General features: G+C 41.9%; 2 protein-coding genes across 6 annotated transcripts; one reads left to right on the top strand and one right to left on the bottom strand.

Moving 5' to 3' along the window:
* Positions 1–13,043: 13,043 nt before the first annotated feature.
* On the bottom strand, positions 13,044–55,541 carry ccdc155l.L (coiled-coil domain containing 155 like L homeolog). Its single transcript, XM_018226363.2, has 11 exons — positions 55,193–55,541; positions 21,113–21,286; positions 20,287–20,382; positions 18,775–18,955; positions 17,211–17,260; positions 15,678–15,738; positions 15,440–15,601; positions 14,732–14,849; positions 14,558–14,608; positions 13,471–13,548; positions 13,044–13,389 (listed from the first exon to the last, which is right to left on the bottom strand). The coding sequence occupies exons 2-11, from the start codon at positions 21,183–21,185 to the stop codon at positions 13,219–13,221; spliced, it is 1,041 nt and encodes a 346-aa protein (XP_018081852.1). The 5' UTR covers positions 21,186–21,286; positions 55,193–55,541; the 3' UTR covers positions 13,044–13,218.
* Positions 55,542–60,411: 4,870 nt separating this feature from the next.
* tead4.L (TEA domain transcription factor 4 L homeolog) lies at positions 60,412–139,574 on the top strand. Of its 5 annotated transcripts, none has more exons than XM_018226361.2 (15): positions 60,412–60,787; positions 61,281–61,414; positions 84,160–84,238; positions 101,948–102,223; positions 121,122–121,186; positions 122,308–122,370; positions 124,849–124,860; positions 129,920–130,054; positions 132,093–132,148; positions 133,419–133,483; positions 134,707–134,840; positions 135,051–135,224; positions 135,795–135,935; positions 136,408–136,560; positions 136,993–139,574. In XM_018226361.2, exons 4-15 carry the CDS (start codon positions 102,022–102,024, stop codon positions 137,104–137,106), a joined length of 1,314 nt encoding a protein of 437 aa, XP_018081850.1. In that variant the 5' UTR covers positions 60,412–60,787; positions 61,281–61,414; positions 84,160–84,238; positions 101,948–102,021; the 3' UTR covers positions 137,107–139,574. The 5 variants fall into 5 exon arrangements, with proteins under 5 accessions (XP_018081850.1, XP_041425548.1, XP_018081849.1 ...); XM_041569614.1 differs by having other exon boundaries at positions 84,160–84,324; XM_018226360.2 differs by lacking the exon at positions 84,160–84,238.
* The last annotated feature ends 4,605 nt before the right edge of the window (positions 139,575–144,179 follow it).

The following is a 144,179-nucleotide window of genomic DNA, read 5'->3' as shown; positions in this document are numbered from 1 at the left end:
AAAACAGCAGTTTAACAGAAATATCCAGCCTCCTGGCTAACACAAAATAAATGCTTTGCTTTCTCTCCTGAAGCTGAGCAATACCAGCAGTTTGTCTCACACACATTCAGCACTGCTGCTCAGCATCAGGTGTACTAAATAGGCCTAGGGCCTCTTGAAAACCTGGCCTACGGATTTGGGAATCCGGCCCACCCTACTCTTGCGGGTTCCCAGTAAGACCAGTCCCGGATCAACAATTACAAAAACCTTGCAGAGAGACATAGTGTTTCTCTGCTAAGAGCACTACTGGTCTCACCTCAGTAACAATATCTGAGAATCCGTGGCCCAACATACATACCATCAATCACTTTTCCCCAGGAAACTGGGGACCTTTTTGTCACCATTCCACAATACATATAAGGACCCGCCTGCACTCCAAAATTAGTGAAACATCAGTGTGTTTTATTCTTCAAACTTGTGCATCCAACGTTTCGGCCCACATTAGGGCCTTTATCAAGGTCCTTGATAAAGACCCTAATGTGGGCCAAAACGTTGGATATACAGTATATTTGTATATACATTATACACACATTGATTGTCAGTCCCTAAGCTCAGGTAACTTACAGCAGCCCATTTCATGTGCTGTGACTCAGGAGAATGAAGATGGGGAGCTACTGGTTATGTCCGACCAAAGCTAGTGACAGTCTCCCTCTGAAAACCGTACGATCGGCAATACACGCAGAGATATTACCCGCAGCCGACAGAAATCTTTCAACTTGTCCGATCGACCAAACTACCGATCTTTGCCGGACGAAAAATGTCGGGACTCTCCACGCACGGTCCGAAAATCTTACGAATCCTCGGTTTGTACGATCAGATCTTTGCGTCTGTGGCCAGCTTTATTCGTACGTGCATCGTAAGTCTGGCAATACTTAAAAGTCAGCAATAGGCAAGGCTTGTTAAGAGCTCCCACTAGTGGAGATTTTAGGAGCAGCTAGCACACATAGATGGCTTGCCTGGTGCATCTCCATTTATTTTGCCTATGCGTTAATATTCTGATCTTTATAAAGACCTGAATTACATCCTGCTTATAGACTGTATACAATGAAAAACATCTATCAAAGGGAAAGCTAACCTCACTTTCTGATGAAAAAGCTAAAAGCAATGAGCACATACAGGCACCAGTAAGTGACCCAACCTGAAATATGAAAGATGGGCAACCTATGTGTCACTGTTGCACCTTTAGGATTGTACAGAAGCCCTGTGCATCACTTCCATTATTATTGCAATGGATTTTTTAGAAACAACAACTGCTTCCAGTTCAATTTAATTTTTTTACCTAATGATGTTCTAATGAAACTGTTCTTCTCTAACACACTTATGCCTCATCAGTGTAATTGAAAACATCTCCATGCGATGGGGCAGTGGTCACAGCTGCTTAGTATTTTGAGCATCTCTGTTTATTGAACGGTCTCTTCTGATTACAGACGCAATAGTTTGCCTTTGTCTCATAGGTCAGTAGACTTGATTGTTTACCATTTAAAGGAGAACTATAATCGAAATATAAATATTAAAATCCGGCGCAAAATGTACTGTGAATCCATATTAATTACTATTATAATAACTAAATACTTAATAGCCTTGCACTACTGGCTATTCATGCACAATTTGAATACATTTTTATTTTGATTCACAAATATCCCGGTGTTGATGGTCTTTTTTGCTATATATATATTATGTAGCATGGTTGGGAAAATCATAGATGGAAAGTATATTGCTCCCAGAATCCTCTATGAAGCAGTGCAGAGGGCTGTGAAAATGAGGCTCTGAGCAGCAGTGAGATGAGTAGCCTCACCTGGAGTAAAAAGGTGGGGGCTCAATTAATGCTGCTCTCTGCCCTGTCTGAAAGAGAAAAGGAGAGCTACTGGAGGGCTGTGTTAAAAGTTTTCAGTGTAACTGTATGTGACCTGTGGAGACAAGTTCTCTGGTAGCAAGGACTGGCTACCAGCTACTACCCAGGTGGCCATAGACACACAGATCCTATCGTACGAATTGAGGATTCATACGATTTTCGGATCCTGTGTGGCGTGTGCCGACATCTTTCGCCCGGCCGGAGCCCATTGCGCATCGTAATCGGATCGTAGCGCCATACAATCAGATTACCCCCGATATAGCCATGCTCGTTAATGGTATATCGGGGAAAGATCCGCTCGTTTGGGATGTTGCCAAACGAGCGGATCTTTGCGTCTATGGCCACCTTAAAGTGCTTGGGAGTCAGTGGCTTCCAGGAGAAAAGCACAGGGAATCTCCAAAGGACTGTGAGTTAACAGTTAATTTTGTTTGCTGGACTAATATTGCCCAAGTGGGGCTGTGGATCCTTTGGGAAAAGGACATTTTTTCTTTACCAGCACAGCTGTCACTATTTTGTTTTCTGCCTCCTAAAAGATTATGAACTTTTATGTTTGTGTGTAAACTGGTGTGTGGAATAAAATCACATACAAAGATCAGCTGGAAACCTCTGTACTGTCTACTATCTGTGTGAAAGGAGTTGCTGCTGCTACTACCTAAAGAGTGATTCCCTATATATATATATATATATATATATATATATATAAAGTCAATTGTGGTGAGCGCACTCTTACCGGATTTTTTAGATGATGGGTGCGTTGGTCAAGTTTTTTGCATATGTAGTAAAGAATGGACCCGCACTCCAATGTTCTTAGTGAAGAAAATGATGTGTTTTATTCACAATGCATATCCAACGTTTCGGTCCACGCTGGACTGAAAGGTCCCAGCGTGGACCGAAACGTTGGATATGCATTGTGAATAAAACACATCATTTTCTTCACTAAAAACATTGGAGTGCGGGTCCATTCTTTACTATATATATATATATATATATATATATATATATATATATATATATATATATATATATATATATATGGACCCACCTGCACTCCAAAATTAGTGAAACATCAGTGTGTTTTATTCTTCAAACTTGTGCATCCAACATTTCGGCCCACATTAGGGCCTTTATCAAGGTCCTTGATAAAGACCCTAATGTGGGCCAAAACGTTGGATATATATATGTATATATTTATATATACTATATACACACATTGATTGTCAATCCCTAAGCTCAGGTAACTTACAGCAGCCCATTTCATGTACTGTGAATCAGGAGAATGAACATGGGAAGCTTCTGGAGGCGCAGCTCCTCACTGGTACTACTTTGATGCTACCACTTATATTCACCTACCTGAACCCGAAGTCTGTGTTCTTCTTCAATGATCTGAAGTTTGTATGACGAACATTCCTCTTTAATTAAACATAAAGAAGTCAGTGTCTTATCCAATATAAATGTAACCATTTTGCATCCTCTCCACTAGATCTATATTGTGCTTGATATTTCCCAGTTCCTCCAGCTAGACATTACTGTAAGTGTTTAGGAGTACCCGCAGAGGACCGAAATGTCACGTTGGCTCCATATGCACTCATAAATACAAGATTTTGTTTGTTTCACTAAAATCCCGGTGTTGCTTGTCTTTTTGAACTATATATATATATAAGGGCACAGTCTGGCATACTGTATCCATGTAGTACACATAGGTAGCTCATGGTTTCATGTATATATCAGAATATCTTTCTGGCAGATTTTAAATATTACACTTACAAGCTGCACAGGAAAAAGACTGCACTCAAAAAAGTTCCTATACCACAGACAAAATGGGAATGGGTGGAAAGACCCAGTATCACCAACAAAATGGAAACAATAGAAAATTCCAATACTACAACAAAATGGAACAGATGGAAAGACCCAACACTACCACCAACATGGGAATGGATGTAAAGACCCAATACTGCCAACAAAATGGTAATGGATGGACTGACCTGATACCACCGATAGTCCCAATACCACCAATGAAATATGAATACCATCAAAGACATAAGAATACCTGCAAAGATCATAAGGAAATAGGAATGGATGAAAAGTCCTAATACCATCAATGAAATCGGAATGGATGAAAAAGACCACCAATGACCTATAAATGGATGAAAAAACCCAATATCACCAATGACATGGAAATGGATGGAAAGATCCAGTACCGCCAATGACATAGGAATAAGTGGAAAGACCCAATATCACCAATAAAATCAGAATAAAAGACCTAAAATCGCCTTTGAAATAGGAATGGATGAATAGACCCAATAACACCAATGACATCGCAATGGATAGAAAGACTCAATGCCACCAATGACATCTGAATAAGTGGAAAGACTCAATGAAATAGGAATGGATGAAAACACCTAAAACCACCAATGAAATATGAATAAATGAAAAGACAACGCCACCGATGACATAACAATGGATAGACCCAATACCACCAAGGACATGGGAATGGATGGAAAATTGGGTCACCGTGGCTCTGAAGGAGCCTATAAAACAAAATATGATACATGATTCACATAAGAGCGACACTAAAGCAATAACTGTGGCAAGGGTTATATACACATTACTTTTATCTGAAGATCTACTCAGCACCACTCACAGTTGTATTTTCCTAGTCCTTGAAGAAACACTCGTAATACTTAATATAACAGTGTGATGTCCTTTTATAATTGTAGTACTTGTAATGTAATAGAGAGATTTTTGTACTTACCGTTAAATCTTTTTCTCTTGTCCTATATTGGGGGACACAGGCACCATGGGATGAAGATCCTGCAGCTGGAGATGGACACTATGTTGCAAAAAACTGACTCCTCCTCCTCCTGCTCTGGGCTTCATCCCCTGCCTCCTCCTATTACCCTCAGTTTCTACCGAAGAAGGAGCAGAATAGCCCAAAAAGACAGAAGCAAAATACAGCAACAACGACACCCGAGTATAACCGGAAAAAATTTTGAACAAAACAAATCAACAATTAGTCAAAAAAACCAATCACATAAACAAAATGTGAAAACAGTGTCAGTATCGGGAGGGAAGGCCTGTGTCCCCCAATATAGGACAAGAGAAAAAGATTTAACGGTAAGTACAAAAATCTCTCTTTCTCTTGCCTAAATTGGGGGACACAGGCACCATGGGGATGTCCCAAAGCACCCCTCAAGGGCGGGACACTGAAAAAGAGGTGGCTAGCTAACAACAGCGCTTAGCACCTTCCTCCCAAAGACAGCATCAGCTGAAGCCTGTGTGTGGAGCCTGTAGAAGCGAGTGAAGGTATGAAGGGATGCCCACGTGGCCGCTTTACAGATTTGATCCGCAGAAGCATTGTGTCGGAAAGCCCATGAAGTGCTGACAGAACGTGTAGAGTGCGCTTTCAAACGGAGCGGAGGCTCTTTCCCCTTGACAGTGTAAGCTCTGGAAATGGTGGCTCGAATCCATTTGGACAATGTAGATTTGGCAGCCTTGGTACCGCGTTTGGGGCCGGCGGGTACAACGAAAAGGGCATCCGATCTTCTGATGCCCTCAGTGGCTTTGAGATAACAGGAAATGGCCCTGACGACGTCCAGCGTGTGGAGTTTTGTTTCAAGGGGCCCCTTAGGGTTCGGACATAAGGAGGGAACAACAATGTCCTGGTTGAGGTGGAAGTCCGAGACTACCTTGGGCAAAAAATCTGGAGTGGGTCTGAGAACAACTTTGTCCATGTGCAGTACAGTGAACGGCGATCTGCATGACAGTGCTGCGAGATCGGAAACCCTCCTAGCCGAGGTGATGGCCAAAAGGAATACAACCTTTTCAGTTAGTGTAGACAGAGGGATCTGTTCCAGTGGTTCAAAGGGGTCCGCCTGGAGGGCGGAAAGCACCAGATTGAGGTCCCAAGGAGGAATTGGACAACGGTATGGCGGTATGATACGGGTTGCTCCTTGCATGAAGGTTTGAATGTTGGGGTGCAAGGCCAGTTTCTTCCGAAGTAGAATGGACAGTGCCGACACCTGCACCTTCAGAGAACTCAGCGCCAAGCCCTTGGCAAGTCCGTCTTGTAAAAAGGATAGCGTTTCCCGGTCTCCCGCCTTCTGGGGGTTAAGATCCCTCTGCTCGCACCACGAGATGAAGGTCTTCCATACCCTGTGGTATATTTTAGCCGAGACGGGCTTACGTGCGCGAAGCATGGTGGGAATCGCCTCCGCCGGAGCTCCAGAGTTCTGTAGAATCAAGGCTTCAAGAGCCACGCCGTTAAAGCCCAAAGATGAGAATTCGGGTGGACAAGAGGACCCTGGGTGAGTAGGTCTGTCCGCTGCGGAAGATGGAAGGGTTCGTCTGCCGCCATGTTCACGATGTCCGCGAACCATGCCCTTCTGGGCCAGAATGGAGCCACCAGAATAGTCGGAGTTCCTTCTCTCTTTATTTTCTTGACGACCTTTGGTAGGAGAGCGAGAGGGGGGAAGACGTAAACCCTGGAGAAGCGCCAGGGAATCACGAGGGCGTCTACTGCGTGGGCCAGGGGATCTAGGCTTCTTGAGACGAACCGCTGGACTTGTCTGTTGGTCCTGGATGCCATGAGGTCGATCTCGGGCAGTCCCCACTTTTCCACTATTAGGAGGAACACATCGTGGTGGAGGCCCCATTCCCCTTGATCGATGGTTTCCCTGCTCAGATAGTCGGCTATCCAATTGTCCACGCCGGGAATGTGGACCGCGGATAACGCTGGAACATTGTTCTCTGCCCACTGAAGGATCACCTGAGCTTCCTTGAGAGCGTTGAGACTTCTGGTTCCGCCCTGATGATTTATGTAGGCTACGGCTGTCACATTGTCGGACTGTATCCGCACCGGTAGGCCCCGTAGCAACGGCGCCGTGTGTTCGAGGGAGTAGCGTATCGCTCTGAGCTCCAGGAGGTTGATGGGCAGTCTCTTTTCTTCTGGAGTCCAGAGGCCCTGTACAGTGGTTTGGCCTATGACTCCGCCCCACCCGCGTAGACTGGCATCTGTGGTTAGGATCGTCCAGTGATGGGGTGGGAATAGTTTGCCCTGAGACGTCCGGTGCGGGTGGAGCCACCAGCGAAGAGAGAGCTGCACTTGTCTCGGAATGGGAATCCGGCGATCGAGGTCGGTTCGATCTCTGCGTTGGTGTAGAAGGATGGTGTGTTGGAGAGATCTGGTGTGGGCTTGTGCATATGGAATCGCCGGGAAGGATGCAACCATCGTGCCCAGAGTCTGCATGGCCGCTCGAAGGGGAATGCGGTTGGGCCCCATGAGAGAGCGAATTCGGTTCTGAAGGATTTCGGCCTTGTCTCGTGGTAGGAAGGCTTTCCCCTGTCTGGAGTCCAGGATGAGACCCAGGTACTCTATAGATTGAGTTGGGTGAAGTTTCGACTTGGTGAAGTTGATCGTCCAGCCTAGAGTGGTCAGGCTCTGCAGGACGCGGGATGTGTGAAGGAGGGTTACAGGTGCGGATGGACCCTTGACCAAGAGATCGTCCAAATAGGGGATAACTGAGATTCCCATGAGTCTGAGTTCCTCCAACGCTGCCGCCATGACTTTCGTAAACGTGCGTGGAGCCGAAGACAGGCCGAATGGAAGAGCTACGAACTGCCAGTGCTGACCATTGACGTAGAATCTGAGGAAGCCGTGATGAGCTGGGTGAATCGGTACATGAAGATATGTGTCCTTGATGTCGATGACTGTCATGAACTCGTTTTCTTCCATGGATGCTAGCACCGATTGGATCGATTCCATTTTGAAATGGCATTTCCTGACGAAAGGATTGAGATCCTTGAGGTCTAATACGGGTCTGAGGGAACCGTCTTTTTTGGGAACCATGAAGAGGTTGGAATAGTATCCTCTTCTTCTGGCCTTTGGAGGAACAGGTTGTATGGTTCCCGCTAAGGCGAGGTCTTGTATGACTGAGAGGAAGTTGTTTTTGTCGGAGTCTTTGGCCGGTAGTCTGGATATAAAAAATCTGTGGGGTGGTGTCTGCGTGAAGTCGATTAGGAGTCCCTGTGACACCACCCGGAGGACCCACTGGTCTTGAATCTTGTTGTGCCAAACCTCTCGAAAGGATTTGAGACGGCCTCCTAAGGGTATCCCTTCGGGAGGGGGCGCACCTTCATGCAGTGTGAGATTTGTCTTGAGAGGGCTTGGAGGTAGACTTAGAAGTAGACCAAGGTTGTCTGTGCTTGCCCTGGAAGCGGGAGCGAAAGTTAGAGGTGGGTTTGTCAGGTTGTGTCTTCGACCTTTGTCCTTGTCTGAAGGGACGAAAAAATGGTCTCCTTTTGAACGGTGGTCTCTTGGGTCGAGTTTGAGGTAGAAGGGTGCTCTTACCCCCGGTCACTTGAGAAATAATTTTATCAAGTTCAGCCCCGAAGAGCAGTTTTCCTTGGAAGGGTATGCTGACTAGGGAACGTTTGGAAGTTAGGTCAGCGGACCAAGTCTTTAACCACAGGAACCTGCGAGCGGCTACAGACTGAGCTGAAGCTTGAGCAACCATCCGCGCTGCGTCAAGAGCTGCGTCACCGATGTATGTAGTGGCGTCTGCTATTTGGGAAAGCAAATTGTCTGTCGTAGGTTCTTCCGATCCTATGAGCTGTGCCGCTTGTTCCACCCAGACCTCCATGGCCTTCGCCACCCAGGCTATGGCGAAAATAGGACGGAAAGCAGAACCTGAAGCTGTGAAGGTGGATTTGCAGAAACCTTCGAGACGCTTGTCAATGGGGTCTTTAAATGCGGCCGCATCGGCAACCGGAATGGTGGTGTTTCTGGATAGTCTGGAAACCGGAGGATCCACTGCAGGAGGCGAAGACCAGAGGTCGACGCATTCACGTGGAAATGGATAAGTCTGTGTGAAGCGTTTAGAAAGTTGCACCCTGTGATCAGGAGTTTTCCATTGGGACTTGATTATTTCATCAAGTTGTTCGTATGCTGGGAACACACATGCACTCTTCTTGTGTCTCTTAAAAATGTTTTTCGCTGGTTCGACTGCGGCAGTCGAATCTTCAATATTAAGTGTGCTTAATACAGCTTGAATGAGGCCCTCCACCTCCCCCTGGGTTCTGGGAGTGTCTACATCTATATCAGGGTGTTCCTGATCAGAGTCCTCCTCGGATATGACCTGACCTTCCTCATCAGAGGGGCTGAGGAATTCCCCCGGAGAGCCTGGAGGGGAGAGAGCGTGACGTTTTGAGGTCCCTGGACGGGTGTCAGAACGGGAGGGTTGAGATAAACGCTCGAGAACTTTATCTAAGGTCTCGGGTATGCGGGCCAGGTGTTGGATGCCTGCAAGTGAGAGTGATAAGGCCCTAAGGAGTTCAGAGTCTGAATTTGATGCCTGTGTAAGAGGCAGTGAGTCAGGATTTCTGCAGGCCCCACACAAAGAATCAGCCGAGGCTGAGGTAAATTTTGCTTTACAATTAGAGCAGGCTAAAAAAGTGACCTGTGGGTGTGTCTGAGCTGAGGACTTGTTGGTCCTGGGCTCTTCTGCTTTATTAGCCATTTCGCTCCTTCTCGGTGAGAGAATGGGAGGGGTAGCTAGAATCCCCAATGGGATTTAAAAATTGAAGAATCCCTTTTTTTTTTTTTTTTTTTTTTTTTATTGAGGCAGGGGAGTGTAGACAGGCACAAAAGTGAGAATAGGTGCTGTAGAAATGGCCTGCAGAAAGAGGAGAGATAAGAAGGGTGACCCCTCAGTCCCATGCTCCCTATGGCATCAGAATGTAAACAGCCTTATGATGCATAATAAAAGAAAAAACTGTTACAGGGAAAGCACATGGAGTGTGTAACTTGCCTGATAAGAGAGCCGAACGGATCTGATGTGACACCAGTAGGAGTAAGGACAGTAGAGGGTAGCGCAAGGGAGCTACATGCGGTCGCGCTCCAGGGTCCCTGTGTAGAGGAGACAAGGGTATGAGAAGGGGGAGAGGCAGAGTTCCCTCTGCCTATTGGCGACGCTCCAGTGTAGAACTGACCTGCTCCGCAGTGGAAGCTGGCTGATTCCGCCGTGCTGTGGTGAGAGTGGTGGGCGGAAGAGAAGAGAGGCGCCGGATGCGAATGGGCGTGTGCGCTGCAATGGAACGCATTGCGTGTCAAGGGAAGAAAAAGGCGCGAATACAGGTGCCGGGAGAAGGCGCGCCATAAGGAGAGGGGCGGGGGAAGGGTTGGAACGCAGAAGGTGCGTGTCACGAACGTATCGTCTAGAATGGCGCCAGGGGAACGGAGCGAAAGCAAAGAAGTGCAGGAGGGGAGTAAAGTAAAGAAAAGAAAAATAAATAAAGTACTCACCAGAGAAAAAATGCCAGCTGAAGAATGCCCTGTGTAGAATGACCCCTGAGAAGAAAGGACACACAGATAAATATATAAATACACAGATGTGAAATATATATGTATATGTATGTTATTATACACCCAGGAGAGTGTATATCACTGCTGCAGACCTCCGTAGAGCGGGAAGACAGTGCAGGGGTGAGGAGCAAGCCTGCAGACCTCCGTAGAGCGGGAAGGCTGAAGGGCAGATAGGATGAAGCTGGAGAGGCTCTTGAATAAATTCAGTGGCCCCTAATCGTGGCGAGATCTTAGACCTGGGGCCTTGATCCGTGCTCCAGCCACAAGAAATTCGTGTCTTCTCCTTCTGAGGACACTAAAAGAAACTGAGGGTAATAGGAGGAGGCAGGGGATGAAGCCCAGAGCAGGAGGAGGAGGAGTCAGTTTTTTGCAACATAGTGTCCATCTCCAGCTGCAGGATCTTCATCCCATGGTGCCCGTGTCCCCCAATTTAGGCAAGAGAAATGTGCTTTATATAACCCCCCACCACCACCACCCATGTTCTTCTTCTTCTTTTCCGTGTCTCTGAAAATGTCTATTGTTCATGGACAAAGCATGGGCACAGCCAGTAACTAGGATTTTGACTTACTATTAGTAATACAGACGTGATTTTACAGCTTCTGAAGTACAGGACAACAGTGCATACCAATTACATGCATATAAAACTTGCTTAAAAAATGCAAGAAAAATATTCCTCAATGGTAGTTCACACCACTCATCTCCTTCAAGGAGAACTATACCCTTAAAATGAATATGGCTAAAAATGCCATCATTTAAATACTAAATAATTTTGGATAAACTTATTGCACCAGCCTAAAGTTTCAGCTTGTCAATAGCAGCAATGATCCAGGACTTCAAACTTGTCACAGGGGGTCACCATCTTGGAAAGTGTCTGTGACACTCACATGCTCAGTGGGCTCTGAGCAGCTGTTGAGAAGCTAAGCTTAGGGCTCGTCACTAATTATCCAGCAGAAAATGAGGTTGGTCTGTAATATAAGCTGATGCTACAGGGCTGATTATTAAATTCTGATGCTAATTGCACTGGTTTCTGTGCAGCCATGTAGTAATTATCTGTATTAATTACTAATCAGCATTATATTGTGACATTTCTATTCTATGTGTACTGTATATTGTGAGTGGTTCCCTAAGCTCAGTAAGTGACAGCAGCACAGAGCATGTGCAGTGAATCAGCAGAAAAGAAGATGGGGAGCTACTGGGGCATCTTTGGAGACACAGATCTTTACTGCTAAAGGGCTGTGGTTGCCTTGGGCTGTTACAGAAGCCCAAAGCCTAATGTACATTTCTAGGTACTTCTTTAGTTAAGCTTTAGTTCTCCTTTAAGTAAGGCAAAGGCAAGTAAACCCTAGATGACCCCTGCAATTATTTCTCCCAGCCTGGAGACAGAGTTGGAGATCTACTCCGCCCTAATTATTGCCACCCTCTAAGAACTGCATCTACTTATTCAGAGAGACATATATTATCTGATCACTCAAAATAAATACAATCGGCCCGTGTGCTTCCGAGGTGTGTACCACACAGTTATTGGGGACACACTGCCTGAATACTAAGTTTCAACTGGCAAATTTCAACAAATGTGTCCTGTTAATAGAAGCAACCCAAGTCACTGTGATAATGTATTTCGTCTGAAGATATGGTGACATCTAGTGGAGGCTTATTAAATTGCATACAATATAACAATGCAGAACTACAATGTAAAATTAAGAAATTACACATTGTTGGACCACTGCACAGACGCAGGCCTTGGTCAAGGGAATTTCCTTACCTGCATAATCAATTTCTGGCTGACTTTTGACCGGCACCTTCCTAGAGTCCCATACATGGGCCTGCCTTGCCCTGACCCATTGACTTCATTTATGGTGCTGGCTGACTGACCTGAACAGCATGTGCTACTGTTATTTCAAATGAATTATATTAGTAGCCAATATCTTGAAAAAAAAAAAAAAGAGTAATCTTGAAGGGGTGGTTCACCTTCAAACAACTAGTTGTTTTCCAATAGATCACTAGAAATAACTTTTTCCAATGACTTTCAATCTTTCTATTGTCACCATTTTTCTAATATTGAAGTGTAAAGTGTCTTTTTTCACCTGCTAAAGCAGCTCTGGGAGAGGGCTCACCGACCCCCTAAACTGTTCTAAATTGATACATTTCTTATCTTTGTCCCTGCTGAGCAGAATCTCTGGGTTTCATTACAGGCAGCTGTTAGACTTGATACAATAGTTGTTAATACTCCAGAGATGCTGATGAGAAATGTATCAACTAAGGGGCATATTTTTCAAGGGTCGAATTTCAAATTTGAAAAACTTCGAAATTCGAATTCAAAAAGACCAATCGAAATTAAGACAGGTTTTTTTGGCTGAATAGGTCTGTTTTCAATTGAATAGGTCTGTATTTGGCCGAATTCGAATCGTACGAATCGAAGTAATAGCAGTTTTGATTGAATTCAACTACAGATAGGTTCTAGAAGGTCCACCATAGGCTAAAACAGCAATTCGGCAGGTTTTAGATGGCGAATGGTCGAAGTCGATTTTTTAAAGAGACAGTCTTTGAATTTTCAAAAATTTTTCGAATTGAATTTGGACTATTCCCTAGTTTTTTATTCGAAACTTCACCTCAACCTTTGAAAAATCTGCCCCTAAATGTGCCAGAATTGTAACGGTTTAGAGTCTGCACCTGAGTTATTGAGCTGTCAGACTGAAACACCAGAGACAGGGACATTCAACTTAAAATTCTATTTTGGAAAAACAGTAAAAAAAAATAAATAATGGAAAGTAATTGAAAAAAGTCTTTATTTCTGGAGAACAATCTGAAAGCAACTGAACTGAAAAAAGCGGAAGGTGAAAAACCCCTTTAATTGTATAACTGCACAAAAGATTACTCTTTGGCTTTTTAAATCATTATGCTTTGAGGGTTTAGACCCCACTTTGCACAGCGTTTTCAATTAAGTTGATTCACACTAATGAGGTTGCTTTCATAAATCCCTTCGCATCCCAGAAGACCCTGCACAGCTGACTTGTGTTGCATTTACACAGCAGAAGGATTTCCTTCGGGCGTGACGGAAATCAGTAGCACAGAAGCAACTCACTTCTTCCAGAAGCATCTCCTTCTGTGAGATAAGTCTTTGGTATTCAGAGATCTGATGCTATGGATAGAAAAAGATTCACATAAGTAAATGGCACAGTGTTTCTATACCACCGAACTGAATAGAATGGAATCCACTCACCCCCATCTTTTCCTTTTCAGCACTAAGGCAATCAATATTGCCCTTTGATTTTTCTTTTTCAATAAGCAGGTTATAAATCTACAAAGGAAATGTAATAATTACTTCAGTGCATTTTACTGTCTGGACTGGATTTAATGAATATCTTATACTATACCCCTTTTACCAACGTGCATATATTCATACATAATATGATCTTTTGTATCTTACCTTGCTGGAAGGAACAGATATTTATATGAAACCATTTTTATTATAAAGAGAAAGGAATGAGTGTCCAGAATAGGCAAGGCTCCTTTGTGACTGGGAAATTAAGGGAACTCCCTACTATATCTAGAATTGCTGCAAATATAACATCACACTGACACTATACACACTGCAGAGGGTTTGTGGGAGCTGTAGTTTAGCAGCAACAGTTACACCACAGACTGAAGATCCCTGAACTACACTGTTTTATGTTATGTAGCCTAACCACTACCCTTGTTTTAATAATCTAGAAAGCTTTAGCAATTTATCCAAAGATTTGTTCATGATTCTAATAGAAATTATTTTTTAACACACATATATAATCTGCAATTAATCTAGAGAGGTCCTTTCCTACCAATCGCAAACATGGGAATAAAATATTCATCCTTTTCCTTTCATTTCTGGTTGACATGTTCTCAGTGTGCAGCTGGTCCAGGTCACAGCACTCGGGGCTCATCTTAAATAAAGGGCAGAAATAGATTTTTTGTCCTTGCATAAAGTGACTTTTCTTCCAGGAATATAATATTTACCTAACATTAAAATAAAAATAAAGGAAGATGAGCATACACCTTGATCCCTTTCATTTTCCATGTAGAAAGATATGACAATATGTCCCAGTAGGGATGGGCGAATTTTTTTGCCTTGTTTCGCTGCGGAAATGACACCCATAGATTTGTATGCTGTCGCGCTCCAAAAAAAATTGGATTTTAATGGGCGTTGGTGAATTTTTGGCGAAACAAAACAGGTCAAATTCGCCCAAGCCTGTTTCCAAGTAGTAAGTTTACATGGGGTTTGAGTCCTGCATTACTGATCTATGGGTGTGAGTTTAGAAGGTATGAAAAAATACCTCTTCTTGAAGTATCTGTCTTTGATTGCTAAGTGACAAATTATCCTTTTCCTGTAATAAAGCAAAACATTTAAAAAATCATTCCTAAACTTTGTGCATTCTTTTTCACAATACTAAATTTGAGGTGACGAGTCTAAATCACGACTGTAATAAAACTGTAAACTCAATACCAACCTGTCCTTCCTTCTGTGAGCTAAAGGCAGCAATTTTGTCTTCCAGACTCTTGGTATAAGCCTTCAGGTCTTCCAGCTCATTGCTTAAGGATCTTGAATGATACACTGCCTGCTGGAAACTTAACGTAAAGAACTTATTAATCTCCTAGTGTAGTTACAACAGTTAATTCAATTAATATTGGCAAGAGTACCATACACAAATAGCATGTAAATGATAACTGTATAACCAGCATTATTGCGCATTGGCTAGTACTGCTGTCTTGCACTAGTGGCTTACGTTTAAATACAGCCAGGGGACTATCTGCAAGCAGTTTTGCTTATGTGGGTTCCTCCAGGTAATCTTGTTTCCACCCACATTCCAAAAACATACAGGCCGGTTACAGGTTACATACAGGTTCTGGATAAAACTGCCCCTGGTGTGTAAATGTGATAGGGACCATAGATTATAAACTATAATAATATATTCTCTGTAAAGTGTTGCAGAATATGTTGGTGCTCATATATATATATATATATGATCTTCAGGAAGTCGGCTCACGTCTAAGAGCCGAAATGTTGAATAAACATCACTTACTTTTATAACATAAATATGTTTGATATATATATATATATATGCTAATAATTAACTCATAAACATAAATAAATGATGATGATGATAAACAATGTATATGTCTCATAACCTGCTTGTATACCTTTGTCCATCACCTACATTTTCAGTTTGCTCTTCACTTCAGATATTTCCTCAATCAAGTGAGAGTTTGTTTCATCTGCAGTTTCTAAGCTCTTCTGAAGCTTAATTTTCTGATCCACCAGCATCTTGTTGGCAAAGTTAAGGTCTCTGATTTTGCTGATGAAATCGGCATGTTCTCCCCTTCACAGAAAGTACTTAGTTATATAAGAGCAGCCGGAATGCTGTGGATTGTTAGAGAAACAGAAATGCAACTTACGTGAATTTGTTGACATCGCCACCATAACCTTCATGCTCTGCTCCTTGCTCAAGTACATGTGCTAGGGACACCAAAGAAATGTACAAAATTGGATTAGTTGACACATATATCCTTTGGCATATATATGTAACCACATATAAATACAGCTATATAAAAATACAACAAATTGGTTTTTATAAGGGACTTTTTTTTACCTCTAAACCATGTTGTCTTCATAGAACTTAGGGATACAGAGAAGCGCACACAATGCCTCACCCAAGCATCAGGTCTGGGACCATTTCCCAGTAACTGGAAGACATGTGCCTAGGACTCATTCTTTGTGCCCCCATATGGACTTAATACATCATCACTAAATGATATTTCACATTTTCACTACTGGGGTCACATGGGATTTCTCCAAAAAAATCTTAAATATCTAACAACATATGTTGATGATGTCTTGTCATCTATGTCAAACACTATTTGAGTCTCTGTGTGAATTATAGTACACATTAAAAAGGAAAGGTTGACTTAACTGCTTGAAGGGGAAGTATACCCTCATGTTTGAAAGGCATTGAGCATTGTAGGTAGAGGCATTCAAATACATTTCCTTTTTGACTAACAGTTCAGATTAAGTTTGGGTAATAGGCATGATGCAGACATATACAGAGAGATCATTTACAGTCCACCTGGAAATGTATGTGATATTAGTTCATCTCTCCTATCTACAATGGTATTTTTTGACACTAGGTTGATTAAGGTGCGTGGGTGGAACATATTTTTAGTGCTGCATGGAGCAATTGAACCCTGTACTTAATGTCTGCCACATGTAGACTTGTGCCCCCCTGACAGTTTGTGCCAGCTAGGAGGCATTCCAGGGGATGTCAACGAGCAAAATCCTCCATTTGAACTTTAGAAGTAGAGCAAAAATATGGATTTTTATTTAATTAGGTAGATGTGAAAATCCCTCAGGGTGCAGGAGTTTCAGCGCTTTACACACCAGAGTAGCATTCAACAGCTGCAGTGAGGCCTCTACACCTGGGTTTCACTCTACAAGTATGGACCTGGAGTAATCAGACAGGTAGGGGGGTTAGAGAGAGAGGTCATTAGGGGGTTATAATATTAAAAGCAATGTAAGCCACTACTACAGAAATACCCATGCAGATATATGAGCGAGACATGAGGTGCATTCTGATTTGTTAGGATACTGTAGGACTATTGAGTTATGTCTGTCATATTGTTTTATTTATATCAGTAACCATGTTCCATGATAAGGTGGCCCTAATAAGTGTCAGGCTACAAGGTGCTTGAGTCTCGAGTCTGAAAGCTTCTGTTCTAATTAAATTAATGTGTGTAGCTATCAGCACCCTTGCTTGAAGCTACACCCTTCTATACAAGCCAATATGTATAGCAGCTGTTTAACAATTGGGATATCCACTCAAGAGGCTGCTTGTATACATTTGCCAGGACCACTCCAGTGTTATAATGTTCTACAACAAAGGAAAATCTAGATTGTATGACAAATCTTAGAATCGCATCTGCCTTTTTACTTACCACATGTGCCATTTTCAGATTTGATATCTTCCACCTTTTCAGTAATATCCCTGCATAAACAGAAATTATTAAAAGGGACAGTGAAATCTTTGGGCCCTAGTCACACTGTATGTAAAAAGCAATATGAGGCTGCACATCTAGTGCCGAAAAATTTTTGCTTTTTATGGTATTTTTCAGTCAAAACTCGAATTTTCTGGGTTAAAAATTAAAAAAACTTGAATTTTTCAGGGTTAAAGAAAAACTCAAATTTTTCAAGCTTTTGTAAAAAACCTCAAATTTTCCGAGATTTATTATAACCGGAAGCTGGAAATAGCTCGGATCTGAAAATACTCCAGCTAAAACCTGTCGAAGTCATGTAGAAGTCAGTGGCAGAGGTCCCTTGAACCATTTGAAGATGTTAATAGCCTTCATGATGTTTGAGTTTTTTCAAGTGAAAACTTGATCAATTGAGTTTTCGGTTGTTCAACTCGAATTCACTGATTCGAGTTTTTTCATCTGGCAGCCTAAGAGTTTGGGAGATGCCAAGAGAATGCAAACTTAATGCATAATGCTGACTGTAAAGATTAGTTGAGGAGAAATAATGGTCTGGGGTAGTTTGCCCTGGTTTAAACAGGGGTCCCTGCTTCCAAATCACTTACACAAAGCAACTGGTTTCAAAGATAGTGGTGCCTGGCCTGTAAAGAGCCCTGGCCTTAAAGGAGAAGGAAGGCAAAAAAACCGTCGAAATGCTCCTACTGCGCATACGCCGGTCAAAGCAGGAAGAAGATCGCTTGCAAGAAGATGGCGTCTGTGAACACCGTGGACTGGACCTGCGCAGAGGGTAAGTAACAAGTTAGGGGCATTTGCCCAGCGGGACGGGTAGGCCAGGGGGGGGAGGGAGGGTGGGCAACACACGGGAGGGGGGGAGGGTTTTTGCGCCGACAAGGTTTCCTTCTCCTTTAAAGCAGACCTTTCCCCTACACATCAAAACCTGCATAATGAAAGTCCTTTGCAAATGAAACATGAAACACAAATTATTTTTTTCGTTAAAACATATATACCTGTTATAAAGGTGTTTAAATATATGAGCTGTCAATCAAATATTATTTGAGGCATATATGTAGGTGGGGCAGTCAATTAGTTTCACTTTCCATTTAGCATTTCATATATGTCACTGCACTCCTTACATTCCCCCTTCCCTCCTCACACTCTATAATTGTATAGGGCACTGCGCATGGATATTGGGTCCCCCATTCTGGTGCATACACAAGATTTTGGGGGTGATACACAATTTCCCTTAATAACAGTGTCCACAAAATGGCAGCTGCCTGCTTGCTGTGATTGTATAATTTCAAGACTGAAGGAAACAAAATGTAAATGATAAATATAGTGTAAGTAAAGTTTATTTTGCTCAACTAACATGATTCTTAGGATGAAAGGTCCGCTTTAACCCAACTAAACCCCTGTAGGATGAATTAGCCTGATAAAACTGCCACCTAGGTGGGCCCCACATTACATGGCCAGATGTATAGTCGCATGACAACTGCAGCAAAGAATCATTCTTTAATCACATGACCCAACATACCTGTCACTGCAGCAGTTGGCAATCCACTCACTCATGACCTTACGGAACGCTGGTAAATCTAATGATCTTCCTTGATCTTCAGGATCCAGCATCTTACAAAGGTGTCGGAGACGGTCTCCATCACAAGTTTGGTCTGTTACTCTCTTCAAGTAGTCAATGATTTGAAACACTGTGACTTCTCCTACAGGTAAATTCAGTCACTTTATGGTAATTTAGCAGTTGTTCACCTCTGAGTTAACTTTTAGTATGACGTAGAGAGTGATATAGTCAATTTGCAATTGGTTTTCATTTTTTATTATTTGTGGATTTTGTGTTATTTAGCTTTTTATTAAGCGGCTCTCCAGTTTGCAATTTCAGCCCTGGTTGCTAGGATCTCAATTACCCAAGCAACCATGCATTGATATGAAGAAGAGACTTCTATTAATAGGAGAGGGTCTGAATAGAAAGATGAGTAATAAAAAATAGCAATAACAATAAATGTATAGCTTTATAGAGCAATTGTTTTTCAAATAGGAGTCAGTGACCGCTATTTGAAAGCTGGAAAGAGTCAGAAAAAGAAGGCAAATAATGCAAAAACGATATAAAATAAATAATGAAGGCCAATTTAAAAGTTCCTTAGGACTGGTCATTCTGAAACATAGTAAAAGTTAACTTGAAGTTGAACCACCCCTTTACAAAACCAACAAAACAGCAGAATATTCAGTCAACTCAATAATACTTTTTGTCTAATGGCAAGTGAAGTTAAAGGACTCAGTAGTTGCTTGTTGACTATTTAGTCAATCAGACTCTCTGCCCTACTGCTGATTTACGGCTCAATACTCATGGACATTTCGCCCTGTGCTCCCCTGCAGTCAGGTTTTCTGCTTTACAGCGCAGAGGAGTGCAGGATTAAACACAACCTATTCTTTCTTCTGGGCCAGTACTCACACAGGTTTAGGGTAGGACTACACGGACGCTTTTGGTGAGATCCGACGTGCTGCAACAAAACGCCGGCGTCAAATTCGCATGCGACGGAAATAAAGTAAGTGAATGCATTGTCGGATGGTGTTGCAGCAGTATCTGACACAACTGTCGGATGCAGACGCTGCATGCTGCATCTGCATCCGACAGTCGTGTCGGATCAACGCTGGGACTTCATCCGACATTTCCATTACTTACCTTATTTCCGTCGCATGCGATTTGACGCTGGCGTTTTGTCGGATCACGCCAAAAACATCCGTGTGGTCCTACCCTGAATTCCAAGCACCGAATGCAGGTGGAACGCAGCATGATGCGCTAGTGTGAGTACAGGCCTGGAAGAAAAAATAGGCTGCATTTTGTCCTGCATTCTTCTATTGTGATATGCAGAAAAGCTGACCACATGGGATTGGAGGCCGAAACTCCCGTGAGTATCAGTCCTAAAATATAACATAATCTGCCCCACAGGCCCCTTTTATTTTAGCTTGGTACTATGACACACACATTACTTGTCAGACTCTATTTCTATATTCTATATCTGTAAGAGATTCTTACCTCTACCCTCTGTATCACACGCTTCAAATGCAGTATCCAGCAACTGCTCTTCTGATGAAGCATTAGGGAAACTGCCAAGACAGCCCTCGGTATCATCTGAGAAGTAGAAGCACAGCAAATTATTTCTCGAACCCCAACTTGCATTGCATAATGAAAATAAAATGTCGTTCTCAGCAACTTTCCAATGTATATTAAACATTTTTTTGATGGGTTTTCAAGTTATATGCAAATGCATTTGAAACTGAAAGCAGTATTTGTTTCTCCCTTTTTGTTTTCTGGTTCTGAACTCATAAAACAATGTAGAAATTGTAGAGACAAACTTTTTAGGTGGAGATATGTGTGTGTACTGGATTCTGCTGGGGGTTCAGTCAAATCCAAACCTTTTCCGTCAGGATTCAGCTGAATCTAAGTGCCTGGCTGAACCAAATCTGAACCCTTAAAAGCACTTGACTTAAACCAAGTGATTGATTTGCACACGCATTTATTATTTGCAGAGTTTTCTCCAATTTGCATATGTAAATTCACATTTAGTTTGGGATTCTACTGAATCCTTCATGGAAGGTCCATGCAGGGGGGTTATCTGTTCACTGGTTCTAATTTACTACCTCACAAGGAACAAACACGGAGAAGCTTCAGTTTCCCATTATGCCCTGTTTAGTTCAAGAAATAACAAAACATACAGATTTTTAATGATTAAAAAAAAACAATAAAGTTTGGTACAAGCCTTATTCCTTTCACTCATGTTGAACAAGGGGTATACCACTCCTTTAATTGCTGTTGGGAAGGAAGAGGCATATACATATTAAACTATACATTTACAACATACTTTCACTGTCTGACAACAGTCCTTCTTCTGATGGCTCTTCAGGATTCCAGAAGGTTTCTTGCTGTTTATACATTGTATATCCCTACTTTGCTGAAACCTTGGGGTATATCAGCTGTTCCTCTCGAAACAGAACCTCAAAGAAATCTGCAGACGTGTTCCCTGAGAAAGCTAGCTCTGAAAAGAAAAAACAAATATTGCTATGCAATTACTATTTAAAGGGGAAATCCGTAAATATTCTTTGCTTTGCTTAAAGGGGATATAAAGGCAAAAAATAAAATCCCATTTTTACTTTCTTTAATGAAGAAGAAACCTATCTCCAATATACTTTAATTAAAAACTGTGTACTGTTTTTCTAAGAAACCTGACTGTATGCAGTGAAATTCTCCCTTCATTTACTGCTGTGGATAGGAATTGTCAGACAGTCCCTTACTGCTCTGCAGGGAAACAATCATATGAACAGCAGGGGGAGCCCCCGCTTACTTCCCAGCCGTGCAGAACTCAAGCAGCTTTGTTTGTTTACCTGTAGAGCAGTCGGCAAATGTGTAGAGATTTGTATTGGATTTTATTTTTGCCTTTACATCCCCTTTACTGTTTCAAACTCCAGCTGCAGGGACAAAGATCATGGAGCCAGATTTAAACAGATAAACTAAGATTCTATTTGGAGGATTATTTTGTTGCAGCCACTGGTTCTGCAGAGTTGGAGAAAACAATACAAAAACGATAAAATCCACATTAGATCACATGACAACACATGACCCAGTGCAGTCTGTATATTCTGATTATTAATCGGTCTTCCTGTATAGGCTTCTGGCAGATATTATTTGACTTGTGCTATTTTGATAATTTATGACAATCCCAGCCCAGACCACACTGAGCATGTGCACAGTCTTAGTCTTGCAAAGATGTTTACCAAAGTTACAAGATGGTGACCTCCTGTGGCCAACTTTGAAAGCATAAATCATTTGTTTGATTTGGCTTGTGGTGCAGTAAGTTCATGTTTATGTTTAGTATATAAAATACAGCATTTCTAGCCTTATTCTATTTTAGACTTTGCTTCCCCTTTAAGGGCTGAATGGTATAAAATGTCTTTTAGGCATGTAAATATCTTTTTTTTTTCTGCAGAAATCAATTATTTCATTTGTAATTCTTTTAATTTCCTGCATGGTGGGAGGGGCTTGGTAGCTTATGACATCAGCATCGCTACAGGAAACCTGCACAGGGTGCACGCCCACCACAGGTTTTCTGAAATACAGGTTATTGAATTCTTTGCCCAGAGATATACATCACTACCTCAGCTTTCCTCCCACTTTCACAAGCATTGTAACACAACCTTCTACTACCAGGTTCTGGGCATATGATGGAGGGACCTAGCCAAGGGAAAGGCCAAGATGCAGTCGATATGTAAAAGCAGCGGGTTGACATCTCTGGAAATGGTTGTTTGTGCCCCCCTCCAAAAAAAATACAGTTACGGGACCGATTATTCAGACCTGGGTCTTTCTGTAACTTGGATCGCCATACTTAAAGTCTATTAAAAAAATAATTAAAACATAAAATAGACCCAACAGGATTGTTTTGCTTTCAATAAGGATTAATTATATCTTAGTTGGGATAAAGTACAAGCTACTGAAAGGAGAAAAAGGAAAACATATTTAAAAGTTTGGATTTATTGATTATAATGGAGTCTATGGGAGATTACCTTCCCATAATTTGGGAGCTTTCTGGGTAATGGGTTTCTGGATAATGGATCCCATACCTGTACACTGTTGATATATTTATATTAAGAAGAATTTTTTTTTCAATCCCATTTTGGGCTGTGGTGTCACTACACCCAAGAAGACTCCTTTTATAAATAATTCTTTGGCATATGCTGGACATAATGGCATATTCATTCAGACGGTGTCTCACATTTCCATTTTCTCACACCTTCACATTTGCAAGTTAAAGGCCCTATTGGGGTACTTACTTAATTCAGGGATGTACCACCTGCTTGTCAGTCAGCAGGATGCTGGGAGTTGCAAATAAGCAACATCAGGGGGGTTCCTACACTCTCTAAAAATAATTTTTCCCACTTATCTAATGGTCCCATGGGCCCCCCGTTGTGTTAGGGATGCCAAGGCAAATACCATCTCTACCCTACAGTAAAACCATCACTCTCATACTCACACTGTGACCTCAGACTGCAGGGAGGCAGTGTGCAGTGCACCTCTGTAGCCTTATGACGTGCATGCTAATGTAATTTTTATGTAACCCATAGCACCCGATCAGAGATCTCCATGCAAGAGACCACCGATTACCGTATATACTCGAGTATAAGCCGACCCGTGTATAAGCCGAGGTACCTGATTTTACCTACAAAAACTGGGAAACCTTATTGACTCGTGTATAAGCCTAGGGTGCAGTCCAGTACACTCAGGGGCAGATTCATTAAGGGTCGAATTTCGAAGTTAAAAATACTTCGAAATTCGACCCTCGAATTGAAATCCTTCGACTTCGAATATCGAAGTCGAAGGATTTAGCGCTAATCCTTCGATCGATCGAAGGATTTTTCGTTCGATCGAACGATTAAATCCTTCGAATCGAACGATTCGAAGGATTTTAATCCAACGATCGAAGGAAAATCCTTCGATCAAAAAAAGGTTAGCAAACCTATGGGGACCTTCCCCATAGGCTAACATTGACTTCGGTAGGTTTTACCTGCCGAAGTAGGGGGTCGAAGTTTTTTTTAAAGGGAAAGTACTTCGACTATCGAATGGTCGAATAGTCGAACGATTTTTACTTCGATTCGTTCGATTTCGTTCGAATTCGAACGAATTTAACCAATTCGATGGTCGAAGTACCAAAAAAATACTTCGAAATTCGAATTTTTTTCATTCGAATCCTTCACTCGAGCTTAGTGAATCGGCCCCACTGTGTTGTGTACATACACACATGAGATGCAATGCGAGAGAGAGAGAGAGAGAAACAAAAGAACTTGACATTCCATACTCTTATTGGGAGTATATGCTGTTGAACAATGACCAGACATGGTTATAAGTAACTAGGAGGACAATGTTAACCTGAAACTCAGCAGCTATTGCAACTACAACTCCCAGAATCCTTTAGAGACTCAGACTGGCAAAGGCTGCTGGGAAATGCAGTATATAGTTAAAAGTTATCTGGCTGAGCCATGCTAATTACAGGTGACTTGTTGCCCTGCGGCTACTGCCCCCTCCCCCCCAGAAAGGCCTGTAGTGACAATGTAGTAACCACTGTTGTGGGTATATAAAAAACTGCATTCGATCGGTGCTTTACTGCAGAATTGGTACAGTGATATCTGTATTAACAGAACTTCCCAGGCTCTGGCTAATAAAAAGCAGAACAGCAAATAAAGGTAATTACAGAATGCCACCGATCTGCATGCCAGGATCTGAACAGAACTCAGCCTGGTGAGCAGCTACTCACATGGGCTCCAGTGGCTTGTCTGGCCGCGTGCTGGGGGCATCCACATTCTCTGTCGGCGTGTCGGCGGCTGTTGCGGGTCCGGGTTTGGGGCCGTGGAGGAGCCACTGTTTTACCAGTGTTGCGATGCGGCTGCTCCTCATTCTCCGTGCTGCTGTCGCATGTGTCATTTCGCTGGCGGGTTCCGGTGGTGGCGGGTAGATGGGGGCAGGGGCGGGAGCAGTTGCCCTGTAGGGTCCTGTCCGATGGGCCCCACTGTGGCGCCAGATCGGGTCCCCTGGCCAGGCGCCGTGCAGCTTAGCAGGCAGCAGGCCTTGTGGTGAGCGGGAGGACTGACAGCTTGAGCCAGCCAATAGTCTGGTGAGCTAGGGCAAGAAGCTGCCAGTTGGTTCGCTGTGTGGGCGGAGCTAGGCAAGTAGTATAGGGCCAGTGGGATGAGCGCGCATGGGAAGCCACTGCCGTATGGAGGACATTACGTGAGCGCGCTTCAGGTGATTGTGCACATCGACCCGAGTATAAGCCGAGGTACACTTTTTCAGCACATTTTGGATGCTGAAAAACTCGGCTTATACTCGAGTATATACGGTAATACTGCTTGAAGGGGTTGTTCACCTTTACATCAACTTTTAGTATGACGTAGATAGTGATATTCTGAGACAACATGCAATTGGTTTTCATGTTTTATTATTTGTAGTTTTTGAGTTATTTAGCTTTTTATTCAGCAGCTCTCCAGTTTGCAGTTTCAGCAATCTGGATGCTAAGGTACAAACTACCCTAGCAACCATGCATTGGTTTGAATAAGAGACTGGAATATGAATAGGAGAGGGACTGAATAAAAAGATGAGTAATAAAAAGTAGCAATAACTATAGATTCGTAGCCTTACAGAGCATTTGTTTTTTAGATGGGGGTCGGTGACCCCCATGTGAAAGCTGGAAACAGTCAGAAGAAGGCAAATAATTCTAAAACTATAACAAAGACAAAATGACGACCAATTGTAATGATTGGCTGTTGCTAAAGGTTGACAGGCTCATAAAAAAAAGGTGCACCCTTTGTTTACCATGTCCATAGGCGGAATGAGACTTAAGGGAGGCTAATTAGGTTGAAAGACTTCATCGGCAGCTTAATGTAAAATACCCCCAGGAGACATTGTTATATATATGTAATACTAATCTTATGTATAGTTACTTCCAGAAAATAAAAGATTTAATTCATATAAAAATAATGCAAAGCAGGATACATAGCTAAAACCAAAGCCAGCCTAAACTGCCGATTTCATGAAGAATGCCCCCCATAACACATCTATGTTTATTTAATTCTAAAACAACTGGACTTGCTGATTAATCATTAAAGCTTCTTCAGCTCGGATGAGTAGTGAAACCTCTTCAGTGATTACTCAGCAAGTCCAGTTGTTTTAGAATTACTTATACTAGATATACCATGACCTGGATGAATGAAAATCTTCATAGTCATCTATACTGATATTGACTTATTATTATGTACGTGGAATATATGCCAGGATAACTAAAGCACTAAAGTACCAAATGAATGTGAAATTTATGTGTAATGCCCTCAGAATATTAACCCGATGAATACAATGCCAGTTGCTGGTGTAGGTGCCCCTAGCAGTAGACGATTATAACCGAGAGGGGCAAGGGGTTATTTTTGGCAAAGGGCAAGAGGGAAATGTGTTTCAAAGAAAAATCTGCACTTGTGATTCTTCTGGTTTACTTACATTGCAGACAGCAAATGTGCATGGAGCTCAGACTCACACCAGGGTTGCCAGGTTTACATTTCAAAACCAGCCAAAAAGTAGCCAAAAACCATTTTAAAAGTAGACCAATTTGTACACTGAAAAATCTTAGTAAAATAAAGTAAAACAATAAGGGCATCAAATCAATGAAGTGTCTGGAATTTTCCAATAAAATTAAAGAGGACATTTCTGCATTTTCCCTGTAATTTGGGACAGATTTTAAAGACATGAAAAAATGCTTAACAGTTGTATCTTACCTCCTGAGTGACTCATATTTCACTGCTCAGTGATATACACTAAGGGCAGAGACACACATGGAAATTCGGGGAGACTTAGTCGCCGGCAACAAGTCGCCTCTTCTTCTGGCGACTAATCTCCCCAAACTGCCTTCCCGCTGGTTCAAATCTAAATCGCCGGCGGGATGGCACTCAGAATGCTTCGTTTTAGTCTCCCAGCAACAAGTCGCCTATTCTTCTGGCGACTAATCTCCCCAAACTGCCTTCCCGCTGGTTAGAATCTAAATTCGCTGGCGGGATGGCACTCAGAATACTTCCTTTTTCGAAGTCGCCCTAAGTTTCCTTGTGAGGCAACTTTGGAAAACAGATTGCTCCGAGTGCCATCCCGCCGGTGATTTTAGTCGCCCGAAGAAAAGGCGATTTGCCACTGGGCGACTAATCTTCCCAAATAGGGTTGCCACCTTTGCCGGCGGCTAAACCAAAACAAAGGGGCGGGCAGATAGAATTTGGCGTGGAGCAGTGATGACATAAGAGGCAGGCACAATGAAGTAGGTGGTCACGTAAGGTGGCCATACAGGGGCAGATAAAAGCTGACGACAGACCAAGTCGGCAGCTTATTGGCCCGTGTATGGGGCCCCCCGACGAGCTTTCCCGATCGAGATCTGGCCGAAAGTCGGGCAGATCTCGATCGGATGGGACAAAAAATCCCGTCGGATCGCTGCCACATCAGTTCGTTGATGCGGTCCCGCGATCCGACCCCCGTTCCCATGCGTTAGGATCCGATCGTTGGGCCCTAGGGCCCACGATCGGATCAGCCCGATATTGCCCACCTTAAGGTGGGCATATTGGAAAGATCCGACCCCCGTTCCCATGAGTTAGGATCCAATCGTTGGGCCCTAGGGCCCACGATCGGATCAGCCCGATATTGCCCACCTCAAGGTGGGCATATCGGAGAGAGATCCGCTCGTTTGGCGACATCACCAAACGAGCGGATCTCTCCGTGTATGGCCACCTGAAGACACAACTGCCTGGATTTCCATCTAGTTTACTCAATGTTGTAAACCGGACAGAAAGTTTTTATGTCCAGTTCAAAACCACACTGGTGGCAACCCTATCTCTTATCTCCATTCTGCCTGATGTGTCAACCCAATCCTTTAATTACAGGTATGGGATCTTTTATACAGAAATTAGTTATCCAGAAAGCTCTGAAATACAGCAATGCTAATTTAGAAAACCAATTTCTTATTTATAACTGATTTGCTTTTTTTGTTTCTGTAATAAGAAATTAACCTCACCTGATAATTAATTTATTGGCCAGATTATTGTTCAGGATTCCGCAAGGCTAAAAACTTGAGATCCGAACAGGCCTTGGAAAAACCGAACTGTTCGGGTCAAAACTGAACAGGTGGCAACCCTATGCCCGAATCTCTGCCCTAAATCACTAAATACAGGGGGGGGGAGTCTGAGCTACACATTCCCCCAGATTCGGACTGGGGGGCCGGGGGCCCACCGGGACTCCTGTCCAGGCCCCCACACACTGTGACGCGCGATCGGCGTGCATCATGAAGGCGACACTCTGGGTGCATTGCCAGATGCCGCTGTGCGGTGCTGACATTTTTGTTTTCCGTCGAATCCCAATATCGGGAGAGGGTGTCTGGCCCCGCAGGGGCCCATGAGGGTCGGGGCCCACTGGGTTATTTCCCTGTGTCCCTCCAGGCCAGTCCGACCCTGCATTTCCCATAGAGGCTGCTTGAACACAAGAACATACTAATTATAATATGAATACAATGCAGGTCTGAGGCTCAGAGTCTGAGCAGATTTCACCATCCACTTGCCAGTCTCTCTATTTTAGTTTCTACAAAACACATGATCTCCGACACTTCAACTTGCATTTAAAAAAAAGCCCAAATCCGTGCCTTGGTGGGTTTGGACTTTTAAAACCAGCCAATTTGTTTTAAAAAAAATAGCCCAATTTGTCTATAAACCCACAACCCTGACTCACACACACAATTAAACCCTCAGTCTTACATAAGCAGACAAGTCTTCCCAGAATTGCACATGAGTCTCCTGAGATAAATACCAACATTCTCCTGCACTGCTTCTCTCTAGTCTGTTCCCCCAGCTCTAGTCATGTGACCAGGCAGCTTTCCTTCATCACTGCAGCTCTGGGGTAAGAATTCGAAATCCAGGAGTAAAGAAAAAAAATGTACCTTAGTGCTGACTTGTCCTGCTGCAAATAACCTGGGAACAGTAAACTACTTGGGCTTTTTCCCTTCAGAGTGTAAAGTCCCGCCCCTGCCACTAGGAGATTGGTTAGGCTGAAGGCAGGTTCAAATGTCTTCTTCCCCCAAGCCTAACCAATCCCCTTGTAGCAGGACCGGGACTTACAACTTGAGGGGGAAAAAAACAGGCAGTGAAGCTTTTTGTTATTGTTTAGGCTTGGTAAATATTAGCCTTCCCTAGGGGTTGTTCAGCTTTGAAATTAACTTTTAGTATGATGTAGAGAGTGATATTCTGAGTCAATTTGCAACTGGTTTCCATTTTTTATTATTTGTGGCTTTTGAGTCATTTCCCTTTTTATTCAGCAGCTCTTCAGTTTGCAGCAATCCAGTTGCTAGGGTCTGAATTACCCTAGCAACCATGCATTGATTTAAATAAGGGCAACCACAGCCCTTTAGCAGTAAAGATCTGTCTCCAAAGATGCCCCAGTAGCTCCCCATCTTCTTTTCTGCTGATTCACTGCACATGCTCTGTGCTGCTGTCACTTACTGAGCTTAGGGACCCACTCACAATATACAGTTCACATAGAATAATAGGATATGTGGGGGTTGGGAGGGCTAGGGAGTGATCCTGTTTAAATGATTCTAGCCAATAAGTCCTTTCATGTACAGTAACGGTTTGTGTGAGAGTTTGGGGTTGTCTCATTAGCGCCCCCTATATGTAGGGTGAAATTACATAAATTGTGTATGTCCAACCAGAAGGTGTTCCGTCTGGTGCTCCCTTACAACTCCCAGCAGCCTCCTTAAAGGAAAACTATACCCCAAAATGAATACTTAAGCAACAGATAGTTTATATCAAATTAAGTGGCATATTAAAGAATCTTACCAAAGTGGAATATATATTTAAGTAAATATTGCCCTTTTACATCTCTTGCCTTGAACCCCCATTTCATGATGGTCTGTGTGCTGCCTCAGAGATCACCTGACCAGAAATACTGCAGCTGTAACAGGAAGAGATCACCTGACTAGAAATACTGCAGCTCTAACTGTAACGGGAAGACGTGTTGAAGCAAAAGACAGAACTCTGTCTGTTAATTGGCTCATGTGACCTAACATGTATGGTTTGTTGGTCTGTTTGTGTGCACTGTGAATCGTATGATCTCAGGGGGTGGTCCTTATTTTTTAAAATGGCAATTTTCTATTTATGATTACCCAATGGCACATACTACTAGAAAAGTATATTATTATGAAAATGGTTTATTTACATGAAGCAGGGTTTTACATATGAGCTGTTTTATGTGATATCTTTCTATAGAGACCTACATTGTTTGGGGGGTATAGTTTTCCTTTAAAGAAGGGATCTGGCAATTGTAATAAAAGAATAGCTGTAGGTTCTACAGGATGGATATCCCAGTTAAATATCATATATACACTGAGCAATATGTGTAACAGGGAGGGTCCTTACCTGGCTGCCTATTAGGGGAGCATGAGAGTCCGGGTGAGCGTGGAGCGCAGGCAGCACAGCAGTCCAGGAGCAGACGGGAAGCTGCGGGATGAGAGCGATAGGCGGCAGGAGCAGCATCTTTGGGGCTGAAAGGTGGGCCAGCGCAAGGGCGAGTGAGATGTATGAGGCAAAGAGCCGATAATAGGGTTGCCACCTTTTCTGGAATATAATACCGGCCTTCCTATATTTCTATCTTTTTTCCCTATTAATAACATTGGGATAAACCATCATTTTTACAGGCCAGGTGGCAACCTTGTGTGCTTTGGCAATAGCTGGGCAGCTGGGAGGGTGCGGGGTATTGGGCAAGAGCATCAGAAATAAGATGCAGAATTAGAATAAAGCAGCCTCCATGCAGCTCGGCAACTAATGGACACAGGGCTTCCCCTGCTGGGCACATCAGGTAACAAGTAATTGCAATAAAATGGATATTTTTTCTCTATGTCCCAAATAAAAGTGTGTGTGACCTGGGGAAATGCTGTTTAATACCAGCCCTTAAATGATGCCAGGATTTGTACATAGGTCGGACTGTCTATGCACTATATGCAATGCTGCATTTGGGCTTGGGTGAAGAAGGGTCCCCAGCAAAAAAATCTTATGGAGAGAGGGGCAGGGCAGCTGTTAAAAGGGGGTACAAGTGGGACAACAGAATAGGGAATCATTGTCAGAACCCTGTAAACCTATATTTAGTACTGTAGTACAGTAGGTTACAAAGGACCCCAAATGCTCTCCTGTATAACATGAAAAATATAATGTGGATTTCTTTCTGATGACATGCACATGAAGACCACTTGCACTCTTCACTTTTTCCCAGCTCCACCACCACAGCAGCCTAATGATATTGGTGTGCACTCAACAACTGTAGGGTCACAAGATGGACATGCCCAAATAATTACAGTTGGTATAGTAAATCCATCTGGTGCTGGGGTCCCAGGGCAATTAGGCAAAGGACTTCACTGTCCAACCCTAAAACCTGACCTGATGCTCATATTAAGACAGAGGGAATGGGTGTGAGCAAAAACATTTTCTAATTGGACCATTGTTGTTAGTGGAGTACCGCAGGGCTCTGTACTAGGTCCCTTGCTTTTCAACTTGTTTATTAATGACCTGGAGGTGGCCATTGAAAGTACTGTTTCTATTTTTGCAGATGAGACTAAATTGTGCAGAACTATAGGTTCCATGCAGGATGCTGCCACTTTGCAGAATGATTTGTCTAAGTTGGAAAACTGGGCAGCAAACTGGAAAATGAGGTTCAATGTTGATAAATGCAGGTTATGCACTTTGGCAGAAATAATATTAATGCAAGTTATTCACTAAATTGTGCGAGGGGTACATAAAGGGGGCAGGCCCGGATTTTGGGCTTGGATGCCCTTAGGCCTCTGGGTCCTAGCGGCTGACGTTCTCGTAAGTACCCCCCCATAGTACACGTTAGGTTTTGGCTGGCTGCCCCTAAAATCTTGCTGCCCTAGGCCATATATCCAGGCCTGAAAGGGGGTTGTTTTGGGCTGAAACTACTATTTGATTGAAACCTGATTAACCTACAAGCAAAATAATTCCCCTGAGAAGACCTTGTGGGTGCAGGCCGGCACACTAGGTCTGTCATTCTGAGTTGTCAACCTTTTGGGATCCAAATCTGTTTGATTTCTGCCCATCCCTATGCCCCACCATGCTTTGCTTTGCCCCCAGAAGTCTGGTCATAGAGAGGCAGCTAGGTTAGCTAGTAAGGACAGCTATTGCCCCATCAAGGGGTTAATGAGCCCAGCAAATACATAACCAGATTGATAGTGAACCTAGGTTAGACCTGGGAACTGCCAATGGGATAATCAGAGTTTGCCAAATGATGTCTGACACAGGTTATAATACACATATAACAGGTTTTAGGAGAATGGCCTGCTTACTGATACCTTGTACTCTTGTACAGGTCTTAATCAGGCTGGCTTGGGGCAATAGCAACTCCCTGCAACTGTAGCCGTAGCAACTCCCTGTGTTCCATGGACTCTTTCCTCTCAGGTGGGCCCTCACATGACTCAATGACAAATAACTTGGGTGCCGGAGATTCTTAAAGAAGAACTAAACCTTTAAAATAAGTGAATGTGATATTGCTAAGCACTTTTTTCACTCCTTATTTATTTGTTAACTCCAGGATATTAAGGGTAATATGTCCTGTCAATCGGAATGAATTTTATCACAACAGCGCCACTTGCTGGTCAGTTTGTGACTGGGATCCAATTGAAGAACTTGTCAGAAGAAAGAAAGAGGGCTTAGCTGATGTTCTTCTGTTTAGGAAAGTTGGGAGAAAAGTGATTTCATGCGGTAACGCAGGTCACTCATGATTTCGGCTGGGGGAGTGGGGGCCTGGGAAAAAAATGAGACCTTGACACCCTGCTGCTGTCACACTTCTCTCTGCTGCCAGTCACGTCTGCCCCCCCCATATCACCCCGTGACACACACATGATATCATTGCATCTGCTATGAAGTAGAACAAATGAAGGTATTCAGCCATCTATGCTTGGTATTTTATTTCAGCCGTTCTACCATCTCTACCATTTTCTCCCAGTTCTTGTATGGCGCACTGGTTAATGTGTGCTCCCCAGGATAAATATGAGCTTCCCAACCTTGATACACCAAATTGTCACCCACTTAATATCTCCTACCCCTTCCTCACCCAACTAAGGCATCAGTAATACCAATAGTTGTAATGGCATCAGCAGACATTGCCTACCAAACCAACTGGAATGCCATGTTACATATAATCTATCTATCTATCTATCTATCATCTATTTATCTGTTTATCTATCTAATCATCTATCAATCATCTATTTATATTTCTATCTATTTATCTATCTATTTATCTATCTATCTAATCATCTATCTAATCATCTATCTATCTATCTATCTATCTATCTATCTATCTTATCTATCATCCATAGCAATCCATCTTTGTATCTATCTATTTATCTATCATCTATCTATCTATTAATCTATCTATTAATCTATCTATTAATCTATCTAACTATTAATCTATCTATCTATCTATCTATCTATCTATCTATCTATCATCTATCTAATCTATCTATCTATCTATCTATCTATCTATCTATCTATCTATCTATCTATCTATCTATCTATCATCTATCTATCTATCTATCTATCTATCTATCTATCTATCTATCTATCTATCTATCTATCTATCTATCTATCTATTTATCTATCTATCTTATCTATCATCCATAGCAATCCATCTTTGTATCTATCTATTTATCTATCATCTATCTATCTATTAATCTATCTATTAATCTATCTATTAATCTATCTAACTATTAATCTATCTATCTATCTATCTATCTATCTATCTATCTATCTATCTATCTATCTATCATCTATCTATCTATCTATCAAGTGTAATCTACAGAATCATCACTAGAGGTCATCATCGGTGCTTCAATATTTTATCACTGTTGTATGAAGGGCCCTTATCAACTGCAGAGGGACTGCTGCCCTTCCCGGTTTTACGTTGAACATTCCCTTTTTATTCATGTATATGTTTAAAATGCAGGGGCCCCTGGCTCATAGCATAGCCCTGTGGCATCTCTTCTGTCAGTCCTGGGAGCCAAGTTACAAACAGATATTCTGTGGAAAAGGGACCAGCAACAATTGGGTAGTAGTGATTATTTTCCTCCAGTATATAGCACTGGGTTCTGTAATACTCCTCCTGCAGCCCCTCCATATGTACATGAGTCAGAATGCAGATGGGCCAACATCTGGATCTTTTCACTTTGTCAGCCCTATCTAGAGATCCCAGTAACTCTGGGAGAGAGAATGGCAGATGCTGCAGTTGTTTATTTCATCTTCCTCCTGTACTCACTGGCCAGGCATGAGGGGCCCCAGCCATACATTAATGCAGGTGCCTTTCATCTGAAGGTGTGACCTGCTGCCTGCCAGATATTGTTATACTACAACTCCCAGCATCTCCTCTGAGAACATTCAGATGTGCGCTTTAAACAGTATAAATGAAATGGTGGGCTCGGTGTAGTCTGGCCATCCGGGTGTGGGGTTAAAGGGGTGGTTCGCCTTTAAGTTAAATTTAGTATGTTAAAGCATGGCCAATTCTAAGCAACTTTTTAGTTGGTCGTTAATATTTATTTTTCATGTTTTTTATTTTATTTATTATTTGCCTTTTTCTTTTGACTCTTTCCAGCTTTCAAATGGGGGTCGCCGACCCCATCTAAAAAACAAATGCTCTGCAAGGCTACAAATTTATTGTTATTTCTACTTTTTATTAAATCATCTTCTATTCAGGCCTCTCACTCATATTCCAATCTTTTATTTAAAATTACAAACTGGAGAGCTGCTGAATAAAAAGCTAAATAACTCAAAAACCACAAATAATAAAAAATGAAAACCAATTGCAAATTGTCTCAGAATATCAATCTCTACATCATCCTAAAAGTTAATTTAATGGCGAACAACCCCTTTAAATTGTCCACCGCTGCAGCCGTCTGGTGACTAAGAACAGACAGATCACATAACAAGTGCATACTCAACTATGTGATCTAGACTATGGAAACTATATTGCAAGACACCATACATAATATGAATACAAATTTAAATAATCACTTAAAAGTAGGCCTCTCCTATATAATATAACCTAATGATGTGAAGAAGTCCGAGACTGGAGCTGTCAATCTCTTTGTAGGTGAAATTAAAGGAACAGTAGCACCAAAAAAGTGTAAAGTAATGAAAATATCATGTAGTGTTGGCCTGCACTGGTAAAACTTGTGTGTTTGCTTCAGAAACACTACTATAGTTCATATAAACAAGCTGCTGTGTAGCAATGGCGGAAATTGAAAAAACACTGTATGGCACAGCTTAATAGTGGATAACGGATAACACCATTATGTTCTACAGAGCTTATCTGCTGTGTAACCTAAGCCTTTTATCCTTTGAATGGCTGCCCCCATGGCTACACAGCAGCTTATTTATATGAACAATAATAGTGTTTCTGAAGCAAACACAGCTGTTGTACCAGTGCAGAGCAATATTGCTTTATATTTGTATTACTTTAAAACACTTTTATTTTTGATGTCACTGTTCCTTTAAGGCTACACCATCCATTAAATTGACAGCGAATAAAGAAGCGATTAGAGTCTTTTGCAAAATTCTGGGAAAATCCCTATGTGCCATTGGATGTGCATTTGGGGATCTGGGGAACGTAAGCGCCATGGCTAAACCATAAGAAGGAAGTGTGCAGGAGTTTATTTTTTTCAAACACAAAATATTTCCCAAGTTGGATATGCTGCTTATTTTTTTTTTTGCCCTGGGGCCCCTTCTCACTGGTTCTATCTCTGGTGATCCCCACACTTCCACGGTGCTCTCAATGTCTTGCGCATTCAAATAAATATACAGCTGCAGCTAAAAGTTAGTAGTAGCAAGGTCAGACATATAGTCAATGTGGTTGCACAGGGACCCTCAGCAGTTCATGCAAATAATATGCGTATGCCCCTGGGGTGCCCTTTATAGTGGGGCCACAGAAAGGAGCCTGCGAGAGCAGTACTAGTAGAAATGCTCTGCTCTATAGGAGACAACTAATTTCTGCTTACTGGGTGCCCTAATATATGAACCCTCTTTCTCTCTAGATTATGGGAAGTCAATACAAAAGCTAATATTACTCTCAAAAAAGCAGAAATGGTTCCCACAGTTCCTTTTGGTTCCCTTTGTCGGTGTTAACCACAACGTTCTTGCAAAACCTAAAAGCTTTATATTGGGCTCTGAATTGAGCTCATGGTTTAGCCAGCGCCCACACGATGCATGGAATTCTGGGGGAAATGCTGCATTGTGGTTAAAAAAAGTCCCTTTGCATTCTTTTTTTTTTGCACTTTGCAGTTTGTCCATCGGGCTAGTGCTACATAGGGATAATTTTCAGACTGCATCAGACTGCATGCAGACACACTCTGGGTTGGACTCAGGACTGTGCCAATGGAACACCGGATAAAAACCTGGTGGCACCGACCCGCTCCCCCAATCAAGGCGAAGGAAGGAGGTCAGTGATATGTGACCTGATGTGTCGCCATGTGGCATGCATGTGAGTGGGGGACTTTGGGCATTGGGAGGAGGGCCCTGGTGGTTGCAACGAGGGCCATCGCAACCCACTCGGGGCCCCCACTGCATCCACTACACCCCCCTAGAGGGGCCACCACCACCCGCCCTCCCCCAAGTAAATTCATCTTACCATCAGTGCATCAGGGGAGGGAGGTGAGCAGCCTGGGAGAGCATTGGTGGAGTTCGGGTCTGGGCCATCAGGGCCCACCCACTGGGTTTTTTCCCGGTGTCCCGAAAGCCTAGTCCAACCAGGGTGGAAGGTTTGGAAGCATGCTTGAGAAAGGGGCGTGGCCCCGAAACGTTGCACCACACTTACGCATTAAAAATTAATGCATGGTTTAACCAGCAACAAGATTCTTGTGTGCCAAGGGTTTCCATTTCTACAATTTACTGGAGGTTGCCATTGCCTCTATCGCTGGGCACCAAGTTACCCGTTTCTCTGTTGGCACGGGTGTGCGAGTACTCTTCCTTTTATGGAACCCCAATGCCCCAGTCTGACGATGGACAAAAGAAGTGGATCATGGAAATGCATGAGTAAAGTCAGCATTTATTGTGATTATTGTGGACTTAGTATATATTTTTATAAAGTTATAATAAAGCCTTTTTCATTTTTAAATACATTTAAATACAGTGTGGAATGTTTTTGTGATTTTCATGGTATCTACTTGATACTGGGGCTATTTCCAGTACTCAGTGCTGACTTTACAGCACATATTATCTGACAGCTTTTTAAATAGTTTGTGAATTAAGATCAGCAGAGGCCAATGGAACGGTAGATGTTTGGCTGAGAATTAGCCCTGTGTTGCACTAGACTTAGGTACCACTATGATTTTAGGTAGTAGCACAGTGGCTCAGTGGGTAGTACTTCTGCCAGTTAGGAAGGTTTCCCTGTTTAGGAAAATGACTGCCAGCAGAGGGCAGATGTGGTACGCACTACTCTAAAAATCATCTTCTACTTCTCTACTTTTTAAATGGAAACCAGAATATCATAGAAATGCACTGCAGAAATGATTAACCTCTATTTATATATATTGCTGACATATTCTATAGCGCTTCACAGAGTCTTATTTACACACACTTATTCACACACACTTATTCACATCAGTCCCTGTCCCAGTGGAGCTTACAATCTAAGGTCCCTATCCCATTCACACACTATGGTCAATGTTATCAGGAACCAGTTAACATGTCTGTATGTTTTTGGAGTGTGGGAGGAAACAGGAGTTGTAATTTATATGAAGTGACATTTATGCTTCAGTTGTTCACTGCTTAATTTCTCTCTCTCTTTAAAGGAAAACGGCCTTTTTCAGCAGGATTCGGCCGGCTGAACCGAATCCTAATTTGCATATGCAAAATAGTGGTGGGGAGAGAAATTGCATGACTTTTTGTCACCAAACAAGGAAGTAAGAATGTTTCCCCACCAGTAATTTGCATATGCAAATTCGGATTTGGTTCGATATTCGGCCAAATCTTTCGCGAAGGATTCGGGGGTTCAGCTGAATCCAAAATAGTGCATTCGGTGCATCCCTATATTTAAGTAAATATTGCCCTTTTACATCTCTTGCCTTGAACCACCATTTCATGATGGTCTGTGTGCTGCCTCAGAGATCACCTGACCAGAAATACTACAACTCTAACTGTAACAGGAAGAAGTGTGGAAGCAACTCTGTCTGTTAATTGGCTCATGTGACCTAACATGTATGGTTAGTGTGCACCGTGAATCATACAATCCCAGGGGGCGGCCCTTATTTTTTTAAAATAGCAATTCTATTTAGGATTACCCAATGATACATACTACTAAAAAAGTATATTATTATGAAAATGCTTTATTTACTGTACATGAAGCAAGAGTTTACACATGAGCTGTTTTATGCTATATCTTTTTATAGAGACCTACATTGTCTGGGGGTATAGTTTTCCTTTAAGTTATGTGAACACTATGCCTTAGTCTTAGTCTGAATGTCAGTGTACAGCTCTCCCTACAAAAATCCTTGGCGGCATCCATGGCAGGCATCGTGATTTGTAATTTGTAGATTTCTGGAATATGGGTTTCTGGATAACGGATACCATATCTGTAATACATGTATGGGATTCCGAAAGTCAGCCAGATGTCGGGCAGGGTAAAAAATCCTGTTGGATCGCGGCCACATCTGTTCGTTGATGTGTTCCCGCAATCTGAGCACCTGTATTGCCTCCATTCTGATCTGATAGTTGGGCCCTAGGGCCCACGATCGGATCAGCCCGATATCGCCCACCTCAATGTGGGCATATCGGGGAGAGATCCCAAACGAGCGGATCTACCTGTGTATGGCCGCCCGCCTTAAAGCTGATATTTTGGTTGCAGAATCAGCCCTGTTGCAAGAGTTAATAGAGGGCCTGAGAGGGCTGTGAACTTCCGGTGAGCTTTGAGCGCGGCAGTAAAGTCTTTGTGGCTGTAAGACGTGTGGGATCAGGCTGAGCGAGTCAGACAGGAAATACCGGTGAGCATTAGCTGCAGGGATTGGGAAAGCCACTGTATGAGGCAGAATGATAACATCTCTGGGCGGGAGCACAACTCCAATTATAATCTGTCCCCATTAGCACTGACGTACTCCCATTTAGTTCACTCCTACATTGTATTTACAGAAATTAAACAACATAAGCCAGGGATGGCCAAACCAGGGCCCTGAAGCTCTATACTACATCTACCAGCATCCTCTCTCAGCCGTAGGGCAGCATGAGTGGGATTGTGGGGTGTACATTGGGGATTAAAGGGGTTGTTCACCTTCAAACACCTAGTTGTTTTCAGATAGTTTACCATTTAAAAAAAAATTCCAATAATTTTTTATTTTCTATGTGTGACCTTTGTTCTAATATTGAAGCGTAAAGTTTAATTTTTCACCTTCAAAAGCAGCTCTGGGAGGGGGGTCACCGACCCTGTAAACTGTTCTAAATTGATACATTTAGTTGATCCATTTCTTATCTTTGTACCTGCTGGGCAGAATCCCTGAGTTTCATTACAGGCAGCTGTTAGAATCAAAACAATAGTTGCTAATACTCCAGAGATGCTGCTGAGAAATGTATGAGAAAAGCCTATAATTAAGGGAGTTGTGGCCGAAACGCGTTAGGTATATATATCAGCAGCCTCCTGCAATACAGTTTTACTAGAAGTGCCGTCTAGCTGTCCATTGTGTGATGAGAAATGTATCAAGTAATGTAGTAAAATTGTAACAGCTTAGATTTTGAAAAAAAAAATAATAAAAAATAAAAAATGGAAAGTAGTTGAAAAAAGTATTTATTTCTGGGGAACAATTTGAAAACAATTGACTGAAAAAAGTGTTTGGAAGGTGAACAACCCCTTTGAGGCAGAGGTTTGTGCCTTGCTGTATATTAGGGAGAACACAAACAATGTGACAGCTAGAAACAGAACAAGAACATAGATTTATAGGTCCTGTCCGTGTGAGCTTACAATCTAATGGAACACCAAAACCAAGCCTTTGCCAAGCAGAAGCATAAGTTGTATTAAATGAACTATAAGGAGGTAGAAGGTCCAATGTTTTTAAGAAATGGCTTCATTCTCAGTGGGCCCAAAGCTATTGAGGAACTGAAGCTGGCAGTTTCTCCCACTGCTGATACTTCAACTACAGACACAGCTCTGAACTTCTAGCTGAATCTTTTTGCCCTCTCCCCAAGTGATTTCAGCTTCCTCTTCCCTTATATACATAGGATCTGCTTTCCCATTATTCTGTTCATCTGAATGTTGCTTCAGGAAAGCACTGCCCAGCATAATGAACCTATAAGAACAGAGACCTCTGTGCTGAAATGAAAACATTGTCCTGAAGGCAATACTGCTTTTGCGTCAAAACTTGCTTTTAATTATTTCTATGCAGTTGACTAGGGTATCACAGTTGTTTACAGCTAACTAAAAACTAAATAAAACTAATGATGCACCCAGCGATGTCACTCAGACCCCCTTGAATGGTTAAATTAAGATTGTAACTCAACAGGAGGTCTATGGGATATGATAAGAATAAAGCTGCACAGATAAGGCTAAAACTCACAAAAAGAGCCAGCGATTCCTTCATAGAAGATATAGGGTTAGTCCACACGAGGAGATTCGGGGAGATTTTGTCGCCTGGCGACTAATTGCTTCGTCTTCTGAGCGAAAATTTTTCCCGAACTGCCTCAGCGTGTTTTCCCATAGGCTACAATGAAAAGTCGCCTGCGCTAAAGCACACACGGCGATGCGTTTTCAATAGTCGCCCAAAGTTGCCTCGCGGAGGAAACGCTTACCCGACACATAGAAAAGGCATTTGGTGCACTGCCAAACAGAGCCTCAATGTAGGTTGACAATCCACATAGGGTCTACCAAATGGCCAATCACAGCACTTATTTGGCACCCCAAGAATATTTTTCATGCTTGTCTTGCTCCCCAACTCCTTTTTCTTTTAAATGTTGCTCACGGGTTCAAAAGGTTGGGGATCCCTGCTCTAGCACATAACAAAGCTGTACACCGATTAATGGTTGATGTTAATTGAATAAGTTGCCATTTCTTTCTGTTCAACAATGTCTACACAGATGCTTATGCTTAGGTATGAAAAAAAAATATTTTTTGCTGAAAATTTTAATAAAATGTAAGTAACCAGAAAAAAAAGAAAACAACCTGATTGGTCCATATATGGCCTAGTCAATTTCAGTACATGGATGGAGGGTATCTCTGATACATGTGTTAACAAGTAAAAAAGAGACCAATAAAAACTCTTTTTATGCAACTTCCTCTTCTTTCGTTGTCATTCAGAGTTTAGGCACATTGGTTGTCAAACTTTTCAGTTCAAGCTCCACTTCACCTTTAACCATCTTTGAAGGTCTAAGATGTGGTGAGTGCCAATGTTAGTTCATGAAATGATTACAGATGTGGGAAAATATTGCTATATTAGCCATTCAGTCATAGTTATAATAGCCAGAAGAACAAACAAGTTTTTGCCTCATATTTCACCTTATCTGACCTTCAAGCTGGGCTTGGGTTGTATCTAATAGAGCAAATGGGCATTCTCCCTAATTCTCATTAGTTTTCAAGCTAATCCCCCTGCCACTGCCCCCAAACTCTCACCATGAGGCCAGCCCCACAACTTGGGAACCACTGAATTGAAATACTAATGTTTTCTTCCTTTATCTGCTTCTCTATTTCTCCTCCTTTTCCTTTTAGACTTCTTTATATATTTGTCTTTACTCAGTCTTCCATTTCTATTCGCCGGACTGTTTGTCAGTTTGCCATTACTCACCCCTCCTTTCCTCTGGTCTCCCCCTTATGATCATCTCTCTTTTTGTCTCTCTAATTCCTAATCTGTGTTTTTTTTTATATCTTGTAATCACATGCTTCTTCCCACCTCCTTGTCTTCTGTACAACATTTCTGTTTCTTCTTCCTTTTACCTGTTCCACCCACAGGAGCAGCCATATGTTTTATAGCAGGGCACAGACAGCCTTGAACTGGGCCCGGCCGAGGCTAGTGGACAATTAACACAGTATGCCAAATTGGACCCCAGTGCACCAGAATTGGACGCCGACTGGTGTGTTTGACTCCTGACTACTCTAACGTCTCCTGATTTTGTGCCGCCTGCTCCCGCCTGCTCTCACACTAGGACCTGGCGGCAGCCGATTAGCGGAGGGCTCCTCCCGAAGTGAAAAGGTGGCTGCTAAAGGCAGAAGACTGAGCCGCAAACTGGGGGTTTGTTCTGAGTTGGGACACCAATCGTAACAGTCCCCATTCCACATATCACTGCTTTCCAGATAAATACATAGTATATACAGTGCCAGAAGAACATGTAGCATGTGGACCTCCACTCAAAGCGATTATTTCTGAGTGTGGGTCCATCTGTCACCTCTAAGTGTTATTGGAACTGGCAGTTTTAAAGGATAAAGGGCACTGTAAATGTACAGGCCCATCATGACTTGTGATTTTAATATCAGACATGTCTAGGGACCTCTGATATTCTTCTCAAAAAAAAGGGGACAGTTCATATTACATACCTCCCAACTGTCCCATTTTTAGAGGGACAGTCCCTCTTTTGACAGCTCAACCCGCAGTCCCTTGTTTGTACTGGACAGTTTTCTCTGCCCTGAACAGCCAAAAAAAGAAACAATGTTTCTAACTTAACTGGCTTTTGGCAGAGAGCCCAGGACAGCTGCAGATAAGATACTTTTGTAACAATTTCTAGATAAGCAAATAAGTAATTGTAACAATAGTAGATAACAGGTCATTGGGAAAAAGTTAAACTCACGGTAATTCACCTTCATTAGCAAAACTGTAATAACAGGAAAAAAAACACAGAAAAATGTTCAAACTTTCATAACTTGCCAAATTTTGTAAAATGAACATGGTAATTAGGGGGTGTGGCCATAAAATGGGTGTGTTCAAAAAAAACATTGCCGCACTACACGTGCCCACTTTTTGTCCCTCTTTTTATTTCCAAAATGTTGGGAGGTATGATATTACCAGTGGCGTAACTACCGGGGGAGCAGGGGGTGCGATTGGGCCATGGCCCGCACCCCCTCAGGGCCCCCCCGGCAGCTCAAGCGCCACGATTCCCGGCGATTCTGGGTGTACGGAGGGGGGCGGGGGGCCCGGCAGCGCGTCCCGCGCCAGGGCCCGTCCCCCTCTAGTTACGTCACTGGATATTACCCCAAAACCTCTACAAGCATTAATACTCAGGTAACATAACTACATGTGGGCACCTCTGAACATTTCAAAAGCTTCAAGACAAAAACAATACCTTCTGTTTTATGATTAAGTATTTCTTCAGCACTTCCTTAACCATCCGCCCACATCTCTGATTCAGTCACCTTGTGTTAAACTGAAACAGGTCTGTCCGGCTCATAAAAATCAGGTTCAGAGCTGTCCTATTTCTGAAAATTAATTGCTGCCAGATTGACATCATAGATTCCACAGGAGCAGAACGTAACCTATGGAGTTCAAATGACCTCGATTTCAAATTAACATTATCCCAATAGTCTCGCCTATTTATATAACTTGTATTCCATCCCAGTGAAACAAGCCCTGCATCCTGTGGTAGGACTCCAAACTATGACGCCTCTGCTATTGGAAATAAACTACTAGGACTCCCAGCAGCCTTCAGATGGTAGAAGGGCTCCAGGTTAGGCAAAGAAAAGCTTGAGATAAAACTGGTGTGTGTGAATGTAGTGGGGACCCTACACTGTACCTGGGGTAGGGACTACAATGAATGATGGACAATATCTGCATAAAATGTTATTAAATATATCATTAAATATTCACAAAGAAGAATTTCAAAGCAATATTAACACATTTCTGTAATGTCCAGTTGGTGGAAGGAATGGATATCACTGTGGGCAAGGACAGACTAAGGGTACCCACAAAGGACAAACTCAGTACAGACTGCATAGATATTGGCATAACCTGTAGAGAAGGAAATCCTTACTAGGTATCCTTCTGTAGTAAGTTCAAGAATATGAGGTATTGTGGCCCTGTAAAGCTTTTTCCTTATATTCCCACATAGTCATTATGTAGTCCAGTGATGTCCAACTTCTGTGGTACCGAGGGCCAAAATTTTACTGGCCTATGTGGTGGAGGGCCGAAAATAGAAGTCAGTGTTGGCCACTCCCCCTTTTAAACCACACCCACTGTAAACCACACACATATTACCACAAGAACTTTTAAGATCATATCCACATTAACGGTGGTAGCACACCAAAAAACCAAATGGTTGGTGCTCACTGCAGGGAAATCCCTCATCACTCATATGTGAAAAATTGAAGTCATGTTAAAACATACCCTTAAATCCATATTCCTCCTCCTCCCCTGTGGATAATACAACAACCCCCCAACACATGATTAAACACTTTAGGGGCCCTTAACAACAATTTACAAATACTAACAAACCCCAAGAACAAACCCCTAACAGGCTTACATTCCACAGGTAGCGTAGGGCAAGCAGAGAATGGCACACACAAGCAGCATAGGGCAAGCAGAGAATGGCACACACAAGCAGCATAGGGCAAGCAGAGAATGGCACACACAAGCAGCACTGGGCAAGCAGAGAATGGCACACACAAGCAGCATAGGGCAAGCAGAGAATGGCACACACAGGGAGGGAAGGCAGAACAGAGCAGGAGACAGGGAAAGGTATCAGTCTAATATGTACTACATACAGTGACACAATGCTGGTGCCCCATTAGCATTTTGAATAAAGTGTGAACAGGTGAACAATGTGGGCAGTTTCAGTCTGGGTCTCAGGTGTGAACAGTACAGGGCTTTAGGATATAAACAATAGAGGTGTCACAAGTGTGAACAATTCAGGAGGATCATAGGTGTGAACAATACAGCGGATTAGTTTGAATTTGCGGTTTAAACAATGCAGGGGCCAGTTAATCTCTGTAGTGATACCTTTTAAATTTTACATATGGTAAAAAGACACAGCATGTGGGGGCCACAAAAGGGGGGGGGGTCGCGGGCTGCCAGTTGGACAGCCCTGATGTAGTCATATACACTATATCAACAAGTTGCTCACCAATCCATTGGATGTTGCTCCCAGTGGCCTCAAAGCAGCTGCTTATTTTTGAATTCCTGGCTTGGAGGCAAGTTTTGGTTGTATAAAAACCAGGTGAACTGCCAAAAAGAGTCTCCTGTAGACTGTTGGTTCATATAGGTGCTACCAAATAGCCAATCACAGCCCTTATTAGGCACCCCCGGATTTTAATGCTTGTGTTGCTCCTTGACTCTTTTTACATTTTGATGTGGCTGATGGGTAAAAAAGGTTGGGGACCCCTGCTCTACATGGACAAAAGTAAACAACTATGTCCTCATTTGGAACACTCACTGCTGAGTTCCAAACTGTCTCTGCAACAGTGTCAGCACAGGAACCATTTGAAAGGAGTGTGGAGTTTTTATGGTGATCATTAAGGGGACTAGAATGCTGAGATAGGAGAGAAAAAACTTTACCTGCCTGTACAGAGCCCTGAGCTCAACCCTACGGAACACCTATGGGATGAATTAAAAGGTAAGCCATGACTGATCTCCGGTGCCAAACCTCCCTAATGCTCTTGTGGATAAATGGAAGCAAATCTCACCAAACATTCTCTAAAATCTGATTCTGAAAGAGTAGAGGGTATTTCAGCAGCAAAGGGAGGACCTATATCATGGACAGGCAGGTGTCTTCATAATTTTGGCCATATTGTGTAGATCTACGTAACACCTAACAGTGTCTCTTCAAAGCTAACCTGTCTCAGGTTTGTGTCTTACTTGGGTGTAGAGGTGTCACAGACTGAGCCCAGTTGTCCCAAGTAAAATATTTTTCTTTTAACAATGTTGTTCGTTGCCCTGTTCCACGTGCCCATTATTTGTATGAAATAACTGACTCCTCCCTGTGCATCTTCCCACTTCCTTCAGAAAATACTGCTGAAATGTTCTTTTTACTGCAAAAGTATTAATTAACAGTAATTTCCCCTCCCTACAGCATCCCTGTAAATGTCTTTCTATTAGTCTCCCTCCCAATGAGACCTCTCCTAGTCTACCCAAAATGTTTCAAAAAGAATCATAACACTATACCTACATTTGGCAATTGACAAATCTTTTGCGGGTTTCTTAAGCTGGTCTTACACCAGAAGACCTACAGGCCACGAACCAGCTCATTATAGGAGCCTATGGAATATCCTTAAGAAAATACATCTTAAATATATCTGTCCATTGGCCCCTATACATGAGTCCAATAAGCTACTGACTGGAGCCAAGTCAGAATCTAATATCAGCCCACCCCAGAAATTTAGGTTATCCAGAAAGTGTAGAGAAGTTTGGCCCCTGATACTTGTCAGGTCTACAATTGTCAGAGCTTTCTCCATCAAAGGAGAAGCACGTTGTATGCAATTAGCCCTATTTTTCCTCTGGTAGGGCATTTGAGGTAGGCTCATGACTATACACACTGGGTGTGGCCTAGTTTAGACAATAGAAAAGATGGCCGAACCCAGTAAAGCTGACCGCAAACGCACTGCAGTAAAAACTAGGGCTTCTACTTCGAGTGACTCATTTTACATGTACAGGATAATAATGAATGATGTGTCATGTCTAATGAATTAATTTTATTTTTCTGCTCCTTTAATATAACGTAAAAGCCATCTCGGTTAGTGTGAGAAGGGCTAAAATAGCTGAAAGCCTTCAAACAATATATGAAATGCAGTGAAAGCCTTCTAAAAACGTAAGGTATTATGTCTCAAACTACACATAATACATACCTCCCAACTCTCCCGTTTTCAGAGGGACAGTCCCTCTTTTGACAGCTCAACCCGCAGTCCCTCATTTGTACTGGAAAGTCCTTTTTTTCTCTGCACTGAACAGCCATAAAAATTTTCTAACTTAATTGGCTTTTGGCAGAGAGCCCAAAACAGCCATAGCAGCAGATAAGATACTTTTGTAACAATTTCAAGATAAGCGAATAAGTAATTGTAACAATATAAGATAGCAGGTCCCTTGGGAAAAGTTAGACTCACAGCTTAAAGGGCAATTCACCTTCTTTAGCAAAACTGTAATAACTGGAAAAAAAACACAGAAATATGTTCAAACTTTAATAACCTGCCAAATTATGTAAAATGAACATGGTAAATAGGGGGTGTGGTCACAAAAACAGGCATGGTCAAAAAAATGTCGCCACAACTTTTTTGTCCCTCTTTTTATTTGCAAAATGTTGGGAGGTATGCCCATATAGTGATACCTTAAAACAATTTTTTTTAAAAATGAGAGGCCTTATGATTCACTTTAGGAATTATGGGAGGAAACATGCAAATTACACCTTTATGTCCCTGTGGCCAGCGATGCATCCAGAACCACTGGTTAAATAGCACAGGAACATCCTAATAATATCAGAACTCTTTGTTTCAGACAGCTTGTTTCAATCTATTTTAAATCATGCAAGATATTAGAAAATGGCTTCTGAGGGGTCGGACTTTGTACATCAATAGTTGGTCTTTGGTTTATATCAGGCAATTCAATGTGTACTGTACAGAGTTCAAACTAAGCAGGTATTTTCACAATATAAAGGGGGGCCTACCTTTCTAGCTCTAAAGGTGGCCATACACAGAGAGATCCGCTCATTTGGCAATGCCGCTAAATGAGGGGATCTGTCCCCGATAGGGCCCAATGATCGGATTATGACGGAAGATCGGATCGTTGGACGGCATCAACGAACAGATGTGGTCTGCGAACTGACAGGATTTTTACCCCTGGCCGACTCTCTGCCAGATGTTGATTGGGGAAGCCCATCGGAGGGCCCCATACACGGGCAGCTTTTATCGGCCCGTGAATGGCCACCTTTAGACTTATTATTGCATCTTAATGCCTTAAAGGAGAACTAAACCCTAAAAATTATGCAAACCCTAGAAATTATGCATTTTATATGTACAGAGCTTAACGCACCAGCCTAAAGGTTCAGCATCTGTACAATAGTAATGATCCAAGCCTTCAAAGTGGTCCCAGTAGTTTCCCATCTTGAATTTTGTTTTGTGTCTGCGACACGCACATGCTCAGTGTGCTTTCACGGCTGTTGACAAGTTTAGGGGTTGTTTTAAATCCTCAGAAAATGAGGTCATTTAAGCTGATGCTACAGGACTGATTATTGAATTCTGATGCTAATTGTGCTGCCATGTAATGAAAATCAGATTTAATTACTAATCGGCCTTGTATAGTGACTGTTATATTTGATATATACATAGTATATAGTGAGTCGGTCCCTAAGCTCAGATGACTGACGGCAGCACAGAGAAAGAAGATGGGGAGCTACTGGGGCATCTTTGGAGACACAAATATTCACTGCTAAAGGGCTGTGGTTGCCTTGGGCTGGTATAGGAACCCAAAACATTATCTGTAGCATTTCTACCTTAGTTATGTCTTAAGCTTTAATTCTCCTTTAAGATTACATTGAGTGTCCATGGCTGTAGTCATATTAGGTGAAGGCCCATTGAGACTGTGGGACCATGGTCTCAAAAACAGAAATCTAAATGGGGGGGTGGGTATTTAGCTTATAATGGAGCCTACCAGACAACTTCTATTTTCAGCAGATATAGGTGTGAGAAAGGGTGAGTTCTAACCAAACTGCAACAGAGCAAACCTTTTTGCATTTCCATCCCTTCCACCCTAGTAAGTTCTATCGGTTCTCTGCTCACTTTGCCAGAAGTCAATTTGGAGAGTCCTGTTATTATAGACATACACCAAGGCCCAGCAACAACATGGTGGTCAAGTGGACTTCACTATGGGCTAGTAGATTCTGACTGTATGATCGGGTTTGTGTAACCACCAATGAAGTGCAGATTTTTGGGAGGCTAGGGGCTCAAACTGTGTGTTGTGGGAGAATTTTGTCATGTTAGGGGTTGTTTTCGTTATTAAAATAAAAGCTGTGACCTCTGGTCCCTTTCTGCCAAATGTAGTTTTGGTCTTTCTTTCTTATTTGATTTGATCATTTTTACACTGCCTAAACTAGAATATTCTGATAGCTTTCAACTAAAAACCTCAAGAACAAAATAATACCTATAGATCAGTGTCATAATTAGGGATGCACCAAATCCAGTATTCGGTTCGGGATGAGGCCAGGATTCTGCCTTTTTTTAAGCAGGATTTGGATTCGGCCGAATCCTTCTGCTCGTCCAAACTAAATCCGAATCCTAAATTGTATATGCAAATTAGGGGCGGGGAGGGAAATCATGTGACTTTTTGTCACAAAACAAGGAAATAAAAAATGTTTTCCCCTTCACAGCCCTAATTTGCATATGCAAATTAGGATTCGGTTCGGTATTCGGACGAATCATTTGTGAAGGATTCGGGGGTTCCAAAATAGTGGATTTGGTGCATCCCTAGTAATAATACAGGTATGGAATCAATTATCTGGAAAACCCGTTGTCCAGAAAGCTCCGAATTACGGGAAGGCCATCTCCCATTGACTCCATTTTATCCAAATAATTCAAATTTTTAAAAATAATTTCCCTCTTCTCTGTAATAATAAAAAAAATACTCTGTGCTTGATCCCAGCTAAGATATAATTAATTCTTACTGAAGGCAAAACCAGCCTATTTTATGTTCAAATTATGTTTTAGTAGACTTAAAGGGATACTGTCATGGGAAAAAAAAAAATTTCAAAATGAATCAGTTAATTCTGCACTGAAATCCATTTTTCAAAAGAGCAAACACATTTTTTTTATATTCAATTTTGAAATCTGACATGGGGCTAGACATATTGCCAATTTCCCAGCTGCCCAAAGTCATGTGACTTGTGCTCTGATAAACTTCAATCACTCCTTACTGCTGTACTGCAAGTTGGAGTGATATCACCCCCTTCCTTTTCCCCCCCAGCAGCCAAACAAAAGAACAATGGAAAGGTAACCAGATAACAGCTCCCTAACACAAGATAACAGCTGCCTGGTAGATCTAAGAACAACACTCAATAGTAAAAACCCATGTCCCACTGAGACACATTCAGTTGCATTGAGAAGGAAAAACAGCAGCCTGCCAGAAAGCATTTCTCTACTAAAGTGCAGGCACAAGTCACATGACCAGGGGCAGCTGGGAAATTGACAATATGTCTAGCCCCATGTCAGATTTCAAAATTGAATATAAAAAAATCTGTTTGCTCTTTTGAGAAATGGATTTCAGTAGCACTATTAACTGATTCATTTTGAAAAAAAAAATTTTTTCCCATGACAGTATCCCTTTAAGGTATGAAGATCCAAATTACAGAAAGATCTGTTAACCCGGGAAAACCCCAGGTCCGGAGCATTCTGGACCTGTATTTACAAAGTAGTTTCAATGAAGGAAAAATGGCCTGAGTTTCATTTCAGTAATGGCTCTCTCCAAAACAGGGTCACCTCCCTAGCCTAGAGCCTATAGCAACACATGTACTAAACACAGTTCTGCAGGGAAATCTGAGCATGTAGTGGTCCTTTATGCTAATCAAATCCCCACCAATTTCTATATTTTTCTACCAGTTCCTACTTTTTTGTTACATGCATTTGGATCTTTATCTGCTGGCCAGTTCTGATACAACCCGGACAATCTGAGCTGTAGAATTTGTAGAATTCACTGGGTTTGCGGCCACTTTTAGATGTAATATAGGGAAGGGCGTTACTGGAATCAGGATCCAGGCAAGATTAACAATTATCATAAAGTACTTCATTAAATCAAAATACATAATTACCTGTAGTCTAGTAATAAAGGCTTCCTAGAGAAACACTATCATTAGACAAGCTAGAATTACCTTTCAGATCTGCAGAATACATTGAAGTGATACACAGTATTTTCTGCCTTACACTGTATTTTAATTAAATAGCTAATTTCCTTAGCACTCATCGACATTTACACAGCTTCCATGAACGTGCATTACCAGTTGCCTGAAACCAATACTGGGTTATATATTCCAATATATGCTCCATATTGTGGGGAGTTATTAGGAGAACCATAAAGCAATAACATGAGATACTGTACATAGCCCCCATCCCATGCCCCTCTCCACAAATCAAACGCTAATGTAAAGGTGGTTCACCTTTACATTAACTTTAAATATGATATTGAATGCCTAATTCTAAGCAACTTTTCAAATAGTCCTCATTTTTTCTTTTTTATAGGTTTTGAAATATTTGTCTTCTTCTTCTTAGGACACGTTCCAGCTTTCAAATGGGGGTCACTGACCCCATCTAAAAAAAATCATATGCCCTGTACGGCTACATATGTATTGTTATTGCTACTTGTTATTATTCATCTTTCTATTCAGACCCTCTCCATTTCATATTCCAGTCTCTTATTGAAATCGATGCATGGTTGCTAGGGTAATTTGGACCCTAGCAACCAGATTGCTAAAATTACAAACTGCAGAGTTGCTGAATAAAAGCTAAATAACTCAAAAACCACAAATAAAAACCAATTGCTAATTCTCTCAGAATATCACTCTCTACATCATACTAAGGAGCAGATTTATCAAAGGTTGAGATGAATTTTTGAATGAAAAAAATTTGAATTTAGAGTTATTTTTTGTACCTCAACTAGGGAATATTCCAAATTCGATTAGAATTTGCAAAAAATTCAAAAATTCAAATTTCAAAATTCATCATGTACTGTCTCTTTGGTGGACTTTGAAAAATCGAAGGTTTTTTTGGGAAAAACTGCGAATTAAATTTTATCAAATGCGCTATTAATTTGATTTGTACGATTCAAATTCAGCCTAATACGGACCTATTCGATCAAAAACTGACCTATTTGACAAAAAAAAACTTCGACTAAGTTCGGTTGGTCTTTTTGAATTAGAATTTCAATGTTTTTTCAATTCGAAATTCGACCCTTGATAAATATGCCCCTAAAAGTTAATTTAAAGGTGAACAACCCCTTTAAAGGGGACCCGTCATGCGGAAAAATTATTCCAAATCCTATTTTATCACGTTAGTCAAGCAAAATGAACTTTAATAACACTGTATAAATTATTTGAATCTTGTTTCCTTCAGTCTGGGAATTCATAATTATAACAAGCAGGCAGGAGCCATTTTGTGGACACTGTTATTTAGACAAGCCTTGTATCATCTCAAAATTTTGTTTGCACATCAGAATGGGGGACCTGATGTCCATCCCCATGCCCTGGCTACACAATTAAGTGGTTAAGAAAGAGGAAGAAACAGTGCCGGGCCAAATCATTCGGGCGCCCAAGGCAACCCGACTGACTACATTGCCCCCTTCTGAAGTGCGCGCACGCACAGGCGCGCGCACGGGCGATCAAGCGCAGAAGCCGATTGTGCGCACGAGCAGGCGCAGAAGAGTGCGCGTCTAGGAAGGGTGCGCGTCTGTGCGCGCCTAGGATTACATCGATTGCTGCTACAGGTGGGGAAAGAAGCGGCCGAACTAGGGGCAAGGCGCAGAAGAGGTACGGTGCCTGGCGCCCCTCCACATTTGCGCCCTAGGCACGTGCCTCTTCTGCCTACCCCTAGTTCCGGCCCTGGGAAGAAAGTGGGGAGAGCAGTGACAACTAGTAAGTACTAAATGGAAACTGAAAGTAATTGCTTAGAGGAGGGGCAGGCAATAGTTGATTGACAGCTGAGATTTTTAATTGCGTTTACAACAGCTATGAATGCTGTAATAAGAAAAAGAATTTGGATTTCATGTTTAATTTGAAAAGGACTTTTATTATACAGCTTTTTATGTCTGGGTGACAGGTCCCCTTTAAGGAAGAATGCCAAAACAACAAACCAGCCCCACAAGATATCACTGCTGAGTTTCCAGACAGGTGATTGGCTGCTTGCAAGCAGAATATGTAGCAGCCAATGTGGGACATTCACTAAGATTCGTAGTTGCGACAGGTGTAACTTTTCAATCTTTTTCAGCCTATCACCCATAATATAGAAAAAACGCCAGCGTTTTTTGGGACTAAGAAGAAATCCCTATCTACTCTATTGCGCTTCGCCTGGTCTGAGGTGGCGAAGGAAGTCTAGCGTAAGGGCTAGTCCACACGGGGAGATAGCCCTGCGTTTGCGGTCGCGGCGACAAAGCGCCGCGCCAGTCGCCGCGACCGGCGCAGGCGACAGTTTTGTATGGGCGCCTATGTAAAAACGCCTGTGCTAACCACACGAGGCGATGCGCTTTTCAACAGTCGCCTGAAAAAGCCTGGCGAGGCATTTTCAGGCGACTGTTGAAAAGCGCATCGCCTCGTGTGGTTAGCACAGGCGTTTTTACATAGGCGCCCATACAAAACTGTCGCCTGCGCCGGTCGCGGCGACTGGCGCGGCGCTTTGTCGCCGCGACCACAAACGCAAGGCTATCTCCCCGTGTGGAATAGCCCTAAAAGGTAGTGTTCAGAACAATGCACGCGTTAGTGAATTTGCGTAGTTACGTCCGTTGCGCAAATTCGCCAGGCGTAAGGGTGCGAAGTTACACTAGCGAAGTTACGCCAGCGTCCGTTAGTGAATTTGCGAAGTAACGAAAATGCCCAACGCTAGTGAATTTGCCCCAATGTCTCATCTGGTTTTTCTGCCATGGGGTAGCATGTCAGGATTATACTAGGGAGGCCACTTTATCCCTTCTGCATATACCCTTTAAGATTTATGGATTTCAAGAAGCTTGAAAAAGTACAGATATGGATTCTTGGGCATATATGATGGAATCATCAAGGTAATCATGTAATGCTACGGTTGCTTTACTCAAAGCTATACATATAATTGCAATTGAAAGCAGGCTTTGTCCCTTTCTGTACTGGGTTTTCTGGCTCCTGAAACAATGTAGCAGAAGCCAGTCAAGATTTCAATCCCCACAATGCCTTGTAGGATTCCTATCGGTGTGTTAATCAGCTGGGTTCTGATACATTGTTTCAAGAGACAAAACCAGCAGTGCAGAGAAAGAAAGGGGCAGATGAAATGCTGTTTTTCCATAGCAATTACATTTACAAACAACTCAAATCCATTGAAAGAATTTAATTATCATAAAACTGGATGATCGGGTGAAGTTCCCCTTTATTTGCCTGATATTCTCATATATTGTCATATTTATGACATGAAGTCTATCCAGAGCTGAACAAAAAGTCTTCCAATTACATATAGGTTACATGTGCTAGGGCTCCTGTCAAAAGCCCATATTGTTACTTATGTGTTAGTTATGTTTAATGTAAGGGGGTTATTTACTAAACTCCGAATGCAAAAATCACAAAAAATTTTTGATTTTTTTTAATAAAATCTTACTTTTAAAACAATCACAACTTTTTCAGAATTTATTAAACCCAGTGGATGGAAAAGTCAGAAGCTGAAAATCCGGCATCTCAGACCTGTCGAGGTTGCATAGAAGTCAATGGGAGACGTCCCAATGATTTTTTGATGTGAGCTGGGTTTTTGGCAATACCCTGAAGTTTTCTGAGTTTTCGGGCAAAATTCTGAGTTTTCCGGTGAAAAATCCGAAAAAATTGTGTAAATCAGATTTTTCGCGATTTTTTCCTGCAAACACAATTGCAGGAAATAAACCCAAAAAACCCGTGCAGATTTGGTTGGAGTTATTTTCAGAAAATATTGAGATAAATTCGGACTTTGATAGATAACCCCCCTAATTATCATATATATTCAAACCACAACCTCCAGCTGTTGTTGAACTGCAACACTACAAAGCTTATGGTCATGGTTTTAAAATATGTAATTTAATAAAAACTGGATATATATCAGGACAGCACTAATAATAAGAAGAAATTAAGCAGAAATAATTCTTTCATGGGTTTTATAGCATGACAGCACTGATTAAACTAATGATATTACACATGTAGTGGGTGAGGTTTCCAATACACAGGACCAAACCTCACACCCAGTGGGGCCCCACACAGTTGGGAGTCACTATTGTTGCTCACTTTTCTGTATTTAACATTCAGACTACATTCTGTCACAGGTCTATGTTTGCGCTCTTCCTTGGTTCCTATGTTCTGACTGCAGCTCTCTATGCATTGCTGAGCAGAGGCTCTAACTGGTAAGCAACCCAACCAGGAAGCCCACTGTTAAGATTAGCTGCCAGTCAATCATGGTGATTGACAGGATGACAGCACAACAGCGCGCTGCTTCCTGGAGGTGCAGTTTCACTAAGCTATCGCAGGTCCCAGCTAGTAATTAATTTACAGTGTTCCTTTAAATCTAGGAAGGGGCACAAAAATGGTCCAAACTTTTGATATTGATAAAACCAGTCCCCGTTGGACCCAAACATTGGCCAATAAACTGCTGGCCTGGCAGAACTGAGTAAATAAAACACCAGAATTGAGCCCTAAAACACCCTAAAGCGAGCCATACAGACAGACAAAACCACTTATTTTGGCAGGTTGCTACATTAACTTAAATTGCTGCTCACAGGATTGGCCGACTGGTTGTTCCAATGGATTTGTGGAGATGGCAGACCCCATATATGGCCCAATACAGTCCTCAGCTGACTTGATTGTGCACATTAGGCAAATTTATCATTTTGGTTGAATACATCGAGCCATGGCCATTGTGTCTATGAATCATTGCCGGACTGGGCTGGCGGGACACTGGGAACAAATCTGGTGGGCCCCGCAAACCAAGACCTGCTCCCCCCCTGAAGACTTGTGCGGCACTGCCCCCTAAACTCCTACCTAGCCTTAAATGTGGTCATGAGAAAAGGAAGGTATGCACAGAAGGGGGGTTGCAATTGGGTTCTGCAAATGTCTGAATTTGTAAGTAATATTGGTAGGGTTCCTTAATAGCCCTAAGCTACTGCACTATTTAAAGGAGAAGGAAAGATACCGAAGCAGTTTATTGCTAATAGATTATCCACAATAGTGCAAGCTATAACACTATATTTATTCAACAAATGCTTTACCATACCTGGGTAAACAGCTCTAGAATCTCTCTCTGTTTGTTTTGGGTAACAGCTGCCATATGATCTTGGTGTGACATCACTTCCTACCTGAGGCTCAGATTACAGCAGGGAGGGGAGGAGGGAGTGGTGCAAACTGAGCATGCTCAAGCCTAAACTCTGGAGGTTTAAGATGAAAACAGGAAGTCTGATACAGAAGCCCATGAGTACACAATAGAAGGAAAGAAATGCTGTGTTTCTTTTGACAGAGGACTCAGAGCAGCATTACTTTGAGGATTTTCTGGTGTATTTATATAGAATAGAACTTTCTGAAAAAGCTTCCTTAGTTTTAGCCTTTCCTTCTCCTTTAAACAGGGAAATAGAAAAAGGAAACAAACAAACGAAAGGTTCCATATTAAGGTGCATAATTATTTTCTTATCTTTTTTTACATCTGAAATCTTGTGGCATTCCCTCCTTGAAGTGGTGGTTCTGTCACATATATTAGGTAGTTTCAAGTATAGATTTAGAAAAGACTCGGTTGAAATAATCTCTTGGTACAGGCATGGGACCAGTTATCCTAGGGTTTTTGCAGATAAGGGATCTTTCTGTAATTTGGATCTCCAAAGTCTGCTAAAATCATTTCAACATTAAATAATCCCAATAGGCTGATTTTGCTTCCAATAAAGATTAATGATATCTTAGTTTGGATCAAGTGCAAGCTACTGTTTTATTATTTCAGAGAAAAACAATTTAAAAAAATTGATTAAAATGGAATCCATGGGAGACAACCTTTCCGTAAATTCTGAGCTTTCTGGGCAAACTTTCTGGGTTTCCGGATAATGGGTCCTATATGTGTACAAAGATGATCCGTTTCCCGTTTTGGAGTCAGACAGAAATTTTAGATGCAGATGAAAAAAAAGGCCTTTCCTAAATTAATTTAAAGGCAAAAAAAAACATGACTCCATTTTAATCTCCAGACCAACCCCAGATCATCTGCTTGCCTGGACTGGCTTTTGTGTTTTGTTTGATTCCCTTCCCCTTTAGATTGTAAGCTCTTTTACACAAGGCCTTTTGTACTGGTATTGGTCGTTGTATGTGATTCATGTGATTTCTTTATATAAACACATTTATCTTTTCAATATATTGGTGTTCTAAAAATACATATTATTAATAATAATAATAATTATTATTCTCTTTGAGACAACTGGGCGACAACATCTGTCCCAAAAAATTGTGAGTGCTAATGAGCCCTTATCCATTACTCCCGGGTTACCTGGCCTTTACACCGTGTCCTCATATCAAATGCGTAGTGAGTGTAATGTTGTTTATACACAAGTTTGTATTTTCGCTTAAAGCTGCATTTGAATTGCCCACCAAAGGCACACACCTGCCTTAGGGCTTGCACACACAAGTCTTCCATCCCATGGCACCGCATACTAGTAATGGGTCCCCTCACTGTATGGCACTGGAGACAAAGACATCAAGGCTTATTATTCCTACAGTCAGACTTTGTTTCTCTGTCCATGTGGGTGAGTTGGACCAACTGTGCCTGCCTTGTGTTGGAATGCGCAGCACAAAAATACCCTTATGGGTACAAGCCAGTACAACCATTACATGAGTCAGCACAGTACAGTATTGTTATTAAAGGGGTTGCTTATTTTTCCAACACATTTTTCAGTTCAGTTGGTTTCAGACATAAAGAAAAAAAAAATTATTAAATAAATAAAGTTCACCAGAAATAAAGACTTTTTTCCAATTACTTTCTATATTCTATGTGTTTTTCTAATTTTGAAGTGTAAAGTGTAATTTTTTACCTTCTAAAGCAGTTCTGGGAGGGGGAGTCGCCGACTCTGCAGTTGATACATTTCTTATCTTTGTCCCTGCTGAGCAGAATCCCTGAGTTTCATTAAGGGCAGAGACACGCTCAGATTTGAGATTAATCGCCTCTTCTTGGGGGCGACTAATCTCCTCGAACTGCCTCCCCCCGGCTAGAATCTAAATCGATGGCGGGATGGCACTCGGCTCGATTCGTTTTCCGAAGTCGCCCGAAGTTTCCTCGTGAGGCAACTTAGGGCGACTTCGGAAAACGAAGTTCACCAATTGCCATCCCGCCGGCGATTTACATTCTAGCGGAAGGCAGTTTGGGGAGATTAGTTGCCTGAAGAAGAGGAGATTCTGAGCATGTGTCCCTGCCTATAGGCAGCTGTTAGAATTGATACAAAAGTTGCTAATATTCCTACAGATGCTGCTGAGAAATGTATCAACTAATTTGTAACAGTTTAGTGTCTGCATCTGAATTACTGAGCTGCCAGAGATACGAACATTTAACTTTAAAATTAGATTTTGGAAAAACAGTAAAAAATAAAAAATGGAAAGCAATTGAAAAAAGTCTTTATTTCTGGTGAACAATCTGAAAACAGCTGGTGGACAACCCCTAACACACTAGCTCTGAGTACATATATACCATATGAAACCCTATGTACCTATTCTAAATACCAAGATACCTCTAGGGCACTGCTAAGTTATTGCTGCACTACAACTCCCAGAATTCCTCAACTTCTAATCAAGCGTTTATGCATGCTGGGAGTTGTAGTCCATCAATATCTGAGTACCCCAGCTTAAAGAGGAACTATTGTGAAAATGAAAATTTAATACAAGCTTCCTCATACTGAAGTAAGAAATGTTCTAAATACAATTGATTAAAAATTCTGTACTGTTTCTGTACAGAATTTGTAATTGATTGTATTTAGAAAGTTTCTTATTTCAGTATGATGAAACTTATATTAAATTTTCATTTTTGCGAAACAGAGCTCTATGGGGTACAAGGAGAGGAGAGCTTGTCATCTGCCTTTGCCCCAGAAAGCAGTGCTTCTACATAGCCAGAAAGTAAAGAAACAATGCGCAAACTATAGTGTCCATCTGTTGCTCAACTATGGCTTAATGGTTAGCACTTCTGCCTTTCAGCACTGGAGTCCTAGGTTTGTCACTAGGTTGCTATTAATTATGTGTTTATTTGTCCTGCGATGGCCTGGGAAGGGCCACTCCTACCATGAGGCAAAGTGAAGCAGGGATGGCAAAAAGCTGCCCTCATTAAATTAAAGGGTCAATTTGGGGTGGTGGTGGCATTGGATCAGTCACCTTAGGCCCCTGTGACTGTGTTCTCCTTAGGTGCTCAGGTTTATTCTCACCCTTCAAAAACAAACATATCAATTGGCTCTGGATAAAGACAATGCCCTTCTATGTGTGTACATGGTATAAGAGAATTAGATCCTAAGCTTAACAGGGACTGAAATGAATGGTAAGCAACTGATCTAATGCGTAAAATATCTGCACCATACTTAGATTGTAAGCTCTATGGGGCAGGGACCTCCTTCCTACTGTCACTTAAACTTTGTGTACACACACACACACATATATGTAATCACTAGTAGGCAGCCGCACTCTGATCCAGATTTTCTAATTTAATGTGAGTGCTTGCTCAAATTGTACATGTAAATCTTCACATAGGCTCTATGAGAAGATGAGTTCTGATGTCATTTCTGTCACATGACTCACTGAAATTTGTGTATTATAATAAATAAAGTACCCCCAGTTGTAAAATATGAGGATATTAGAAGTTACCTCGGAGTTTCATGACCTGTATAAAAACACTCGGCCTTCGGCCTCGTGTTTTTATATGGTCATGAAAATCCTCAGTAACTTATAATATCCTTATATTTTACAAGAGGGGGTACTTTATTCACTATATAATACACAAAAGCCATGAAAATCGTATAAATTATATCCTTATAAACTGTGACTGTGTGTCATCAGTTATAAATGGTGAGTAGTGATGTCATTTTTGATGCATGACTCACCAAAACCTAAAACTTGTGTATTATAATAAATAAAGTAGCCTTGGTTGGCAAATATGAGGGTATTAGAAGTCACCTCGGAATTCCATGACCTGTATAAAAGCACTTGGCCTTCGGCTTGGTGCTTTTATATGGTTATGGAACTCCTCCGTGACTTACAGTATAATATCCTTATTTCATTCATTATATAAACGATGACTCACTGAAACTTGTATTAAAATAAATAAAGTATCCCCTGTTACTAAATATAACGATTTTTATATGGTCATTGAACTCCTCGGTAACTTATAATATCCTTATATTTTACAATAGGGGCTCCTTTATTCACGATATATATTACATATAAATTGTATTGTGCTAATTGTCCTTCCTATGGGTACTTTTAAATATTGTTCAGAGCTGCGGGTCCTTACAGTGCTTCACTAATAAACTTCTACCTACATTCAAATAAATGATAATAATGTGACCTCTTAACAACATCTTTCTGCAAAATCTGGATGATAAATATAAAAAAACTATTTTGCCCCATGGGAGCTAAAGGTCCCTAAATTCTAGAGACAGACAGTCAAAAGTGTGGGTATTCATTAAACGTAATACCCAGGGAACCCCATTCTTGTTAATAGAGAATAAAGAATACGGAAGAGAGGACAATTACATGTTGAGTTTGTTGCAGCTCTGGGCTCCAGGAGAAGTAACCTCCCCGAGCTCCCACATCCTACAAACTCCAGCAGCTCCGCCATTAAACTCCACTCCTGTCCTGCTCACACTTGTTTGCTAAGTGGCACTGCTGCACGACGAGACTGTCACGGTGGGCGGAGCCAGCGTGTGTATGAGCCCCAAACCCCTCCCACAGACCGTCTCCGCCCCTGAACTGCAACTGACTCATTGAGCTAATTTCATTCCTCTCTTTCATTCCAGAGATTCCACTGAAAAGCTGTCACCTTTCCAAAATACCAAGCCTGCTTCCCAACTACCACCAGCAGCACCGGCAAACCAACAACAACAATCGCCTTTAACTATCAAGCTAACAGCCTGAGAGAGAGCCCTCCTCATCCTCACCTGACCTTCCTCTCACACAAGAGGAGGGGGCAGAGACAATCCCTCTTAGTGCTGCCCAAAAGAGAGAAAAAAAAAATATCCAAGTCTCAACAAAGTGCTGAGCAGAGTTGCTTTTTCTCTATCCCACCCCCTTCCTCACTTGGTATCTCCCAGATTCCCCCCAACAATAACCAAGTGGCAACAAAGTAACAATTTGTGAGGATATCAGAAAGAAAGGTAAGCAGAAAACAGGGGGGAATGTCTACTTCTGTGTGTGTGTGTGTTGCTCCCTCTCCCTCTCTCTCTCTCTAGTCCTGGATCTGGAAGCCTGAAATCCTTGTCGTTTCTGGCATGTTTGGCATTTTTTGGGTTCCTTTCTCTCTTCCTGATCACTTTAGCAGTGAGTTCAGCCTGGAGAGAGGAGGGAAAAGCCCAGGCTTTTTTTTTTTCCTTCAGTCCTTCACAAGAACAAGAAGGGGAGGGTGGTGGGACAAAGGGGGGATTTGTCTGGATTTTTGTTCCTTTTTCTTTGGTATTTTGGCAGCTTTGGTTTCCCAGCGCAGTGATTTAACTGAGAGTCACAGAAAAATGGATATGACGTTCCTTCTGTTTACTTTGGAACTACAACTCCCAGCAACCCCCGATAGCCTTTGTCTATCGGGGGTTGCTGAGAGTTGTCGTTTCTCATCAGCCTTCCGAACGTTATTACATGATTTATTCTCTCTCCCAGGCCCCCCGGATAAAGCTTCCGATCGCCCTTTGGATAACAAAACGCAACAACTTGGGACACTTCTGTGATCGCTCTAAGAAGCCCCCTTGTTTCTTTGTGATCTGTTTCTTATTATCTAAGGAGCTGCAGTCTCTGTAAGTAACTCTTTAGCCTTTATCCACCCAGATCTCCCTGCTGCCTGGCTCATTAAATAAACAAACCCCCGCGCAACCCCTCTGTGATCCTGTGCGCACAAAAAAGCGCTCTCAAATCTGGGCGCTTTGCGCTTGGCTCCTGTGTTGTTTCTAGCAGAATGCTGAGCTCAGCACAAGTGTTCAGCGAGGAGGAGGGGGTGAAAAAAATCAACTTTTCCCAGTCTCTTTGCATGACCAGTAACTTTATTACATTTACAGCTTGGAACTCACCCTATAGATCTGTAATAAGCGGCTGAATTCTTTTCTGTTTATTATTTATATCGGGTAATTTATTCTGATGAAATGAATTGTGTTTAATCCCACATGCTGGTATTGTAAGCACTAGATAACAGTTTTATTGTGTTTAAACATTTCTGTATCTGTCTCTCTAAATATGTTAAAGTGAGAATAAATACATTAAGTAGTTTTAATACACTTTTAAATGAGGACCCTGTCCTGGAGAGCTTACAGTTGCTTCTAAACATACATACATGTAAAATGTATTTTTTATAATATTTATTATTATTATCAAGTATTTTTAGAATGCCAACATATTGCGCAGCGCTGTAAATATGTATAGGTAGCATGTAATTAGTGTATTTTTAATGTAGTTTTACCCCAATATGCCCCCTGCATATATTTATTTGACTTAAAGTCAATGTTTGCTATTTACATAGGGATTGATTGCAATGAAGATTATTCTGGGTTATTTTTTTTTTATTTATTTTTTTAGAGGGAGGGGGTATTTTCAGGAACAAAGGAGTATTCCCGTTCCATGACAAGTTTCCCTTTTGTAAGCCATTGTGAGTCAGAGTTTAATGTAGGGTAAGGGGAAAAGCTGTGGGATCCTATAGTTGCCATGTTGCTGGCTGGATATTGCCCAACTGTTGCTGGGCAGCCTGTAGGAAATGGAAGCCGACATGGAAAGGCTGTGGGAGAAGTGAGGGGGGAGGAGATGGATGGGGGGGTGGAGATGGATGGATGGGGGGGTGGAGGAGGGAGAGGAACAGATAAGGAGGGAACAGGCCTGCCTTTCAAAGTTTGCACTCTTTGTTCAGCTGCATTGTGTAGTCCTGCCATGCTGGCTTTCTTCTGCCCCTTTATTTATTTTGTAGTACCAATGTGTAAATAATGCGGAAAGCACCTTTCCGCCTCCCCCTCCCCTCTTCTTTCACTGTGTGGAGTTGGCAGCAAACAAATCTGTTATAGTTTAACTGGTTCCAGGGAGCAATGGCTGCCACGAAGGCCCATATTCAAATAAGGGACAATATGCATACATTAACCTGAGAAGTGCATGGGCTGCAAATTAATTCCAGGGAGGCCTTTAGCTTGTTATCAAACTGCAAAATTGCCCAGAGCCTCATCTTTCTTCCCCCCCACAGCTGTTTTATTTTTACTTTTTAATGTAAATTTATTTTGTACATTTTTTTAATGTTGTTGCATAGATTTGATTGTGTGCCATGCTCTGTCCACTGTAATGTATTCTTTTCTAGGTAGTGTTACAGACTGGGCCACTAGGGCAGTGATCCCCAACCAGTAGCTCATGGGTGACATGTTGCTCTCCAACTCCTTGGATGTTGCTCTCAGTGTCCTCAAAGCAGGGGCTTATTTTTCAGTTCCAGCGAGTTTTAATTGCATATAAATGAAGTATAGAGCTAAGTAGAGCCTCCTTTAGGCTGCCAGTCCACATAGGGGCTACCAGTACCCAATCACAACATTTATTTGGCACCTCAAGGGACTTTTTCATGCTTGTGTTGCTCCCCAACTCTTTTTACATTTGAATGTGGCTCACGGGTAAAAAAAGGTCCTAGTGCCACACAAAGAGGAGAACAGTTTGAGTAATAATTAAATCCTCTCTTGTAGAGTTTTTAGATTGTAAGCTGAATATCACTGTTCCGGACAGGCTGTTGGTTTGGTGAATGGCTTTTGCTGTTATAAAAGAGACTGATAGTGTTTTATATGTCGGATACAGTAGTACGCTGGTGAGTTTGTGTTAGGGACAGTCCGCATTTAAGGCTTCAATGCCATTGAACTATCATACGCAACATTCCTTATATTGTTATATTTCTATAACACTTACATGTATCCACAGCACTGATTATTTACAGGGCAGATGGGGAACAACACCATAAACAGTGCAGTATAAGCAATTACATTTGGTGAGTGTTTAGAATAAGCATGTCCTTTACCACCCTAGACTTTACAATCAGAGTCTTTTAGTGGAAGATGGGAGTTGTAGTCCATTGGCATCAGGAGGGTCTAAAGTTTCTTGTCTCTGATTGGCTTGTATCTACTTATTTCATTTATCACCCCCGATGCAGTGGATTCATGTGGGATATTTGATAGAAAAAGAGAGGGTAACCATAGAGCAGGAGAGATCCCCTCCAGGGAAACCGTTTTTTGTCCTTCTGTAATTAAAGGGTTAAAGTCTCAGCAATGTAACTCTTTCCTAATCACAGGAGCGGAGACTTTTTTCTTCTTCCTAGAGTGAATAAAGAAAGGGCAAAATAAATACTTGGGCTCGGCTGTTTAAACCTCCCTCGAATTCTTGCTCTTCAAGTTTTTTGGCGGTTCAGTGTAGTTAGTGTGTTTTATGGGAAATCACTTGAGTTGCAACAGGGGCCTAAAGATGGTGCTGGCTTTAGAGTTCCATTATGTTTCAACAGGGTTGTTTTTTTTTTTTTTTTAGGTGGTGTTAATTTGAGTTAATTTTTATGATGGGGTCGAGAGTTATATTCTGAGACAATTTGCAATTAGTTTCCATTTTCTGTTATCTGGTTTTTGAGTTATTTAGCTTTTGAGCCAGCAGCTCTCCTGTTTGCATTTTTAGCAATCTGGTTGCTATGGTCCAAGTTACCCTAGCAGCCATGCAGTGATTTAAATTTGAGTAGAGGCCCTAAAGACAAAAGTGGAGTAAGTAAAAGAAGCAGTGATGATAAATTTGTAGCTTTACAGAGCATTTGTTTTTTAGATGGGGTCAGTGACCCCCATTTGAAATCTGGAATGAGTCAGAAGAAGAAGGCAAATAATGAAAGAACTATAAAAAATAAATAATGAAGACCTATTGAAAAATTGGCCATTGTATAACGTACCAAAAGTTAACTTAAAGGGGAACCACCCCTTTAAAGTTATAGTAACATGTCCCCCTTTAGGGTGGCGGCAGACGAGGCTACTGGGGGAGATTATTGGCCCAGTGACAAATCTCCTCTTCTTCGGGCGACTAATCTCCCCTAACTACTAGAATGTAAATAGCTGGCGGTGTGTTACTTGGAACGCTTCGTTTTCCGAAGTCGCCGGAAGTTGCCTTATGAGGAAACTACGGACGACTTTGAAAAGCCGAATTGATCCGAGTGCCATCTCGCTGGTGATCTACATTCTAGCCGGCAGGAAGGCATTTTCGGGGAAATTTCATCTGAAGAAGAGGTAATTTGTCGCAGGGCGACTAATCTCCCCCAGTAGCCTTGTCTGCTGTCACCCTTAAAGAAAAGAAATAAGAACATTTGTCTTTAATAAAGGGCAACTAGTGCTCATAGAAGATATTTCATTAGGGAAGGTCATTGTATCTGTGTTGATAAGACGTTATTACAACCTGTCAGTTCTCCAACGTGCCATGTGAAATCATTGTAAGCTGCAAGTGAGGAACAGCTGAAAGCAGCAGTTGTCGGATTTTAAGTAAAATACTGTCATTGTTTCATTGGCTTGTCTGAAGGGTACATAGAGTGCAGTGTTCAAATCTGTACTTAAAGGGACACGTTGCCTTTACCGTGTTTGCTCGGTGCACCCCAAATAATGACTTTTAACAGGTTTCCTCTTTACAATGCCTTTAAAATTGAATTTAAAAACAATGTATATCCCCTTTCATGAAATGAAAACTTGATTGCGGACTGTCTAAACTGCAACAATTAAATACATGAGTTACGTTGCTCTTCCAACAGGTTCTGCCCTTACTGAGCATGATCCCTCATGCTTAAAGGACAAGGAAAGCCCTATTCCCTGGGGGGTTCCAAAATGTTAGGCACCCTCCAGTGAATAGAATTGCTAGGTTTGCTCCCTGGCCACTGGCCACAGAAATTTGGGGAATTAACAAAGCAATTTCATTCATCAGTAGGATGCATAAGATTTTGGCATTCAGTGAATAGGCCTTATCTTGTCCTTCAAATCTATCACAGAATTGGAAAAAATGTTAAAAAATATAAAGCCATTGAAAAAGTCATTATTTGTGGGGTGGCTCAACTTCAAGTTAACTTTTAGTATGTTATAGAACTGACAATTCTAGGGGGTCTTTATTATTTATTTATTTTTATAGTTTTTTAATTATTTGGTTTCTTCTTCTGACTCTTTCCAGCTTTCCAATGGGGGGTCACTGACCCCATCTAAAAACAAATGCTCTGTAAGGCTACATATTTATTGCTATTGCTACTTCTTATTACTCATCTATCTATTCAGTCCCTCTCCTATTCATATTCCAGTCTTTTATTCAATTCAGTTTATGGTTTATGGAGAGCTGCTGAATAAAAAGCAAAATAACTCAAAAACCACAAATAATAAAAATGAAAACCAATTGTAAATTGTTTCAGAATATCACTCTCTATTCTACATCATACTAAAAGTTAATTCAAAGGCGAAAAAGCCCTTTAAGCTGTTTTAAATAAGCTCTGTGAAGGTAAACTTCCCCTTTAAAATATAAAGTTTATTGTGCCACAAAGCCTACATTGTAAAGTCAACTGAAACTTTTAGGGGCAAATTTATCAAGGGTCGAATTAAAAATTTGAAGTAAAAAAATCTGAATTTCAAGCTATTTTTGTGTACTTCGACTAGGGAATAGTTGAAATTCGATTCGAATTTGAAAAAAAAATAAAAACTGAAAATTTGAAAATCTAAATTTATTGTACTGTCTCTTTAAAACTTCGACTTCGACCATTCGGCATCTAAAACCTGCCGAATTGTCTTTTAGCCTATGGGGACCTCCTAGAACCTATTTGGAGTCAATTGGTGGACTTTGAAAAATCAAAGTTTTTTTTTTTTGAAGACACTTCGAATCGAATTCAATCTTACTTTTGAATGATCGAATACAACCTATTCACCCACGAAAAAAAACTTTGATTTTTTTTTTACGTTTCAGTTGGTCTTTTTTTATTTGAATTTGAAGTTATGGGAGTTCAAAAAAACTCCCATTACTTTGAAATTCGACCCTTGATAGATCTGCCCCTTACCGTGAAACCAGTTACAAAACCCGACGTGGAACATTTACATCTCATACATAATGGCAGATTCCTGCTCTTGTTTTTATGGGTTGGTGGCAGAGAGAGAATTACTGGATCAAAACATAGTGGAGTGGTAGTTGAGGATGCTTACACAGACTTTATTAATATTCAGAGTTATGTAACTACTTCCTTACTTAACCCAGCTACTAGGGGTGTGTGATAAATTCCTGCCTGATATTTCTATGTCGGTCAATCATCTTGTCTCTGATCTTGTATGATGCAGCCAAAAGGTGGGAGCTTGGTTCTGCAAATATTGGACTGCAGTGCTTTTATTAGTAGATGCTGCATCGCGTGACATCAGATGGAAAACTACAACTCCTAGCATCGCTCGGCTTCTGTCGGGCATCTACAGGGCAGCTGGCAAAGAGATGATCAAATACATTTCATACTAAGGAACCTGAACTCAATAGTACCTTAAAGGAGAAGGAAACACATTTTTACTTGTAAGGCACCCCAAGTATAACATGCCTTTTCTTCTCCTTTGATTGCTCACCTTTTGCTTTGTTGTGATTTGGCAACTGATCTCATTTTCTCATTTATAAGATGGTATTGTAAAAGCTTAAAAAAAATAAAATAAAGACCATTGTTAACATAGTCATTTTATTTATATGGCACCAGGAATAACTGATAATGGATTGGGGTCTTGCAGTTATCAAACAAAGGGTTAACGAGGTATGGGATCTGTTATTTAAAGAGCTTGGGACCCGGGGTTACTGGAAAAGGAATCTTTCCATAATTTGGAGCACTGTGGTTAAGGTTACTGATATATATTTAAAGGACAAGAAAAGTGAGATTCGTTCAACACCCATAGCGCTTCTCTTCTGTTAACAATGCACTGGCCCAGAGTATTATTCACTTCAGCGTTGTACTTCCATGTCTTTTAATTGTCCCAGGGACCCCTTTCCCAGCCCATGTACAGTATAGTATTTTCTCATGAACCCCTTGTGTGGTATAAAAGAACAATGGTTGGGCCTCAACCCAAAGTCTGAAAATGTGAATGGTATCTGCTATAGATGTATGCAGCATATAACCCAAAATTGAACCATTTGACCCAGGTTCCATGGTTATGAGCACATATAAACACATGCCATGAATATGTATTTAAATGTACTTAAATGCTCTTGTGCAACTCCCTGTAAGGTCATGGGTCGGGGGATGACTTTGCCACAGGTTACTTTTAAAGTGTATTTTCTTATTTGAACCTAAATGAGGGAGTGCAAGAGAGAGAGGGAGGAGTGCATGGATAATATTTATTATTATTTATTAACATGTATTTATAGAGCGCCAACATATTGCACAGCGCTGATACTTAAATATGATTCATGGTTATTTACAATTCTATATTAAATGTCACAGTGAAGCTAAAACCTGTCATGCAGAATAAGTGAAAACAGCCTGGAGGAACATTACTGCTGACATAGAAGGTGCACAAAGGTGCATGTACAGGAGAACAACAACTCCGTCCTGGCAGGTAAAATAGAACCTAAGAGAAACCGCACAGGAATGAACAATGACAAGAACTGTCACTAAACTCCTCTGTCCTTCCCTATGTAAAACTTATAGCCTTCCAGCTAAATACATCAAAGGATCTGGGGAGGTTCAGGGGGACAGTATGGGAGGGGGATCATTGCCTTGAAATTCACCTGCTAAATTATTCAAACCAGACGGGCCAAAATCCTCCTGTTCTGCAGCCACATTCCTGTTGTAATCACTGTAAGGATAGATTATTATTGAATTGATTCCTGTAATCATAAAGAACCCTTTGTCCTATTCCAGTATTCACAGAGTTTGAAAAGCAGAGTAAAAAGTGACCACTATCTATTCTATTCTTCCTAACCATATCTATGATCAGAGCAGCTCTTAGGCACAGTTCCTCTTCCATTGCTGCATCTGCTTGTGTTTTATTCTGTATAGGCTATGACAAAATACAGCAATGTTTGGTCAGTCTTATAATGTCATCACACCATGCCTATTGGGCTTCAAATCTTTTCTGGCTAATTGTTAGGAATTTATAACACAATAGGAGGGCTATCGGAGTTAGTGCCTTTGTATAAAATGAGCCTTTCAATAAAGGAATGCTAGCAGGCCTGGACTGAGATTCAAAATAGGCCCTGGCATTTCAGGTACACAGAGGCCCAAACAGGCCACACAGCAGCCCAAACAGGCTCCCACCAGCCCAATATATAGTGACTGTCTATGGCAAATTACAGCAGCCCCTCTGGCATTTGCCAGAACCCACAGATTGCCAGTCCAGGCCTGAATGCCAGTATGCGGCCCTGCAGCACCCAGCGTCAAGCAGTGATTGTAGTTGTAACCATTTTTATCTTTTGCTTTGGGTTCTAAACTAGTGAATCAGGGTTTAAGTACCCCCACCCCACTCTAGTGGCTAGATATTTAGAAATAATAGGCAGATCAGGATGTAAAACAAATATTTACACCTTGCAAAACCAGTAGCTGAGACGGATTCAGAATAACAGCAAATATTTAGAAATAGTAAAACTAAGCTTAGTTACAATAATAAAAAAAAAAAAACACTCCTGTGTGATTGTTCTGCAGGTTGGTTAATGGCATACTGTCTATAAGCAACAAGAATTAGGAAAATGACAAATTGCCATTGATTATACTGGTAATACTGAGTAGTGGTGATCAGAGCCCAAGAATTATTTTGCTGGCATTTTGGTAATTTCTCACTATCCTTTCTGTCAATTGTGGGTTTAAGGTGAGCTTACCCAATATATGTATATATGAACCAATTATCGAGAATGCTTGGGACCTGGGGTTTTCCGGATAACAGTCTTTCTGTAGTTTGGATGTCCATACCATAAGTTTACTAAATGCCCCCATACACGTGCCGATTAAAAGCTGCAGACTGACCGAGTCGGCATCTAATTGGCCCGTGTATGGGGCCCTCCAACGGGCTTCCCCGATCGATATCTGTCCAAAAGACGGCCAGATGTAGATCGGACAGGGTAAAAAATTCCACTGGATCGTGGCCGCATCTGTTCGTTGATGTGGTCCTGCGATCAGACCGCCCATATTGCCTCCATTCTGATCTAATCATTGGCCCCTAGGGCCCACGATCAGATCAGCCCAATATCGCCAACCTCAATGTGGGCATATCAGGGAGAGATCCACTCGTTTTACGACATCGCCAAACGAGCGGATCTCCTTGTGTATGGCCACCTTAAGAAATCACTTAAACATGGGTTAAACCCATGTTTGGCCTCCAATAAGGATTATATTATATCTTAGTTTGGATCAAGTACAAGGTACGGTTTTGTTATTACAGAGAAAAAGGAAATAAATTTTTAACATTTTGAATTATCTAATGAAGATGGCCTTCCTGTAATTCAGAACTGTCTGGATAAAGGGTTTCCGCAGGGGTGCTTCGCCAATGAGGCGAGTTGAGGCTGCCCTACTAGATACCAGGGGCAGCAAAAATGCTGCTCCTGGTACTTTAAGAGTGAATTTCCGGGGGAAGGGGGGCAGCAGCAACTGCTGCTGCCTCAGGCGGCGGAGGGGCCAGGATCGCCCCGGGTTTCCGGATAGCAGATCCTATACCTGTATATTTCTTTATATAACAAGAATGTATAGGCAGCGCTGTGCATTTCTAGGATTCAGTAATAGTGCAAATAGAGAAGCACAAATTGCAATAAATAAAAATAAGTGGTATATGTTGAGAGGCAAAACGAAAGAGGTCTCTGATCCGGAGAGCTATCAATCTATTCATGATCAATCATTTCACGCATTAAACGCAAATACAAATTTTTTTTTCAACCAGTGCAGCCCAATAACTTGCATTTTTGTTTAGATGTGTCCCAGGAAAAAGAAAAAACAGTGCTTCAGTTTTGAATAATGAGTGAGACCCATAAACCTGTGTGTGCTTTTAAAGGGGATAGAAAAGATATCCTCATAATAAGTCAAGCTTAATTAGCGTTAGCATAATTATTGGTATTTTTGTTAACACACAAATGCTTTCACGGCTAAGTGACCCGGGGGGCAGCCATTTGGATTTTAACCTAATGTATGGAAATTACTAGGATGTTATCTCAATGAAGTAATGGATCATGTCGCCATGGCTATAGCTGGGGATAATGGGTTTAAATCATGATAAAATATTCTGTCTAAAGGATGTGCTGGGCTTGCAATATGGAACAGTGTTGTGTCGTGGCCTTTAAAATAATTTCTCCTTCTGAGACTGTCCCTTGTCTCGCTATGTTTATATTATGATGGAGCTTAACCCCACAGCTGGCTCCTGCGGGGTTAAGCTCCACTTGTTGTGTTCTGTACTGTGAGAATCAAGATATCATTGAGACAGAACGGAGCTCAAACAGGAGCATGTGGGAACATCTTATTTTTATGTCCCTGTAGCTGAAAATGTGCATATACATTACAATGCTGGCCAGGTCACAAAGAGTCCTGTTTTGTACACACCATCCCCATTCAACAGAGCAGGGGCCACTCTGCAACTCCCGATTTATTTGCACCATCTGCATTGAATAGCATGACATCTCTCCACTGAATAGAAGCCGATTCTTTGAAAGAGGTAACACCATTACATAAATACACTCTGTGCCTTAAATCTATGGCAAATACAATAAGGGGATTAGCTTGATTAACACCTTTACTGCTGGTGACAATAGTGTTCTGCAAAAAGAGTTCCCGTAAGCATGCTTAGCAACTGGGAATCAATGTACACACGTGTGTTGCTAGCCAGCCAATCGTTGTTATTGTTTTTAACTTGTGCCCTGCAATTATTTTGTTCTTTTGACCAACATGATTTCTTTTCAATAAGGCTTTTTTTGTTTTTTGAGAAAGTGTTAGTGTATGGCACCCACTGGGTCCCCAACCTCAGACTATGGGCTTCTTGGGTTAAAAAGGGTCCTTTTAAAATACACATTATGGGGCAGATTTATTGAGGGAATTTTTGAAGTAAAAAAATTCGAAATTCAAAGTAATTTTTTGGATACTTCAACCATCGAATAGGATACTACGACTTCGAATTCGATTCGAGGTAAAATCGTTCGAATATTGGACCATTTGATAATTGAAGTACTGTCTCTTTAAAAAAAACTTTGATTTCAATACTTCACCAAATTAAACCTTCGGAAGTGCTATGTTAGCCTATGGGGACCTTCTAGACTAGAGCATTTTTCTAAGTTTTTGGAAGTCGAAGTAAAATCATTTGATCGATTGCTGAAATCCTTCGAATAGTCGAATGATTTTACTTTGACCAGAGGATACCCAAATTCGCATATTCGAAGTCCAAGTATTTCAATTCGATGGTCGAATTTCGAAGTATTTTTAACTTCGAAATTGGACCCTTGATAAATCTGCCTCCAAATATAGAATGTTTATGGGGTATATAAGATATTGAAGGGAATCTTAAAGGGATTCTCAGTGGCGGAACTACCAGTTTACACTGTTTACACTGCAAATAATTCACTCTACTATATAAAATTTTATTCCTGAACCAGCAAGTATATTTTTGATAAGTTGTAATATTGGTGTGTAGAAATAGATTTCCGTGCAGAAGTTTGCTGGAGCAGCACTATTTACTGCGTTTTGAATTTTTTTTTTCCATGACAGCATCCCTTTAAGGCCCTAGCCCTACACAGGCTACACATTCGATTAGCCGCAGGCTGATTGGACGGAAAACATACAGGGGTCTACCAGTAATGGTCCAAGATGCCTGGTTGCCCAAGACAAGCCATTGATTGGCACCTCAGTTAGGTTTGGCGACCAATATGGCGTAGACCAGTGATCCCCAACCAGTAGCTCGTGAGCAACATGTTGCTCTCCAACCCCTTGGATGTTGCTCCCAGTGGCCTCAAAGCAGGAGCTTATTTTTGAATTCCAGACTTGGAGGCAAGTTTTAGTTGCATAAAAACCAGGTGTACTGCCAAACAGAGCCTCAATGTAGGTTGACAATCCACATAGGGGCTACTAAATGGCCAATCACAGCACTTATTTGGCACCCCAAGAACATTTTTATGCTGGTGTTGCTCTCCAACTCCTTTTACTTCTGAATGTTGCTCACAGGTTCAAAAGGTTGGGGATCCCTGGCGTAGACAGACAGAAGAGGCATGTGCCTAGTGCCCCCCTTCTGTTGTGCCCTAGACAGGTGCCTCTTCTGCCTACCCCTAGTTCCGACCCTGTGGGGCCACATATGATATGGCAGCCTTCCTATTGTTCCAATCTTGTAGCGTAGTCTTGAGTAGTGATCCCCAACCAGTGGCTTGCAAAAACAACCCTTTGAATGTTGCTCCCAGTGGCCTCAAAGCAGGTGCTTATTTTTGAATTTGGAGGCAAGTTTTTGTTGTATAAAAACAGTTGTGCTACTAAACAGAGCCTCTTGCCTGCAAGTCCATATATGAGCTAACAAATAGCCAATCACAGCCCCATCAATTTGGCACCCTCCAGGAACTTTTTCATGCTTGTATTGCTCCTCAACTCTTTTACAATTGAATGTGGCTCATGGGTAAAAAAAAGTTTGGGGAGCCCTGTTGTAGAGGTGTAACTTGCTCCTGAAATATATACAGCCAAGTCCTCTGTTTTAAATAATATTATTTGGTAGATTTATGAGCTGGGCTCTGTGTTGCTTTGTATGAGCTTGCCTTTCTTGCATTGCGGTCATGTTAAACTACTTAGCAAGACATTGTTAATGAAACATTTATACAATAATGTTACCAGTGCTGATACTGTCAAAAATGTTAATGTGTAGTAGGGGAATCAATACCAATGAGAAACTCCTAGAGGAAGCTGGCTGGCTTTCTAACAGGGTTATGATTGTATTTTTGGTTCTACATAAAAACAATACACATGAATGCAGTGTTTTACAAGGCACACTCATAAATAAAACAGAAAGAATGTGTAAATGGTAGGCGTTTCAGTTCTCAGTTGAAATGAGGTCTCTGCCTCAAAGAGTTGACAGTCCATTTGAAACTGTTGGATTCAGATTGAAGCTGGTTTAGAATTAAAGTGGACAGAGGGAGAGAAGCAATTTGTGAAAAGGGAACACTCTAATCAGCAATCTCATCAAGATAATCCAGGTTTAGGGAGGCAGAAAACATTCACCTGGGGGAATCCAAAAATGCCTTCAGGGTGAAATTAAAGCAAGAGATGCATTTCATGAGATCAAAGCACCCAGTGAGGGAGACAGTGCCTCCTTGGGTGCTATAGAAGATTAAGATGGCACTTAAAAGGTTCAAAAACCACTTTTGACAAAAACAATTCTAAGTCTAGGTTTTAGAAATTGAAGGAGGGAGAGTCACACCCGATGCTGCTGCTTAGGTAGGTGTGTGTGCAAAGGTTACAGTATATGTGAAGTCAGGGCCTTCTGGGGATAGTGGGACATTACAGCTGAATTGAGAAACCTTTTTTATGATCTGCATTTCAGATACAGGAATATAGTAGCATTTAAGGTTATGGCACAGGGACCCAGTTTTTTTTTTTTTTGGTATGATGAATTATGGCTCTTATACCAGGAAATAATGACAGTGTCCTGAACTCTTTTTGCTTGATCACCCAAGTGTGAATGTGTGGCACATGTCTCATGCGAAGCATAGGGACTGTACAAATAAATAAAACACTTAGTACCGTTGATGGCCATGATATCATCATTCCTGACTTTTATCACCATGACAAAAGCTTGAGTTACATCAAGAACAATATGGACTCCTGGGTGGCAGGAAAGGTTTTCAAATGCTGATTGCTTTAGAGCAAAGAACCCCCACCTGTGTCAATTCATCTGCTTCTGAACTGCAACTTCAAACACCCCTTAGGGCAATAGCACACAGGGAATTCAGGCATTTTGTTGGCCAACCATTTAGCTAAATGCCCGGAGTCAACTTCAGTTTATTTTAAAGACATGGATCTGCACGGTGCACTTGCAAGTCACTTTAAAATGCAGTTCTAGACTTTTTTTATTGCTAGCCAGCAGACCGTGTAGGGCTTGGGCAACAAAATGTACAGAATTGCTTGGTGTATCCAGTAGTGTAACTAGATATTACTGAGCCCCGCAGCAAATAAATATTAGGGCCTCCAACATATCATGTCATGTCCTGTTTTCCGAAAATATATGTTAAATTGCTCATTAATTATTAGGGCCTCGTGGGTTGGCCTCCAGTAAGGAATATAGCATCTACTAGTGATGAGGGTATACATAGGGCTGCCCTTTGCAGAAGAAGAGCCCCAACAATGCTTAAAAACAGCTGAAGGCTGAATGTTTGACCACCATCACATACAGTGGATTTGTATAAAAGTTATATTCTTACTTCTGCTCTTCAAAGCCTTCTAAAATACTTGCCTTTGCTTGGCCCTAAAGAATGATTTGGGGAACCCATTGGTGTGCTCATCCAGGTGTGAATTTTCATTCTGCTGAATGATGTTCAACCTGAGGCTCTCCAGCTGGAGGGCTGGGCAGTCCCACTTTCATTTCTTTACTAAAATAGTTGCCTTTGCTTGGCCCTAAAGAATGCTTTGGGGAACCCATTGGTATGCTCACCCGGGTGTGAATTCTCATTCCACTGAATGATGTTCAACCTGAGGCTCTCCAGCTGGAAGGCTGGGCAGTCCCACTTTCATTTCTTTACTGTATTACTGGCAGAAATCAGACCCACGTTGTGCATGGAACTAGGTTAATCCCACCCATACTGCTGGGTTTTTTTTTCTCGTTTACCTGCTGAGATCTACCCCCAGCCCCCTTTTAGTTTTTGCCCTTCATGGGGGTCAGGAAAGGAGGACAAGTCTGGATGTGCAGCAGGCCACTCCTGGATAGTAGAGCTTGTTTATGTTTCTGTCAGGTCCTGAGATAACAATCGCATGGTGAGGACTGGCTTTTAACTAGATGGGTGTGGGATCAGTGGGGGTGGTTGTGAGGGAATATCAGCTTCTTTATCTTTAGTGTAGAGAACATAACACTTCCCAAGTCTAATGGCACCCTGAACATTCTCAATTCTCCTTTCTTTTTCTTTTCAACCTTTCTTTTTATGGCACACATAATAATTTTCTACCAGGGTATGTTGGCCATAGAAGAAACATCTGATGATGTAGAACAAAGTGAATCTTTTTTAACGTGGCCGAGAGATTTGGGGCATATTGGCAACACTGCCTACTGGCCGCTAAAGACTCAAATTTAGGCCCAACATATTCATCTTCTCTACAGTCCACACCAGCGGAATGGCCTTTGCCTGTTTTGTTTTTTCATGGAAAACAACAGAGCTTTAAATTAAGTGTGTGCCGAAAGCCGCACATCACATCCTCTCATTGTATTGGGGGGAACATGAATGAATCACTTAGGAAGTGACAAACTAGTCTTCCAAATAACCTGCCATCCTCTTTGGCCATAATATTAAGACCAGAGATGTGACGGAGAGTTCCTGCATTTAGACGGCACAGGAAAGATTCTCTCAAAGGCTTCACCTTTGGGAATGTCCTTAGTCTGAACCGAACTATGTTTCCTCCTTCTTGATACAGAACCAACCTGCAGATTCTTTTCATTCACAACATACTGTATGGTCATCTTCATGAAGTGCGTGAAAATTGCAAACGTTCATTAATCATTGTAGTCCACAGCGACATTCCTCAAACCGCTAGATGCTATGTCCAATGTGGCTTCATACATGGAATTCAATTACTTTGGATAGCTTACATGGTTTTAGTGGTGGCAATTTTAAACTATAGATAATGGTATATTTTTGGCCTTGGGCATTAATGGTAAACAGCACAGTGAGACCTCTGCTGCTTTGCTGATCTCTTGCAATGTTTGGATCAAAGGTGATGCCTTTGAATGAGATGGCTTCATCCTATTAAGGGCTTATACAGACTTACATCTTTTGTGTGTTTTTGCTCTTATTAGCTGTGATTTTTGTACCAGTAATGTCACAATGACTATGCAATGGTAATGCAGCACTGCCGAATTCCATAATACCATAACAATTGTTGTTGCTATTCCTGATTCTTTAGACCCATAGGGGGTATATTTATCTGAGGGAAAATACAGGAGAACCTCCAATTTACTATTCACAATTATATGATTTTATTGGCCCTTGTTATTAATAACATATTTTATAAAGCTGATGCTGAATTACAAGTTCTCCATTGTTTTTTCAGCCTAAAGGTGGCCATACATGCAGAGATCTGCTCGTTTGGCGAAGTCGCCAAAAAGAGTTCCCTGCCCAAAAGAGCTTACACTCTAAATGCATGACCTTCTTTTATTATTAACACACAGGTTTATGAGCTTCTCAGTAGGGAGCATATGGCTCAGGCAAAACGCACATAAAATTAGAGAGACTTGCCATGTCATTTTACTTTATTTGGTTTATTATGATGTTTCCTAGAGAAAAATTAGCATATAAGTACTACTTAGGGCAGAGATACACGTGAAGATTCTGGGAGATTTAGTCACCCGGCGACAAATCGCCTCTTCTTCGGACGACTAATATCCCCGAACTGCCTTCCCGCTGGCTAGAATTGTAATTGCCCTGAATCTTCTCGTGTGTCTCTGCCCTCAACCAGGGGTCTCCAGTAGCAGATATAGTTTCAAATAACTTTTAAAACACTGAACATTTGTAGTTGCTTAGTACTACAATTTCTTTAATTGGGAAAATGAACATTTGGAGGGTTTGCTTCCCCTTTAGTGCAGATTGTAAAACATGTGACTGTGTATTCAGGTTGGTGAGGCTGAGCTGCCGCTTATTCTGGGAGGAGGAAAGAACACTGTTTACCTAGTGAAAATAAAGAGGTCTGGCAGAGCATTGCCTTGTAAACAAAAAAAAGCCAGAGAACAAATCAGAGATGAGGAAGAGGAGGGGGCAGGAGAAACATCTAGAAGCCAAAAGCTTAATCTGGGCTGTGTTTATAGAGCTTTCCCCCCACCACAAAACAGGAGGGTTTGGAGAGGCAGGAAGTGGTTACTGATTAAAATCTCAGTTGCTCTCAGTCTATTGCTAAAGATAAGCCAACGCTTGGCTCCTCTATTTGCAGTTCTGAGTTCGGAGTGGTCCGACTGGACCATAATTCCCAGCATTCTCAGACAGTTATTGATAGCGCTTATAGTGGAGCAACAGCTGGCGAATCCATTTTGTCTGGCCATTCTATAAATGTGCCGTCCATGATCCCCGTGGGTGCTGGGGGGGGCAATTAACAAGCTCAGAGATGTGTCCTTATCGTGAACATGCTCATCTCAAACGAGCGGATCTTTTCCCCGATATGCCATTAACGAGCATGGCTATATCGGGGTAATCTGAACATTCGGCCATACGGCCGAACGATCTGATTATGATGCGCAATGGGCTGTCCGATCGACCAAGCGATGATCTCCGCCGGACGAAAGATGTCGGCACTCTCCACAAACGATCCGAAAATCGTTCGAATCCTCCATTCGTACGATAGGATCTGTGTGTCTATAGCCAGCTCTCCACCATCAAATCTGACAATGTATGACCATCATTATTCCCCAGCCACACTGTTGGGTTACACGGAATGTCTGCCTGGAGTGAGCTGGTAAACAGAGCATTAACCTCTTTGCCCTGTTCAACCTAAGTAATCTCTGGGTTTAAGGGTCTTGTGAGTAAATATGCCTAATTAACACACACATCTGCCAATGTTGAACTTGTTAACCTATTTCTGTGAGCAGAATGCATTAGTTCCTGTGCTCCAAACCAGCTCACATTTTTTTTGTCATAAATCCATGCAAAGAGGTGCTTTTTCTAAAGCTGTGAGTTTTGCTCTCTCTGCCATCTCACAGCTGCTTTGCCTGCCAGTAACATGGAACAGTCTTGCTTAGTTCAAAGAAAGACATTAGCCAGTTAAATATACTTTTTATATTATAGCCAAATGCCTCTTAAAATTATGCCATTGATCCTTTATTTCCAAATGGAAGTCAGATGTCTGTGTAGCAAAGTTCCCCTTGTACTTGTGCATTACCATCCATAGACCTGTGTTCTACGTTGGGCAGGTAGTAGGTTTGAGGCAGCTGAAATGAACTCATCTCTTTGATCCTGCCAGCTTGTGCCCTTTGTTGCCCAGAGCCGCCCTAATTTTGCTGTTGCTGAGTAAACTCGCTCTACCAGTGAGGAGCAAGCTAATGTGTGCAATACAGGTTGTACTTGCATGACGGGTCTGAAAGCTATATATATAGAATTTTCCATGCAGTAATGGCTCCTTAAAAAAAAAAAAATGTAGGTCAGCATGCCCAGCGATTAGCAAATACTATAAACATAATCAATATTAACTTGCCAATAGGGACCTTGTATGTCCTTAAGACAAGGTTTCAGTAAGGCAGAGGGTTCCCAAAATGTGGTACTGGACCCTTGTAGAGGTCAGAGGTCAGTCTGAGCGATAGTTACAGTGAAAGATATGGCCAACTCATTCAGTGTAGTATATGTAGAAGAAGGGTCTGAGCACACATTAATAGTCATAGGGGGTGCAAATGAAGAAGGGAGTTGTGTACCATCCCTAATTGTTGTATCTATTTGGCATGGCACAATAAACACAGAAGTGAATATTGGTTTGTGTTGGTCCCCTTTCTTCCACATATGCTACAGTTACATTAATGCCTGAGGTTGTTGTCTGCTGAATACTCTGTAATGCATGTGGGTTGATATGCCAGGTCTCCGTAGGCCCAGTGTATGATGCAATCATTGGTCTAGAATGTGGGTGGTCAAATTGGTCCCAGATACACACTTATGTATAAGGAGCCCTAGGACCCTCTGAGGGTTAAAAACAGCACTGAAAAACATCTACAAAACCAAGTCAAGCATTTTGGGGTATTCTTTGCTGGTGAGTTGGTGGTTCAATTTCAATGTGAAAACGTTCTGACTAGCTGTAAGAGTATTAAAGCCCACTACTGTAAATACAGTCAAATCTGGTTTTAATCTGGGGTGGGACTGTTCCATTTTCACTTTATATGCTGAAGTATCCACCTCTTCTTAATTGCATGAGTTGTAACACTCTCTGAGTTCCAGACTGTATATTAAAGCTATATCATTGGATCTACATCATCATTTTTGAATTTTCTTTTTTATGGGCAAGCAGCCACACTCAAGCCCACTGAGTCACTGCTGTTGGATTCTTAGGCAATAGAAACAAAACAAAGAGTGATTAATAAAAATTCTAAATCTGGCAGGTTCATGGATGAATGTGGTTTTCATAGGTCTGGGTTGTGTAATTTGTCAGGATTTGGGCTGAGGCCTCAACCTTAACAGTACAGCATAGAATGATGTTCTTGACCTTGTTTCATACTTTGTGGCAACAGTTTGGTACAGAATGGGTTTGCTGAGGTCGGAGTGGAAGAATTTGACTAGCCGTACAGATCTTTGACCTTAACTCAGCTAAACAAAGACCCGTTGAATGAATTAGAATGCTCAGTGCAAGCTAGGTTTCATTACCCAATTTCAGTGCCCATCCTTGTGTCCATCAACAATGTTCCAACATCTAGTGGAAAACCATCTCAGAAGAGTAGAATGATTTCAACAACAAGGGAAGGCCAACTTCAGCTTCATACCATATGCTTTTAGAATGAAGAGTCGAGCTAGCAACCCTGTCCAGAGAGGAGCAGGTTTAGTTGCACTTGATATGACCATAAATGTCACCATGTGCATCTGGAAGCGTTTTGGAAGTCTCAGAACCAAGGGTTGAGGCACCAAATGTAGAATTGTCGAGACAGTATAAGCTTTGTATATATTTGGCATGGAAACTTTATTGTTTATAATATCTGAAAGCTGTGTGAAGGGAAAGCAAGCCAAGAAAGTTAAAATGAGAAATTACTAAAACAAAGATTTGGCAAGAAAAAAAAGAGAGTGAGTGAGTGAAGAGCTGGAATAAAAGAGACAATTAACCAGAAAGCTGCTTCTTTATTCCTGTTCTCTGTCTGCTGAGGTATTTTGGGAAGCATAGATTGGGGCAGACTGTTCATTTGGAAAAGACTAAATACTGATATCATAAACCATGTCCCCCGTCTGGAGGGCTGTTGTTGAAAGCTGGGGGGGTATATTTATAATACTGACTAATGCAGACAGTTGCACGACAATTTGTTTTGTGGTTGTCAGGTACATGTGGTTGGTTGAGTCCGAATTCTGTGTGTTCTCCTGACTAAAGTGGGGTACAAGTGCTGCCTATTATGGGAAGATATGAATGTCTGAATCTATATCAGCATAAATGATTGCTGGTAACACTGGTCTATAATAATCCATGGGAAAATGTCTGCCTCTTTGCCAAACAGGTGAGAGGTGGTACTGCAAGTAACAAAGCTAACGACGATCATGCCACTACAATAAAGTTTAAAAGCAGCGTCTCGGCTGAACAAGTTTGCGGTGATGAAAAAAAAACTAGAGGCAACACTCGACCTTTAGCAGTTCTGCTTCTCTGTTCAACAGTATTTAATTCTTAGCATGAAAACAGGCCCTTGTTTTTCTTTGAAACATCTGTTTTGGGCATTTTAGGCGTTCAAAAAAAAAAGAAAAATCTGCTGTTCCTTACAGCTGTCACTGTACACGGCAGCCCATAAAATAAAATAGTCCAATATGCTGCGCTGTTAGGAGCCACGTTCAGCAGTGGAATAATTACATTTTGGGACTCCTCTGTTTTACAAGCCAGAAAAATACAAGTTTATCTTGCCTGGGAACATCGTTTTTTCCCCCCTGTATATAAGGGCAGAGACACACGTTGGAGATTCGGGAAGATTAATTGCCCATCGACTCTTCTTCGGGCGACAAATCTCCCAGAACTGCCTCCCTGCCGGCGGGATGGCACTTGGAGCTATTCGTTTTCGGAAGTTGCCTCACGAGGAAACTTCAGAAAATTAATCGATCCGAGCTAGATTCTAGCCAGAGGTAAGGCAGTTCGGGAAGAGTAGTCGCCCGAAGAAGTCTAAATCTCCCCGAATCCCCACGTTTGTCTCTGACCGTACCGTTATGTCATAATGCATTTACTTGTGCTTTTCTGTTAGTCAAATTATTGCTTATGTTTATGGGCCACATTTTTTTCTGACCTTCGAAATTTAGACACAAGTTGTTGCCAATATAAGTATCAGTTAAAGGGGAAGTTAAGCTGAAAATCTCGTTGCTGTTGGCAGCCGCCATTCAACTGACTTTGCTGTTAACTTATATAAGGAAAATGTCTAAAGGCAGGACATTACATTGTCATAAATTTATCACGACTTTCTTCCCATGACAGTCGGACAGTGGCAATGTAATAATTATTTGTAATGCTCCACCGACATTCTGCAGTGCGGTAGAGTTGTGAACTTAAATCAGTACCTAGAAAAAATATATTCAATGCCAGGTATGAAGGCTCTGCACTTTTCAGCTGGCGTATTTCAGAAGCAAAATAGAAAAATACATTTATTAAAACAAAGAAAGAAGACCCAATTCAAAAGTGGTGACCGAACACACTAGGGGCCTCTTTTCAAATACACTTTTCAACTTCTAAAACATTTTTTAATAAAATAAGTGCCCTTTCTGGATAGAGTAGCAGTTAAAGCGCTGTTCCGAATTTCTGCAGTGAAGCTTTTCAGAACTGCTGCCGACTTTGGGGATTTATAGAACTCGTTTGTGAGAAGATTAATAAAAATGCTGATGTCCCAGGGATTTATGGAACAGGGTGTGAGAAGCTTTCAAAGTGCTGCGTTTTTTTTTCTGGGGATTTATGGACCTTCCGTGCCAAATTCTTGCCCTTGGGCTGTGTTTAGTGCTTTCTGGAGGGACTGGTACAATGGGGCATCTACAGTGAGTTTGTTGCAGGGAAGACTAGGGAATTTCCTGTGTCTCATCCTTGTGAACTGGGGCAGAAGTCACTTTTATCTCTCTTGTATTAACGGGCAAAAAGACTCCAGTACTAGGGATTCACTGTAACTTAATTAAGTTGTCTTTGTGGTATAGCCAGCTTAAGAGTGGCAATAATAAAAGTTATTATATATAGCTACATTCTCAGCATTCATAATATTATTTCAAGTGAAATGCCATTGGTAGCTCAGCTATTTGCCCTATGGTTGCACAATAACATCTCAGCATTATGTGCTGAATTATAAACAGGTTTGAATAGAGAGTTATGTTTTTGCTATTGAAAGCCCAGCTCTTTAGAACCTTGAACTCTCCACATGAGCAACCCTTTGTCTTCTGCTCTAATGAAAGGCACTAGCATTGTGTTTAATGTGTGCGCTGACACTTTGCCCTGAATCAGGCATTTACTAGTGGTCACACACTGGACAAAAACTTATATTCAGGGTCTGACCGGGATTACAGCTTTATAATACCTTTTTTTGTTTTAGGCTTGTGCTCATTTGCCGTTATGTGTCTGCCGTGGTAGCATTAGTTAACAACACATTCCATAGATTTTTAAGAACCGAGAGAGAATTTGTATTTTGTCAAGGCTTTCCCATAATTTAGATCACGGATATGATATATGACTTTGTAGTAAAAATGAGCAAAAGTATCTGGGCTGATTCAAAAGCATTAAAGGGATACTTTTTTCAAAACACATCATTTAATAGTGCTGTTTCAGCAGACTTCTGAACTGAAATCTGTATCTCAAAAGAGAAAACTGATTTTTTATAATCAATTTTGAATCTGACATGGGGCTAGACATATTTTTAGTTTCCCAGGAGTCCCAGTCATGTGACTTGCGCTCTGATAAACTTCAGTCACTCTTTACTGCAAGTTGGAGTGATATCACCCCCCCCCCCCAGCAGCCTAACAACAGAACAGTGGGAAGGTAACCAGATAGCAGCTCCCTAATACAAGATTAAAGCCCCCTGGTAGATCTAAGAACAACATTCAATAGTAAAATCCAGGTCCCACTGCAACACATTCAGTTACATTGAGTAGGAGAAACAACAGCCTGCCAGAAAGCAGTTCCATAGTGCAGCACTTTTTGTGAAAGCACATGACCAGGCAAAATGACCTGAGATGCACCTACACACCAATATTACAACTAAAAGAAATACACTTGTTGGCTCAGTAATGAAATTTTATATTGTAGAGTGAATCATTTGCAGTGTAAACTGTAATTAAGAAATAAAAACTACACCATAAAAATCATCACAGAATCCCGTTAAAGAAGTGAAAAGAAGTCACAGATCAACTAGGATCTAAGGATTATTAGTACAGGTATGGGATCTGTTATCCCGAAAGCTCCTAATTACAAAAAGACCATCTCTGATAGACTCCATTTTATCCAAATAATCCAATTTTTTTTTAAATGCTTCCCTTTTTCTTCCCAACTTCCCAAGTGGTGTAAGATATAATTAATCTTATTGCAAGCAAAACCAGCCCATTGGGTTTTATTGAATGTTTATAATTCAATATCTGTGCATGTATTGCCGATCTGACGATATTAGTGGGGGACTGTCACCAGTTTTTATCGGACATAACCTTCGTATGATTGCTGTCAAAACATTGTCTGATCTCTTCTTTTACTACTTTATTTGGTCTGAATGGTTAGTGGCAGGTCAGGAGATTGCACCGCACAATCGTTCGTCCGACATTGAAGGTATATCCGCACGTCTATGGCCAGCTTTAAGGTATGAAGATCCAAATTATGGAAAGATCAGTTATCCGGAAAAAACCCAGGTCCTGAGCATTCTGGATAAAAGGGTGACCCTGTAAAGTAGGTGACGTATAACTGAGCTAATACTTATTAGAGATTAAGCAAGACACTGGCAGTAAGGAATGGAGCTGAGCTAAAGGGAAAGTGGTAACTTGGTAAAAATAAGTAACAGTTGTTATACAAGGCAATAATATGATTTTTTTTTATCTGCTTTCACCAAGGACTTTTTGTTGTCCAAGATCCCTCATTGAGGCTCCAGAACAGATGCTCTCCCCTCTGCCCTGCCTTTCAAACTGTCCCTAAGTTCTTCCACCCCCGCCAGTTTCCATTGGCGTGGCCTCCTCTCTTTCTCTAATCTCTCCCATCCATTGGCAGACCCCTGTGCTCCTCACTAAAGCAGCTGCCCTGTAAAGCAGCTCCACCTGTTCTGCAGCTAAGATTGGAGAGCAGGCGCCCCGGCTTGTCAGTTGTGCTTGACAAGAAGGCCCATTACAGCCGGGGGGGGGGGGGGGGGATAAGGGCTGGGTAAGGAAAGGAGGAATGCACAGAAAATCTTTGGAGGGAGAAAAAGGAGAAAAAGACAAACTGTTGCTTTGTTTTAGTTTGGTGCCCTGGGGGTATTGTAAACTCCCCCCCCTTCTTCTCCTTCTGTTTTTACCCTCCCTGCCCCTCCTTTGTTCCTTTCACTGTACTTCCATCATGCAGACTGTCTCCAGCTGTCCTCTACATGCTGAGAATCATACAGAGAAAGGACTGTATCAGCAACAAGTGCTCAGAGAATTCCGTGTGTGCTCAAGAGGCTGTCTGGACCTCACTAACTAGAATGGGGTTTGTTAGTTCTATACAGCTCCCAGAGGAATGGAACTGTATAAAGTAAAGGATCTAGCACTGGGTATTAATTTGACACTTTGGGTGTCAAATGTTAGGCACCCCCAACTGATTGTATTGACTTACGTGAAACCCCGGGTCGGTGCTCCTATCAGCAGAAAACTGCACTGGCCCGGGGTTATACCAGTGAGCACCATGGAGCGATTCTCTTCCAGCTTTCTCTTTCCTTCGCGCGGTTGCGCATGCGCAGTGGAACGAAAAGTTGAACTTTAACTAAAAAGTCAGCTATTTTGTTCAATTTCATATGCGTCTGCCCCGGGAAATTTGAATAGAGTGATCTGTGGTGCTCACTGTTATAACCCCGGGCCGGTACAGTTTTCTGCTGATAGGAGCACCGGCCCAGGGTTTCATGTAAGTAAATACAATCAATTGGGGGTGCCTAACATTTGGCACCCCCAAGTGCAAGATGATTTTGCTTCTCCTTTAATACCTGACCAGTGTGTCTGTAAATCCAGCTGCCCCTTTACTTCTTCACGAAGATGGCTGTCCTCTGGCAATGAAACTGTTGCTGAAATAGAACCACTAGTGTCCAGCCAATGGTTACTGGAAACTGCACTTGTGTAACAGGGGAAGCGTCTTAAAGGGAAAAAGTAAACAACATTGTAATACATTTTACTTTGGTCTTAAATTTTACTAAAAATGTTCCTTATAACATCTGGGCTTTCCTAATTAACAAAATACAGTGCTAGGTATATCGATGACATTACCTTCCACCCCTGATCCTTGAGGGGGCAAATGTCCATTGTTTGCCGTTAAGTTTTAAATAAGATTTATAAAACATATAAACCATGCATTTTGTCTATACTCAGATTTCACATTTGCAAAACATCATTTATTATATTATTTTTTTTGGTATTAAAGGATAACTTTTTGTACGTTATAGAATGGCTGATTCTAAGCCACTTTTCCATTGGTCTTCATTATTTTTTTATAGTTTTTGAATGATTGAATTTTTCTTTTTCCAACTTTCAAATGGGGTCACTCACCCCATCTAAAAAACAGATGCTGTGTAAAGCCATGGTTTTATTGTTATTGTGACTTTTTACTGATCATTCTATTCATATTCCAGTCTCTTATTCAAATCACTGTATGGTTGCTAGGGTACTTTGGACAAACTGCAAACTGGAGAGCTGCTAAATAAAAGCTAAATAACTCAAAAACCACAAATAATAAATAAAAACATAAAAAATAAAGAAAAAGAAATTATCTCTGAATATCACTCTCTACATAATATTAAATGTTAATGCAAAGGTGAACAACCCCTTTAAAATGGAATCTATTAGGGATGCACCGAATCCACTATTTTGAATTCGGCTAAACCCACGAATCCTTTGCAAAAGATTTGCCAAATACCGAACTGAATCCGAATCTGAATATGCAAATTAGGGGTGGGAAGGGGAAAACATTTTTTACTTCCTTGTTTTGTGACAAAAAGTCACGCAATTTCCCTCCCAGACCCTAATTTGCATATGCAAAATAGGATGTGGATTTGGTTCAGCCGGGCAGAAGGATTTGGCTGGATCCGAATCCTGCTGAAAAAGGCCAAATCACGAACTGAATCTTGGATTCGGTGCATCCCTAGAATCTATAGATATACAGAAGAGATTTTTTTAAGACGAGTTTAGGAACCACAACCCTGATCATACTTCTCGACTTCCAAACACCCTTTAAAATAACATATTGCTTCGATTCCACTAGCATCCAAAGCTACTTAAAGCGAATGTAAACCTAAAACTAGTGATGGGCGAATTTGCGTGATTCGTGGCCAGCAAATAAATTAGAGAAACCGCCGCGAAAATTCGCCGTCATCAAAAAAAAATGGACATCGGTGTCCGTTTTTTTTTTTTTTTTAACCCGACACATTTTCGAGAATTTTCCGCCGTTTCGGTAAAGCGAAATGCCCCAAATTCGCCCGTCACTACCTAAAACATGAAATTTGTCCCTAATAAAATGAACCATGAGAGTAAGCAACTTTTTCATATAATTGTTTTAAAATTGTTAGTTAACGTAACTGCAAATGAAAGCAGTTTTATTTTGCCGTTGGAAACAATGCAGCAGAAATCATTGTTGCATGCTTCTTTATTAAGTGCTGAGGAAAGGAATGCTTCCATGAAGTTGTGTCGGCGTGCATGAGATAAGAGAAAGCGGAAAGGATGACAGAACACCTCGGTTTTGTTTATGTGCAATGGAATGCTGTATAATGCAATCCTACCCTTTTCTGTATTCCTCGAATTCTTGGCTCCAGTTCAGCGTGTTTTGGTAACTGTGACATAATTTGTGTAATTAAATAAGTTGTAACAAGAAGGTCACTCTGGGAGCTACACATTCTCCAAGCTAATACAAATATTTATACAGGTATGGGATCTGTTATCCAGAAAGCTCTGAAGTACAACATTGCTGTTTCCCATAGTCAATCAGAATTGGGGATAATTATCTGAGACAGACCTTTTTTCCTTATAATATCCTGACTGTATCTTGTACTTGGTGGTAAAAATATTACATGTACTTTCATTTATTTTCCCCTTTAAACATTACCAGTACAGGAATAGGATCCATTATCTGGAAACCTGTTTTTCCCCCTTTTTCTCTGTAAAAAAAAAAAGTACCTTTTATTTGATCCAGACTTAGATATAATTAATCTGTATTGGAAGCAAAACAAGCCTATTGGGTTTATTTATTGTAATAAAAAGTTATGAAGATCCAAACAATGGAAAGATCTGTTACCCAGCAAACCCTAGGTTGCGAGCATTTTGATAACAGGTCCCATACCTGTAGTAGACTTGGTGCACCATATCATGGAAAGGCTCCTTATCCAGTATCCAAAAAGCCCAAGGGCCCAAGAATTCTTGATAAAAGATCATATTTATAATCACTGTAAGCTTAGCTGCTGTATAGTTATAGGGGTATCATTATACAAGGTACTGTGTTATTAATTACAGTAAAAAAGGGAATCAATTTTTAAAATCTGAATTATATGATTAAAATGGAGTCTAGGGCCTTTCCATAATTCAGAGTTTTCTGGATAATGGGCTTCCAGATAACAGATCCTGTACCTGTATTAACTTCTATAAATTGTCATTCTGTTTAGGCTCTCTCCTAATCATCATTCCAACCTCTCATTCAAACCACTGGCTGGTTGCTAGATTAAAAGGGAGCCCCAGCAACCAGATATCTGCTCAATTTCCAAACTAGAGAGCTACTGAGAAAAAGCTTCAATGATTACAAACAATAAAAAAAATTAAGACCTACTGCAAATTAGAATATCACTTTGCCTCTGTTTATCCATATTAGTGGGAGCTAATCCGAGAGGAGCCACTTAAATTTCATACATTCTTTACCAAAAACTAGACATTTTTTATTTCACAAAACCTTTATTGCTCGTTTATTGATCAGTATAAAGTCCTTTAAAGGGGAACTAAAGCTTAACTTACAAAATAAGCTAGAAATGATGTATATTATGTTTTGCCCAAGGCAACTACAGCCCTTTAGCAGTAAAGATCTGTGTCTCCAAAGATGCCCCAGTAGCTCCCCATCTTCTTTTCTGCTGATTCACTGCACATGCTCTGTGCTGCTGTCACTTACTGAGCTTGGGGACCCACTCACAATATACAGTACATATAGAATAGAAATGTCACAATATAAGGCTGATAAGTATTTAATACAGATAATTACTAAATGGCAGCACAGAAACCAGTGCAATTAGCATCAGAATTTAATAATCAGCCCTGTAGCATCAGCTTATATTACAGACCAACCTCATTTTCTGCTGGATAATTAGTGACGAGCCCTAAGCTCAGCTTCTCAACAGGCAATCAGAGCCCACTGAGCATGTGAGTGTCACAGACACTTTCCAAGATGGTGACCCCCTGTGACAAGTTTGAAGTCCTGGATCATTGCTGCTATTGACAAGCTGAAACTTTAGGCTGGTGCAATAAATCTAGTACATAAAATATGGCATTTTTTTAGCCATATTAATTTTTAAGGTTTAGTTCTCCTTTAAATTGCTAATTCAGTATCCTTTTCCACCATGCCTGCTTTGGGTCATGCTCAGTAGTACATGTCAAAATAAATATATATATATTGTTTTTTTCTGTAAGGCTGAGGGATAGCCTTTCCTTGCCTTTTGTGTTCCATGGAAAAACAAATGGAAAGCAATGAAAGAGATTATACATGACTATTCCATGGTCAAAATGCGTCTTTTTCCTTTTTATAACTAATGCGGTTATTATTTCTCGGTGGTGCAACAAACATGGAACGTGTCCTGTTACGTTACATAATGATTCATTCTAAATACAGCAGCACAATGTGGCCGCGGATCAGAATTTAGAACAAGGTCACTGACGCTTTAAGGCGAAGGCCACAAATAGTGAAAAGCAATAGTTCTTTTAATACTTGTTTCCGTTGGCTGGTTTTTAAATAAAACCTCTTCTGGCAGAACTGATCTCAACAAGCTTTGACGACATGTGGAATGAAATCATCTGTTTGTTCTCGCCGTGTAAATATCGCTGTAAGCTGCTTTTCCTGGAGAGTAGAAAAAAAAATACATTGGAAAATGGCATTTTTCTGTATAAAGAAATTACGATCACTTAATTTCTTGAAAAAAAAAATTAAATTAAAGTTAAGCAAATGCTGCTTTCACTAGCAATTACATTTACAAATAACAAGCACTGAAAATTTTCAATAAATGTATATTGGAAAGCTGCTTAGAATTATGTTTTCTTTTATTAGGCAATTGTTTATTTGGGGGTTGACTTGCCCTTTAAAGGTGAACCACTCCTTTAATAGGGGAGTACTGAATACTTTGTGGTTTCTCCCCGGTTCGAATTTGATTCAAATTTGATTAAAATTTTCAGGTCGGGACTATTTGATCGAATATTAGAAGTTTGAGATTTTTCATAAATAACCCCCCATTCGAGTTGTGAGTACATCGTAATTTATTAGACTAAAAAATTTTTTTCAACCTTTGATAAATAACCCCCTAAGCCCCATAACCTACCTGTTTTGTTACAACCCTAATTATAGGAACCCATAATGAGGGCTTGTCCTGACTTTTTTGCATTTATAAATACATTATATTATATGTAATACATTATACATTTTGCATCCAAAGATTTTGGTATGTAAAAAACTTTACATTATTTCCTTACGCATGTTAATTTATAACATATATCAGCACAGATGATTTGCTGAGAGAATCATATTTGAATGCATAGTTGTATTTATTAGAGAAAGATGGGGCTGCCATACTGCTGTTCTCCTCGATAAAATGACATATCCCTAGATTCCTGTGGCACTGTGCTTTCTCATAAAATGCCATGCATGTTTAAAGGGATTCTGTCATGGGAAAAAAAAGTTTTTTCAAAACACATCAGTTAATAGTTGTAAGACGCACGGGGAGATTTCCCCCGGTCTCTTACCTCCCGGTGCGTCTTCTGGTGTGCAGGCGCACACCACGCGTCCATTTGTCAGCGTTTGACGATGAGCATTGTGAGGCTCGCGTTTTGACGCAGAGCGTCATGACGTCATGTTTCGGCGCCAAATCCTCTTTAAAAAGCCAATTCTCCATTTTGACAGTGCCCAAGCTGGCTTCTGTTTACAGATCCTGCCGGAGCTTTATTCTGTGTTTGAATTCCTTGACTATAGTATGCTTCGATTCCGATACAATACTCCAACACCCCATAAATACATTCCAACACAGATCATTTGGTGAAAAAGGCCGCAGCTTGTTTTATTAAGTAACATTTTCCTTCAATTGTTCTTATTTAACTTATAACAAACATACCAGCATAAAATAATAACACATCACACTTTGCATAAAATAATAGCCGCTGAAGGCTGCACATAACATTTAACAATGTTTACAATAACTTCCCAAACCCTTCTTAGTCAAAACCCATTAACTAGCCTAAGGCTAAGACTCCGTCACCCGTTTCCTCACTTACGGTGCCTCCTTGCCCCCTTAGCCTCGCCCCAGGCCTATCCAACCGACCTCACTTTACCTTCCAGCCCCCTTTTTGGCTACCCATTAGGGCAGCCCCACTATGCCCTGCTGCGACATAACCATCCACCCCCCCCACTTCCAAAAGGGCGGGAGGGAGGGACGTTGTACTGCTGTGCCATCTACAGGTAATGAGATCCCCCGCGCATTCAGCCCTTATTTAAAGGTTAAGCCCTGCCCCCCTTTTCCATTGCCTTTCCATACTACAACTCCCACAATACCTCTCACCACTACCCCTTAATTTCCTCAACTCTCCCCTTAGTCATGTGCCCCTTCCGCTCCACCTGTCCCAGGCTCGCTATTTGGGCTTCTTGACTATAGTATGCTTCGATTCCGATACAATACTCCAACACCCCATAAATACATTCCAACACAGATCATTTGGTGAAAAAGGCCGCAGCTTGTTTTATTAAGTAACATTTTCCTTCAATTGTTCTTATTTAACTTATAACAAACATACCAGCATAAAATAATAACACATCACACTTTGCATAAAATAATAGCCGCTGAAGGCTGCACATAACATTTAACAATGTTTACAATAACTTCCCAAACCCTTCTTAGTCAAAACCCATTAACTAGCCTAAGGCTAAGACTCCGTCACCCGTTTCCTCACTTACGGTGCCTCCTTGCCCCCTTAGCTTCGCCCCAGGCCTATCCAACCGACCTCACTTTACCTTCCAGCCCCCTTTTTGGCTACCCATTAGGGCAGCCCCACTATGCCACTGCGCCGCCTGCATAACCCCTTAGGCAGGCCGCGCTACCCCAGACACCAGAAAAGCAGCCCTTTCCACCCCATCACCCAAACCAAGGTTAAACAAATCAAGCCCAACATTTGACAAATGCACTCCATCACGCCTATAATGTCCCGGCACTGCCCGCTCCAAATCTTTGTGCCGTACCACCACCCCACCGGACCTCCGAATAAAAACACTAAGCAACTGGTTAAGCTTCCTTCTGCTCCTTTCCATTGCCGAATGATCTCTGGCCCACCTCCACACCAACCTGGGTATCATTTCCGACCACACAAGAACCACCCCCACAAACAATGACCGAAGCTTGTCGATATCGATTTTCATTTGTCGAACCAAGTCCCTCTGAGACATTATCCCCATATCATTACCGCCCACATGCAGAACCAATACGTGGGGGTGCGGTTCACTCATCGACAAACTTACCACCTTATCAAACACACCGGGCCACAACAATCCAGGGAAGCCAAACCACTTCACTTCAACCAAACGGTCCGGAAAGCCCAGCTGCCGACCCCGCAACCGAACTGCGGCTCTCTTTTCCGCCCAGCGCACAAAAGAATGTCCCAGGATCCAGACTTGTAGACATCCACCTTAATAAATAACAAATTACAACCACACCAATGAACAAACAAACAACACCAACCAAAAAACGCATCAAGCAGATTGTACACCCTCCCGCATGCACCCCCGTTCAAACCAAAGCCGGCCTCACATAGCTCTGGAACCGTTTAGACTCCCACCGGCCAATCCTTTTCACGACTGCATCACTCAAACCGAGCCGTGCGGCCTCCGTGGCTGCCCCGATCCGGAAAGAATGAGAACAATACTCAAGAGGAGGCCTATTTAACTTCCCCAAACCCAACCGGAAAATCCTTATGAATTGGTACCTGGTCAATGGCGTGCCGTCCTCATGAATCAGGAACGTACCCACCAACCCCGGACGGGATGCCAAAAACCGCTGCACGTTCTCCCATGGGCAAATCGACCCCCCATGCAATGCATACAACACCACCTTCCTACCTTTACCCGCTTGATCCGTTTTAGACCGCCTGAGCCATATGTCAACCCTGTCCGTTCCCAGTTCAATGTCCTCCAATTGAAGCCCCCCAGGGACCCTTTTGCTATGGCTCACCAGCTCACCCACTCGAAAGGCTCCAAAAAACGCCAGGGCAAAAGCCGCCCCGAACAGGGTCTCCTCGTAACAGGAAAAACAAATGTCCCCCAAAACCCGCATCAAACTTCCCAGCAACCCTACCGTCACCGGCCTCCGGGAGTCCGGCCTCATCCGCCCTTTCTTCAGCCCCTTCACGGCCTGTCTGATGACAAAACCTTTCGTCAAATCGTCCCCCCCCTGAAGCTTGAACATAAAGGCCAGTGCCGACATGCTCTTCTCAATCTGGGCAACCGACCGTCCCCGTTCCGCCATCCAGAATACCCACCACAGCATAACCTCCTGACCACCCTGCGGGTATTCCGATCTCCCAACCCAAGAGAGTAATTGCTGCCACTCCTCCCAGACCTTACCATATGAGGCCCAAGTTGACTCAGCCACTGAGGATCTCACCAGCCCTCCAATCCGGCCGTCCCGATTTTCCAAAGACCCGCTGGGAAAGGATGGCCCTCCCTGTCTGCTCCTGGTGCCAGGCGTCGAAATCGCTCCCACTGGAATCGAGACAAAGCATCGGCAATCTCATTCCTCACCCCTCCAGATGAACCGCCCGGAAACCCACATTTAATTGCAAGCAGCGCAGCACCAAAATCCTCAAAAGTCGCACAACCTCCAGCGAGGAAGCCGACTGCCTGTTTATGGCCTGCACCACTCCCATATTGTCCGTGGTGAATACCACCCGCCTGTTGGCCAGCACGTCCCCCCAAAGAAATAAAGCGATCACAATCGGGAACATCTCCAAAAAACACAAATTCTTAGTGAAACCCAGCAAAGTCCACTCCTGAGGCCACATTTCAGCACACCAACGTCCGCCTAAGTAAGCGCCAAAACCACCGCCACCCGCCGCATCAGTGAACAGCTGCAATTCAGAATTGGAGACCTCTGCCTCTGGGAAAATCAACTTCCCATTAAACGTGTCCAGAAACCGCCGCCAAATCTCCAAATCCGCCCTCACCTCCTGAGGCAACCGTAGATGGTGATGGGGCCCCTTCGCGCCTGCCAACAGCAGGCCCAGGCGCCGGCAGAAAACTCTGCCCATCACAATCACTCGACAGGCAAAGTTGAGCCTGCCCAGCAAGGACTGCACCTCCCGCACCGTCGCCTTGCGCTTCTGTGCTAAACGGCTCACCCAGTCCTTCAAATCATTCAACTTATCCAGAGGCAGCCGACATTCGCCCGCCACCGTGTCGATCTCCAAACCTAGGAAACAAAGGCAGGTCACCGGTCCCACCGTTTTCTCGGGCGCTAATGGCACCCCAAAATCCCCCGCCACCTCCTGAAGAGTCTCCAAAATATGGAAACACTCGTCAGAAGAGGCCGGTCCGACACACAGGAAATCGTCCAAATAGTGCACCAAGCCCGCGGAATTCGCCCGGCGCCGCACCACCCACTCCAAGAACGAACTAAATTTCTCAAAATACGCGCACGAAATCGAGCAACCCATAGGCAGGCATAGATCAACGTAAAAACAACCCTCAAACGCACATCCCAGCAAGTGATGGCAATCAGGGTGAATGGGCAACAATCGAAACGCCGATTCTATATCCGCCTTCGCCAACCACGCCCCCGACCCCGCCTTCTTGACCACCGTCACAGCCTGGTCAAAGGACGTGTACGAAACCGAGCAAAGATCCGGGTCAATATCATCATTTACCGACATGCCTTTAGGGTACGATAAATGATGAATCAATCGGAACTTCCCCGGATCCTTTTTCGGAACCACCCCCAAGGGCGACACTCTCAGGTCCGCCAAAGGGGAGGCTGCAAAAGGGCCGGCCATCCGGCCGAGCTCAACCTCCTTACGTAATTTTTGACGCACCACCTCCAAATTCCCTGCCACCGATTTGAGATTCCCGTGGACCTCCCCTTGTGCCCTAGGTTGAAACGGAATCCGAAACCCCTCACTGAACCCCACCCTAAGTAACTCCGCATCCCCTTTCCTACCGTACCGATCTAACCACGGGCGCATCGCGGCGAGGTTCACCGGTGTCCTCCCCTTTGCTAGTCTCCCCAGGCTTGGATCCCGTTCTCCCTTTCTTGAAACATTTGGCGTAAGGGTGTACACCCCCACAGCCTGTGCATTCGTGCTTAAATTTACACGATCCCCCCCACTTGCACTGTCCCTCGTTAAACTGCCAACAGAAGCCAGGCTTGAATCCCGCCGGCGAGGCCCCCGACTGCGTCCCCCCGGCGCTTCTCTGAAAGGGGTAAGCCTTTTGCGCGGTCATCAACCGCAACCAAAGAGGCATATCCAGTTGGTCCCATCCCATCCCCGGGTTGGCCGCTAACTTCTGACGGAACTGCTCATCATACCGCCACCACGCCAAACCGCCATAAACCCGGTAAGCCTCCCAGATTCCGTCCACGTAACTAAACAGGGATGAGCATCGATCCGAATGCTTTTCCCCAATGATACTGGCCAAAATGCAAAAGGCCCGGAGCCAGTTCCCGAAAACCTTCGGAATCTTCCTATATCTCTTGCTCCTCTCCTCCTCCTCCTTTTTCCCATCTTTTTTATCATCATCCTTCAGCTCAACCGCCTCCTCCAGGGGAAGAAGGGAGAAAATCTCCACAAACTCCCCTTCCAGATCTTCTCCTTCACCTCCTTTTTCACATGCGCCCCTAAAGGACCCGTAAAGGAAACGTAAGCTCCCTGCCGGGCCGCCTCCGGCACAGTCCCTGGTGAGGGCAGGTCGCCCCCCACCGTCTCCTTCGGAAGCCCGACGCCCTCCTTGTCCGACACCACCGCCGCCGCGCCCGTCGCCCCCGCGCCGATCGCAGTAGTGGAGGGCCCTGCCAGTGGCTCCTGAGCCCCCACAGGCGCCCACACCCTGGAAACCCCCGCCTGGGGCGTCCCCGACTCCCACCTAGCTAAGAGATCCTTCAACCCCAACAATAAACCCTGCGTGGCGCTAACACCCGGGGCACCACCGGAGCACTAACCACCTGGCCCAATCCCGGGAGCACCCTGCTGGGCCGTCTGTCCACTCGCACCGACCTCCCTCGACTCACGCTCCCGTGCAGGTCCGTACAAATGACTCCTGGACCGCGACTCCCGAGCCGAATGCCTTCCATCGTGACCGCCGGCACGCCGATCTGAAGACCTAGGAGGAGAAAAGCGACAGGGAGACATAGCACGCATATTCCGGGGAGAAAGCCCGGCCCTCTCAAACTCCCGCCTATGCCCCCACCGTCGCCCCGCCAGCATCCCTGCTCCTGCAATCCCTCGACCTGCTGCGCACCCGACTCCTGGATCTGGGGCGCCCACCCAGTCCGCTCCTCGACTCCCTCCACCGCTCACCCGACCCCTCGCGGCCGAAGGATGCACTCCTCCACGATCCCTGCACCGAAGCAGACCTGCTCCTACCCCGGTCCCCTCCAGCAGGGGGACTCCCGCCAAGGTCCCCCCCGACAGACCGCTCTCTCCCGCCAACCGCCTCCACCTGGGACCCAGCAGCTCCAGCCACCTCCCCATCCGAATCCAGCCGCCGCACAGGTGCCGTGGCTGCTGCACCCGCCTGAGCCACATCCCCCCCTGCAGGGGCCCCAGCATCCACCTGTTCACCGCCACCAACCTCTCCCAACGAGGTGCCAACAGGGGCCAGCTGCGCCAGCCTGCGCACCCTGTCCCCCTGCCGAGAAGCCGCCCCTGCCTGGCTCCCGCCCCGAGCCCCGCCCCCAGTGCCTGCCGCAGCCATCCCTGAGGCACCGGAGGGCAGAGCCACAGATGCCGCCCGAACACCGTCCCGGCGTCCTGAGGCCGCCACAACCCCGCGGCTCCCGCGCCGGCTCCCAGCCCCACCCCCGGAGCCTGCCGCTGCCAGTCCAGAGGCACCGGAGGCCGGAGCCACAGACGCAACCCGACTCCCAAGGCGCACGGACGTGCGCCTCCCTCTGCCACTCCGCACCGCCCCTGCCTGGGGCCCAGACACACTGCTCCCCACTTGCCTGGAAGCGCTCACAGGAGCACGCTGCCCCGATCCACTCCCAGCCGACCTCAGACCCGACGGCCCTGCAACTGGGGAGGTGCTCCGACGTCGCCGCCCCGACATCCCCTCCGGACTAAGGCGATCGGGCGCACGGGCCCGGCGCTGCGGCCTCTGCCTCTCAGCCGCCTCTTCCACCACCGGAGCTGCCGTGCCCTGCGACGGCCCCAGGAGGGACAGCAACTCCCTGCGAATCCGCTCACCGTCGTGGCCCGCCAGCGCCAACCTGAGGCCCTCCAGCACCATGGATCCCGTGTCCTGCGCCATGACGTTGTACTGCTGTGCCATCTACAGGTAATGAGATCCCCCGCGCTTTCAGCCCTTATTTAAAGGTTAAGCCCTGCCCCCCTTTTCCATTGCCTTTCCATACTACAACTCCCACAATACCTCTCACCACTACCCCTTAATTTCCTCTACTCTCCCCTTAGTCATGTGCCCCTTCCGCTCCACCTGTCCCAGGCTCGCTATTTGGGCTTCTGGATTTTTGACTCCTGCCTGATTACTGACTTTGATTCCTGCCGCCTGCCTTGACCCTTTTGCCTGATCTTCGACTATGTGTTTGCCTAATCCTTGCCGCTACATTGTTTATGGACTTTTACCATTTTACTCACTAACTCCTTGTTGGTTCCGCAGCAGAAAGCCCGGGGCCCCAAAAGGGTGTCGGTGAACACCGAATCCACAGGGGTGCCCTGTGCATCTGATTTTTTATTGGCCTGGCCGGTAAAAATGATGGTTGATCCCAATGTTATTAATAGGGAAAAAAGATAAATATATAGGAAGGCCGGTATTTTTTTACAGAAAAGGTTGCAACCCTAGCATCCGAGTGTACCCACGACTACTAAGGTTCCCAACAGACGAGTACGTTACAATAGTGCTGCTCCAGCAGAATTCTGCACTGAAATCTGTTTCTCAAAAAAGCAAACAGCGCTCTCATAAACTTCAGTCACTCTTAACTGCTGTACTACAAGTTGGAGTCAAATCACCCCCCCCCCAGCAGTTTAACAACAGAACAATGGGAAATTAACCAGATTACAGCTCCCTAACACACAATATCAGCTCCCTGGTAGATCTAAGAACAGCACTCAATAGTAAAATCCAGGTCCCACTGCGACACATTCAGTTACATTGAGTAGGAGACACAACAGCCTGCCAGAAAGCAGTTCCATCCTAAAGTGCTGGCTCTTTCTGAAAGCACATGGCGTCTACACACTAATATTATAAAAACAATTCAGGAATGAAATTTTATATTGTAGAGTGAATTATTTGCAGTGTAAACTGTGTCATTTAGAAATAAAAACATCATCGTCAAAATCATGACAGAATCCCTTTAAGGTTCCGAAAATCAATTTTAATGTTCCTATAAGTGTACAGAGAAATGACTTGCTCTCTAAAAGATCTTTTCTTATGCCTCCCATATCTGTAACTCTTGCCAGCACTTCATACAGTATCTCTGTTCTGTTAGAAGGGCAACTTGGCTTCCGTGATGGGTTCATGTCACACCTGCCACAGTCTGGCTTTGTAGCCGAGGTCATCTTGCCCTTGTATCCTCCCGACAGCCAGAATTTGTGTGCCTTCTATAACCAAAGAATGCAGTTAAAACAGTTAAAAAGCACATGTTTCCACTGATTTTTGTTTCCCTTGGGTGTAAGCAAGACAAAACATTACAGAGAATCGCTGCCTCCCTAGATGTGCTCCAAGAGCAATGGGGCCGGCCAAGGTCACAAGTATCTGCACTTACTGCCATATTTTGGTTACTGAGAATGAGTTGAAGGGATGCGAACAAAATGTATTTATACAATATTACTCATAGTTTCCAGGCATGATACTTTGAGGAAAATGTTTACGTTACTTTGAAAAATGTGATAGCCGCTTTGTGCGTGTTTGTTTATGTTGGTTTTCCTGGTAGCCAATTTCCCTGCTTCCTGTCTTGCTTTATGGCAGTAGTCCTGCCTTGTCTAATAGCAATAATGATTTATTTACATACATACATACATACTCAAGATCAGAGCAAGTGTCTTAGAAAACAAAGGGCAGGATCAGTTTGTCTGATATATATTTTTTAAAGCTAACCTGATTGGCCCGTGTGTGACCAGCAACATGGTGGAGGCCACCGCTTAAATTGGTTAATTTATAAAGTGATCTAGTGGTTGTCTATCTTTCTGGAATCTAAACTCTCTGTAGCAATTACGTTATTGCTCTCCTTAACCAAAAAACTTTCTGCACTATTGACTGTAAAGGTGGCCATAGACGAGCAGATTTACCTTCACATCAGACGAACAATCGTTCAGATCAAATAAAGTAGTAAAATAAAGCAGATGTTCTGCCCTGACAGCAATTGTAAGAAAGTCTATGTCCGACAAAAGCTGGTGACAAGTCTTCCACTGATATCGTCAGATCGGCAATACATGCAGAGATATTATCGGCAGCCAACAGAAGTTTTCTAACCTGTCTGATCGTCTGAACGACCAATCGACATGGCACAAAAATTGTTGGGGCACGAAAAATATCGGGACACTCCTCGCACGACCCGAAAATCATGCGAATACAATCAAATCTTTGCGTTTATGGCCAGCTTAAGACTTATGGCTCAGTATCACTCTGTAACTTCGCTTTCTGATCTGCAAATGCCAGGTCAAAAAAGTCACTTTGTGATAATATATTAGAGTGTAAGCTCTGGAGTTCAGAAGATCATCCTGCCTAAGTCCAACACTGCATGTGTTAGTGTTGGTCTTGACACAGAAGGCAAATATCTGTAGCACAGCAGTGCTGTATTGGATTTGTCATAATGTCTTTGCCATGAACTTATCACTTAGGAGAGCAGAAATTCTCCATGTCTGTTTAGAATCTCACGCCTGCATGCTTTTAAAAGTGATTGCTTCATGTATATTGTCCATCTATCTATCTATCTATCCATCCATCCATCCATCCATCCATCTCTGTTTTGATTTGTACCCCTTATGGCAAGCCTCTAAAAGTATTGCTCCATTGTGACTCTCCAATCCTTTCTATCTGTCATTTGGTTCATGTATAGAAAGACGCAGTAATCTTTCCTCTATTGTGTCCTCACTGCCAGGAGAAGATTTACTTTTCTATCTACAAAACCCGTTTGTGATTGGTACAAGTTGTACTTCTCCTACAAGCTGTTTTATCAGCCAGCGTGTTGGATGATCAAAGGTTTGGTGTCTGTATCTTTGGCTTTGAAGTAGGTGTTTGCCTCATCATTTATCAACAACCTGGTTGTAAACAGAAGTGTGCAACTCGGCTCCGATTTGTATCTGCCTTTTTCTCAGGGGTGATGGAATAGTGTTGTGAATCAGCTTTGTGTGTTAAAATCCTTTATATTGATCTCGTATATATAGGTTATGTTGATTACTGTTCTTATTGAAGGCAGAAAGTCACTGGGTTAAAGTTGAGCAAGGAGAACCCACCCTTAACAGCCTCGCACCAACTGTTGGTCCTGACCCGTAACTTAAGAACCATATATCCTTCTGGCATTGAACAAACAAGGGCCTTAGCAATCATTTGTAGCATTGTTTCAAGTTGCAGAACTATACTATCCTTTTAAATCTATTTTTTGTCATTAAACATCTTCGTTTCAAAGTCTTCACCCAGCGCCGTCCCACAACCTCATTAAATATGAGTTAAAATTTAACATTACAACTGCAGCAGTTAGTTGATTCTCATTTGTAAATAAACTGCTGAGTGTACAACAATCTTATCACTTGCAGATAAGGTGGCCAAGAACTTCCAAGTTGTGACAAAACTCCCACAAATTGGCTTTAAAAAAAAGTCCATGGGAAAGGCAGAGTTTAAAGGGTAAATATTGTCACCTTGTTAAAAAATAAAATAAATAAAAAAACAGCCTTAAATAGCTCTTGGTGTACTTTGTAGCTCTACGTGTTTTTTTATTAAAGGGAAAGTTTGCCTATATATATATATATATATATATATATATATATATAGATATATAGATATATAGATATATAGATATATATAGATAGACATATAGATATATATATATATGAGGAAGTTCACAGTGTTGGCCAAAACGCTAGAATTTCAATTAAAATACTTTTGTTACTAAGACCTGTGAGTGCGATATTGCAGTATTCTTTGTTAAACTTTATATATATTTATGCAACCCCCTTATTCTTATTTCATATTGCGTATTGTACTTTTCAGTCCCTCTGCTATTCATCTTCCATTTCAAATCTCCTCCCTGGTTGCTAGGGTAATAAACCCCAAGCAGTCAGTTATTAGCTTTCATTGCAAGTCTTTGAACTACAGAACAAAAATAATTCATAATAAAAAAAAAATTAAGACCACTTGCAATTAGAATTTCATATCATACTAAATGGTGGTGCTAATAAAACTGACCATAGCTTATGTGAATGCAATAGGGACTTTAGATTGTAAGCTCTACTGGGCAGGGACTGATGTGAATCTCTTATTAATCTCTGTAAAAGTGAAAGCTAACTTACCTACTTATAACTAGAGTATACGTTTCCATTTAATAATCATTTGTATTTACTCTTGAAAAAGCTGGACTAATTATAACTACAAATAATATGATTTTTTATCTTTAAATGGGTTAAGTAAGTGTTTAGACATACAGACGACTGTCTCCATAAAAGCATGAAGCCAGCAGAAAGCTGATAATTCAACCAGTGCCAGGGGAAAATCACAGATAAAGGGCTCCCTGAAAATGATTTTAGCTTATTAAGTAAATTAGGCCTAAGTTAATGCTTTCCCTTCAATGTTACATTGCTTGCAGCTGGAAAATGTAGCCTTCCGTATTTTATGATGCTTTCGTTTAATTCTCATGCTATTTGAGTTATTTAATCAGAAGTTGATGGATTTTTTCCCCCTTTTTCTCCTCACTCCGCAGGGTTTTCTGAGTCGTCCTCTTTAGGTAGAGGCTTGGAGGAGCCTCTCCTTACCCTCCGGCACACAACACCAGCTATGGACCCAAACGGGTGGAGTGAGGCCGGGAGCCCGGCGGAGAGCACCGGCGACTTGGGAGATTCCATGGAGAAGAGTTTGGACAACGACGCAGAAGGCGTGTGGAGTCCTGACATAGAGCAGAGCTTTCAGGAAGCCTTGGCTATTTACCCACCATGTGGACGGCGCAAAATTATATTATCAGATGAAGGCAAAATGTATGGTAAGTTGTGCCAAATGTAGTATAATGTATAATTTTCTATAATTTTCTTTAAGGGTAATGGCATATGAGAATATTGGAGTCTTCTGTTGATCGCAGCATTCTGTAACATGGTGGACCAGGGACAAAGTTCCCAAATTGCTCCTCCATTTGAGTAGAGGGGTGTTCGTCTTTTGACCCTTTGGCTTTGTGGCCTGGGCTGTCTATTATATAAAATCACTACTAAATCTCACTGGAATGCAGGAATATGGTTTTGATTAAAATTATACTTGTCACTCGAGATCAAACAATTATTCTCATGTAGCAAAACTAATTTCCCCCCTCCCGCCTAGAGCTTGCAATCTTATTCCTTGTGCCTGAGGATCTAATAGAAAGTGACTTAGTCAAGCGATAAACCCCAGGCCTCCTTTTTTTCAGAGCTCAGAGGTGCAGACTCGTAACTTATTTACTGTGCCGCCAACTGGTGTTTATATAGATGCAACCAAATGAGAAATATATTTTGATTTCCTCCTTGGAGTGGCTGCCTTTTCTTCTTCGACAATAGGTTTAACATAACCTTATTATGCGAGTACAAAAAGTAGTAAGGAAAAACAGGAGATTGCTAAAAACCTACACTTAGAACATATAGTATGCAAGATGCATTGTGTTGTATTTTGTATAGAACATTCCCTTAAATAATTATGTCCCAGACCTCGTGAACCAGAGTATTTCCCTTCATGAGGAAGCTACTATTCAGATGCAAGGCTTTTTAATAGACATTGCCAGAGGGTGGTCTGGGGCTCAACATCTTATTTGAGGAGACACATTATGGTCTCGAGGGGAATGTTTTTATGGAGTGTTGTCAGGCAGTAAAGCCCAGAAGTACGTGATTTCATGTCTTGCCACAGCGGGGCTTTAGTTAATGGCTCACAAGATGAGGTTGTTTATGATAGGACGGATGGTTTGTAAGAGACATCTCTACTCTGTGACGAGACCATCTTTCCCAATTTGTAACTGAAAAGGAACACCAATAATAATAATAATAATAATAATAATAATAATAATAATTATTATTATTATAATGCCTTTATTGTGGTACAGCCTGTTTTGTAACAGCAATGATCATCCATAGTGAGTGAGATGGCACATGGGGCCCTTTTAGCCATTTCAAGAACACAAGAAATCCCCATCTCCTAAATTGACTTGAATTTAAAAAAATGCCTTGGTCGCATTGAGTACTTGTGCTTTTAGGCTTTCCAATTCAAGTCGATAGAGGTGGCAAGAGGAGTAATTAGGCAATTTTCAACCGGCTTTGTGCCATAATTATAACTCATAATTAGGCACAACTAGGACATTGGGAAACATTATAGAGCAGATTTATCAAAATGTGAGATTTATCAAAAACTTATCCACTTTCTATTCATTCCTATTGGATTTTTAGAAGCATACTTATCAATGGGTTAAAGTTAGGGTGGCCATACATGGGCAAATTAAAGCTGCCGATATCGGTCCTTTAGACCAATTCGGCATTTTATCTGCCTGTGTATGGGGTGTTCCTTCAGGTCTCCCCGATTGATATCTGGCCAAAAAATCAGGCAGATATCGATCGGGTAGGTTTGATTTTTCTTGGTGATCGAGGACCTCATCGGCTAGTTGCTGCGGTCCTTGTCCCGTCTGCGCCCTTTTCCTTCGTGGTAATCTGATTGTTTGGCTCTAGGGCCGTACGATCGGATTAAACCCGATATCACCCTGCTGTTTTTGGGCATATTGGGTTAAGATCCGCTCGTTTGGCGACCTTGCCAAGCGAGCGGATCTTATTGTGTATGGCCACCTTTAGAGTTCGCCATTTGATGGTCAAGCCAGACCAAAAAGTTAGGCTGTCTTAAAGTGATACTGACACTAAAAAATGAATTTTAGCATATGAATGTACATTAAATGTTACCTATAGGTCATGTTGATCATTTTTAGCTGAGAGGTCTGTTTTTGTATATAATTGTTAGTTGAAGTTCCTAAGCCTGACTCTCTGACACTCTGACTTTGCCAACCTGACTGTCCCATCTCAGCCTGTTAGTTACAGTTTCTAATGCTAACGGACTCCTGCTGCACAAATATGGCAGCCCCCTCATACAGGAACATGGGGGATCAGACAGGTAATGTAAAAGCATCATGCAAATACTTTATGCAAAGTTAGAAGTAGCTTGCAAAGCCAATATTATAATAGATGTAAAAAAAAGTTTAATTTCAGGTGTCAGTATCTCTTTAAGAGATCTTCTTGTGACCCAGATGAATGGATCGCTAAGGATTCATATAAGCTAAAGAGGTATAGCATAAATCACTCCCAAGTTGAACAAGCCCTTGACTTAATAGCTATATTGTGTTGAATGGTAATATATGTAATTGATGGGGCCCGGAACAACTCACAGCACCCACTGATGCCTAATGTGGATGGTTTCCATCTTGCCCCCACTGTCTCCATCTTGCTGTACTATACCGGAGCTCCCTTCCAGTGCTTTAATGTCAATATTTGAGGGTGTTAGGGTAGTCATCCCTTTATACACTCATCTAAAAACATGTACCGTCGTGTATTTACTGCCCCTTTGTAAAGATTGTTTTTGTGTGAGCTAAACTGTTCATATCAGTAACCAACGACGTGTTTTCCCATAGTGCAAGGTTTTTGGTAGAGCGATGTAGAGCTTTCCTGTGATTAACTATTATACTGGGAGATTTGCAATACAATGAAGTGCTTTGTTTCAGAAGCTGCTTGGTTCCTGGTAATTTGGAAAAGAAAAAGAAAGTGACCCAGCTCAATATATGGATTTTGTCAGGACTCCAAGTCCAGAGCGTAAAATGGTACTTAGGTGCAGGATTTCTGTTTAACGTATTTAACTCCATAGCAGTGACCTTAACCTCTGGCTTTCTAGCTGATACTGAACTACAACTCCCAGAATTCCAGTGGCAGCTCTTTGGTGTCATTGGAATGTTGGGAGTTGAAGTTTAGCAGCAGCTGGACCCCCCCCATCTCTTTCTGGTGTCAGCTATAGCCATGTATAGGGTTGCCACCTTAAAGTTACCGGCCTTCCTATATTTTTGTGGTTTTTCTCTATAAATAACATTGGCATCAAGCAACATTTTTTACCAGCCAGGTGGCAACCCTAGCCATGTAGCTTCTTCTTGTAGGAAAACAAATAGTAAATGTTAATGATATCTATTACTGTGGTATAGAGTTAACAAAAGGGACATTTTTTCCAGGGTCCAGGGAACCAACTATGAGCCTGTTTGACATTTTCAACTTTTAGCCATGGGAAACCCCCTCATTCTAATCGAGTGGAGAAATTATTTTCTATTTACTACTTTTTACTTCAACTTTCTATTGGAACAAATATTCCTGAGGGAACTCTCTTGCAGGCAGTACTACCCACAAATGTCTCTGGCCCACCAGTACTACTGTATTGCTCTGTGTGTACAAGAGTAGGTTGGCTGTTACTCTCACTCCTGCAGATTTGTTGCTTTCCTTTGACTCAGTAACAGTAATAATAACCTGTCGTGCAGGAAGTAGCCCCCTCCCACTCCATGGCTTCTTTTCCTTTGTTACACCCGGAGGATGTTTGCTCCCCTTTGTGAGTCTAGTGGGTATTTTTCCTTTAAGAGCTCTTCCCCATACCAACTACTAGTACTGCCCCTCCTGTCTGTTTAGTCCCCCTCGCTAACTTTCTATGGATATTATACTGGAAGAGACCATTGCCTGGCTCCCCTGCCTGGCCTGCAATCCTCCCTACACCTGGAGTGGATGTACCAGTTGTTGTTTTTGGTGTCTGGCTGGACCAGCCTTGGAGACAGGGTTGCCAGTTCTTATTTTCAAAATCAGCTACAAAACCAGCTCAAAAGTAGCCAAGAGGCACTTCAAAAGTAGCCCAATATGTGCAGTGAAAAAAGTCTAAAAAATAAACATGCCTTTTTCACAAATTTTTTCATGAAGCAAAATGGGACATATTTGCCCATCACCAGGGGCATAACTACAGGGGGGGGACAGGAGGTATAGGGGCCCATAAAGCCCTAATTCATATACAATTACAATAAATATTGGTAAAACAGGTACAACTGCTAGACATTTTGGTGGCCAGCAGATTTTTGCTCCAAAATTGCCTGAAACTGAGGAAAGTCACCAGAAAATGTGAGAATGCTTAAGAGTGATGGGAGACTGGGGTACAGAGCCCAAAATCTGGTAACACCCATCTTTTACACAAGTCAGTCCCATTGCATGCTGGGTATTATAGTCTAAATTAAACTTGGCAGTAGGCAAATTGTTAAACAAAAACTACATTGCCCAACATGCATTGGGAGATGCAGAAAAAACTTTGGCTAGTTTCCAAAGTACAAACCAGCCAAAGGCCCAAAAAGTAGGCCAAATACTTACCTTGGCTAGTTTGTACTTTCAAAACCCGCCTGGGCTTTAAATTAGTAGCCCAATTTTTGCTGGAAACCCACCAACCTGGCAACCCAGCTTCACCCACTGACCCCCTCGCTAACTTTCTATGCATGTTATACTGGAAGAGACCATTGCCTGACTCCCCTGCCTGGCCTGCAATCCTCCCTACACCTGGTATGGATGTAACCGGTTGCTGTTTATTGGTGTCTGGCTGGACCAGCCTTGGAGAATTGCTTTTGTTGTGTAATACCCTTATAGGTTCTCTCTCCTCCCACCAATCCGCTCCCTCTCCCTCTGCCTTTCTAGGGGGTCTATGATTCCTGTAAATCAAGCACTCTGCAAGGTCACATGGAAAGAAGACACCAGCGGGGGAGGAGGGGGGGAGGGTAGGCAGACTGGGGAAGGAGGGGGAGGGGAGGGTGATACATGAAATCTGATCCAGAACTCTGCCTGGCAGGACAAGCTCCAGTGTGTTTGGAAGGATAAGTGGGGGGAGTAACTCATACCCAGGCCTTAGCTGTTACAAGACAGCTCTATAATAATGAAGGTTTTCTTTCTCTCCCAACTTGCATCATTAACCCTTAATGTGCTGCCATCACTAATCTGCTTAGTTCTCTTCTCATTAGAGAAAAATGCGATGAAACATTTTAACAATGTCTGAAGAATGAAGCGGCCCATACAAGTTTTCTGTCCAATACCAAGTACTGATATTTTACCTTAAGATGGCCATAGATGTAAAGATTTTTAAAAGACCACGATTATCTCGAAACGATTGTACGAATTGACCATCAACTAAAAAGACCAATTTGCCAGGAAAACAAAGGGTGGCGGCCTGCTTGGCCCTGCAAACATAGATAGATTGCACTGGGACCGATAAAGATTTTTTAACCTGGCCGATCAATTTTCCGACAGATGTCGGCCGAACAATCGTAAGATGTACGATCGTTCGAATCCCACTAACTTCACGATAATTTCGAAGGATTGGTCGGACTTCGCTAAAATCGGTCTTTCGGCAAGAGAAAATCTTTGCGTCTATGGGGAGCTTTAGATTGTTCTTTACCCCAGCTTTCTTACTAACATAGTGCAGGGTCCAGGGACCTGCAAGGTTTTTGTTTGTCTCAACGCAATGAACTATACGAGAGACAACAGGGATGTTATAATGGGGTGCAATGGCAGGCCCGGATTTGTGGAAAGGCTACAAAGGCCCAGGCCTAGGGTGGCAGAATTTTAGGGGGCAGCATGCCGCCAAACCACACCTGCATTGGTTCGGAAGCACTGGGGATTCGATTTACTGGAGATTTTAAAATTTCCTGTGTACCAATCCCCATTACTCCTGACCCCAAACTGAAAATTTGTTCATAAAGGAAGGGGAGGGGCAATGAACGGTAGCGGGCCTAGGGGCGCCTGCTATGTAAGGGCAGAGACAGATTCGAGGAGATTAGACGCTTGGCGACAAATCTCCTCTTGTTTGGGGCGACTAATCTCCCTGAACTGCCTTCCCCTGCCTTCCTGCCGGCTAGAATGAAATCAATGGCGGGATGGTACTCGGAGCACTTCGTTTTCCGAAGTTGCCCAAAGTTTCCTCCTCGTGAGCACAAAACAAAAACTGTGGTACTGTGTTAGCCAGTAGCAAAAATAACAAATAAAAAAACAAACAAATACAAAAAGTATTGTAGAAGTGATACCTATATTGGCTAATAATAAAAAAAATACATTGCAAGCTGAATTGCAAGCTCCTTGTGAGGCAACTTCGGGAGACTTTGGAAAACGAAGCGCTCCAAATTCCATCCCGCCAGCAATTTTCATTCTAGCCGGCGGGAAGGCAGTTCGGGAGACTAGTCGCCCCGAAGAAGTGGAGATTAGTCGCCAGGTGACTAATTTCCCTGAAAATGCCCGTGTTTCTCTGTCTTAAATCTGGCCCTGTGCTCTGGCACAGCACAAGGCGGCATTGCTTTTTCACTATATCCTCTGAGTAAAACCCCCTGCTAGTCTTTGATTGCTGGTTGGTAGGGATGGGTGAATTTTTTCGCCTTGTTTTGCCAAAAAAATGACGCCCATAGACTTGTATGCCGTTGTGCGTCAAAATTAAAAGACGCGCATCAAAAAAATTTCACCGCGCGACAAAATTATTTTGACACCCATAGACTTTTATGGACATCGGCGACATTTCGCCGGTGGCAAATTTTTGGCGAAACAGGTCAAATTCGCCCATCCCTACTGGTTGGTACAGGGAGTTGAAGTTGAGTTGAGTGCCATCCCACCATCGATTCTCATTCTAGCCGGTGGGAAGGCAGTTCGGGGAGATTACTCGCCCCAAAGAAGAGGAGATTTGTTCCCGGGCGACTAATCTCCCCAAATCTACGCGTGTCTCTCTGCCCTAAAGCAGCTATTAGAATTGATACAATAGTTACTAATACTCCACAGATGCTGCTGAAAAATGTTTCAACTAAATGTTGCAATATTGTAACAGTTCAGAATCTACACCTGATTTACTGAGCTGCCAGACTCAAAAACCAGAGACAGAAACATTCAACTTTAGACTTAGATTTTGGAAAAACTGTAAAAAATAAAAGATGGAAAGTAACTGAAAAAAAGTTTTTATTTCTGGAGAACAATCTGAAAACAACGGAAGTGAAAAAGTGTTAGGAAGGTGAACAACCCCTATAATGACATTACCTGAAATACTTGACAACAATATAATGCACTTCCTGCATTTACACGTCCGGCTCTGTTGGCAGCCAATGGGTTAAATGTAAGTACAGAGAGTCTGGTTAAAAACAACCCCCTTTAAGTCACAAGTCTGGATTATCCCTTGTGACTGTGGATGGGATCTGTATCTATTACCCATTTGGAGTTCAGTTCATGTCTAAATGCCCTTTAAAACCCACCGAGTGTTGGCTCAGATGCCAGGAATTCCAGCATACTCAGCCCCATTTGCTTAGATTCATAGAAGGGTTTTGGAGTGAGAGGAACATGTGGCTTCCAGATGAGCCCTTTCCTCTGAGACACTCCATGAGGAAGGACGGGAAGATGGATGGTGACAGGAGGCAGAGAAGATCCACACACACAGGGACCCATGTATCTTTGGGGGAGGACGCTCATTGTAATGACCTTGTCATTGATTCCAGAGCTGGAGTTTACATTTAAAAGAACAGGGTGCAAAAAAGAAGTTGCCCTTAGGTTTTTAAATTAGCAGACATATAGTTAATTCTGACTCTCGGCATTGAATTTTAAGTGCTGATACAGTGAAAGCCATTTTTTCGATTTTTACTGTATCGGCACTGGGAGCCACCAGGACCTACAGGGTAGACAATCTGACTGGTTCTTGTTTGCTTTTGATCTGTCATGCAAGCAGCAAATCTCAATCAGTCTTCCAAAGAAGTTACAGAGCTTATGAAGTTTGTATCCGTGCGCTTACCAGGGTCAAGCCAAGTAGTATTGTTGCCCCAAGTCATTAATTGGCGTAATGCCCTGCCAGCCTGCCCTCTGCCATTGAACACCTCAATACCCAACGCTGCTGCCCCACAGCTTCCATGCTTGCTGTTACTCTGGAATTCAGAACTGCCCCACAATGCAATGTGCCCTAGGCAGGTGCCTATCCTTTCTACCCATAATTCCAGCCCTGGTGTTTACACTTTGCAACCAGTTAGATTGTTGCTTTCATTTTCTAGCGTGCGGCCCAATAATGAGATCTGATTGTTGGTTGGTTACTATGTGTAAGTGCACTGGTGCAATTTAGAACCCATGGCTATCCCTCCATCCCTTGCACAAATGCCCATTTAGGAACATCTCAGTGTCTGACTGTTGAACTGAATATTGCGCATTGTAATGCAAGTGGCTTGCCTGTTGCTTCTCAGGTCTGTTCATCAGCTGCTTCTGCTACATGGCTTTTAAGGGCAGAGAAACATGGGAAGATTCGAGGAGATCAAGTTGGCCCGGCGACTAATCGCCTCTTCTTCAGGCGACTAATCTCCCAGAAAAACCTTCCCGCCTGTTAGAGTCTAAATTGCCGGCGCGATGGCACTCCGAAGTCGGCCTAGGTTTCCGAAGTCGCCCTAGGTTTCATCGTGAGGTAACTTCAGGTGACTTCGGTAAACAAAAAGATCCAAGTGCCATCCTGCCGGCAATTTAGATTCTAGCCGACTGGGGGAAGGCCTTTCAGGGAGATTTGTCACTAGGCGACTAAATCTCCCCCCGAATCTTAGCGTGTGCCTTTACCCTAAAAGGCAGAACCACCAGTTCAGAGATTAGAAAGACTGCAATAACACTTTATGGATTTAGAAATAACTTTGAAAATACAGAAAACCTGCAAAGTATGCAGTAATGAACATTTCACCTGAAATCCCATATATAATGATTTGTTTTTGCAGTCCAGTTGTCCCAACTTTTATCAGAGCATTGTTTTTTTGCATGTCTACTAAACTTAAGCCTAGTCACACCCTCACCTCTGTGTGTGTTTCTTTGTTTTGTTTTCATATATCTATTAAAATCCTTCTCCCCCCCCCCCGCCCCTGGTTAAGTCACTGTCACACAACAGCAGAGCCTCAGTGCAAACTCGGCACACCCTAAAACTGGCAGGTGCTGCCTTGGAACTGTTAAGCCTATGAATGCACAAGCGTGACCTTTGAACCCCCAAAGCAGCTGGCATGCCTTTCTGCAGTTTCCTTTTAACACCATGGCATTGCTTTTTGCTTAAATTTCACTCCTTTCCCCCCCCCCACCCAACAGCTCAATCCCACCACCCTCATTTTCTTCCTTCCTTTCTCTGACAACTGTCTTTTGTAAAGGGGCTTTAACTTGAAAATGCAAGTTGCTTATATGTATATGAAAGAGGGTGTTGTTACAGTCATGGATCCTTCCATTCATGGCAATGCTGTGCAGGCCCTACAGCTGTTGTACTACAAAATCCAAACTTCGACTTCAGCCATGCCGAATTGCTGTTTTAGCCTATGACGGACCTCCTAGAACCTATTTGGAGTCAATTGGTGGACTTTGAAAAATCAAAGTTTGTTTTTTAAAATACCTCGAATTCAATCGAATGCGCTGTTACTTCGATTAGTACGATTTGAATTTGAACGTAAATGGTCTATTCACCTGGAAAAAAACCCGTAGATTGGTCTTTTTTTTTTTATTCGAATTTTGAAGTTATGGGAGTTCCCATTACTTTGAAATTCGACCCTTGATAAATTTGCCCCAAAAAGTTAACTCAAAGGTGAACAAACTAATTAAAGGGATGGAATTCATTTGTAAAAATTACCAAGTATTGAGATCTAGGGCCCTAGTGTAGATTGAGTTTAGAATTATACCCTGAGGCATTAGTCTTAGAAGTCTCTCTCCCCAGGATGCCAGTGTCTGTGTTTGGGGCAAATAGTCTCAAAAACAATAAGCCCCCTGTTGACTTTTTATGGCCTTTTGTGGCTTGTGTAAAAGACCTGGATATATCCCAGTGTCAATGTCTTTTTTTAATACATTCTAAAAATGGATCCTCTAGTTGCGCTGGAACATAACGATAATATTAGTTAACTCATAAAAGCTAGCTGCATGGGGGTTAACAAGCTGCCACATTCCTATTGGTGCCCATGTCAATCTGAATTCCTTATGTTCTTTATTTATACAGAGGGTCTTTGTATTGGCGTATTAGACAAGGTCTATCTGTCGTTTAGGGTAAGGCCACACTGGGCGTTTTGGGGAGATTTGGTCGCCTCATTTTAGCCGGCGCAGAGTGAGGGAAGGCGTTTGGGGAGATTGGTCGCCGCAAAGACGAGGCAATTAGTCGCCAGGCGACCAAATCTCCCTAAAACGCCCAGTGTGGCCTTACCCTTATAAATAAAGAACATTAAAAGCATTTATAAACCACACTTTCTTATCTTAGACTGTTACACAAGTATTGAGACATCAAAGAAAAATGACTCTCTCTTGAGTCATTTTAGTAAGGATAAACAGTGCTGAGTAATTTTTAAAGGAATATGGTGATAAAAAAAAATCATACATGTATTTGATCTGTTATCCAGAATGCTGGGGCCTAAGGTTTTCCAGATAACTGATCTTTTCATAATTTGGATCTTCATACCTAAGGGTAGAGACACACGGTCAAATTCGGGGAGATTAGCCCGGCGACAAATCTCTTCATCGGGGCGACTAATCTCCCCAAAGTGCCTCCCGCTGGCTAGAATGTAAATCGCTGGTGGGATGGCAATCGGTGCGCTTCATTTTCCAAAGTCGCCCGAATTTGCCTCATGAGGAAACTTCGGCCACTTCAGAAAGAAGCCGGCAGGAAGGCAGGGGAAGGAAGTTCGGGGAGATCAGTTACCCCGAAGAAGAGGAGATTTGTCGCCGGGCAATTAATCTCCCCGAATCTGACCTTGTGTCTCTGCCCTTAAAGGGGTGGTTCACCTTTAAGTAAACTTTTAATATGTTATAGAATGGCCAGTTCTAAGAAACCTGAGAAACTTTTCAACTGGTCTTCATTATTTACTTCTTTTAATAGTTTTTAAAATGATTTGCCTTTTTCTTATGACTCTTTCCAGCTTTCAAATGGGGGTCACTGACCCCATCTAAAAACAAATGCTCTGTAAAGCTACAAATTTACTGTCATTGCTACTTTTTATTACTATTCAAGCCCTCTCCTATTCATATTCCAGTCTCCTATTTATATCAATGCATGGTTGCTAGGGTAATTTGGGCCCTAGCAACCAGACTGCTGAAATTACAAACTGGAGAGCTGCTGAATAGAAAGCTAAATAACTCAAAAACCACAAATAATAAAAAATGTAAACCAATTGCAAATTGCCTCAGAATATCACTCTCTACATCATACTAAAAGTTAACTCAAAGGTGAACAACCCCTTTAAGTCTATTATTGCTTCCAATAAGGATTAATAGTATCTTAGATTGGTTCAGGTACAAGGTACTGTTTGTACAGAGAACAAATTAGGAAATAGTTTATAAAGATCTGGATTATTTGGATAAAATGGAATCTATGGGCCTTCCCATAATTTGCAACTTTCGGGTTAACGGGTTTCCAGATAACATACCTGTAATTTTTGATCTTAAATAAAATATGTTTGAGCTTCTTTAATTGGAATGTAAAAGGCGAGTAAATCTTAATTGAACGTAATAAACATTGTTTTTTTTTTCTTCCTGCACCCAGTTCATAAGATGTTATACTTAGGAGAGGCTAAATGTCTATGGCAGGTGAGGAGTTAAGCGTACATGACAAACAGTTACACGGGAAGATATGAATCACCCGTATGATTTGTAAAGGAGGTGGTTTCCTTGTTAAACTTGATGTGTGCATGTGAAAACACGCCCGGATAACAGTTGCGCCGCTGTGATTTTTGGATATTTCAGTCCTGCTGGATTTATACAGTAGTGGCAGTAAAAAAAAAATAGTGTTTTCTCAACGGACCAAAAATGGGGGGGAAAATATTGGACAGGTGCCCATGGCTGCTAGCACCTGCCCCAAGTCCAATGGACGTTACACATCAGGCGAGAGAAAAGCTGTTCCCTGACATTTGCTTTGGGCACAGTAAACCTATTATTTAAAGAGCGGAACCTGTTTCACCCTTTGTTGTGTGAGAAGGGACAGTTATGTGCCCATGGTCTATTAACTCTTAACTCCTGCTCCCAGGATTTAACTGCTACTGGTGTAACAGGGGCTGTCACTCAGTATAAACAACGTGTCACCTTATATATGGCATGTTTGCATTAACTCAGTAGTCCGTAGCAGGCAGTTTTAGCATTAAAGAGATGCTGACACCTGAAATTAAACTTTTTTTTACATCTATTATAATATTGGCTTTGCAAGCTACTTCTAACTTTGCCATAAAGTATTTGCATGATGCTTTTACATTACCTGTCTGATCCCCCATGTTCCTGTATGAGGGGGCTGCCATATTTGTGCAGCAGGAGTCCGTTAGCATTAGAAACTGTAACTAACAGGCTAAGATGGGACAGTCAGGTTGGCAAAGTCAGTCAGTGTCAGAGAGTCAGGCTTAGGAACTTCAACTAACAATTATATGCAAAAACAGACCTCTCAGCAAAAAATGATCAACATGACCTAAAGGTAACATTTAATGTACATTCATATGCTAAAATTCATTTTTTAGTGTCAGTATCACTTTAAGGGGATTGTTCACCTTCCGGACACTTTTTTTTTCAGTCCAGTTGATTTCAGATTTTTCACCATAAATACAGACTTTCTTTCTGTTGCTGTGAATTTTTTCTTTTACCGTTTTTCCAAAATTGAAGTATAACGTTGAATGTTCGTGTCTCTGCTGTTTCACTCTGGCAGCTCAGTGACCCAAGTGCAGATTCTGAACGGTTACAATTTGCTCCATTAGTTGATACATTTCTCAGCAGCATCTGTGGGAATATTAGTAACTATTGTATCACTTAGAACAGCTGCCTTTAATGAAATTCAGGGATTCTGCTCAGCAGGAACAAAGATAAGAAATGTATCAACTAAATGTATAAATTTAGAACAGTTTACAGGGTCAGTGACCCCCCCCCCCCGGAGTTGCTTCTGAAAGCCATAAGAAGGTGATACATGAATCTTTAAACTTCAGTATTACAAAAGTCATACAATGGAAAGTAATTGAAAAAAGTCTTTATTTATGGTGAGACCTTTAGTTTGTAAACTCTAATTTGTGGTTTTTTTTGGTAGGAATTATACAATGGAGTATAACCAGCACCCAGGCAGCTGAATGCTTTTTTCGTGTTCAGGGTTGGACTGGGGGGCCCATGAGGGCCAAGGCCTACCGGGGTTTTACCCGGCGTCCCACAGGGTCAGTCCGACCCTGTCCTTGTTCACCAAACAGGACAGTTTGGAGATTTATATATATATATATATATATATATATATATATATATATATATATATATATATATATATATATATATGTATGTATGTATGTATATATATATGTATATATTCAAATGGCAAATGTCTGCACTGTGCAACCCCTGGACTTATTCCATAGGTACTGTATTGCAGTTAGTATGGCAGCCCCATTAGTTGTACATACGAAAAGTCACAAGATTCTCCTTCCTGCCATTAATTTACATATGCTAATTCGGATTTGTTTAGGCCAGGCACAAGGATTCGGCCAAATGCAAATCCTGCTGAAGAAAGCTGAATCTCGAACAGAATCCTGGATTCGGTGCATCCCTAGTTGTAACCCAACTGAAAGAGCTTTTAGGTGTCTCTACCTGCCATTGTAATCAATCATGAGGTCCGCAGGAGTAAAATAGCTCTGTATATCGGTACTTCCTATTTAGGAGGACCTTGAGAACTTAATTTGGGCCCTGATGATCTACATGGATATAGGATAACATGCTTAAAACTATATTTTATTGAGAATTCACAGAAACATACAATGATTGCAGTGATAAGCAGGGCATATTTTTCCCACTTTTGCTTTCATATGGGAATTTATTGATCCCCACATCTAAATAAATCCATTAGGTACACGTGTCTCTTATATGGTATGTGATCCATTATCCGGAATACCGTTCTCCAGAAAGCTTACAGGAAGGCAGTGTCGGACTGGGACACCAGGGGCCCAACCAAAAACCTTTGACCAGGGGCCTACCAATTAATCTTAGACCAGGGGCCCACCCTCAGTACTATTATTCTTCCTCTCCTCACTCAACCTCTATTCTCCTAGTCTCTTTTCTTTACATACTATAATCTATTAATCCATCTATTTAGCCTCTTTGTTCTCATAGAAATGGAGAATGGCCATGAAATAGGCCAAATGTTTAGCAGCATGAGGATCCACTGACACCTGGGCCCACCGGGAGTTTTCCTGGTATCCCGGTGGGCCAGTCCGACACTGCAGGAAGGCCATTTCCCATAGACTCCATTTTCATCAAATAAAGTTTATTTTTATTTTTTTTAAAAAAACATTTCCTTTTTCTCTAATAATAAAACGTAATCCAAATTAAGATAGAATTATCCTTTATTGGATGTCAAATAATCCTATTAGGTATAATTAATGTTGAACTCAATTTTTAATAGACTTAAAGGGATACTGTCATCGGAAAACATGTTTTTTTCAAAACGCATCAGTTAATAGTGCTACTCCAGCAGAATTCTGCACTGAAATCCATTTCTCAAAAGAGCAAACAGATTTTTTTATATTCAATTTTGAAATCTGACATGGGGCTAGACATTTTGTCAATTTCCCAGCTGCCCCCAGTCATGTGACTTGTGCCTGCACTTTAGGAGAGAAATGCTTTCTGTCAGGCTGCTGTTTTTCCTTTTCAATGTAACTGAATGTGTTCAGTGAGACATGGGTTTTTACTATTGAGTGTTGTTCTTAGATCTACCAGGCAGTTGTTATCTTGTGTTAGGGAGCTGCTATCTGGTTACCTTCCCATTGTTCTTTTGTTTGGCTGCTGGGGGGGAGGGAGGGGGATGATATCACTCCAACTTGCAGTACAGCAGTAAAGAGTGATTGAAGTTTATCACAGCACAAGTCACATGACTGGGGGCAGCTGGGAAATTGACAATATGTCTAGCCCCATGTCAGATTTCAAAATTGAATATAAAAAAATCTGTTTGCTCTTTTGAGAAATGGATTTCAGTGCAGAATTCTGCTGGAGCAGCACTATTAACTGATGCATTTTGATTTTTTTTTCCCCCATGACAGTATCCCTTTAACGTATGGAGATCCGTATTACAGAAAACTCCAGGTCCAGAGCATTCTGGATAACAGGTCCCATACCTGTGTATATAAAACCTAAAAGAAATGTTTTTTTTCTGTCTGATTGAACCCAATAGTTCCCTTTGGTTTATGGGAGGGGGGAACTCCATTGCCTATTCGCATGCGACTAAACCTGGAGTAATTAGTCTCTGTTTTGGCTAGCTATACCACACAGCTAATTGCCATCAAGTAGCCCAGGTGTGGCTGCACCCTCCTGTTCTGCCTCCAGCCATTGACATACAATCTCTTCTTTCTCTTCAAACAAAAGAAAATGCTGACCCAGGGACTTTTACTCACCCCTACCCTGGGGCTTGGGAGGGAAGGTGTTTTGGAAACAGACAAGTCTCCCTGACCCAGCAATTGAACTCATTGAATTGGCAGCAACTGTCTCCTGTGTTAACTTAACAAATGAACAAAAACAGACGGGATTGTTTGGGGTAAAAAGCTGCAGCTCTCCCCCATCTCGTTCTCAGGTCTGGTTTCCCACTTAGCACCTTCTCCACTGCAGGTCGTGTAACAATAATGTTAGAATATACGCAGCACAGGGCCCCTCAGCTCTCATGTAATGATAATCTCTACTCATGCGACTGTGAGCAATATGTCATAAACGCCCTGTAGCAATTCCAGTGTTTCTCATTCTAAATAAATACTCTTAGGGGCAGATTTATCAAAGGTCGAAGTGAAAATTCGAATTAAAAAAATCATGCTGATTTTTTGTGTACTTCGACTTTGAAAACAATTAGAAAATTCGAATTTCGAAATGTATCATGTATTGTCTGTTTAAAAAATTGACTTTGACCATTCGCCATCTAAAACCTGCCGAATTGCTGTTTTAGCCTATGGAGGACCTCCTAGAACCTATTTGGAGTCAATTTGTGGACTTTGAAAAATCAAAGTTTTTTTTTTTTTTTGGGAAAAACTTTTCTATTACTTCGATTGGTGCGATTCAAATTTGATAGAAAACGGACCTATTCGGCCAAAAAAAAACCTTGATTTAATTTCGGTTAGTCTTTTTGAATTTAGGTTTCGAATTTTTTCAAATTCTAAACTTGACCCTTGATAAATTTGCCCCTTATCCATAAGCTGTTTGGATGAACAGCAACACAGGGAGGTAGAGATGAAGTGAAATAAAAAGAGAGAAATAATGAACAAGCAATCCACTGAGTAGTCGCATTACAAATGAAAGGGGTGCTATTAACAGTCTATAAGGTGCTGATATTCCCTAATAATTTACTCCGTACAGGGGAATGCCTATGGCATGACAACAGTTTATGGTATCTCTCTGTATAGACTAGAGCATTTATTCCTGCTATGGAATATTCCATGTATGGCCACGTTCAGCTGCTCACGCCCCCAGTGTTATCCGAACATACTCCTCAGGCCTATAGGCCATACTATCTGCTGGCATTTTATATATAAAACAAAAGTAATGCTATGAGAGGAAGCAATACGGTTATGGAAAGCCAGCCTGAGAGGCAACGGCATCTTAAAGGAATGGTAACACCAAAAAATTAAAGTGTTTTAAAGTATAATGTACTATTGCCCTGCACTGGTAAAACTGATGTGTATGCTTCAGAAACACTACTATAGTTTATATAAATAAGCTGCTTTGTAGCAATTGTGGAAATTGAAAAAGGGCTATATGGCACAGGTTAAGGGCTAGTCCACACGAGGAGATTCGGGGAGATTTTGTCGCCTGGCGACTAATCGCCTCGTCTTTTGCACGACTATCTCCCAGAACTGCCTCAGCGTTTTTCCCCATAGGCTGCAATCAAAGTCGCCTGCGCTAATGCACACGCGGCGATGCGTTTTCAATAGTCGCCCAAAGTTGCCTGAAGGTGCAAAAGACGAGGTGATTAGTCGCCAGGTGACTAATCTCCCCGAATCTCCTCGTGTGGCCTTACCCTAAGGGTAAGGACACACTGGACGATTTGTCGCCAACGTTTTTAAAAAGCAAATTGCGGCGACATATCGCTCGTTTTGTCTCTGAACAAAACCAAATGAAAGATGCCAGCTCCTGTGCCCACAGCGTGTTTGTGAATCGCCTGTAGCTCCAAAACGCACTGAGACCCTTTTCCGAACGATTTATCAGAAATAGCATGTACTTAGAAAAGCACTGAAATCTCCTAGACACGCACACACATACAGATAAGTAGCAGCAATTGTATTCAAATTACAATGCGAACGCAATGACGCAAGAACGCAAGCACGTAAAGACGCCAGGTTACAGCGGGAAGCACAAACCGTTTCTGGTTTGGGTGGAGCACGTACCGCACAGAGTAATGGGATACAAATCGCTCTGTGCCAATAGTCGCTGTGAATCGTCTGTTCAAAAAAGACGATCGTCTTGTCGCCGTGATTTACTTTTTTAAAACGTTGGCGACAAATCGTCCAGTGTGTCCTTACCCTAAATAGTGGATAACAGATAACACCATTATGTTCTACAGAGCTTATCTGCTGTGTAACCTGAGCCTTTTCTCATTTGAATGGCTGCCCCCATTGCTACAAAGCAGCTTATTTATATAAACTATAGTAGTGTTTCTGAAGCAAACACAGCCGTTGTACCAGTGCAGAGCAATACTGCTTTATATTTGTATTACTTTAAAACACTTTTATTTATTACTGTTCCTTTAAAGGGGAACGTTTTTTTTTGTGTAATAAAAAAGAAATTCAAAGGATTTATACATTTATTGTCCTCTTCTGACTACTCATGGCATTGCAACATTGGATCCTTCACCAGCCAAGACTTCACTTCCCACAATGCCCTGCATGTTCTGGGATGAACAGGCCAGCAAAGCATTGTGGGAACTGGAAGTCTTGGCTGAAGGAGAGTTGATTTTGGATACATTGTTTCTGTAGTGTGGCAAACTGAGACGGGCATAGCAAAAGGGCAGACAGAAGCAGCGTTCAACTGCAATATGATGCACAAATCAGTGACACACTCTCTGAGTATATAGTGGAAACAGGCATTTGAATATGTTTATTTTTCACCTCCTTTAGGTAGCAAAGTGCAGGGTCTGTTATAGAGTAGGGCGAATAGAAGAATAGTCCTGCCCCCCTCTTCTAAAGCCATAAGACTCTTCATGTGTGCAATGTTGTGCCTACATGTTCTGGTTTAAAGATTCCTACAGTTGAGCTCAAAGCCATTGATCGATTGCTTGTCCCCTATTTTTATTGCTTCTCCATTGGGAGGGCTATACAGACTTGCCAATAAATATCCCACCAATGTCATTTTTATTAGATGTTACACAGTTGCACAGACAGTTGCATTCTACTTCTTTGCTGCACCTTCTTATTAGAGACTGAGAATATTTTGTAATTGGAACAGCGACACCTAGTGGCAGCTGTTTGTTGAAACAGAAAAGTATCTTTCTATTCAGCCTTCCAGCGCTGATTGATTCCAATCTTCCTGTGTCTGCGTAGGTTTTCCCTGGGTACTCCAATTTCCTCCAAAAACACAAGTAATGATATAATATTGAATCCCTGGCCCCCTAGCATTTGGACAGAAAGAACTACATCAGGCCCTGATAGACGTTGTATCTGCTGGACGGTTCCACTTGCCTGATTTAGCCTCACTTTTTCATGTCAATTTAATTGCCACTAATGTTGGTATTTTGTGTAACCTAGTCAGTATTGGTGTCTTATGTAAACTTGTATGTTTATCTAAAGACGAAAATGTTCTACATGGTCCTTTCTGCTTTTTTTTTTTTTTATATATTTTTAATTCTGTATCCTTTATTTTGTCTCCTCTTTTCTTAACCCTGCATCTGTTTCTCTCCTTTCCCAGGCCGGAATGAGTTGATAGCCAGATACATAAAACTTCGAACAGGAAAGACACGTACTAGGAAACAGGTGAGAAAAGTAGATATATAACGAAAAGAATACTGTACCACTCTTTAGAATATGTTGGTGCTTTATATTAGTATTATGGCTGCCAGTATAGAAATGCTATGTATAATATCAGGCCCGGGTCAGAGGGTGAGGAGGGAGCATGGTACTAAAAGGATTGTCTGTTTATACGAGTCTGTGTACTTTATGTTCCCACTGGAAGGCTCTATTTACATTCCTTAGTAACATAGTCCTATACTGGAGAGCCACTGACCCATCATGGTGTGTAATGGTAATGCAACACATTGAGCATCAGTACAAATTAGAATTGTCTCCTGCATCCCAACCATTATCATCCTCTCAGCTATGTTGCAATATCAACCATTGAATCTTGATATATTCCACTTAAATTATTGGATAAATGCAAAGAGTGGACGGAGTGCTATACCCTGAGATCTTCCTGTACAATCGGGACAGGTGAAAATCTACTGAATCTGAATCAGTGATACATTAGATAGCTTTAAGAAGGGGTTGGATGGATTTTTAGCAAGTGAGGGAATACAGGGTTATGGAAGATAGCTCATAGTACATGCTGATCCAGGGACTAGTCCGATTGCCATTTTGGAGTCAGGAAGGAATTAAAAAAAAAAAAAAAAGTTAAAAGGTTGAACTTGATGGACGTGTGTCTTTTTTCAACCTAACTTATTTTGTTACATTGTACAGACTAAACACACAATCAGATGGCATTTCTTGCACTGCAAGCCTACCCCCATGTATTGCGTTGGCTAGCCAGCCTGAAAGACAATGGCATTTTAGGCAAGCCTGAAACTGCAAGCTACCTTTACTCATGCAAAATGAAGTATGAAAAGCAATACAAAATCTTTGCATATTCATATACCTGGATGGCAGCTGCCATACTGCTTGCATCTACAAAATCACTCTCCATGTAGTACAGCAAATCGTACATAGGGGGCTGCTGACCGTGTGGTTCTTTTCCATCCAGATTTTCTCAGCTGCTGTTTATGCGTAAAGGGAAACCTACAGAAAACATTTTGTTCTCATAGGGCAGACTCGATGGTTATTAGGTGGTAGTAATGTTTATGAAATATCATTTTTGTTCTATTTGTCCTTGTTCCCTATCTCAGGTGTCCAGCCACATACAAGTTCTAGCACGGAGGAAATCCCGTGAGATCCAGTCCAAGCTGAAGGTAAGTAAGATGTCCGTCTCTCACGCCTGCCAGCTGTGCTTCTTTGCTTGCTCTCAATCTCTGCACCCCAGCCTTGCTTTCTGCTTGCCTCAACTCAATGGCTGTGCTGATACGGGGCTTTAGCCAGCAGCAAAGTAGAGTCCAGAGCATCTCTATCATTCCTAAACCATCATTTCATTGTGCTGCTATAAGACTAATGGCCCTGGAGGTGGATAATAAAGAAAAACATTAATCATATGATTATTCTTGTATAAGCAAGTTGATTGGAAGAAAGGAATAATAGATGGGCCGGTAGTTTTAGTTATATAGGACTGTGCAGCTGTCGCACCAGACTGATCTCTTGGCACAGTTACCAGTACCAAGTTTTGTAATGAAGTCCTGTGTTCCCTGATATGCATAAAGGTAGGCTTTGATTAGAATGGATGATCTAAACAAGTGATCCCCAACCAGTGGCTTGTGAGAAACATGTTGCTCACCAAGTCTTTGGATATTGCTCCAAGTGGCCTCAAAGCAGGTGCTTATTTTTGAATTCCTGGTTTGGAGGCAAGTTTTGGTTGCCAAGCAGATGCTTCTATAGGCTGCCAGTCCACATAGGGGCTACCAAGTAGCCAATCACAGCCCTTATTTGGCATCCCCAGGGACTTTTTCATGCTAGACTAATGCTTTTGTAATGTCTGTGTATATATGTGGGCCAAACAAAGCTGAGCCATAGGTTCACCCCTCGGGCCAAAAGATTGCACTAAATAGGAGGTCCCTACAGAACCATCGCCCAAGTACAGCATCTGTTGTGTGATACAGTCCATGTCCAATGGGATTTTCCGCCCCGCTCCATCAGTTCTTGAACAAGCCCTCATTGAGTTTCCCACTGGACAGCGGACTTTTTGGCATTTTATTGCAAGGCATGGAGGAAGCATCTGTATACAAGATGGTTTTCGTTGTCTGCTGTCAGGGTTTTCTGATGCCGAAAGCTTTGAAGCAGTAGCCGTTTGCAGTAGAGAATATTGTATTTTTAGGAGTTAGCAACTCCATATTGGAAGCAATGAAATTGATTTATATGGGTTATGATTTGAGTTTTCCCTTACTAGATATTACTGAGGTCCAGCCTCACCCTGCTTTCTTCACTCTGTTCCATTCACTGCGCCAGTCATTTCTTCTCCATCCGCTCTCACTGTTGTGTTGCCATGCTGCCAAACTAAAGCACTTCATAGGCTGTATGTTGTTCTGGCTCTACTGATCGTGGGCTCCACTTATGGTTAATGCTTTGCTTGGCGTATGTTACAGAACGTACTGTATCTGCATTATATCTGCTTATATTGAACACAAGTGTATCTATACAGCAACAGTTTACCAGGGCAGCTTCTGTTTATTAACCTTGCCATTATGTGCCTGGAATACACATCTGCCTAAATTGAATATAACTCTTTATCCTCTTCTTCTTTGTTACACAATTTTAATAGTACTAGTACCTTTCCTTCTATTTAATACTACCCATGCTGCTGTGGCTTAAACAATAGAAAGCCACTGTCTTTCAGATAGGAGCATAGACTTCCCTGATCACGCAGAAGGCCTAAAAGCAGAAGTAAGACATGCTTGCAGGCAGAATTCTATGTAAATTTAAAAAAAAAAAAAAAAAATATATATATATATATATATATATATTTTTTTTTTTCTGTATATAAATATGTTTATGGGATCTGTTATCTGGAAACCCATTATACAGAAAGCTCAGAATTATGGAAAGGCTGTATCCCATAGACTTCTTTTTATCCAAATAATCCGAATTTTTCAAAAAAGATTTCCTTTTCTCTGTAAAAATAAAACAGTACCTTGTACTTGATCCAAACTAAGATATAATTAATCCTTATTGGAGGCAAAACAACCCAGTTGGGTTTAATTAATGTTTACATGATTTTCTAGTAGACTTGAGTTATGAGGATCCAAATTATGGAAAAAACGTTATCCATAAAACCCAGGTCCCGAGCTTTCTGGATAACAGGTCCCATACACACACACACACATATATATATATATATTAACATTCTTTATGGTTTCCTGGTGGCCATATAAATCCTATACAGTGTGTTCCGACCTGCTGCCGTAAACGTTCCCCTTTTAATCCAGCCTTAATCATTTCCCCCCTATTTATTTAATCTCTTTTCCATCTCTCTTTCTCCCTCTTAGATGATTGTACATTAACCCTTTCCCACCCAGAAGTCACAAACAAATGATTATGTAGATTAACTGTTATTTATAATAAAGCACATTTATTATTGATTTGATTCATATTTCCGCTCTTCTCCCATCTTCCTATTGTCTCCCCTCCCCCCTCCCCCACCCAAAAATTCATTCATTACTGTTCCAACCTTCCCTGTTTCATCCTTTTTTTTTTTTACCCCACTGGTGACTCCCTTTCACCCTGTCCCTGTGGATCGCAACTTTCCTGTTCGCTGCTCTGGATGACAATCTCTTTGCGTCCAGGCTATGAACATGGTAAGTTGGCGTTTTGCACTTCTCAGAAACAGATTTTTTTATATTATGCCCCCTGGGTGCCAGTTAGCCGGGTGTGTATGGCTGAATATGTTATGGACCCCGTTGCTATGTTGACAGCCTGATTCTAGGATATTGTTTTCTGGGAAAAGGTTTAAAAGACCCAGTAGTAACAGCAAAAGATAAATTGCTCATTTCTGAAATACCAGTTATTCTTATCTAGTACTGTCAAAATATGTTGATTGATGCTGAAGTGTGTAGTATGTTTGCATGAGGGTAAATACCAACTCAATGATTTCTGCAACTTTCTTTCACTTATTAATGATAATGGTACCCACAAACTTTAACTATGGATTAGCTGCACTTGTCCTGATATAAAGCAAGACCTTGCCTGCGAATTGTCATTGAGACAGCATCTCCTTGTGTGACATTACCTGACTCTTCTCCTATGCCATACACATGCTTCAGCCCATTTCAGATAGGAATTAGCTGTCATATATTCATGGCCTGGTCCCAAGAGCCCTATAAAGTGACAGTAACACCAAAAAAAGTAAAGTGTTTTAAAGTAATTGAAATATAATGTATTGTTGCTCTGTTGTGTGTTTGCTTTAGAAACGCTGAGATGGTTTATATAATAAGCTGCTGTGTAGCCATGGGGGCAGCCATTCAAACTGGAAACAAGGAGAAAAGGCACAGGTTACACAGCACATAACAGATAAGATGTAGTGATTAACATGGTATTTTATTCATCTTATCTGGTATCTGCTACGGAACCTGAAGATGGCCATACACTATTAGATCCGCTCGTTTGGTGAGGTCTCCAAACCAGAGGATCTTAACCCGATATGCCCACTAACAATATTGGGTGAATCCGAACATTCGGCCCTGGGGCCAAACAATTAGATTACAATGCTGCGAATGGTTGCAGACGGTCGCAGGACCGATTCAACTAGCCGATGCGGTCCTGGATCGCAGAAAAAAATCAAATTAGCCAGATCAATATCTGCCCGATTTTTGGCCTGATATCAATCGGGATGACCCGTCGTGAGCCCCCGCACATGGGCAGATAAGATGCCAAATCAGTCTAAAGGACTGATATCGGCAGCTTTAATCTGCCCGTGTATGGCCACCTTGAGCCTTTTCTCCTTTCAATGGCTGCCCCCTTGCAACAAAGGAGCTTCTTTATATAAACTGCAATAGTCCTTGGAAAGAAAACCCACCAGTTTTACAAGTGCAGGGCACCAATACATTCTATTTTACTTACTTACTTTGATACACTTTCATTTTTATTGTTATTGTTCCTTTAACATTCGTTCAATTTCAATGGATGTAGTGAATTGTGTGTTACAGAATTAAATGCATAGGTTAAAAATAAACCAATCACATTTGGAAGAAGCTTCCTGACGAAAATTACTGAGGGTTGACTTTATATTCAAAAACAGTGCCCTTCCAGTTTCATCTACATGAGAAGTGCTAATCATAAAGGAGTATTAGGGCAGATATAGTAGAGAAGATTCGGGGAGATTTAGTCGCCCGGTGATAAATAGCCTCTTCTTCGGGCAACTAATCTCCCCAAACTAACTAGAATTGAAATCGCCGACTGGATGGCACTCGGAGCGCTTCGTTTTCCAAAGCTGCCTCATGAGGAACCAGAAAAAGAAGCGATCTAATGCCATCCCGCCGTCAATTTTCTTTCTGAAGTCGCTGAAGTTGCCTCTCAAGGAAACTTCGGGCGACTTCTGAAAACGAAGCGATCCATGTGCCATTCCGCCGGTGATTTAGATTCGAGCCGGCTGGGAGCAGGGGCGCGCCGCCAATGAGGCGAGCTGAGACGCTCGCCTCAGACGGCAACGCCGAAGCGGTTTCCAGGGGCGGCAAAAAGCCGCTCCTGCACCTTTAAGAGCCGAATTTCCGGTTTTTAAACCGGAAATTCGGCTTTACTAATGCGAGAGAGTGCAATTGCGCTCTCCACATTAGTGTTCCTGCCTCCCCTCCCGACAAGTAAATCGGCGAGGGGGGGCGGCATTGCAGGAGCCGCCTCAGGCGGCGCTTAGGTCCGAATCGGCGCTGGCTGGGAGGCAGTCGCCCGAAGAAGAGGCGATTTGTATTGCTAATCTCCCCGAATCTTCTCGTCTGTCTCTGCCCTAAAGGAGTTTGTAGTGTGGGTAATGTGCTCATGCTGATCTGCCAGATAATAATCTAATCTAATGCCAGCCATGTATTATATTTGAGATACTTCAAATCCTGTTTTATAGCTGGCACGGCAGCATTTTCTTTTTGGCTAAGAAAAGGAATTAAATAATTCCTATCCTCAATCAGCAGAAAAAAACAGCAAATGCAATATGATATAATTCAGATTCTGGTATTAAATTACATATTTACAAATACTGCTGCATATTCCTGAGCATCTTCCTTTTAATTGAGACATAATAAGCCTGCAGCTATCTAGAAGCATCAGATCAGACAGCTACTTTCTAATTGTAGATACTGGGGCATGTAGTTCAGCACAGCTGCAGAGCAATAAAACAGGATTACAAACTTGCTTATCCCCAGAATAATTGGACTTCCTATGGGTTCCCATGGTCTATAACAGTGGTTTCCAACCAGTAGCTTCTGAAAAACATTTCTTTCCGACCCCTTGTATGTTGCTTGTAGTGGCCTCTGCTGCTTATTTTTGAATTACAGGCTTGGGAGCAAGTTCTGCCGAACAGAGCCTCCTGTAGGCTGCCAGTTCACATTGGGCTACCAATAGCCAATAACATATTTTGCACCCCTAGGAACTTTTTGCATGATTATGTTCTCCAACTTTTTTACATTTAAATTTGGCTCACGGGTAAAAAAGGTTGGGGACCCCTGGTCTATAATGTGGTGAATCTGTATGATCGCCCTTAATATATTAAAATTTCCTTCTACAGTATACCATAGTAATTCAAGGCTGTCTTCACCCAAAAACCCTCTATTCCATAATGAAAGAAAATATAAGCAACTTTCCAATATACATTAATTAAAAAACATTGTCAGTTATTTGTAATTGTTATTGAAAGCAGCATTTGTTGCTTCTTTTCTCTTCAAATGCAGAATTTCTTGTTCGGGTCTGGTCAGCTGGTTTCTGCTACAATCATTTAGTAGTCTAAGCTAGCAGTAATTGTCAAGAGCAATTACACTAACAAAAACAAAACAAAAATAAATGCTCATATATATTGGAATGATATATTATTACAGTGTTTGGGGGGAGACCCCCCTTTAAATCAAGGAGCATAACTGGTTTTGTGTCCCCTGGGAAGAAGGTTTCTGATGCGTGTCATCTGAAAAATATGTTAAGAATGCATTTACAACCTGTCCCATTTACTTGGCTATAATTCACATACTGAAAAAAAATGTATTTCCCTTCCTTAAGTTGAATTGTCTGCTTCAAAAGCCCATTGTCATTTACCTTCGCTATTGGGGAGTGACGTGGGCAAAAAACATCACCGTGGTATTTCAAAAATGGTCTGGGGGCAGAATAAGAATTGAAATACAGCAGAGATGCCTGGCAGGGCTGGACATTTCTAGAGAAATGTTTTTCTGCAGTGTAATTTACAGATTAGTGGCTGCCGTGGGGACCAGCATAGCCCCCAGCATTGACCGTCCTCTATAGCAAGTCATCAGTTCTCGCACGCTCTTGGCTTATATAAGTGTTCCAGCTCTCAGTGGAGGGGAGAGGGTTTATGACCATTCTTAGTGTTCAGCTGTTTTTTTTCTTCCAGATTTTCTGAGTAATTTAAACAGGACAAATGTCTTCTAAATCATAGAAGACAAAAAAAAACAAACCACAAATTGAAATTTTTATTTGTATCAATATATCTGCATATCTATATATACCAAGCAATGCGATTTGAACTGAGGGTATCTCAGATAAAGGAGTTACCCTTCGGGCTTTTACACATGGGCATTTATTTTATTAAAAATGCATTTGCCAAACTCGTTCCTTTGTGCGGCAGACACAGCAACGTACTAAGTTTACACATAGGAGAGGACATTGACACTAAATTCAGATAAGTGTTCATGTTTTGTCTGGTTCAGTAAGAGCCCCAAGGGTAATGGAATAAAAAGTCTTAAAATGTTTTTCTCCAGGTCTAATAACCCAGAGCAACCAGTTAGATGTTTGCTTTCCAACAGGTGATGAATAAAGGCTTCTGTCTAATGGGCTTACCGGTATATAGGTTACTAGATCTGCTGCATGCATTGTTATATTTATTATATGAAACTTTGCATTGGGTGCCAGGACAGTAAACTCTGCAAGCTCCCATTCTGTGCCAGCAAGGCTTGCCAACTCACCTCTTTAAAAGCAAACAATTTGCATGGCAAATCAGGCCATTTCACTCTGCAAATTGTAGTTCAGTCATATCTGGAATTGCCCAATGTATTTATTCTGATTAGCCATTCTACATGTTCAATTTTAAGGGCAGTGGCACACGGAAAGATTTGTCGCCAGCGTATTTTAGATGTGGCCGTGGGCGACAAGTCTCCAGAAAATGCCTCTCCGTTGCCGGTAATTGAATCGCTGGTGGTATGCCCAACTAATTGCTAAATCACCCAAAGATGCCTCCAGAGGAAACTGCGGACAATTAAGCGTTCAGTTGGACATACCGCTAACGATTCCTATTACTGCCAATGGAGAGGCATTTTCAGGAGATTTGTCGCCCGCAGCCGTGTCTAAAAAAATCACGGCTGACAAATCTTCCCGTGTACCACTGTCCTAAAGCAGTGAGGTGACATCCCTGGTGCAGGGTTTTGGCACATTGGTGCCATGGAGGAAAGGTGATCCGAATTGAAGGTGAATAAGTATAAACTCAGTGTTCTTTCTCCCAAGCGCTCCCGGCAGATCCATCACATGATAGCAAAGTGCGTCTGTGCCGGGGCAGAACTAATGGCTGATGTCAGTCATGTGAAATATCTGCTGAGGCGTATGTTAACTGTTTCATGTACAAAATGCAATCTGGCTCTGAATGCTTTGTGTCTTATATCATTGTTCGATGTGTTGCATGATGAAAATCACGTTGCTCCTGTCGTCTTGTTGCAGGATCAGGTAGCCAAGGATAAAGCCCTTCAGAGTATGGCGGCAATGTCCTCGGCACAGCTTATATCCGCCACAGCCATCCAGAACAAGCTGGGGGTGTCTAGCATCTCTCAGGCACCGTTCCCTCCCACTCCAGGGGTGAGTGACTGACTTCATCATTATACATAGTTACATAGTTTCATAGTTAAATTGGGCTGAAAAAAGACAAAGTCCATCAAGTTCAACCCCTCCAAATGAAAACCCAGCATCCATACACACACCCCTCCCTACTTTTAATTAAATTCTATATACCCATACTTATACTAACTATAGAGCTTAGTATCACAATAGCCTTTGATATTATGTCTGTCCAAAAAATCATCCAAGCCATTCTTATAGTCATTAACTGAATCAGCATCACAACATCACCCGGCAGTGCATTCCACAACCTCACTGACCTGACTGTGAAGAACCCCCTACGTTGCTTCAAATAAAAGTTCTTTTCCTCTAGTCTGAAGGGGTGGCCTCTGGTGCGGAGCAATGCACAATGATATAGCGGGGTGTAGTCGTCCATAGCAAGCACAAGTTTTCTTTCATTACTGTAACTGCAACAAGCCTTTAAATGACGGGTCACTAATATTCTGCCTACTCAAAGCTTGACCGTGCCCGAGAAGTCACACTTTCCAACACTATTTGCTTTACTGTAAATATTCCAAGATATCTCTTCTCTCTGCACTCATGCACATGTTGGGCAGGTTGTAAAAGCAGCTTTGCAGGTGCACAGAGGCCGCACTTCTCTGTAACGGTGGGAAAATGTGCACATTTACCTCCACCATGTGTTTAGGTGCTTTCAGAATGAGTTTTGGTGCGCTGCATTCAAGTTTTTATTGACTCAGCGCTTAGACATGCATTTGGTGACAATTCAAGCACATCCTTAAACACTGGGAGAAACACATAAACTAAAGAATGCCCATGTGTACATAGCATAAAGAAAGTGTTCTTCCCAGTCCCCGTCCTCCAGTGATTGAAGAGATGATTACTGTTTAAGTGGATTGTTATATTTTCAGATCAGGTCTTTCCTCATACATGTAAACAGCTTTCTCACGCAATGGTAAACTGCCCCCTGTAACCTATCAAACCTGTTTAGCATGGAGGGTATTTGGAGAACTTAAGACTTAAAAAGAATATGCAGAAAAATCCTGTACTTTTTCTAAACCAAATGTACAAGGTCAGAGCTTCAGCAGCCCTATAATAACAATGTAAAGTGAGGAAAACACTGGCACACAAGGAACTTTATGAAGGGTTACCCCTTGCGTTTATTAAGTGCGGACGTGCAACGTTTCGGGGCGAGCCCCTTTATCATGCTTGATAAAGGGGCTCGCCCCGAAACATTGCACGTCCGCACTTAATAAACGCAAGGGGTAACCCTGCATAAAGTTCCTTGTGTGCCAGTGTTTTCCTCACTTTATGCTATATTGGAGGTCGCCGGACTCCTAACACTGGGCACCAGGGGTTCTCGTTATCTAATCTCCAGGAGTGTGCTCTGCCTCATCTTCCTTCGCTATAATAACAATGTTCCATACCTTCAACATTGTCCACAATGATTCACCATCTTGGATCTTGTAAGGCCATCGTTTAAGTGCCAGTGGCCCTGCACATGCTCAGTGTTCTCTGGGCTGCTGTTAGAAAGCTAAGCTTAGGGGGTCATTAAAAATCATCAAGACATAAAAGTATGGAAGCTGGCGCGCAGAGCTGATTATTAGTGATGCAGAATGCACTGGTTTTTATGCGTCTATGGAATCTAAATTAATTACCAACCAGCCTAGTATTGTGAATTATATATTATAATGTTTGTGAGAACTACCATATAGGTTCTGCAGTGTAAAGGGACAGCGGTAAACTGAGCCCCCAGTAGCCTTGTGTTAATATTCTACTCTTATTCAAGGCCATACATGGTTGCTATGGTAACTTAGCAACCAAACTGCTGAAATTGCAAACTGGAGAGCTGCTGAATAATAAGCTAAATAAGTAAAAAAGCACAAATAAAAAAAATAAAAAACAAATGCAAATTGTCTCCGAATATCACTCTCTAAATCATACTAAAAGTTAACTCAAAGGTGAACAAACCCTTTAATATATCGGTCAGTGACCGTTTTGTCACCAATGTCTCAATCTTTTTTTTTTTTTTCTTCTTTAGACTCCAGACTTTTTCCAGTTTTGGCCAGGTGGTGGCCAGCCCCGACCAACGCAGGAGTGAGTATCCATCTAGTATTTCTTTTTTATTCTTATTAGTTTGCCTGAATGAAGCTACTCTCTCTTTCTCTCTCTTAAAATCTTGATCTTTCCAGTAACCTCTTTATACTGCTAAACTAGGAATGAAAACCCCTGACATGATAGAAGTTATAGTGCTTGTTAAGCAAGGTGCCAGATATTCTATTTCTCTTTATACAGAGCACAATGGGCAGAGGTGATATCTGAAGCTACTGTTCACATCTGTCCTTAGGCTAATAGCAAGTGGAACTAAACTTTGGAGTCAGATCTTAACCTGCTACTGCCTATGTGAATAGCATGAAAATTCTAGTACTGGGGATGCACCGAATTCACTTTTTTGGATTCGGCCGAACCCCCGAATCCTTTGCAAAAGATTCGGCCGAATGCCGAACCGAACCCTAATTTGCATATGCAAATTAGTGGTGGGAAGGGGAAACCATTTTTTACTTCCTTGTTTTGTGACCAAAAAGTTACGTGATTTCCCTCCCCGCCCCTAATTTACATATGCAAATTAGGATTCGGATTCGGTTCGTTCAGGCAGAAGGATTCGCCCGAATCCGAGTCCTGCTTAAAAAGGCAGAATCCTGGCCGAATCCCGAACCGAATCCTGGATTCGGTGCATCCCTAGCTAGTACAGGAATGGATCTGTTTCCCAGAATGCTCCAGAAGGGATTTCCGGAAAATATATCTCTCCAAAATTTAGATCTTCATACCTTAAGTCTACTAGACAATCATGTACAATAGGCTGGTTTTGCTTCCAATAAGGATTAATTATATCTTAGTTTGGATCTACAAGCTACTGTTTTATTATTACAGAGACAAAAGGAAATCATTTTCAAAAATTTGGATTATTTGAATAAAATGTCGTTTATGGGAGACAGCCATCCCATAATTCCTGATAACAGATCCCATGCCTGTACAGATAATTTATTGGACTTTTTGCCTAAAACTCAACTTTGCATTTTTTTTGGGCAAGAACCATATGAAACTGCCCAAGAGTTACAAAAGGAGCAATGGGAGGGGAAATTGAAAACGGGTTCAGTTCATTTAACTCTGTGCTTTAATTACTTAATTGTTTGGTGTAATGTCCATTTGCAAATTCTGCACTTAAATATATTGTCTTCGTTTTCTCCTCTTCCTTTCTGATTCACATTAACTGCTTCTTGGGGATAAAGGATTGAAAGGTGACGTTTTCTACCATTCATGCGCTCATGAGCTTATTTTTATTTTATTTCTGTATTATTTCTCGTAGCGTTAAGCCGTTTTCCCAGCCTCCATACCCCCTGCAGTCTGCTGCCCCCCCTCCTGCTGTACCAGGTATAAAACAACATGTGACTTTTTATTTTCTCACCTTTTTCCTTACATTACTCATTTTGCTTTTATTACTTATTTTTCTTCTGTCCCTGCCATGTCTTGTTTTACTCGTTGTGATTGAACTCTTGCTATAGCAAGCATAATGCATCCTAGTTGTTGCTAAAGTGCATCTGCACTCAGTAGGGATGGGCGAATTTTTTCGCCTTGCAACACAACAAATTTTTGGCGAAACTAAACGGGTCAAATTCGCCCATCCCTAGTTGCCACTCAGTTATTGTTTGACACTGTAGTGAAAGCCGGCAGCCAAGGAACAAAACATATTGATAGTGCTCCAGTATCTTTATATTCTGTCCATTGCTTAGAGTGTGGGACTGCCAATTCTCAGCAATAAAAAAATAAAAATGATGCTCAAAACTAAAAATCAGGCCACTTATGGTCTCTACGGACCTGTGGAGGAACTAATTGACCAGCCAGGAAGTAGATAGGTGCTGTCAGTGCTTTCCATGTGCTTTGGATTGGTGCAGTTTAGACATGCCTGTGAGTGGCGAAATTGGGTGATTATCTGTACTAGGCTATGACAGAAGAGGCACATGCCTAGGGCACAACAGTGGGCAAACTAGGCACATCCCTCTTCTGCCTGCCTACCCCTAGTTCGGCTTAGTGCAACTCCACTGACGAATGGGGCATCACCCCTGGGGTGTTCTAGGATGAGGCTTGCCTGAAGTACCTTTGCCATTTAGCCTGGCACTTGTAGCCTAAGCATTTCTCAATCTTCCTTTTTACAGAATGCTCGCCTTTAGACAAAATCTATAAATGACCAGGTATTAGTAAAGAAAAGCACATGTACTGCTGTACTGCAATTTAGATAGTAGTGTAATAACAGTTGAAAAATAGTTGTAAAATAACAGTTGTAGAGCTTGGATATACAATGTTTCTTTATCGCAGTAGCAATATAGGATCTCACTGGCAACTTGATGAAGGGCTTCTTAGTTTCTTAGATTAAATTGTCCGTACCCTAGATCCTAGATGATACTCTTTGTTATCTGATTTATCCACCTTCTACAAGTTGGAAAATGAAAGCAAAATTCTGATGGATTGTTATTGTGCAATTTAGCCCCTATGTTCAAAAACTATTCTTCTTGTATTTGCCTCCCTTACTATGACTTGGTAGGACAGCCTTTTCTAGTTTGCACATATTTAATCTTCCTCCATTCACTGGTTAATAGGTTATAACGCAACTCCTGCCAGTCTTTCCCCTGTACCTTCTGGGCCTGCATGGCAGGGTCGCTCCATCGGCACTCCGAAATTGCGTTTGGTGGAATTCTTAGCCTTCATGGATCAGCAAGGAGAACCAGATGCAGTAAGTGGAACTGGCAAACAGAAAATACATGTTATACAGTAACATGTAATAAGGGCTAACAGTCATACCTTGAATACTTTGATAGATGAAGTAAAATAAGAAATGTAAGAACCTTTGAGTAGCCGACCATTTTCCCATACTGAAAAATTTGTTTTCTGTAGTACTAGTAGCTGGAATAAACCATTGTTTTTTTTTTTTTTTTGCCAATAGTACAACAAACACCTCTATGTCCATATCAGCCAGTCAAACCCTTCCTACAGTGATGCTTTGCTGGAATCTGTGGATGTTCGTCAGATCTACGACAAGTTCCCTGAGAAGAAAGGAGGTCTGAAAGAGCTCTATGAGAAAGGGCCTCCAAATGCTTTCTTTTTGGTCAAGTTCTGGGTAAGAGATCCTGCTACTTGGTTGTCAAGAATTGCTGTAAAACAACAACCCATTTTAGAACATGGATATTGTGCTGCTTATGGTACATAAGAAAAAAAAAAGTTCTTTCGTAAAAAGCAAAGACCTTGCTATTTTTGGAAAATATTTGCTCATCAATGTCAAATGCTCTGCCCTCCTGTTTTTATGACACTTGTCTTGAGTAATAAAAAATATGCAATGTGCTATTTATCTCTGTAATAATAAAACAGTAGCTTGTACTTGATCCCAACTAAGATATAATTAATCCTTATTGGAAGCAAAACAACCCTATTGGGTTTATTTCATGTTTACATGATTTTCTAGTAGACTTAAAGTACGAAGATTCAAATTACGGAAAGATTCATTTTCCAGAAAACTCCAGGTCCCGAGCTTTCTGAATAACAGGTCCCATACTTGTATAGAGCTACCACAGAGCTACATGGTTAACATTCTACATAATACATTTTGTATTTGAGTGTAATCCCAAGATGTTGATTAGCTATTTGTATCTTCTTCAGTCTACACTTTTTAATCGTGTATTTTTGTTTCCAGGCTGATCTGAACACCAGCATCCAGGATGAGCCGGGTGTGTTTTATGGTGTCAGCAGTCAGTATGAAAGTCCAGAGAACATGACCATCACTTCTTCTTCCAAAGTCTGCTCGTTTGGAAAGCAAGTGGTGGAGAAAGTGGAGGTGAGAAATTGTTCTGTAGACATGTTTGTGTGTGTGGGGAATCTTGAAACTTTGCTCCTCAGAACTGAAGTGGGGAAATGGTGCTTGTCAATGATCTATCATATAGTGAGGCTTCCCATTCATGGAATAATAAACATTGCCTGTATCATTATATCTGGTTCTGTAGAATAGAGTAGGTCACTAAACATGTTTTTAATCTGGAGAAGAAGGGGACATTGACAAAGAGATTCCAGTTTTGTTGTTACTTGTCGGGTTCTGTTGTATCATGTGCAAAGTTTGCTGAAGTCCAGTAAATCGGAATCAGCCAATTAGCTTTTATTTGGCTCATTCAGGTGACCCAGTCACCCCCAAATGTTTCCCTTTACGAAAATGTAGATCATAAATTTAAAATACATTCATCTATCAAAGTCCAACTTGTCAAAGCCAATGACAGCCTGTTCCTAAATCTTCTGTTGTATGTTTGGGCCCACAGACTGAATATGCTCGCTTTGAAAATGGACGCTTCCTTTACCGAATCCACCGCTCACCCATGTGTGAATATCTCATTAACTTCATCCATAAGCTGAAGCAGTTACCGGAAAAATACATGATGAACAGTGTATTAGAAAACTTCACTATTCTACAGGTTAGTGCTGGAATACAGTCCTCCACAAAAGAAATGCGCCATGCAGAACAAAATGAAGCAGCGAAACAGCCGATGGACCACATGGGCAGTCAATTGAGACCTCCATTTCTTTAGTGTCCAAAGCCTTGTGAAAAATGGCTTCACCAAGTAATATTTATGGAGCATATTCACATTCCTGTAGACCTCCTGTAATGTTCTCTATAGTACAATCTCTATAGTACAAAGGTGTTTAAAATATAATATAGTGGCCTTGACTTGACATCTTCAAGGGAAGTTAATAGGGACAAGGCACACCTTTATAACGATGCCCTTATGAACTACATGGTAATTGTAATTGAAATAATAATTAATATGTAATATCATTCTTGCTGCATAGAAGATATAGATTAAGAATGCCTATTTCAAGAGGCTATTTATCTTATTTTTTTCTAGGTGGTTACAAATCGGGACACCCAGGAATTGCTTCTGTGCATAGCTTACGTCTTTGAAGTATCAACCAGTGAGCACGGAGCTCAGCATCACATCTATCGGCTGGTGAAAGACTGAGATGAAATGCCAAGCTCCCTTCCCCTCATCTTAGCCATGTTGGACTGGCAGAAATAATTGTGTGCAAAGGTGGAGGCATCTTGCATTTTCCTTGAGCCTCGGAACTGTCAATGGGCAGGAGACTAAAACAAGCAACAGGGGATGGGACCCTTAAATGCATGGACTGGGGTGGGGGGGAAGGAACACAAAAACCACAAAGACCTCACCCTTACAGAACCTTCTCTGTGTTATGTTTTGAGCCAAATGGAATATATATAAATATCTATATATATATATATATAAATATATGTTTGTGTGTGTGAAACAGTTTCCAAAACGTGAAAACCATGGAAAAGCCCAGATGCCTTTTTTTTTTTTCCTCCAACTTTTTTCACATTTTGTTGCTGCCAAGTGCATCTGTTCATGGTACGGAAGCAGTTTAGGGAGCAGAACAAAAAGGCGGGACAGGAGAATATCCTCCTCCACACACTTCCTGCTCTGATTATCTAGCTCCTCGGACTCCATTGAAATGTAACGTCTGCACTTTCCGTGGTACAAAATGTTCTAGCTAAATTCACTATGAAAACAGCCCACTAAAACTCTGTATATGGTAAACGTAGGCTTGCACAGTATTTTACTCTGGTTCACTTTGCACTGGTTGTGTTTAGTGGGCAGTATCTTTAACATATCAGGGAGTATCAGGAAAGCGAATTCTACTGTGTATTGAGTTAAATGCCCCTTTGGTCTTTAATATCGTTAGACTTTAAACCCATCTAGGTGCATTTTATCTTCTCTATGGACTTGTGAAGTGTTTGGGAGGACAGAGGGTAGTATATAATGTGATTTTATTTGTGAGTAGTTGAACAGTTCTCTTGCCAAGAAGCCTTGTCCTAACTGAATGGACAAACGTCGAGGCATTATGATCAGGTCCCCTGAATATCTTTTCTGGTTGGAAAGATAGACCAAGGAGAGATGTGTGTTTTTCTTTTTGTTTTTCCTTTATTGTTTTGTATGATAAATATATATAAGCCAGAGGCTCAACCTCCTACTGTTGTCAGTGTGGCACTTCTAATATGTTTCTCTAATGGGAAGCAAAGAAGAAACAAGGAACTTGACACTAAGAAAGGCCATTGCTGATTAATCTCTGGCCTTATGGACTATAAAAAGTAGGATTTAAAAGTATTTAGTGACTTTCACCCTCCTCTGTCACATATTCAGTGCCTAAAATTAACTTGGGGGGGCGGGGAAGACATATATATTTTTTGTATTGAAAAGCCAATGTGCTAAAGAGTGGATTTGATATTGTACTATGAAAATAATAATTAAAAATTGTACTTAACCGCCAGCCTTTAATGTGCATGTGTTGCCAATTCGGAACTCTTATCTCTCCTGGACGTGCACAAAGTCTGAAATGGATTAGTGCGGCCAAGATCACAGTGGCCAATACTGCATTTTTAATTTTTTTTACATTTTTTTAATAGGGAGAGGAAAGGAGGAGGAATATACTAAGTGGTTAGCTTGCCTAAATTTGATTATTAAATTTGTATGCCATATTAAGGATTTGTACAGTAATTAAACATTTTTAATCTAAACATAGCAATATCTCCGCATGACTTCTCTGGCTTGAGGACATATTGCTTCATCTTCAGCTTTTGACTTCATTATTGGATTTGAAAACCCAAGGGTCACCGTTATCATCAGTGGATTGTAATATCCTCGAAATATTGTCCGAACCAAAGAAATACCGGTTGTAACTACGCATCTGTTTCAAGCACCTTTGCAGTTTTGTTTTGTATTCAATTATTCCTAAACATTGACTAGTTTATTGTCAAGATCATGTGTAAAATGTGTCCTTAGAGCAGTGGTTCTCAAACTGTGGACCCGACCCCCTGAAGGGGCTTTGAGCAGTGACAGAGGGAGCTCAGCCTAAAGGCCAGTTAGGATAAGAATAGAGGGAATGGCAGTTAGCTCTACTAGATACACCAGGAACTAGAAGGTCAGTTAGAGTGAGATTTGGAGTGGATACGTTTTTGCTGTCCTAGTTATTCTTGGAACTATCATTGAATGACTATAGTTTCCTTTATGTAAACCATTTTCATGAGCTAAGGTAGGACCTTCAAGGGGAGCCCTGACTAAACGTTGAAGCTCAAAGGGGTGCTTGAACTGAAAACGTTTGAACTGCTGCCCTAGAGTTCTAGCGAAATATTGAAAAGGCGAAGGAAGTATGGAGTGATTTGCAGGCAGTTTTATGTTTTAAAAGGTGGTTTTTGCCTGTATGTTCTGTATGTGATGATCAGCAATACCCAATTTACAACCATCCAACTGTTGCTGAACTAAAGCAGCCAGAGGGAGCCAACCTGTTTTAATGATCATTAGATGGTCCTTCCGTGCCTCCCTTTTTATAAAAGGTATTATGTTATGTGAAGAAGTGGCAGTAAGGAAAAGCAGTGCTTCCAGGTTTTAAGAGAAATAAATAATTGAAAATTAAACTGTTGTGTTTTCCATAATTAAATTTAATGTCGTTTTGTGGCAATTAACAACAAAGTCATCTTTATAGTAAATTTCAATTGACCATAAACTGTTAAAATTATTTTCTATAAAAAACGTAGGTCAGGCATGTTACTTTTAGGAGTTTAGCAAGGTTAGGAATGATTCCACAATGACTATGAATGTGATTGACAGCCTCAATCCACAATGTATCCTTCTTTCCTCTCCCACCCTCAGCCTACAAACAAGTCTCCATCAGAGGGATGTTTTACCCGGGTCTTGGATAACCATTGTACACAGAAAACAAAAAAGCAATGAACGTTAATGTATTCAAATGTTTGTATTGTGAACAAAACTTTCTTAGTATATAAAATAATTTTACAAAAAAAATGAAATGACTACTTTTATTTCCTCTCTAGCCACAAGGTGTTCTGGGAGTTTTAGTTCAACCTCATTTGGAGAGTCACATGTTGCACACGCTAACAAAAATATTTGCTTTATTTCGCAAAAAATCTGTGAAGATGCTAATGTCTCTGCCTTCAGTTTTAAGATGGCCATAGACGCAAAGATTTCATGGTACAAATCTCTGTTTCATACGATTTTCGGGCCGTGTGTGGAGTGTCCTGACTTTTTCCGTGAGACAGCGTTTGGTCGTTTAGACGATCGGACAGGTTATGGCTACCGATAACATCTCTGCATGTATTGCCGATCTCTGACGATATCAGTGGGAGACTGTCACTAGCTTTTGTCGGACATAACTTTCGTACGTATTTCTGTCAGGGGCAGAACATCGGCTGATCTGTTCTTTTACTACTTTATTTGATCTGAATGGTTAGTGGCAGGTCGGGAGATGGCACCGAACGGTTATTCGTTCGATATGAAGGTAAATCTGCACGTCTATGCCCACCTTAAGGCTACTGGCACTCAGGGCTGATACACAAAAATAAGCCAATCTGCTGGCCAATGGATCAGCTGATACAGGTCAAGAATCGGCACCTAGTGGCTATAGCCGTAGGCTCATGCTACACATACTGTTTTCTCATCTAGCAGATTTGCACCTATCTCTACATACTGGCAAGCTCCCATTCAAGGGGCAAATTCATTAAAGGGCAGGGGCGCTGCCTCAGGCGGCAGCGCCAGAGAGGATTCCAGGGGCAGCAAAAAGCCGCTCCTGCACCTTTAAGAGCTGAATTTCCGTTTTTTAAACCGGAAATTCGGCTGTACTATTGCGAGAGAGCGCAATTTCGCTCCCTGCAATAGTGTTCCTGCCTCCCCTCCCGAACATGTAAGCCGGCAAGGGGGGGGCGGCATTGCAGGAGCCGCCTCAGGCGCTGCTAAAGGGAAAATTTTCGTCAGCGAACACGTCGCCAAACTTTGCCCTACTTCGCCAGGCGAAAATTAGTTACACTACACTAATTTACTAAAATGCGAAGTTGCGTCCTTGGTGCCGAATGCTGGCGACTTCTCTCTGGTGTTACGGCAGTGCGAGTGTTTCAAAGCAAAATGACGTTAGGGATCGCTTCTACCTAGCAAAACTTTGTTAGTCCTCTTACACTTAGGTCAATTTGAATAGGGCGGGTACATTGAATTCGTATGGACGTCTTTATTAGAGATGGTGCAAATGCTTGAAGTGGCCTCTTTTTATTATAAATGTCCAAGGGACCTGAATAAAGACAAAAGAGATCCTAAAATCCCTTCACATAAACCCACCCTAAAACGAATGTTCCATGCCCCTCAAATGTCTGGGGAAAAATGTTAACACAAAAAAGTTGAATAGTTAGGATTTTGCAGGCCATCCCACTGACAAGTTGCCAGCATTTTTACAACTTTAAAGCGGATCTGTAACCCAGTCAAAAACACTTATAATAAAAGTCCTTTTCAAATTAAACATGAAATCCAAATTCTTTTTTTTATCAAAGCATTCATAGCTGTTGTAAACTCATTTAAAAATCTCAGCTGTCAATCGAATATTGCCTGCCCCGCTTCTATGCCTGAGGCATAGAGGCGGGGCAGGCAATTACTTTCACTTTGAAATGCATTTCTGGCAAACAGGATATGATGTATCTGACATGAGATTGAGGTGTAGCTTCAGTTTAGCAGTTCGCCTGGTCTCAGGTGGCGAAGGAAACTCTGACGAAAGAGGCAAAGTTCAGTAAAATTCGCATCTTGGTGAATTTGCAGAGTTGCGCCCGTTTGCTAGAGTGAAAAGACGCCTGGTGATAGAGTGTAAATTGTCGCCTATGCCTGTTAGTAACTTGGCGATGTCCCTGCGGGTGGGATTTCTGGTGAAATTTCAATTTAAATTAAATTGGGTTGAATAAAAGACAAAGTCCATCAAGTTCAACCCCTCCAAATGAAAACCCAGCATCCATACACACACCCCTCCCTACTTTTAATTAAATTCTATATACCCATACCTATACTAACTATAGAGTTTAGTATCACAATAGCCTTTGATATTATGTCTGTCCAAAAAATCATCCAAGCCTCTCTTATAGTCATTAACTGAATCAGCATCACAACATCACCCGGCAGTGCATTCCACAACCTCACTGTCCTGACTGTGAAGAACCCCCTACGTTGCTTCAAATGAAAGTTCTTTTCTTCTAGTCTAAAGGGGGGGCCTCTGGTACGGTGATCCACTTTATGGGTAAAAAGGTCCCCTGCTATTTGTCTATAATGTCCTCTAATGTACTTGTAAAGTGTAATCATGTCCCCTCGCAAGCGCCTTTTTTCCACAGAAAACAACCCCAACCTTGACAGTCTACCCTCATAATTTAAGTCTTCCATCCCTCTCTATTATAGAATACTATAGCATGGTTTTCTCTTTCTCTGTTTCCTGGTGGTCATGTGAGAAGACTGGTGTGTCGCTAGCTTTAGCCACTTCGTTCTTTAGTGAATCTGCCCCCAAGAATCTACCAGTCACTGACTTTGGCCATAAAATGCAAATACACAGACAAACACAGCTTCAGCTTGTCAGTGCTCACACAGGGTGGATGTCTGCCCTCTCGAGTCAATAGCAGGAAGCACAGGCGTTGGCCAGAGGATAAACCACTGAATTTCCCCCCCTCTAGCCCGTATGTGTGTGCATTGGAATCAGCCCGTCACACACCCAGAGCAGATTTTGGCCAGAAAATGCTCACAAGGGTTTCTGTCTGAACTCCACTCACACATACAGGATGGAGGGGAGACAAACCAGTCTTCTCACATGACCACCAGGAAACAGAGAAAGAGAAAACCATTCTATAGTATTCTATAAACAAACAATTTCCCTTCCCCACACATTTATCTCTCAGGCTGAAATATGTTAAAAGGGGTAGTTCAGTTTTTTTTAAAATATTTCCCTCCTTCTCCTGACTCTTTCCAGCTTTCTCAAAAACAAAGTCTCTGTAAAGCTACAAATGTATGATTTTTGGTACTTTGTATTACATTTCTATTCAGGTCCTCTCCTATTTATCATATTGCAGTCTCTTATTCCATCAGTGCCTGGTTGCTAGGGTAATTTGGACTAGGGATGCACCGAATCCAGGATTCGGTTCGGGATTCGGCCTTTTTCAGCAGGATTCAGATTCGGCCGAATCCTTCTGCCTGGCCGAACTGAATCATAATTCTAATTTGCATATGCAAATTAGGGGCCGGGAGGGAAATCGCATAACTTTTTGTCACAAAACAAGGAAGTAAGAAATGTTTTCCCCTTCCCACCCCTAATTTGCATATGCAAATTAGAATTCGGTTCAGTATTCGGCTGAATTTTTCAAGAAGGATTCGGGGGTTCGGCCAAATCCAAAATAGTGGATTCGGTGCATCCCTAATTTGGACCCTAGCAACCAGAGTGTTGAAATTGCAAACCGGGGAGCTGCTGAATAAAGAAAGAGCCAAATAACTCAAAAACCACAAATAATAAACAAAGAAAACCAAATGCAAATTGTTTCAGAATATCCCTCTTTACATCATAAAAGTTAACTCAAAGGTGAACGACCCCTTAAGAAAGTTGCAGCCATGCTGGGAATACATTGGGATAAAAAATAATACATGGTCTTAAGTTTGCTATTTGTCTAGTAACCCATAACAACCAATTTGCAGGTAGCATATCCTGATATACTGTTTGCAAAACATCTAAATGGTTGCTATGGGTTACTATAATGTGGGGAAACTTTAGACCTTTGATTATGTTATTCCTAATGTTCTATATGCTGCACAACACCTGAGAAACATCAGTACAGGTATTGGACAATATTATCCGGAATCATCGGGACCTGGGGCTTTCTGGATAACGAGTCTTTCCGTAATTTGGATCTTCACACCTTAAGACTACTAGAAAATCATGTAAACATTAAATAAACCCAATAGGCTGGTTTTACTTCCAATAAGGATTAATTATATCTTAGTTGGGATCAAGTACAACCAACTGTTTTCTTACTACAAAGAAAAAGGAAATCATTTTTGAAATTTTGGATTATTTGATTATAATGAAGTCTATGGGAGACAGCCTTTCCGTAATTCAGAACTTTTTTGGATAACGGGTTTCTGGATAACGGATCTCATACCTGTACCTTACTACTTATTAGGGAACCTAGGATGCAGTTGAGAATTTAGCCCAGCATTCA

This window comes from Xenopus laevis, chromosome 7L (genome assembly GCF_017654675.1).
Source record: "Xenopus laevis strain J_2021 chromosome 7L, Xenopus_laevis_v10.1, whole genome shotgun sequence".
NCBI classification, from domain to species: domain Eukaryota; kingdom Metazoa; phylum Chordata; class Amphibia; order Anura; family Pipidae; genus Xenopus; species Xenopus laevis.
Note: the sequence above shows the minus strand (reverse complement) of the source record. Positions and strands in the feature narration are given on the sequence as shown.

Bases quoted from the DNA above. Each gene is read 5' to 3' on its own strand.
- tead4.L (XM_018226360.2), top strand. From the start codon at position 102,022: ATGGACCCAAACGGGTGGAGTGAGGCCGGGAGCCCGGCGGAGAGCACC. The intron at 121,187-122,307 runs GTGAGAAAAGTA...TCCCTATCTCAG, and splicing joins AGACACGTACTAGGAAACAG to GTGTCCAGCCACATACAAGT. The intron at 136,561-136,992 runs GTTAGTGCTGGA...ATTTTTTTCTAG, and splicing joins AAAACTTCACTATTCTACAG to GTGGTTACAAATCGGGACAC.
- ccdc155l.L (XM_018226363.2), bottom strand. From the start codon at position 21,185: ATGTATAAACAGCAAGAAACCTTCTGGAATCCTGAAGAGCCATCAGAA. The intron at 18,956-20,286 runs GTAAGAATCTCT...ATTTACCTGTAG, and splicing joins GTGTGATACAGAGGGTAGAG to GAGAAGTCACAGTGTTTCAA. The intron at 17,261-18,774 runs GTATGTTGGGTC...CTGTTTATGCAG, and splicing joins GCCAACTGCTGCAGTGACAG to GGATATTACTGAAAAGGTGG.